The 118,068-nt window shown below is 51.9% G+C and overlaps 6 protein-coding genes and 1 long non-coding RNA gene across 29 annotated transcripts; 5 read left to right on the top strand and 2 right to left on the bottom strand.

The window, feature by feature from the left end:
* Positions 1-7,813: 7,813 nt before the first annotated feature.
* LOC148217863 (class I histocompatibility antigen, F10 alpha chain-like) lies at positions 7,814-14,588 on the top strand. Of its 2 annotated transcripts, none has more exons than XM_088158275.1 (8): positions 7,814-7,939; positions 10,154-10,417; positions 10,791-11,063; positions 13,168-13,440; positions 13,533-13,640; positions 13,739-13,774; positions 13,894-13,926; positions 14,320-14,588. In XM_088158275.1, exons 1-8 carry the CDS (start codon positions 7,867-7,869, stop codon positions 14,331-14,333), a joined length of 1,074 nt encoding a protein of 357 aa, XP_088014401.1. In that variant the 5' UTR covers positions 7,814-7,866; the 3' UTR covers positions 14,334-14,588. The 2 variants fall into 2 exon arrangements, with proteins under 2 accessions (XP_088014401.1, XP_088014400.1); XM_088158274.1 differs by having other exon boundaries at positions 7,817-7,939; positions 14,317-14,588.
* Positions 14,589-41,804: 27,216 nt separating this feature from the next.
* LOC148217862 (flotillin-1-like) lies at positions 41,805-63,252 on the top strand. Of its 15 annotated transcripts, none has more exons than XM_088158412.1 (13): positions 41,805-42,034; positions 43,186-43,261; positions 46,299-46,442; positions 48,287-48,406; positions 49,164-49,259; positions 50,423-50,575; positions 53,700-53,881; positions 54,966-55,011; positions 56,573-56,710; positions 61,315-61,470; positions 62,324-62,653; positions 62,746-62,810; positions 62,958-63,252. In XM_088158412.1, exons 1-11 carry the CDS (start codon positions 41,820-41,822, stop codon positions 62,435-62,437), a joined length of 1,440 nt encoding a protein of 479 aa, XP_088014538.1. In that variant the 5' UTR covers positions 41,805-41,819; the 3' UTR covers positions 62,438-62,653; positions 62,746-62,810; positions 62,958-63,252. The 15 variants fall into 15 exon arrangements, with proteins under 15 accessions (XP_088014538.1, XP_088014537.1, XP_088014535.1 ...); XM_088158411.1 differs by having other exon boundaries at positions 62,915-63,252; XM_088158409.1 differs by having other exon boundaries at positions 62,746-62,873; positions 62,915-63,252.
* A 1,319-nt stretch (positions 63,253-64,571) lies between these two features.
* LOC148217861 (uncharacterized) lies at positions 64,572-66,470 on the bottom strand. 8 transcript variants are annotated; one of them, XM_088158425.1, is made up of 3 exons: positions 66,264-66,469; positions 66,159-66,230; positions 64,572-66,119 (listed from the first exon to the last, which is right to left on the bottom strand). In XM_088158425.1, exons 1-3 carry the CDS (start codon positions 66,267-66,269, stop codon positions 65,805-65,807), a joined length of 393 nt encoding a protein of 130 aa, XP_088014551.1. In that variant the 5' UTR covers positions 66,270-66,469; the 3' UTR covers positions 64,572-65,804. The 8 variants fall into 8 exon arrangements, with proteins under 8 accessions (XP_088014551.1, XP_088014548.1, XP_088014547.1 ...); XM_088158422.1 differs by having other exon boundaries at positions 64,572-66,158; positions 66,192-66,230; positions 66,264-66,466; XM_088158421.1 differs by having other exon boundaries at positions 66,159-66,470.
* LOC106864289 (tubulin beta chain) lies at positions 64,572-79,954 on the bottom strand. The gene is made up of 4 exons (XM_088158417.1): positions 79,753-79,954; positions 73,376-73,484; positions 70,264-70,374; positions 64,572-67,549 (listed from the first exon to the last, which is right to left on the bottom strand). Exons 1-4 carry the CDS (start codon positions 79,807-79,809, stop codon positions 66,492-66,494), a joined length of 1,335 nt encoding a protein of 444 aa, XP_088014543.1. The 5' UTR covers positions 79,810-79,954; the 3' UTR covers positions 64,572-66,491.
* A 1,770-nt stretch (positions 79,955-81,724) lies between these two features.
* LOC148217860 (uncharacterized) lies at positions 81,725-85,992 on the top strand. Its single transcript, XM_088158318.1, has 2 exons — positions 81,725-85,068; positions 85,872-85,992. Exons 1-2 carry the CDS (start codon positions 82,814-82,816, stop codon positions 85,990-85,992), a joined length of 2,376 nt encoding a protein of 791 aa, XP_088014444.1. The 5' UTR covers positions 81,725-82,813.
* A 9,460-nt stretch (positions 85,993-95,452) lies between these two features.
* LOC106864699 (uncharacterized) lies at positions 95,453-99,299 on the top strand (the record flags this gene model as incomplete). Its single annotated transcript, XM_088158317.1, has 6 exons — positions 95,453-95,655; positions 96,136-96,751; positions 97,300-97,389; positions 98,004-98,105; positions 98,410-98,483; positions 99,194-99,299. Coding segments are annotated over exons 1-6 (1,032 nt in total), but the record flags the coding sequence as incomplete, so codon positions are not given.
* Positions 99,300-100,493: 1,194 nt separating this feature from the next.
* LOC148217859 (uncharacterized) lies at positions 100,494-103,738 on the top strand. Its single transcript, XR_015800665.1, has 3 exons — positions 100,494-100,544; positions 101,067-101,212; positions 101,969-103,738. It is a non-coding gene; the product is annotated as an uncharacterized LOC148217859 (long non-coding RNA).
* The last annotated feature ends 14,330 nt before the right edge of the window (positions 103,739-118,068 follow it).

Here is a 118,068-nt window from a genome sequence, read left to right as displayed (position 1 = left end):
GCATTTGCTAAGTTGTGGTGACCCCAGAAAAAAGTAACAAAGAGTTATGGGATTGCCTGTGTGAATACCTCATGCATATTCCTAACCCTCATTTCCCAGTTAATTATCACCTCTCCCAGTTCCAGAATGTTCTCCCTTCTTTGTATCTCCATTGGCCCTCAGCTGATGCAATGTTCCACCCAACCTACCCCATTGGATCCTACCTGCCCTTACTCCACCTCTGCCTCACTTTCTCCTATCCCCATTGGACCCAAAGCTCAACTCCACCCCCTCTCTTTCCCCATATTTACACCTTGGAGCTCCCTGTATCTTTGTCTTCAACCCCAGGCTCCTAAAGTTACCTTGTCCCCTCGGTTGTTGAATTTGGATTTTTGGGCCTCATCCCACGTTTCCTTTCATTATTATTGAAGTGTTTTATGTTTCTGAGTCGTGGTTGTCGTTCCGCTCTTCTTTAATTTTTGCCATTTCTGCCCTGATATCTGCAAAGCCTAAAAAGGATTGTTGGGGACCACCCTCGACCCCTGATATGAGATGACCATGACAGAACTATGGCCATGAGGTGACCATGACACAACCATCACCTTGAGATGACCATTACAGTGAGATGACAATGGACATGAGATGATGGGGATCCGGAGATGACCATGAGGTGACCACAATATGACCACGGCTATGAAATAATTGTGGCCACAGGATGACCACGACCATGAGATGATGGTGATAAGGAGATGACCATGACCACGAGATGACCATGACCATGAGGTAACCATGAGATGCCCATTAGGGTGAGCTGACCATGAGCATGACATGATGGATATCAGGAAATATCGACCATGACTGTGCTGATGACATGACTGTGACTGTGAGATGACCAAGAGATGACCATGAGATGACCATATCCATGACCATGAGAGGACTGTGACCATGAGATGACGATGACACAACCATGGCCATGAGGTGATCAAGAAATGTCCGTGACTGTGACCATGACATGCTGACAACTGTGAGATGACCATGGGCATGAGGTATTGTGACCAAGAGATGACCACGGCATGCCCATGACCATAACATGATCCTGGCCATGAGGTGACCATGAGCATGAGATGATGGTGCTTAGGAGATGACCATAAGATGACCATGAGTGACCATGAGTGAACATGAGCTGGCCTTGAAGATGACCATGAGATGACCATGACCCGGCCATGGTCTGGATCTCCTCAGATCCTGTCACTCACCTCCTGCTTATTATGAATGAGAAACAACAGTCTCGATATTCAGCAAAATTTAGATTACTTTATTTGATAGAGAAACAGCAAACAGCGCTGGGAACCTTAGAGGTCACCGTCCACTCCACACTCCCTCCAACCTTGGTTTGCAGCCTCTACTTATACTGTGCTTTCTCGTTGTAATCAATAATTTTTGGTTTTTTGCTGTCATAATTTTGCCAAGTAAGCAGTGGTGGTCGAAGAAGCATCTGCATCCAAACTCACAAAGCCTCCGGGCGATAGTCAGTCTCACAGATAACCATCTGGTCTTTGTAGACAACCACCAGGGAAATCTGCAAGTCTGGTCCTTGAGAGAGGCAGCAGTGATCAAACAAAGGCAGGAAGGACTATCCAAAAGTGTGATTTTGCAAGCTGGCTGTAGATATAACTTATTTGGAAAACATAACATATGTAACATAACATAACATAACATAACATAACATAACATAACATGGTGATTTAAAACAGAATGATTTAATCATATATATTTCTTTATCTAGTATCCATGCTTCACTTCAGACCTTAGTATTCTGGCTCATACAAATCGCAATACTTTTGTGAGTAACACAAATCTTTTATTAATTATCACAATTTCCCCACTTCTTTTCTTTTATCCCATTGATTCATGTTTTGGCTACAAATTTTGACAGGACTTCTTGTACCAGATTTAATTCATTCACTGCCATTAGTTTTGTTGTCGTCTCAGGGTCTATTGGTATTGTAGCAACTTGCATTCCTTGAACCACCGACTGGATTAGTCGAATGAAGCATGGAACAAGACAAGGGATGAACAGTTCTCCTAATAATGCACATGTTAACATAAAACCTAATTCCTTCCGCCAATCTCCCCCCAACAGGTTATTCCACCAATTATCATTAAACGCAGAGTTCCAGGTTTGTACAGGTACATGGGCTATTTGTTTTATTTCTTCTGCAATTTTAGTAATTACTTCTCCATTATCATCAATTTCTATGCAGCATTCAGAATTATTGAACTTCCCACACACTCCCCCTTCTTCAGCTAACAGATAGTCCAGGGCTCGTCGATTTTGATATACTGCTGCTCTAGTTTGGGTAAGTTGTTTAGCCATCAATTCCATTGCTCGGGCTGTTTGCTTGGAAGTAATTTCTACTAGGCCTTGTAGCCTGATAATTCTATTTATCATATCAATTGGAGTGAGATAGCCCCAGCTTCCATCTTGAGCCCCATAGTACTCAATAATTTGTTCTGGGGGCCATTCATCATCCTTCCAGATTTGTGTTCCCCCTATGGATGGGCTCTTTTTGTTTGCAGGCAAAGTTTCATACAAGGGAACTCCTAACACTTGATTGTCTTTCACTTCTGGTAATGTAAAAAACGCAGGCTGGATAATCCCTCAGGTACATGTCCCTCTCCATCTGTTTGGTAGGGTATTAGAAGCTCTTTTCCTGCAGATCCAAAATATTCCATCTGGGACTTTCCAGCTTAGCTGAACTGATTCAGGTCGTTGCCAATAGATTCTTACACTATTCTTATTATACCAGCAGAGTCCTGTGAAATTGTTCTTTATACAATTACCCTTACTTAGCTTTCCTCGATATTTTTTTAGAGTTTTGGGCCACCAAGACTGATTGCTTGCATTTGTAGTCAGGAGAGTCTTACAGGGGGTGTGCCCCACATCTTGGGTAAAGTTACTTCCCTGACGTGTTATAGATGCTTCTCCTGTTACCTCATGACTCAGAACCCACCCTTCAGGTCTATTGATTCCCCTCAATATTTCTGTTTGATTCCACTGTAATAACTGATCTGGGCCTAATCCCTCCCCCCTCCATGGCCATTGCTCAGTCATCTGCATTCCTCCACAGTGATCCAACAGTGACTTCAGTTCAGTAGTAATTTCTCCCATTAATTCCACAAATAAATTCTTTCCCAAGGGGGGTAAGTTCCGTTCACTGAGTTGTTGTTTTATTTTCTCATACAAGTTAAAGGTACCCCACGGCTTGTCTGACGTTTCTTCCACCCACTTCCCCCCTCACCTGGGCTAACAGCTCCTGGAAGCCTGCGTCGGTGAGTGGCCCCTCCCCGGCACCACTCTGGGAGCCGCAGAAGGGGCGTAGCAACAGCTACGCCTGGGCGAGTCGTCAGGGAGGGATAAAGAGGTGCAGGAGAGACCTTTTACGGTTCTGGGGGAAGGGATTTATTGAAGGAAAAGGTAACAGGTCCGGAGGTTGGGGGGAAACCTCAAAAGGCAGTTTGAGGGGGTTCTACACAGGCTTAAGTACAGGGGAGGAGCAAGGGGAAGGCACAAAACTCTGGCCAATAACGGTTAACGGGGGGAGGTACAGAAGGTGGGGAAAGGGGTACATTGAGCCAATAAGGCAAACCGAGGGTGGGGATACATACAAGATAACCAATCATGGATACAAGAGGGAATGCTTGACACAGAAACTTCTAGAACAAAGGGAGGGGCTACAAAGGATGGACATCCTGTGGGGCAGGGTTTAGGGTGAGGGACAGGGAAGGTTCCAGATAAAGAGGAGGGGTAGGCCCAAGGCATGAAAGGGAAAAACCATTATGTACTTAACTTAAGGGAAAGAAACTGGGACGAACCATCAACACAGAAGGAAAATTAACATTAAACAACACAACATTTGTCCTTGTTCCTTTCAACGCTTTAGTTGTATGTTTTATCAATTCCTCCTTGTAGTGATCTCGCACTCCTCCTTCATCTGAATATCCCCACATACCTTCTTTTGGGAAGCAGAGCTGTGTCTCTCCTACTGGGCAACTTTGGTATGCCGATGGAGCCCACCCTCCTTTTCCCAAATTGGTGGCCACCCAATAACTTTTTCCCATAATAGTACACGTTTCCAACTTCTGCTGATTCTAGCAGGAATCGATGTGTGTGTGGAAGGCAAGGGTGGATACCGTGCATCCCCGTACCCAATTGTCTGGTGACACTTGGAACAAGCATCAGCATTATTTCCTTTTATCATCATTAGCAATGGGATGACTCCCATGACCATTTTCATCCCTCTGCCTCCCTCAAGGCCTACGGGGTTGCTGCCAGTAGCCGAGGTTTGTTTGATCTTCTCGGCAGCAGGGAATATGTCCTGGGCTCTCCCACTTTGTCTTTCTCTTTTGGTAGTGTTTCTTAATTTTGTCCCAAATTTAGCTTTAACATTCCAGTACGAGGTACAGCAGTAACAGCTCGGTATACACAACCCTTCTGACACTCTATTGCCAATACCTCTGCTCTGGCTCTCTTTTCTCCTCTTGTTCCACTCTCAAATAACTCCCACCAGTTATGATCATCAATTTCGATTTTTCCTCGTGCTGATAGGGTATTTAGCACCTTAACAGTTTCCTTCTGTTCCTTTCTTCTACATTGGACACATAATGTGAATGGGAGATACCCACCATAGGGATGAGACCACCACAGCTCAGGACAATATGGACAACTCTTTTTGATGAACAGGTTACAATCACACCTGGCTTCAGGACAGGTGACTTTCAGTCCTGACTGGGAGACCTTCGAGACAAATTGATCCGGTGCCAACATCGAGAGCTCTGGATTCGCCCTTTGAGGTCTCCAGGCTCGGATGTCACTGCCCAACCTGCAGTAGGAGGGGTTACAGGACCCTGGACTCTACTCACACGTGTCCATCCCTTTCCAGCTGTCCTCACAGCTGTTTCAGTTGTTAACAGAACCAAATACAGTCCTTCCCATTTTGGATCTAGATTTTCTTCTTTAATTAACACAGGTTGTCGTGGCCTAATCTTATCTATGGCAAATCTTAGAGGGACGGTTTGAGCTTAAATTCCCTTCTCCCTTAATTCTTACAAATTTTTATTGATCATTATTACGTAATTCTGGAGGGAAGGGTCCTGAACTAAAGCTGGATCAAGTTGTTCTCCTTTAGGGTCAGGCATACCATACAGCATTTCATATGGTGAAATCCCTGTTTTCCAATTTGGCATTGTTCGTATATTAGACAGGGCTGGTGGGAGGCACTTTGTCCATGGCATTTTAGTCTCAATCATTAATTTTGACAGCTGTTGTTTTAATGTTTGATTCATCCTTTCAACCCTGCCAGAACTCTGAGGGTGCCAAGGTATGTGATACTCCCAGCTGATGCCCAGTGCCGGGGTCAGTGACTGCAGCACCTTTGATGTAAAGTGCGTCCCCTGCTCTGAGTCTATGGCTCGAACCAGGCCATACCTTGGGATTATGTGTTCCAACAATATTTTGGCTGCCACTTGTGATGTGGCTCTAGCTGCAGGGTGTGCCTCGACCCAGTGGGTTAATTTGTTGCCATTACTAGTAAATAGTTCCATCTTCCTATTTTTGGGAATTCTGTAAAATCTATTTGTATTCTTTCAAAGGGTCTGTAAGCAAATTTCCATTCTCCTGATGGACCTTGTAGCATAACTTTTAATTAATTTTGTGAACAAGTTAACCAAGTCTGGATGCTCTGCTTTGCAATATCAAAAATGCCAATGCATCCAAAAAAATGTAAAAATTGTTCTGCTAGCACTCTCGTTCGCCAAAGAGTTCGTTGATGTAATTGTTCAGTAATTTGTCTGGCCTGGGTTTTGAGTAAACTTTCCCTGCCATCTGCTGAAACCTATTAATTCTCATACAGTTCTGCCCTTAATTTCTTTATCGCTTATTTTTACTGAAGAGTAATTGTCCACACAATCACATTCTAAATTTTCTCCTGGTTCCCCATACAGGAATTGTCCAGGACTTTGAGCAGTTGCTGCTTTTAGCTCTAAGTCTGGGGAAGTGATTAGAATAGCTTCATATTTTAATATTCGGGCATCAGTTAACCATTTCTCGGCTTTTTGATTCAGAATTCCCCTCACATTATGGGGGTGTGGACCACTAGGGTCGCCCCAAAGGTGACTTTTCAGGCTTCTTCCATTAAAAGTGCTGTGGCCACTGGGGCCTGCAGACATGTGGGCCAAGCCCGACTGACAGGGTCGAGCAGTTTAGAATAAAATCCCACTGGCTTTCGACTGCCTGCCCATTCCTGGCTGAGCACCCCATGTGCTGTTTGATCAGAGGTATTTACAAATAATTGAAATGGTCTCTCCAAATCTGGGAGACTGAGTACAGGGGCTTGAATTAAAGCATGTCTGACCTTTTCTAAACTTTTGTCATCCTCCTCTGCCCATTTCAGGCGATTACTGGTAAGTTTTTTATATAGAAATTTCACTTTCTCACTAAATCCCTCTATTCATTGATGACAGTATCCCAGCAGTCCCAACATTTTCCTCACTTCTTTTTTAGTCTTTGGAGGTCCCAGGCTTAGTTATCCAAACACTCTGTTAGGATCCAATTTCTTTTTCCCTTTACTTAACCAATGACCTAAATATTCTACTTCTGCTTCTGTGAATTGCAATTTAGCTTTGCATACCTTCAAACCCTGCTGTGCCAAAAAGTTTAAAAGTCATATAGTCCCATTTCTAGTAGATTTCTGGTCTTTTTTGTGCTATTAATAGATCATCTACATATTGTAACCATTTCACCCCTTCTGGTAGCTCAAAAGATTGCATTAATTCTTCTAGGGCTGCCCAAAGGCATTGGGGGATTCTGTAAAGCCCTGAGGCAATAGTGTCCAACGCAGTTGTCGTTTCCTGCCTTTATCAGGATATTCCCATTCAAAGGCAAAGCAATCTCTGCTACTTTCCTCTAACGGGCATGCCCAGAAGGCATCTTTTAGATCTATTACACTATACCAAGTGTAGTCAGGGGACAGCTGGCTTAAGAGGGTGTAAGGGTTTGCTACTACTGGAAATTTGATGACAGTTCGCTGATTTATAGCCCTCAAATCCTGTACCAATCTGTAATTCCCGTCTGTCTTTTTGACAGGCAGAATAAGAGTATTATGTGGGGACATACATGGTTCTGAAATCTCTTGTTGCAAAAGGTTTTCTGTAACAGGCTGAAGGCCCGGGTTCCCTTCTAATGATATTGGATATTGACAAACTCGGATTGGCAAATCGAGGTCAGTGATTTTCACTTTGATAGGTTTCATTTTCAATTTCCCTATTTCCCCAGGGGTGTACCACACCTCAGCACATATTTGTTCCTCATCTTTTTGGTTAAGGCATAAATTTTAAGTTGCCCTTGGGATACTTCAATTTTCAAATCCAATGCTATTATTAAATCCTTCCCCAATAAATTATTTTTTGTCTCTGACAGTAACAGCAGATCATTTAATCGAATATTGCTTTGGTTCTCAATTTATACATTTTTAATAACAAGGATCCGAAACGGCTTACCCGGCGCTTTCTTAAGGGGGTCCCAGGTGGCTCTCAGAGGGCTCCGGGGGATCGCAGCGGGGATCCAGAGGGATCCAGAGGAATTCTGTGGAATTCCGACGTCCCCTCCCCCCCCGCGCTCTCTCTCGGGCTCTTTCGCTTCCGCGTCCCAACCTGAGAGACCGGGATCTACCTGGCGCCGGGTGACGTCACTCAGATATCGGGCTGCCATTGGCGAACAGGAAATATCGGCGCCAATGGCGAGGCAGGAGGCGGCTCTGGGGGCGGGGCCAGAGCTGGAGCGGGGCCGGACTGGGTCAGGTCCGGGCGGGCTCGAAGCGGAGCGGCGCGATGGCTCCAGCGCTGGGGCTGCTCTTGGGGCTCCTGGGGCTGCTCTTGGCGGGGCCGGGGGACGCGACGAAAGGTGAGTGGGACCCTTGAAATCACGACCCCCTTGAACGTCCGTTTCCGGGCACCAGGAAACCCCCTAAACCTTCATTCCCGGGTAGGGGAACGCCTGGAATCCGCATTTTGGGTCCTGTGACCCCCCCTTAATCCCCTTCCCTAGCACCAAGACCCCCCTGTACCCCCATTTCTGGGCATGGGGACTCTTTTGAGTACCAATTTCCGGGCACCGGGACACTCCTGAACCCCCTCATCTGGCCCCGGGACCCCCTTAAACCCTCATTCCTGGGGATCAGGATTCCTTTGAACCCCGAATCGCAGACCGGCAAACGCCCTGAACTTCCATTTCCGGGCACCGGGAACCCCCTTAACCTTCATCCTCGGGTACGGGACCCCCCCCCCCCCCCCCCCCCCGCCTATTTTGGGTCCTATGACCCCCCCATCCCCTTCCCCGGTTTCAGGACCCCCCTGTACCCCCATTCCTGGGCACGGGGACCCCCATGAGCACCAATTTCCGGGCACCGGGATCCCCCTGTACCCCCTTATCTGGCACCGGCACCCCCATGAACCCCCATTCCTGGGGATCTGGATCCCTTTGAACCCCGAATCGTGGATCGGGAACCCCCCTGAACTTCCATTTCCAGGCACTCTGATCCCCCTAAACTTCATTCCCGGGTACGGGAAACACTCCATCGCCCCATTTTGGGACCTGTGACCCTCCCCCCAAGCCCTTTCCCGGTATGAGGACCCCCCTGTACCCCCTTAACTGGCACCAGCACTTCCCTGAACCATTCCTGGGGATCAGGATCCCTTTGAACCCCGAATTGCAGACCAGGAACCCCCCTGAACCCCCTTCCTGGGCACCAGAACCCCCTAAACTTTCATTCCCAGGCAGGAAAACTCCCCTGAATCCCCTGTTTGGGTCCTGTGATTCCCATACACTTCCCCAGCACCGGGACCCCCCTGGAACCCCTTATCTGGCCCCGGGACCCCCCTGAATCCTCATTCCTGGGGATCAGGATCCTTTAAACCCCGAATCGCAGCATGGGAGCCCTTCTGACCCCCATTCCTGGGCACTGGGACATCCCTGAATCTCCATTTCCGGGCCTGGGACCCCAATGCACCTCCTTTTCCGGCATCCCGCTTTTCCCAGGCCCCATTCCCGCCCTTTTCCTTGACCTTTGGACCTCCTAGAATTCCCAACGTTAGTGTCCCCCCCCGTTTTCCACTCCCGCCGCTTCCCGAAATGGCGTCCCAGAGGGTCCCCGGCGTCCCAGGGGTCTCAGCAGGGTCGCAGCGGGGATCCAATGGGATCCAGATGAACTCCCTGGAATTCCCCCTTTCCCTCGTCCCCTCCCCCACCGCTCTCCCTCGGTCTCTTTCCTGTCTCCCAGGCTGAGCCTTCAGGATCCACTCGCCTCTCCCATCCCCAGACCCCCCTTTCCCGTGACCCAGGGACCCCCTGGCCCCCCATTCCTGCCTTTCCAAGCTCCCAGGGCCCCCTTTCCCTCAACACCGGGGACCTCTGGACCCTCTTTCCTGGGCACAGGGACCCCCTGGATCCCCCATCCCGCCTCTCCCAGACCTTTCCTTGAACCTTGGACCCTTCCCGGCTCTCCCCGTTCTCCTTCCTGCCCCCCCAATCTCTGCATCCCCCCAGTTCTTCACCTCCTTCTCCTCCTGCAGGGGGTCCCAGGGCTCCAGGAAGGTCCCTGGGGGGTCGTGGAGGGTCCCAGGGAGGATTCTGGACTCTGGGATGCACCTGAATTCCTGTCCTGGGCACTGGTGCACCCTGCACTCCCTTATCCAGTACCAATCCCCACTACACTCCCTTTCCCATCTATCCCACCCACTCCAGCCTCAGACTCCCCTTTCCCTTGACCCTGAGACCTCCTGGACCCCCATTCCTGCTTCTCTCAGTCCCAGCCCTGATTTCTGTCTGCATTAAGGACCTCTGAGGCCCCCATTCGAGCCATGCCAGGTGTGCCCACCTTGTGACCCCCTTTCCTTATCACAGGAGCCTCCTGGACCCCCTTTCCTGGGCACAGGGATCCCCTGGAAGCCCCATCCCACCTCTCCCAGTCTTTGTATCCCCCTTTTTTCGACACTGGGAGTCCCCTGAGCCCCAATTCCTGGACACTGGGTCCCCATGCACCCCATTCCCGGCTCTCCCAGTTCCCCTTTCATTCATCCATGACCCCCTCAATCCCCCCAAATCTCTGTGTCCCCCCAGTTCTCCACTCTCTGCGTTACCTGTCTGTGGCGGTGTCAGAGCCCAGCCCGGGGGTCCCCCAGAACATGGAAATTGGGTACCTGGATGGGATCCCCTTCACACGCTATGACAGCGAGCGGGGCCGGATGGAGCCGCTGACACAGTGGATAAAGGATGGAGTCGGGCAGGGATATTGGGATAGAGAGACTCAGAGGTGTGAGCAGAACCAGCACGTGTATGCCATGGGCCTGGATATACTGCGGGACCGGTACAACCAGAGCAGGGGTGAGTGGGGGCATCTGTGGGGCTGGGATGGGATCTGTGGGGCTGGGATAGATCTATGGGTTGGGTTGTGGATCCGTGGGGCTGGGGTGTGGATCCATAGGGCCTGAATGTGGATTCACAGGGCGCCAAGGGGCTGAGATGGGGATCCATTAGGTTGGTATGGGATATCTTGTGATCCATGGGTGTGAGTGGGGATCCACGGGGTTGGGATGGGATCTGTGGGGTTGGGATCCATGGGTTGGGATGTGGATCCATGGGGTTAGGATGAAGCTCTCTGGGTCTTCATCAGACTCTGGGGCTCCATAGGGTTGGAATGGGGCTCTGTGGGGCTGGGACACAATTCCATGGGGCTCTGTGGGTACAATCCCCCCAGGTCTCCACACATGGTTGTTAGTTTACGGCTGTGACCTCCTGTCTGACGGGAGCCTCCGTGGATCCTACCAGTATGGCTACGATGGGCGGGATTTCATCTCCTTTGACCTGGGATCCGGGAGATTCGTGGCGGCCGACAGCGCTGCTGAGATCACCAGGAGGCGCTTGGAACATGAGAACGTGGCTGAGAGGAAGATAAATTACCTGGGGCAGGTCTGCCCGGAATGGCTCCAGAAATACGTCAGATACGGACAGAAGGAGCTGGACCGCAAAGGTGGGAGCAGAATTCCTGTGGGAATGTGGGATATGGAAGATTTGGGACCATGGGAATTCCAGGGAAAGATCTCACGCCCATCCCATTCCAGTGGGAATTCCATGGACAGGTCTCACCCCCATCCCATTCCAGTGGGAATTCCATGGACAGGTCTCACCCCCATCCCATTCCAGTGGGAATTCCACAGACAGGACTCACCCCCATCCCATTCCAGTGGGAATTCCATGGAGAGGTCTCACCCCCATTGCATTCAAGTGGGAATTCCAGGGAAAGATCTCACCCCCAACCCATTGCAGTGGGAATTCCATGGACAGGTCTCACCCCCATCCTATTCCAGTAGGAATTCCATGGTTGAATGTCACCCCTGTCCCATTCTCATGGAATTCCAGGGGCAGATTTTACCACCATCCCATTCCAACCCGAATTCCAGGGACAGATCTCACCCCCATCCCATTCCAGTGGGAATTCCATGGACAGATCTCACCCCTGTCCCATTCCCAAGGAATTCCATGGGTAGATTTTAACCCCATGCCATTCCAATCTGAATTCCATGGTCAGTTCTCACCCACATCAATTTCCAGTGGGAATTCCATGGGCAGATGTCTCCTCCATCTCGTTTTACTGGGAATTCCATTTCCAGATCTCACCCCCATGCTATTGCAGTAGGAATTCCATGGACAGGTCTCACCCCCATCCCATTCAAGTGGGAAATCCATGGGCAGATCTCACCCCTGTCCCATTCCCAAGGAATTCCATGGGCAGATTTAAACCCGTCCCATTCCAGTGGGAATTCGATGGGCAGTTCTCACCCATCCCATTCCAGTGGGAATTCCAGGGTGTCCTGGTTTTGGGCAAATTTGGGGGAAAACCTCCAGAAGGAGCCCCCAGACAGCAAACCCCACGACTCCTCCCCCCCACCACCGGGTTCTGGAAGAATTTCCTCGGAGAAGAGTGGGAGAAAAAACCTGTTTATTTAACAAGCAAGACACTCCCCAGCACAGGGAAAAAGACAACACCAGCTGACAAAAAAACTCTTTCACCGTTCTGAAGGGATGACAAGTTCAGTCTCTCTGGCGAGTGGTCACTCAGTTATCAGTCTCTGGCGCTGGGGAATGACTGCTGCAGGTGACAAAGTGTAGACTCCCGGTGTTTCTTGGGGTTTCCCAGGTCCCCGTCCGGAACAGGTTCAGATGGTATCCAGGAGAGGGAGGGGACGGGGTGGAAGAGAAAACAGTCCAGGGAAAAAGTTGGACTGCCTAGCTGAACTAACTAATAAGCAAAAAGCAAGGGCAAAGCGATGGAAAGAAAAAGAGGCAGAAGCGAGCAAGCAAGCAAGCAAGCCGAGCTAAAACCTCTCCTAAACATAGACCATGGGGGAGGTGAGCCGGCTGATAACAGGACAAAACAAAGCTTCACTCTCAGAGTCAGTCCTGGAAGCACAGGACATAATACCAAACATAAACAGGACACACGATTGGAGATACGAACACCATAACATCACCCTAGGACACAGGGACAGATCTCACCCACATCCCATTCCACTGGGAACTCCATGGGTGAATCTCACCCCTGTCCCATTTTCATGGATTTCCAGGGGCAGATTTTACCACCATCCCCTTCCAGTGGGAATTTGTGGGGCAGATCTCACCCCGTCCCATTCCCATGAAATTCCATGGGCAGATTTCAACCCCATCCCGTTCCAATCTGAATTCCATGGGCAGATCGCACCCCATCCATTTCCAGTGGGAATTCCAGGGGTAGATCTCTCCCCCGTCCCATTTTACTGGGAATTCCATGTCCGGATCTTACCCTTATCCCAGTCCTGTGGGAATTCCATGGGTAGAGGTTACCCCATCCCATTCCCATAGAATTCCATTGGCAGATCTCTCTCTCATCCTAATGTAGTGGGAATTCGATGGCAGATCTCTCCTCCATCTGATTCCAGTGGAAATTCCATGGGGAGATGTCATCCCCATCCCATTCCAGTGGGAATTCAAGGGACAGGTCTCACCCCCATCCCATTCCAGTGGGAATTCCAGGGTCAGATCTCACCCATGGACTCAATCGAATTCCATGGATGTCTCTCACCGTTATCCCATTCCAGAGCCCCCTGATGTCCATGTGTCTGGAAAAGAGGAACACGGGACGCTGATCTTGTCCTGCCACGCGTACGGATTCTACCCCAGCTCCATCGCAGTCAACTGGATGAAGGGGGATGAAATCTGGGATCAGGAGACGGAGTGGGGCGGGATCGTTCCCAACAGCGACGGCACCTTCCACACCTGGGCCAGGATCGAGGCGCGGCCGGAGGAGCGGGAGCAGTACCGGTGCCGGGTGGAGCATCCCGGAATGTCAGAGCCCGGGATCTACGCTTGGGGTGAGGCTGGGAATGTGGAATGTGGGAATTGGGAATTTGGAATTCCCAAATGGGGATTCCCCTCCCTCTCCTCACCGTCCTGCATTTCCCAGACCCGACTTCTGGCGGGAATCTCGTTGTGGTGGTGGCCGTGTCCATCATCGCTGCCATCATCATCCTCATTGTCCTCATTGGATTCATTGTCTGGAAGCGCCAATCCGGTAACACACGGGATGGGGCCTGGGAAGGGGCACGGATCCACCCGGCACTGTTCTGGGAATCCTGTGCCACCAACACTGATCCCACTGTTTTTCCACAGGGAGGAGGGACAGGACTGGATACAACATAGCAGCCGGTGAGTACCAGTGGTGGATCCAGCTCTGGATCCCCTCTTTGTGGATCCTAGGATGGACCCTGGGGTTAATCCCAGTGTGTGATCCATGCTGGAATCTCATGGATCTTCTCTTTCTGCAGGGCAAGATGTGGGAACCAACGGCTTGAATGCAGGTACAGAGCGGGATCAGGGTGAGATTCCAAAAGGGGATTGTGGCAGGATGGACAGATTGGGATCATGGAGGAATTCCGGATCAGAGCAGGATCAGATGGAATTGTGGAGTGGGATAGGGGCTGGATTTTGGAATGGGATCATGTGGGAATGATGGAGCGGGATTGATGTGGGATGGATGGATGGATGGATGGATGGATGGATGGATGGATGGATGGATGGGGCAGGATCAGGGAGGGATTCCCTTGTGTGATGGGTGTGGGATGGGGCAGGTCTGGGAAGGGATCAGGTGAGATTCCGGAGCAGTTTGTGCTCTCCATGGGCTCCAGCCAGGTCCATCCTGTGGGATGCAGACAGGGACAGGGTGGCACCGTGACACTTTCTCATCCCAGCAGGAATCACTGCCTGAGCGATCCGTGGAGCTGGATCCAGCCCCTTCCCTCTTCCCAGGAAACCAAGAGCTGCCAGCAGAACTCATCCTGCTCCTCCCACACACCCACAGCTTTTGCTAATGGATCCATTTCTGATTTTCCAGTGTTTTGAAGCCAGGAACCACAAATTTTCCCAACGCTTTAGTTCTGCTGTTAAATTATCCTGCTTTGGGGCAGTAAATCCTCCTTGGGGCAATAAATCCTGCTTTGAGCAATAAATCCGAGTTCCCTCCTCCAGTGTCTGGCAATTCCTCTCTGGGAGCCAGGAACATGGATGGGGACACTGGGGATAGGGATGGGGACAGCAGGGACAGAGATGGGAACAGCAGGAATGAGAATGGGGACACCAGGAAGAGCATTTGGACACCAGGAATGGGAATGGGGACACCAGAAGCACAGTGGGTACACCAGGAACACCTTGGGGACAGCACGAGCAGGACCATGACAGCAGGATTGGAATTGGGACTTGCCAGCCACATCCAGCTCCATCCCCCAGGATTCATTTCCTGCTCTGTGTCCCATGTCCAAGGTGTGCTCAGGAGAGTTTGGCCACGTTGGGCTCCTGGAGGGGCAGTGGGATGGGGGGAAGGGTCAGGCCAGGCCTCATTGTCCCCAAAGGTCCTTGAGTGTCCCAAAATCACGGCTCGGGATCTTGGAGAAGTTCCCTGGCCATGACACGGGCATGAGATGGCCGTGAGATGAGAGTGACCATGACACAACCACGGCCCTGACCATGAGATGATTTGGACCAAGAGATGACCATGGGTTGGCCATGGCACAACCATGGCCTTGAGGTGACCCTGATGTGGTCGTGGCCATGAGATGACCATGAGGTGACAGTGACATGATCATGAGGTGACCATTACAGTGAGATGACCACAAGCATAAGATGATGGTGATCAGGAAAGGGCCATGACCATGAGATGGCCGTGACCATGAGATGACCATAAGATGATGGTGACAATGAGATGACCACAAGATGACCTTGACACCACCATGGCCATGAAATACTGAAGGCTGTGAGATGACCATGACAGGATCTTGACCTAGAAGTGGCCATGAGATGACCCCAACACACCATGGCTGTGTGCTGATCAAGACCATGAGATGATCATGACACAACCATGGCTGTGAGATGATTGTGACCATGAGGAGACTGTGAGATGACCATTAGGTGACCATGAGCATGAGATAATGGTGATGACCATAACTGTAGGAAATAAGGAACGCCTTACAGAATAAGGACCTTTTCTATCTTTGTTAAATCCTGTGCACTTCCGTTCACTTTTATCCACCAAAAGGCACTCTGGGAAGGGCTCAGCTGCGGGTCAGATGGCCAGAGAGTAGGGTGGTGGGCACCTCGTGTGTGAGGCAGTGATGGGCCGGGAAGATGCGTGGACACCACAGGATCAGAGAGCTGATTCTGTGAAGGGACTCGTCAACAGCGACACCGCAGTGACAGGCAGCCAATGCGGGCTTGCTTCAGACAAGTTTGGGTTAAGTTTCAGGTAAGTCTGAATGACACAGCCAGAGCAGCATAAATGATGGACCACCTAACTGGGAAAGGACAATTTAGCCAACCTGAGGAGCAAGCAGCAGCAGTCATCAGGCAAGTACGTGGTGAAGTTAAAGATTTTTGTTTAAAGCATTGGTCCATGTACCAGATGGCAGCAATCCTAACTCGGAGTATACTAATATTAGGCAAGAGCCAGGAGAGACATACATGGAATTTATAGAGGGGTTAAAACAAGCATTGGAAAAACAAATCCCTGATGCTAGGACCAGCAACAAGCTGTTAGAGACATTGGCAGTAGCTCATGGTAACTCTGAGTGTCCAAAGGTCTTGCACGCCCTGCCACAAGAAACACCACCAATGATCCTCCAGATGATCGAGGCGTGCAATCGTCTCGGGATGAATGTGGCAGCAGGACAGGCCCAGGCCATGGGGCAGGGAGTTGCAAAAGCCCTGGTGGCTGTGCAGTTTCCTTTTAAAACACCACAATCACAATAACAACCCACTTGCTTTCGATGTGTTCCACAGGGACATTTCTGAAAAGACTGTCCACACAGAAAAGGGAGATACCCAGTTCCTGGTCAAAACCAACCCCAGGCTAAACAGTTTTCTTCTAAAGGCAATTTCCCCAGGCTGCCATCAAAAAATCTTGCACCAGAGCGTGAGCTGGCCTCGTGCTGTGACTGAAATCCACAAGATGATGCTGATGACCATCAGTGTTAGTAAAAGAGCCTGAAACAAATCAAATTTTAGGACCATTTCAGTTAATAACTGGGGGAATGGATGGGGTTGTGTCTCCACAGATAGAGGACCTCGGTGGATACCAGCCAAAACCATCAAACCTTACCTACAGCCATTAAAGGACGACCCACCGGAATGTTCCAGTACTCCCAACTCCTAACAGCGAGCCTTTAGCGAACATAACACACCAGGAGACTTTATGTTTATCTCTTGCCACCCCAAATCACCCCTCTTCAACATGGCTGGTAGGTCTGGCCATAGATGAGTGGCCAATAAATAAAAAGGCTATTCATAATATACAAAGGAACAGTCCCATTGGTAAACTGAAATACAATCCTGTAGATTTTTGGGATTCGTGGCCTCTCAATCTTCCACATGCACCATTAGAGGCTCAAGAATTGGAAGTGTTTCAGTTCAAATGGATTACTGCAATAGCTTTCGTTATAGAAAAAGAGTTCAATTGGTAACATCTAATGGTGCTAAGCCCCAAATTGTAAAACCAGATGAACCAGCCCTGTGGGATGTTTCTCCCCACCATCCAAGGTATAAAAATGAGAGCCTATGGTGCAATTATACCTCACGACATCCATCTAAATCGACGCCCCTTTGCAATTACCAGCAGGCACGTTTCTTATTTGTGGGGACAGAGCATGGCCTGCCATTCCATCTCGTATTAAAGGCAGCCCATGTAGCTTTGGTAGGCTTGCTTTACTAACTCCCAATGTCACAATGCTAATTGGCAATGACAAAAATAGGAAAAAAAAGTGTTTGCACATCTCTTCCAATCCAACTGTAACAGTAAATTAGATTTTTGGAGTAGAGGACAGAGGATTGTTGCCTCTGCTCTTGTACTGTGGGTAGGTGCTGCACAAGCAGTAACACAATTAGGAAAATTTGGATGTTGGTTATCTAAACAAACCAACGCTACTTCTATCTCTAAATGATCTTTTAACAGATGTTGACAGCCTAAGACACACAACATTACAAAACAGAGCTGCCATAGATTTCTTGCTGTTGGCACACGGATGCCAAGACCTCGAAGGCATGTGCTGCATGAACCTTTCAGACCATAGTGAGTCTATACACAAAAGTATTCAAGTCCTCAAAGATGGGAGTCAAAGATTCACGAACCGTGGCCATGAGGTGATCAAGAAATGTCCGTGACTGTGACCATGACATGACGATGACTTTGAGATGAACATGGGCATAAAGTATGGTGACCAAGAGATGACCATGGCATGCCCATGACCATGACCATAACATGATGCTGACCATGAGGTGACCATGAGCACGAGCTGATTTTGACCAAGACATGACCACAATGCAACCATGGCCATGTGGTGATCTGGGCCATGAGATGAGCATGACTGTGACCATAATACAACCACAGCCATGGAATGATCAAGGTCAAGATATGATTCTGACCATGAGTTGATCAAGGGACAACCATGACCATGACACGGCCACAGCTCTGAGATGACCATGATGTGATTGTGTCCATGAGATGACCATGAGGTAACAATGAGATGACCATGAGCATGAGATGATTGTGACCAAGAGATGTCCATGAGATGACCACAACACACCATGGCCATGTGGTGATCAAGACCATGAGATGATCATTATGATGAGATGACCACAACCACTGAAGAACCATGACTGTGACACAACCACAACTGTAAGATGACCATGATGTGATTGTGGCGATAAGATGACCATGGCATGACCATGACCATGTGTCTTGGTTTCAAAGACAGGTATTTGTTAAGGGAAGACGAGAACCCCTTTTTCTGAGCTGTAGAGTGCTACCCCCTCCCTTCTAATTATTATAGTTTCAAATCAGAGGCTTTCAGGCAGAAGATACGGGGATAGGAATAACAGTTCTTTACTGATATATCTAACAAGGCAAAGAGCAGAAACAACAACAGCTATAAAAACTGACAACAAAACAGAGCAGTATAGCTCAGTTCCAGTCCCTTTATGGCCACAGGCTCCCTCTCCCTGCGCTCAGTTGCCGGTGCTGAGGGTAGGGCAGGTCCCGCGCAGTTGAGGAGGGCTGGAGTGACGGTGGCAGCGGCCCAGGGGTGAGAGGGATGGAGGAGCGACTCCCCCCTCACGGTGTTGGTGGTGGTGCTCAGCAGAGTGCCCAGAGTTAGTAGGATGAAGTGGGAAAGCAGCAGAGCGATGTCCGACAGCAGGGAACGTGGCTCCCGGCGCTGGGATGGCGGGGAGGATGCTTGGTAGGAGACCCAGCCGTCTTCCTTCCACGAGCGAGCGAGAGAAGGAGAGAATGAGAGCGAGCCCAGGCCCCTGTCCCACCTTTCCTTTTCCAGTCTCCTGCTATCTCCCACTCCCCCGTGAGAGAAAACTACTGCTACTAAGGTGTAGCCACGAATACTCAGCATAACAATGGGAAAAATTCCACAGAAAGAAAAGGGAGCAATTCAACCCCCAACACCATGCAATGATGTCCTGGGGTACAATGCAAAAATGTGTATTCTATCACCATCTCTTAAAATGTGGGAGGGGTGGTGATCCTTATCTCTGTGGGAGATATCCTCTGCTGATGTGCCATCTGATAAGATCAGGGGATGATCATCGTTATCTATTCACAACCCATCCTTCCTCCAGAAGATATATTCCGTTAATGGGCCATTAAGTCCTATTGTGTGACTGATAAGATTACATCATCCCATTGGGAGATGCCCCAACCAGGGGCAGGAGCCAAGCCTTTCCTACCTAGATAAAAAACTGGGGTTTGGGACCCGAGGACAGACCTTTCTACTGGATCCCAGAGGAAAGTTGGACCTTTTCCACATCATCGCTGGATCTTCGGAGGAAAACTGCACCTTCTACAGGAGCACTGCTTCAACAGAACCACATCTGTCATCCAGGAGGACTGCAGCCACCATTTATAGGGACTGCTACCAACACCCTGACTGACAGGGTGTCACGTTGTATTTCTGACTGTGTTGGTGGTTGTTTCTTATGTATTATTGCATGTATTTTATTTTTTCTCTTTTCTCTTATTAAATTGTGTTACTGACCTGGAGTCTCGCACTGGTTTTACTTTCAAACCAACACAATGGTCATCTCCTCATCACCATCATCTTATGGCTGTGGTCATGCCATGGACACAATTATTTCACAGCCATGATCATATTGTGGTCACCTCACCGTAATCTCCTGATCCCCATCATCTCATGCCCATTGTCATCTCCCTGTACCGGTCACCTCATGGTCATCTGATGGCCACAATCACAATATGGTCATCGTACTGTCGTGCTTGTGTCACAGTCATGGTCATTTATTTCCTGATATCCATCATCTCATCTTCATGGTTAACTCTCAGTAATGGGCATCTCTTGGTCACCTCATGGTCATGGTCATCTCATGGTCGTGGTCATCCTGTGGCCACAATTATTTCATAGCCGTGGTCATATTGTGGTCACCTCATGGTCATCTCCTGATCCCCATCATCTCATGTCCATTGTCATCTCACTGTAATGGTCATCTCAAGGTGATGGTTGTGTCAGGGTCACCTCATGGCCATAATTCTGTCATGGTCATCTCATATCAGGGGTCGAGGGTGGTCCCCAACAATCCTTTTTAGGCTTTGCAGATATCAGGGCAGAAATGGCAAAAATTAAAGAAGAGCGGAACGACAACCACGACTCAGAAACATAAAACAATTTAATAATAATGAAAGGAAATGTGGGATGAGGCCCAAAAATCCAAATACAACAACCGAGAGGACAAGGTCACTTTAGGAGCCTGGGGTTGAAGACAAAGATACAGGGAGGTCCAAGGTGTAAATATGGGGTAAGGGAGGGGGTGGAGTTGAGCTTAGGGTCCAATGGGGATAGGGGAAAGTGGGGCAGAGGTGGAGTAAGGGAAGGCAGGATCCAATGGAGTAGGTTGGGTGGAACATTGCATCAGCTGAGGCCAATGGGGATACAAGGAAGGGAGAACAGTCTGGAACTGGGAGAGGTGATAATTAACTGGGAAATGAAGGTTAGGAATATGCATGAGGTATTCACACTGGCAATCCCATAACTCTTTGTAACTTTTTTCTGGGGTCACCACAGCTTAAACAAATGCCTCCCCAGGTTTAGGGTTGGGATATCATTCTTCTTTGGTGATGGTTGTCTGTCCTGGGATACTGGTCAGGCTGACCCCCACATCTCCCCCTTTCTGTTTAACAGTAAAAATAGAACTGAAAGATTTTTGTAAAACTCTGTAGAAACATTCTAACAGACAAGGAAAAACTAACACTACAAAATGACAATTATGAAGATAAGTAACCCCGTTTTCATTATGGACAACACGCACTCCTTGATTCCCCAACTTTTAAAGACACCATCCAACCTGTCTTTGTCATCATTAATTTGTAACTCTTTGACTCTCTCTCTGAGGACTTGAATACTTAGCACCATTACATCTTACCAATTGAATTCTTTATCCATAACAAAAGGCATTGCAGTAATCCATTTGAACTGAAACACTTCCTATTCTTGACCCTCTAATGGTGCATGTGGAAGATTGAGAGGCCACGAGCCCAAAAATCTACAGGATTGTATTTCAGTTTACCAATGGGACTGTTCCTTTGCATATTACAGATGGCCTTTTTATTTACTGGCCACTCATCTATTGCCAGACCTACCAGCCATGTTGAAAAGGGGTTATTTGGGGTGGCAAGAGATAAACATAAAGTCTCCTGGGGTGTTATGTTCGCTAAAGGCTCGCTGTTAGGAGTTGGGAGTACTGGAACTTTCTGGTGGGCAGTCCTTTATTGGCTGTAGGTAAGGTTTGATGGTTTTGGCTGGTATCCACCGAGGTCCTCTATCTGTGGAGACACAACTGCATCCCTCCCTCAAGTTGTTAATTGAATGGTCCTAAAATTTGATTTGTTTCAGGCTCTTTTACTAACACTGATGGTCATCAGCATCATCCGCTTGTGGATTTCTGTCACGGCGCGAGGCCGGCTCGCGCTCTGATGGAAGTTTTTTTGGTGGCTGCCTGGGGAAATTGCCTTTAGAAGAAAACTGTTTAGCCTGGGGTTGGTTTTGACCAGGAACTGGGTGTCTCCCTTTTCTCTGTGGACAGTCTTTTCAGAAATGTCCCTGTGGAACACATCGAAAGCAAGTGGGTTGTTATTGTGATTGTGGTGTTTTAAAAGGAAACTGCACAGCCACCAGGGCTTTTGCAACTCCTTGCCCCATGGCCTGGGCCTGTCCTGCTGCCACATTCATCCCGAGACGATTGCACGCCTCGATCATCTGGAGGATCATTGGTGGTGGTTCTCGTGGCAGGGCGTGCAACACCTTTGGACACTCGGAGTTACCATGAGCTACTGCCAATGTCTCTAACAGCTTGTTCCTGGTCCTAGCATCGGGAATTTGTTTTTCCAATGCTTGTGTGAACTGGTCTACAAATTCCAATAGGCTCTTGCCTAATATTAGTATACTCTGAGTTAGGATTGCTGTCATCTGATACATGGACCAATGCTTTGAGCCAAAATTTTTAACTTCACTGAGTACTTGCCTGGGGACTGCTGCTGCTTCCTCCTCAGGTTGGCTAAATTGTCTTTTCCCAGTTAGGTGGTCCATCATTTATGCTGCTCTGGCTGTGTCATTCAGACTTAACTGAAACTTAACCCAAACTTGACTGAAGCAAGCCCGCATTGGCTGCCTGTCACTGCGGTGTCACTGTTGACGAGTCCCTTCACAGAATCAGCTCTCTGATCCTGTGGTGTCCACACATCTCCCCAGCCCATCACTGCCTCACACACGAGGTGACCACCACCCCACTCTCTGGCCATCTGACCCGCAGCTGAGCCCTTCCCAGAGTGCCTTTTGGTGGATAAAATGAACGGAAGTGCACAGGATTTAACAAAGATAGAAAAGGTCCTTATTCTGTAAGGCGTTCCTTCTTTCCTACAGTTATGGTCATCACCATTATCTCATGCTCATGGTCACCTAATGGTCATCTCACAGTCACCTCATGGTCACAATCATCTCACAGCCATGGTTGTGTCATGATCATCTCATGGTCTTGATCAGCACACAGCCATGGTGTGTTGGGGTCATCTCATGGTCACCTCGAGGTCAAGATCGTGTCATGGTTGTTTCACAGCCTTCAGAATTTCATGGCCATGGTGGTGTCATGGTCATGTTGTGGTCATCTCATTGTCACCATCATCTTGTGGTCATCTCATGGTCATGGCCATCTTATGGTCGTGGTCCTTTCCTGATCACCATCATCTTATGCTTGTGGTCATCTCACTTTAATGGTGTGTTGGTTTGAATGTAAAACCAGTGCGAGACTCCAAGTCAGTAATACAATTTAATAGGAGAAAAGAGAAAAAATAAAATACATGCAATAATATAAAAGAAACAACCACCAACACAGTCAGAAATACAACGTGACACCCTGTCAGTCAGGGTGTTGGTAGCAGTCCCTATAAATGGTGGCTGCAGTCCTCCTGGATGACGGATGTGGTTCTGTTGAAGCAGTGCTCCTGTAGAAGGTGCAGTTTTCCTCCGAAGATCCAGCGATGATGTGGAAAAGGTCCGACTTTCCTCTGGGATCCGGTAGAAAGGTCTGTCCTCGGGTCCCAAACCCCAGTTTTTTATCTAGGTAGGAAAGGCTTGGCTCCTGCCCCTGGTTGGGGCATCTCCCAATGGGGTGATGTAATCTTATCAGTCACACAATAGGACTTAATGGCCCATTAACGGAATATATCTTCTGCAGGAAGGATGGGTTGTGAATAGATAACGATGATCATCCCCTGATCTTATCAGATGGCACATCAGCAGAGGATATCTCCCACAGAGATAAGGATCACCACCCCTCCCACATTTTAAGAGATGGTGATCGGATACACATTTTTGCATTGTACCCCAGGACATAATCCACCCCTTATTCTATTACCATCTACATCACACCCAAACCAGTACCCTCTTACAGATATATAATACAAAATGAAACCTTACATATAGTTCTCACTAACAATTAGGTCTCCTTGCGGTACACAACGGGTTTCCCCATCTTTCTGCATTACCCACCAAGTGCAACCAGGTCCCCACGGATTGGTTTGCCTTTGCCTGTGGTGGGATTAATCCAAACAGTCTTTCCTAAAATACCTTTCATGTGTACCACTGGGACCTTGTCCCCATCCACTGTGTGCAGGGGTTCAGAGTGGGCAGGACGGGCTCGATTGATGGACCCTCGGGTGTTAACCATCCAGGTGGCTTTGGCCAAGTTCATTTCCCAATTTCTGAAGGTTCCACCACCAAGTGCTTTCAAAGTAGTCTTAAGGAGTCCATTACACCGTTCAACTTTCCCGGCAGCTGGCGCATGGTAAGGAATATGATATATCCATTCAATACCATGCTCTTTGGCCCACGTGTTGATAAGGCCGTTCTTGAAATGGGTTCCGTTATCTGATTCAATTCTCTCAGGGGTACCATGCCTCCAAAGGACTTGTTTTTCTAGGCCCAGGATGGTGTTCCGGGCAGTGGCATGAGGCACAGGGTAGGTCTCTAACCATCCTGTAGTTGCTTCCACCATGGTCAGTATGTAGCGTTTGCCCTGGCGGGTTTGGGGAAGGGTGATGTAGTCAATTTGCCAGGCTTCCCCATACCTGTACTTCGACCATCGTCCACCATACCACAGAGGCTTTACCCGCTTGGCCTGTTTGATTGTGGCACAGGTCTTGCAGTCGTGGATGACCTGTGAGATGCTGTCCATGGTAAGGTCCACCCCTCGGTCACGGGCCCATCGGTATGTTGCATCTCTCCCCTGATGACCAGAGGCATCATGGGCCCAACGAGCTAGGAATGATTCTCCCTTGTGCTGCCAGTCTAGATCCACCTGTGATACTTTCACTTTGGCAGCTCGGTCCACCTGCTCGTTGTTGTGATGTTCTTCATTAGCCCGGCTTTTGGGTACGTGTGCATCCACGTGTCGAACCTTTATGGTCAGTTTCTCTATTCGGGCAGCAATGTCCTGCCAAATCTCAGCTGCCCATATGGGTTTCCCTCTGCGTTGCCAGCTGGCCTTTTTCCAGCGATCCAGCCATCCCCACAGAGCATTAGCTACCATCCATGAGTCAGTGTAGAGATAGAGCCTTGGCCACTTCTCTCGTTCAGCAATATCCAAAGCCAACTGGACGGCTTTTAGCTCTGCGACCTGACTCGATCCACCTTGTCCCTCGGTAGCTTGTGCAACTTGTCGTGTGGGGCTCCATACTGCAGCTTTCCATTTCCGGTTAGTGCCTACAATTCGGCAGGAACCATCAGTGAAGAGGGCATATCGTCTTTCAGGCACCGGTAGCTCATTATATGGTGGGGCTTCCTCAGCACGTGCCACTTGCTCCTCTTCTTCTTCAGAAGACAATCCAAAAGTCTCACCTTCAGGCCAGTTTGTAATTATTTCCAGAATCCCAGGACGATTTGGATTCCCAATATGGGCGCGCTGAGTGATGAGGGCAATCCACTTGCTCCATGTGGTGTCAGTGGCGTGATGTGTGGAAGGCACCTTTCCCTTGAACATCCAGCCCAGCACTGGTAGTCGGGGTGCCAGGAGGAGTTGTGTTTCTGTGCCAATCACCTCTGAGGCAGCTTGAACTCCTTCACAGGCGGCCAAGATCTCCTTCTCTGTGGGAGGGTAGTTGGCTTCAGATCCTTTGTAGCTTCTGCTCCAGAATCCCAGTGGTCGACCCCGAGTCTCACCAGGCACCTTCTACCACAGGCTCCAAGACAAACCATGATTCCCGGCTGCAGAGTAGAGCACGTTCTTCACATCTGGTCCCGTCCTGACTGGGCCAAGGGCTACTGCATGAGGAATCTCCTGCTTGATCTGGGCAAAGGCTTGCTGCTGCTCAGGGCCCCAGTGGAAATCGTTCTTCTTGCGGGTAACCAGGTAGAGAGGGCTCACAATCTGACTGTACTCAGGAATGTGCATTCTCCAAAAGCCTATGGCACCTAGGAAGGCTTGTGTTTCCTTCTTGTTGGTAGGTGGAGACACAGCAGTGATCTTATTAATTACCTCTGTTGGGATCTGACGACGTCCATCTTGCCACTTGACTCCTAGAAACTGAATTTCCTGAGCTGGTCCCTTAACTTTACTTTGCTTAATGGCAAAACCAGCTTTCAGCAGAATTTGGATAATCTTCTCTCCTTTCTCGAAGACTTCCCCTGCTGTGCTGCCCCATACAATGATGTCATCGATATACTGTAGATGTTCGGGGGCCTCACCCTTCTCCAGTGCAGCCTGGATCAGCCCATGACAGATGGTGGGACTGTGCTTCCACCCCTGGGGCAGACGATTCCAGGTGTACTGCACGCCCCTCCAGGTGAAGGCAAACTGAGGCCTGCATTCTGCTGCCAGAGGAATGGAGAAAAATGCATTGGCGATATCGATAGTGGCATACCACTTTGCTGCCTTGGACTCCAGCTCGTACTGCAGTTCCAGCATGTCCGGCACAGCAGCGCTCAGCGGTGGAGTCACCTCATTCAATGCACGATAGTCTACGGTCAATCTCCATTCTCCTTCCGATTTACGCACAGGCCAGATGGGGCTGTTGAAGGGTGAGTGGGTTTTGCTGACCACCCCTTGGCTCTCCAGTTTACGGATCATTTCATGGATGGGAATCACTGAGTCTCTGTCAGTACGGTATTGCCAGCGGTGTACTGTTGTTCTGGCGATTGGTACCTGTTGCTCTTCAACTCTCAGTAGTCCCACAGCAGAGGGGTCATCTGCAAGACCAGGCAAGGTGCTCAGTTTTCTAATGCCGTCTGTCTCTACAGCAGCTATCCCGAAAGCCCAGCGATATCCTTTTGGGTCTTTGAAGTATCCATTTCTAAGATAGTCTATGCCAAGGATGCATGGGGCCTCTGGGCCAGTCACGATGGGGTGTTTCTGCCACCTGTTCCCAGTTAAACTCACTTCGGCCTCCACTACAGTCAGCTGCTGGGATCCTCCTGTTACCCCAGAAATAGAGATGGATTCTTCTCCTACATACTTTGATGGCATCAGAGTACACTGGGCGCCGGTGTCAACCAAAGCCTTATGTTTTTGTGGGTCGGATGTGCCAGGCCATCGGATCCACACAGTCCAATAGATCTGATTATCCCTCTCCTCTACCTGGCTAGAGGCAGGGCTCCTCTATTCCTGATCCAGGTACATGTTGCTCTCTCCCTGTAAATAGGTTCTTGAGGTTCCTTCAAGAGGATCAGTCATATCATCATTCTGATACGGTCTGGAGTTCTGTACACGAGAGACTGGAGTAGCATTGACTCTAGATGAGCTTCTTGGGGTAGGTGTCCCTCTTTTCAGCTCACGTACCCGGGCTGCTAAGGAGGAGGTGGGTTTTCCATCCCACTTCCTCGTGTCTTCTCCATGCTCCTGAAGGAAAAACCAGAGGTTACCTCGTGGAGTGTGTCCTCTCTCCCTGCCTGAGGAACGCCAGCTCCTAATGGCAGAAACTCTTGTTGGTTCAGGAGAGATCTGGTAGTTGTTTTCCTTAAGTTCTTTTTTTAGTTTCTGATGGCCCTCTTCAATCAGGCTTCGGACTTGCTCCACCAGCCGTGTTTCCACGGATGAGACATGGGTACGAAATGGGGCTGTGACAGTGTCCTCATAAATTCTTAGTTTATTGGCCAAGACGCCTACCATGTCCTCACCTTCCCTCCACTGCAGCGTTGCCAGGTAACGGGAATACATCTCTGGTCCAAGTCGTGCAAATCTCAACCACATCTGTGACGTGCACCGGACACAGTCTGGGCTCTTAGGAAATCTCTCATCTTCTGAGAAAATGATCTCCAGCACGGCCAATTCCCTCAGGCATCGGATACCTTGTTCTATTGTGCTCCATTTTCCTTGGTGCACCTGAAGATCTTCTTTACAAAGGTATCTGTCCTTCACACTTGTCAGCAGTCGCCGCCAGAGGCTGAGAGTTTCTTGGGTTCTCCCAATCCCCTGGTCAATGACCACATCCCGGGACAGAGATCCCAGTTGCCTGGCCTCACATCCATCCAGAATGGTGTCATTGGCTGCAGCGTCCCAGATGCGGAGCAGCCAGGTCAAGATGGACTCATTTGTCTGGCGGGTGAATTCCCTCCGCAGGTCACGCAGCTCACCCAGGGATAGAGAGCGAGTGATGATTTCTGGCTCTGTCACTTCTGCTGGGTGCGAAGGTCCTGCCACGTCCTCGTCAGTCACTATGCGAACTGATTTGCTCTTTGATTTCTTCTTCTGAACGGGCGCAACTGCTACTGGTCTAGGCTGTTCTGGCTCAGTGATGGTTTGTGTGGAGATGCTGATGGTGCTTCTGTCTTTTTTCTCCTTTGTGGCAGTCTGCATAGACACGGACACTGTTGCTTTTTGTTTGGTTCTTCTCCTCTTTGTGACATTCTGTGCAGTCGTGGACGAAGTTGATTTGTTTCTTTTTTCCTCTTCCTCAAGAATACGCATCAATACGCCATGTAGTGTTCTGTTTCTAAGCATGTTGTAGGCTGTAAAGGCTGTGCAGAGAAGACAAAGCAGAACTAACAACAATATTATGCTGTCCTTAGCATCCAGCGGGAACTCAACATTTCCAAAAACTACTGTATCAGGCCGGAAAGAATGGGAAAAAATCATCCTTTACCCCTCCCCCCAAGGGCTGGGTGTGATTGTTAAAACCCCGGATGTAGCAACCTAGACTAGGACAAGCAAACAAAGTCGAGTATATATTCCGGATTATGTTCATTGCCTCAGAGGTTATCATGCAGTAGACATAATAGGCCAGTAAAGCAATTTTTATACCATATCCTGGTCTACACAGGAGCATTACAGCTGGCAGATAGTTCCCCATGTGTGGAAAAATATAGAGAGCAAGATATAAAACCCATGTAAGCATGTTGAGAATCATGGTGAAAACAAAATTGTAATACTGACTTTCCTCAGTACCCTTCGAGCCCCACGTTGGGCGCCAATTAATGTGTTGGTTTGAAAGTAAAACCAGTGCGAGACTCCAAGTCAGTAATACAATTTAATAGGAGAAAAGAGAAAAAATAAAATACATGCAATAATATAAAAGAAACAACCACCAACACAGTCAGAAATACAACCTGACACCCTGTCAGTCAGGGTGTTGGTAGCAGTCCGTATAAATGGTGGCTGCAGTCCTCCTGGATGACAGATGTGGTTCTGTTGAAGCAGTGCTCCTGTAGAAGGTGCAGTTTTTCTCCGAAGATCCAGCAATGATGTGGAAAAAGGTCCGACTTTCCTCTGGGATCCAGTAGAAAGGTCTGCCCTCGGGTCCCAAACCCCAGTTTTTTATCTAGGTAGGAAAGGCTTGGCTCCTGCCCCTGGTTGGGGCATCTCCCAATGGGATGATGTAATCTTATCAGTCACACAATAGGACTTAATGGCCCATTAACGGAATATATCTTCTGGAGGAAGGATGGGTTGTGAATAGATAACGATGATCATCCCCCCATCTTATCAGATGGCACATCAGCAGAGGATATCTCCCACAGAGATAAGGATCACCACCCCTCCCACATTTTAAGAGATGGTGATAGAATACACATTTTTGCATTGTACCCCAGGACATAATCCACCCCTTATTCTATTACCATCTACATCACACCCAAACCAATACCCTCTTACAGATATATAATACAAAATGAAACGTTACATACAGTTCTCACTAACAATTAGGTCTCCTTGCGGTACACAACGGGTTTCCCCATCTTTCTGCATTGCCCACCAAGTGCAACCAGGTCCTTGAGCAAAAACAATCCCACGGATTGGTTTGCCTTTGCCTGTGGTGGGATTAATCCAAACAGTCTTTCCTAAAATTCCTTTCATGTGTACCACAGGGACCTTGTCCCCATCCACTGTGTGCAGGGGTTCAGAGTGGGCAGGACCGGCTCGATTGATGGACCCTCGGGTGTTAACCATCCAGGTGGCTTTGGCCAAGTTCATTTCCCAATTTCTGAAGGTTCCACCACCAAGTGCTTTCAAAGTAGTCTTAAGGAGTCCATTACACCGTTCAACTTTCCCGGCAGCTGGCACGTGGTAAGGGATATGATATATCCATTCAATGCCCTGTTCTCTGGCCCACGTGTTGATAAGGCCGTTCTTGAAATGGGTTCCGTTGTCTGATTCAATTCTCTCAGGGGTACCATGCCTCCAAAGGACTTGTTTTTCTAGGCCCAGGATGGTGTTCCGGGCAGTGGCATGAGGCACAGGGTAGGTCTCTAACCATCCTGTGGTTGCTTCCACCATGGTCAGTACGTAGCGTTTGCCCTGGCGGGTTTGGGGAAGGGTGATGTAGTCAATTTGCCAGGCTTCCCCATACCTGTACTTTGACCATCGTCCACCGTACCACAGAGGCTTCACCCGCTTGGCCTGTTTGATTGCGGCACAGGTCTCGCAGTCGTGGATGACCTGTGAGATACTGTCCATGGTAAGGTCCACCCCTCGGTCACGGGCCCATCGGTATGTTGCATCTCTCCCCTGATGACCAGAGGCATCATGGGCCCAACGAGCTAGGAATGATTCTCCCTTGTGCTGCCAGTCTAGATCCACCTGTGATACTTTCACTTTGGCAGCTCGGTCCACCTGCTCGTTGTTGTGATGTTCTTCATTAGCCCGGCTTTTGGGTACATGTGCATCCACGTGTCGAACCTTTATGGTCAGTTTCTCTATTCAGGCAGCAATGTCCTGCCAAATCTCAGCTGCCCATATGGGTTTCCCTCTGCGTTGCCAGTTGGCCTTTTTCCAGCGATCCAGCCAACCCCACAGAGCATTAGCTACCATCCATGAGTCAGTGTAGAGATAGAGCCTTGGCCACTTCTCTCGTTCAGCAATATCCAAAGCCAACTGGACGGCTTTTAGCTCTGCGACCTGACTCGATCCACCTTGTCCCTCGGTAGCTTGTGCAACTTGTCGTGTGGGGCTCCATACTGCAGCTTTCCATTTCCGGTTAGTGCCTACAATTCGGCAGGAACCATCAGTGAAGAGGGCATATCGTCTTTCAGGCACCGGTAGCTCATTATATGGTGGGGCTTCCTCAGCACGTGCCACTTGCTCCTCTTCTTCTTCAGAAGACAATCCAAAAGTCTCACCTTCAGGCCAGTTTGTAATTATTTCCAGAATCCCAGGGCGATTTGGATTCCCAATACGGGCGCGCTGAGTGATGAGGGCAATCCACTTGCTCCATGTGGTGTCAGTGGCGTGATGTGTGGAAGGCACCTTTCCCTTGAACATCCAGCCCAGCACTGGTAGTCGGGGTGCCAGGAGGAGTTGTGTTTCTGTGCCAATCACCTCTGAGGCAGCTTGAACTCCTTCATAGGCGGCCAAGATCTCCTTCTCTGTGGGAGTGTAGTTGGCTTCAGATCCTTTGTAGCTTCTGCTCCAGAATCCCAGTGGTCTACCCCGAGTCTCACCAGGCACCTTCTGCCACAGGCTCCAAGACAAACCATGGTTCCCGGCTGCAGAGTAGAGCACGTTCTTCACATCTGGTCCCGTCCTGACTGGGCCAAGGCCTACTGCATCTCTTGCTTGATCTGGGCGAAGGCTTGCTGCTGCTCAGGGCCCCAGTGGAAATCGTTCTTCTTGCGGGTAACCAGGTAGAGAGGGCTCACAATCTGACTGTACTCAGGAATGTGCATTCTCCAAAAGCCTATGGCACCTAGGAAGGCTTGTGTTTCCTTCTTGTTGGTAGGTGGAGACATAGCAGTGATCTTATTAATTACCTCTGTTGGGATCTGACGACGTCCATCTTGCCACTTGACTCCTAGAAACTGAATTTCCTGAGCCGGTCCCTTAACTTTACTTCGCTTAATGGCAAAACCAGCTTTCAGCAGAATCTGGATAATCTTCTCTCCTTTCTCGAAGACTTCCCCTGCTGTGCTGCCCCATACAATGATGTCATCAATGTACTCCAGATGTTCGGGGGCCTCACCCTTCTCCAGTGCAGCCTGGATCAGCCCATGACAGATGGTGGGACTGTGCTTCCACCCCTGGGGCAGACGATTCCAGGTGTACTGCACGCCCCTCCAGGTGAAGGCAAACTGAGGCCTGCATTCTGCTGCCAGAGGAATGGAGAAAAATGCATTGGCAATATCGATAGTGGCGTACCACTTTGCTGCCTTGGACTCCAGCTCGTACTGCAGTTCCAGCATGTCCGGCACAGCAGCGCTCAGCGGTGGAGTCACCTCATTCAATGCACGATAGTCCACTGTCAATCTCCATTCTCCTTCAGATTTACGCACAGGCCAGATGGGGCTGTTGAAGGGTGAGTGGGTTTTGCTGACCACCCCTTGGCTCTCCAGTTTACGGATCATTTCATGGATGGGAATCACTGAGTCTCTGTCAGTACGGTATTGCCGGCGGTGTACTGTTGTTCTGGTGATTGGTACCTGTTGCCCTTCAACTCTCAGTAGTTCCACAGCAGAGGGGTCATCTGCAAGACCAGGCAAGGTGCTCAGTTTTCTAATGCCGTCTGTCTCTACAGCAGCTATCCCGAAAGCCCAGCGATATCCTTTTGGGTCTTTGAAGTATCCATTTCTAAGATAGTCTATGCCAAGGATGCATGGGGCCTCTGGGCCAGTCACGATGGGGTGTTTCTGCCACCTGTTCCCAGTTAAACTCACTTCGGCCTCCACTACAGTCAGCTGCTGGGATCCTCCTGTTACCCCAGAAATAGAGATGGATTCTTCTCCTACATACTTTGATGGCATCAGAGTACACTGGGCGCCGGTGTCAACCAAAGCCTTATGTTTTTGTGGGTCGGATATGCCAGGCCATTGGATCCACACAGTCCAATAGATCCGATTATCCCTCTCCTCTACCTGGCTAGAGGCAGGGCTCCTCTATTCCTGATCCAGGTACACGTTGCTCTCTCCCTGTAAATAGGTTCTTGAGGTTCCTTCAAGAGGATCAGTCATATCATCATTCTGATGCGGTCTGGAGTTCTGTACACGAGAGACTGGAGCAGCATTGACTCTAGATGAGCTTCTTGGGGTAGGTGTCCCTCTTTTCAGCTCACGTACCCGGGCTGCTAAGGAGGAGGTGGGTTTTCCATCCCACTTCCTCGTGTCTTCTCCATGCTCCTGAAGGAAAAACCAGAGGTTACCTCGTGGAGTGTGTCCTCTCTCCCTGCCTGAGGAACGCCGGCTCCTAATGGCAGAAACTCTTGTTGGTTCAGGAGAGATCTGGTAGTTGTTTTCCTTAAGTTCTTTTTTTAGTTTCTGATGGCCCTCTTCAATCAGGCTTCGGACTTGCTCCACCAGCCGTGTTTCCACGGATGAGACATGGGTACGAAATGGGGCTGTGACAGTGTCCTCATAAATTCTTAGTTTATTGGCCAAGACGCCTACCATGTCCTCACCTTCCCTCCACTGCAGCGTTGCCAGGTAACGGGAATACATCTCTGGTCCAAGTCGTGCAAATCTCAACCACATCTGTGACGTGCACCGGACACAGTCTGGGCTCTTAGGAAATCTCTCATCTTCTGAGAAAATGATCTCCAGCACGGCCAATTCCCTCAGGCATCGGATACCTTGTTCTATTGTGCTCCATTTTCCTTGGTGCACCTGAAGATCTTCTTTACAAAGGTATCTGTCCTTCACACTTGTCAGCAGTCGCCGCCAGAGGCTGAGAGTTTCTTGGGTTCTCCCAATCCCCTGGTCAATGACCACATCCCGGGACAGAGATCCCAGTTGCCTGGCCTCACATCCATCCAGAATGGTGTCATTGGCTGCAGCGTCCCAGATGCGGAGCAGCCAGGTCAAGATGGACTCATTTGTCTGGCGGGTGAATTCCCTCCGCAGGTCACGCAGCTCACCCAGGGATAGAGAGCGAGTGATGATTTCTGGCTCTGTCACTTCTGCTGGGTGCGAAGGTCCTGCCACGTCCTCGTCAGTCACTATGCGAACTGATTTGCTCTTTGATTTCTTCTTCTGAACGGGCGCAACTGCTACTGGTCTAGGCTGTTCTGGCTCAGTGATGGTTTGTGCGGAGATGCTGATGGTGCTTCTGTCTTTTTTCTCCTTTGTGGCAGTCTGCATAGACACGGGCACTGTTGCTTTTTGTTTGGTTCTTCTCCTCTTTGTGACATTCTGTGCAGTCGTGGACGAAGTTGATTTGTTTCTTTTTTCCTCTTCCTCAAGAATACGCATCAATACGCCATGTAGTGTTCTGTTTCTAAGCATGTTGTAGGCTGTAAAGGCTGTGCAGAGGAGACAAAGCAGAACTAACAACAATATTATGCTGTCCTTAGCATCCAGCGGGAACTCAACATTTCCAAAAACTACTGTATCAGGCCAGAAAGAATGGGAAAAAATCATCCTTTACCCCTCCCCCCAAGGGCTGGGTGTGATTGTTAAAACCCCGGATGTAGCAACCTAGACTAGGACAAGCAAACAAAGTCGAGTATATATTCCGGATTATGTTCATTGCCTCAGAGGTTATCATGCAGTAGACATAATAGGCCAGTAAAGCAATTATTATACCATATCCTGGTCTACACAGGAGCATTACAGCTGGCAGATAGTTCCCCATGTGTGGAAAAATATAGAGAGCAAGATATAAAACCCATGTAAGCATGTTGAGAATCATGGTGAAAACAAAATTGTAATACTGACTTTCCTCAGTACCCTTCGTGCCCCACGTTGGGAGCCAATTAATGTGTTGGTTTGAAAGTAAAACCAGTGAGAGACTCCAAGTCAGTAATACAATTTAATAGGAGAAAAGAGAAAAAATAAAATACATGCAATAATATAAAAGAAACAACCACCAACACAGTCAGAAATACAACCTGACACCCTGTCAGTCAGGGTGTTGGTAGCAGTCCCTATAAATGGTGGCTGCAGTCCTCCTGGATGACAGATGTGGTTCTGTTGAAGCAGTGCTCCTGTAGAAGGTGCAGTTTTCCTCCGAAGATCCAGCGATGATGTGGAAAAAGTTCCGACTTTCCTCTGGGATCCAGTAGAAAGGTCTGCCCTCGGGTCCCAAACCCCAGTTTTTTATCTAGGTAGGAAAGGCTTGGCTCCTGCCCCTGGTTGGGGCATCTCCCAATGGGATGATGTAATCTTATCAGTCACACAATAGGACTTAATGGCCCATTAACGGAATATATCTTCTGGAGGAAGGATGGGTTGTGAATAGATAACGATGATCATCCCCCCATCTTATCAGATGGCACATCAGCAGAGGATATCTCCCACAGAGATAAGGATCACCACCCCTCCCACATTTTAACAGATGGTGATAGAATACACATTTTTGCATTGTACCCCAGGACATAATCCACCCCTTATTCTATTACCATCTACATCACACCCAAACCAATACCCTCTTACAGATATATAATACAAAATGAAACCTTACATACAGTTCTCACTAAAAATTAGGTCTCTTTGCGGTACACAACGGGTTTCCCCATCTTTCTGCATTGCCCACCAAGTGCAACCAGGTCCTTGAGCAAAAACAATCCCACGGATCCGTTTGCCTTTGCCTGTGGTGGGATTAATCCAAACAGTCTTTCCTAAAATACCTTTCATGTGTACCACAGGGACCTTGTCCCCATCCACTGTGTGCAGGGGTTCAGAGTGGGCAGGACCGGCTCGATTGATGGACCCTCGTGTGTTAACCATCCAGGTGGCTTTGGCCAAGTTCATTTCCCAATTTCTGAAGGTTCCACCACCAAGTGCTTTCAAAGTAGTCTTAAGGAGTCCATTACACCGTTCAACTTTCCCGGCAGCTGGCACGTGGTAAGGGATATGATATATCCATTCAATGCCATGTTCTTTGGCCCACGTGTTGATAAGGCCGTTCTTGAAATGGGTTCCGTTGTCTGATTCAATTCTCTCAGGGGTACCATGCCTCCAAAGGACTTGTTTTTCTAGGCCCAGGATGGTGTTCCGGGCAGTGGCATGAGGCACAGGGTAGGTCTCTAACCATCCTGTGGTTGCTTCCACCATGGTCAGTACGTAGCGTTTGCCCTGGCGGGTTTGGGGAAGGGTGATGTAGTCAATTTGCCAGGCTTCCCCATACCTGTACTTTGACCATCGTCCACCATACCACAGAGGCTTCACCCGCTTGGCCTGTTTGATTGCGGCACAGGTCTCGCAGTCGTGGATGACCTGTGAGATACTGTCCATGGTAAGGTTCACCCCTCGGTCACGGGCCCATCGGTACGTTGCATCTCTCCCGTGATGACCAGAGGCATCATGGGCCCAACGAGCTAGGAATGATTCTCCCTTGTGCTGCCAGTCTAGATCCACCTGTGATACTTTCACTTTGGCAGCTCGGTCCACCTGCTCGTTGTGATGTTCTTCATTAGCCCGGCTTTTGGGTACATGTGCATCCACGTGTCGAACCTTTATGGTCAGTTTCTCTATTCGGGCAGCAATGTCCTGCCAAATCTCAGCTGCCCATATGGGTTTCCCTCTGCGTTGCCAGCTGGCCTTTTTCCAGCGATCCAGCCATCCCCACAGAGCATTAGCTACCATCCATGAGTCAGTGTAGAGATAGAGCCTTGGCCACTTCTCTCGTTCAGCAATATCCAAAGCCAACTGGATAGCTTTTAGCTCTGCGACCTGACTCGATCCACCTTGTCCCTCGGTAGCTTGTGCAACTTGTCGTGTGGGGCTCCATACTGCAGCTTTCCATTTCCGGTTAGTGCCTACAATTCGGCAGGAACCATCAGTGAAGAGGGCATATCGTCTTTCAGTCTCTGGTAGCTCATTATATGGTGGGGCTTCCTCAGCACGTGCCACTTGCTCCTCTTCTTCTTCAGAAGACAATCCAAAAGTCTCACCTTCAGGCCAGTTTGTAATTATTTCCAGAATCCCAGGACGATTTGGATTCCCAATACGGGCGCGCTGAGTGATGAGGGCAATCCACTTGCTCCATGTGGTGTCAGTGGCGTGATGTGTGGAAGGCACCTTTCCCTTGAACATCCAGCCCAGCACTGGTAGTCGGGGTGCCAGGAGGAGTTGTGTTTCTGTGCCAATCACCTCTGAGGCAGCTTGAACTCCTTCACAGGCGGCCAAGATCTCCTTCTCTGTGGGAGGGTAGTTGGCTTCAGATCCTTTGTAGCTTCTGCTCCAGAATCCCAGTGGTCGACCCCGAGTCTCACCAGGCACCTTCTACCACAGGCTCCAAGACAAACCATGATTCCCGGCTGCAGAGTAGAGCACGTTCTTCACATCTGGTCCCGTCCTGACTGGGCCAAGGGCTACTGCATGAGGAATCTCCTGCTTGATCTGGGCAAAGGCTTGCTGCTGCTCAGGGCCCCAGTGGAAATCGTTCTTCTTGCGGGTAACCAGGTAGAGAGGGCTCACAATCTGGCTGTACTCAGGAATGTGCATTCTCCAAAAGCCTATGGCACCTAGCAAGGCTTGTGTTTCCTTCTTGTTGGTAGGTGGAGACATTGCAGTGATCTTATTAATTACCTCTGTTGGGATCTGACGACGTCCATCTTGCCACTTGACTCCTAGAAACTGAATTTCCTGAGCCGGTCCCTTAACTTTACTTCGCTTAATGGCAAAACCAGCTTTCAGCAGAATCTGGATAATCTTCTCTCCTTTCTCGAAGACTTCCCCTGCTGTGCTGCCCCATACAATGATGTCATCGATATACTGTAGATGTTCGGGGGCCTCACCCTTCTCCAGTGCAGCCTGGATCAGCCCATGACAGATGGTGGGACTGTGCTTCCACCCCTGGGGCAGACGATTCCAGGTGTACTGCACGCCCCTCCAGGTGAAGGCAAACTGAGGCCTGCATTCTGCTGCCAGAGGAATGGAGAAAAATGCATTGGTGATATCGATAGTGGCGTACCACTTTGCTGCCTTGGACTCCAGCCCGTACTGCAGTTCCAGCATGTCTGGCACGGCAGCGCTCAGCGGTGGAGTCACCTCATTCAATGCACGATAGTCCACTGTCAATCTCCATTCTCCTTCAGATTTACGCACAGGCCAGATGGGGCTGTTGAAGGGTGAGTGGGTTTTGCTGACCACCCCTTGGCTCTCCAGTTTACGGATCATTTCATGGATGGGAATCACTGAGTCTCTGTCAGTACGGTATTGCCGGCGGTGTACTGTTGTTCTGGCGATTGGTACCTGTTGCTCTTCAACTCTCAGTAGTCCCACAGCAGAGGGGTCATCTGCAAGACCAGGCAAGGTGCTCAGTTTTCTAAGGCCGTCTGTCTCTACAGCAGCTATCCCGAAAGCCCAGCGATATCCTTTTGGGTCTTTGAAGTATCCATTTCTAAGATAGTCTATGCCAAGGATGCATGGGGCCTCTGGGCCAGTCACGATGGGGTGTTTCTGCCACCTGTTCCCAGTTAAACTCACTTCGGCCTCCACTACAGTCAGCTGCTGGGATCCTCCTGTTACCCCAGAAATAGAGATGGATTCTTCTCCTACATACTTTGATGGCATCAGAGTACACTGGGCACCGGTGTCAACCAAAGCCTTATGTTTTTGTGGGTCGGATGTGCCAGGCCATCGGATCCACACAGTCCAATAGATCCGATTATCCCTCTCCTCTACCTGGCTAGAGGCAGGGCTCCTCTATTCCTGATCCAGGTACATGTTGCTCTCTCCCTGTAAATAGGTTCTTGAGATTCCTTCAAGAGGATCAGTCATATCATCATTCTGATACGGTCTGGAGTTCTGTACACGAGAGACTGGAGCAGCATTGACTCTAGATGAGCTTCTTGGGGTAGGTGTCCCTCTTTTCAGCTCACGTACCCGGGCTGCTAAGGAGGAGGTGGGTTTTCCATCCCACTTCCTCGTGTCTTCTCCATGCTCCTGAAGGAAAAACCAGAGGTTACCTCGTGGAGTGTGTCCTCTCTCCCTGCCTGAGGAACGCCGGCTCCTAATGGCAGAAACTCTTGTTGGTTCAGGAGAGATCTGGTAGTTGTTTTCCTTAAGTTCTTTTTTTAGTTTCTGATGGCCCTCTTCAATCAGGCTTCGGACTTGCTCCACCAGCCGTGTTTCCACGGATGAGACATGGGTACGAAATGGGGCTGTGACAGTGTCCTCATAAATTCTTAGTTTATTGGCCAAGACGCCTACCATGTCCTCACCTTCCCTCCACTGCAGCGTTGCCAGGTAACGGGAATACATCTCTGGTCCAAGTCGTGCAAATCTCAACCACATCTGTGACGTGCACCGGACACAGTCTGGGCTCTTAGGAAATCTCTCATCTTCTGAGAAAATGATCTCCAGCACGGCCAATTCCCTCAGGCATCGGATACCTTGTTCTATTGTGCTCCATTTTCCTTGGTGCACCTGAAGATCTTCTTTACAAAGGTATCTGTCCTTCACACTTGTCAGCAGTCGCCGCCAGAGGCTGAGAGTTTCTTGGGTTCTCCCAATCCCCTGGTCAATGACCACATCCCGGGACAGAGATCCCAGTTGCCTGGCCTCACATCCATCCAGAATGGTGTCATTGGCTGCAGCGTCCCAGATGCGGAGCAGCCAGGTCAAGATGGACTCATTTGTCTGGCGGGTGAATTCCCTCCGCAGGTCACGCAGCTCACCCAGGGATAGAGAGCGAGTGATGATTTCTGGCTCTGTCACTTCTGCTGGGTGCGAAGGTCCTGCCACGTCCTCGTCAGTCACTATGCGAACTGATTTGCTCTTTGATTTCTTCTTCTGAACGGGCGCAACTGCTACTGGTCTAGGCTGTTCTGGCTCAGTGATGGTTTGTGCGGAGATGCTGATGGTGCTTCTGTCTTTTTTCTCCTCTGTGGCAGTCTGCATAGACACGGACACTGTTGCTTTTTGTTTGGTTCTTCTCCTCTTTGTGACATTCTGTGCAGTCGTGGACGAAGTTGATTTGTTTCTTTTTTCCTCTTCCTCAAGAATACGCATCAATACGCCATGTAGTGTTCTGTTTCTAAGCATGTTGTAGGCTGTAAAGGCTGTGCAGAGGAGACAAAGCAGAACTAACAACAATATTATGCTGTCCTTAGCATCCAGCGGGAACTCAACATTTCCAAAAACTACTGTATCAGGCCGGAAAGATTGGAAGAAATCATCCTTTACCCCTCCCCTCAAGGGCTGGGTGTGATTGTTAAAACCCCGGATGTAGCAACCTAGACTAGGACAAGCAAACAAAGTCGAGTATATATTCCGGATTATGTTCATTGCCTCAGAGGTTATCATGCAGTAGACATAATAGGCCAGTAAAGCAATTATTATACCATATCCTGGTCTACACAGGAGCATTACAGCTGGCAGATAGTTCCCCATGTGTGGAAAAATATAGAGAGCAAGATATAAAACCCATGTAAGCATGTTGAGAATCATGGTGAAAACAAAATTGTAATACTGACTTTCCTCAGTACCCTTCGTGCCCCACGTTGGGCGCCAATTAATGTGTTGGTTTGAAAGTAAAACCAGTGCGAGACTCCAAGTCAGTAATACAATTTAATAGGAGAAAAGAGAAAAAAATAAAATACATGCAATAATATAAAAGAAACAACCACCAACACAGTCAGAAATACAACCTGACACCCTGTCAGTCAGGGTGTTGGTAGCAGTCCCTATAAATGGTGGCTGCAGTCCTCCTGGATGACGGATGTGGTTCTGTTGAAGCAGTGCTCCTGTAGAAGGTGCAGTTTTCCTCCGAAGATCCAGCGATGATGTGGAAAAAGGTCCGACTTTCCTCTGGGATCCAGTAGAAAGGTCTGCCCTCGGGTCCCAAACCCCAGTTTTTTATCTAGGTAGGAAAGGCTTGGCTCCTGCCCCTGGTTGGGGCATCTCCCAATGGGGTGATGTAATCTTATCAGTCACACAATAGGACTTAATGGCCCATTAACGGAATATATCTTCTGGAGGAAGGATGGGTTGTGAATAGATAACGATGATCATCCCCCCATCTTATCAGATGGCACATCAGCAGAGGATATCTCCCACAGAGATAAGGATCACCACCCCTCCCACATTTTAAGAGATGGTGATAGAATACACATTTTTGCATTGTACCCCAGGACACCATGACCAAGAGATGATGATGACAAGGAGATGATTATGACCATGAGGTGACCATGAGGTGACCATGAGATGACCATTAGGTGAGTTGACCATGGGCATGAGATGATGGAGATGAGGAAATTACCATGGCTGTGATAATGACAGGACTTTGACTGTAAGATGGGCATGAGGTATTAGAGACCAAGAGATGACCAAGAGACGGCCATGACCATGAGAGGACTGTGACCATGAGAGGACAATGACAAAGCCATGTGGTGCCCAGGATCATGTGGTGACCATGAGATGACCATGGCACAGCCGTGGCCATGAGGTGATCAAGAAATGTCCATGACTGTGACCATGACATGATGACAACTGTGAGATGAAAATGGGCAAGAAGTATGGTAGCCAAGAAATGACCACGGCATGACCATGAGCATAGCATGATGCTGACCATGAGATGACCATGAGCATGAGGTGATTGTGACCCAGACATGACCACAAGGCAACCATGGCCATGTGGGCCATGAGATGACCGTGACTGGGACCATCATACAACCACAGCCATGGAATGATCAAGGTCATGACATGATTCTGACCATGAGCTCATCAAGGGACAACCATGACCATGACACGACCACAGCTGTGAGATGACCATGATGTGATTGTGTCCATGAGACGATCACGAGGTAACAATGAGATGCCCATGACATGTCCATGAGATGATTGTGACCATGTGATGACCTTGAGATGACCACAACCATGGCCGTGTGTTGATCAAGGCCATGAGATGATCATTACGATGAGATGACCATGGAATAACCATGACTGTGGCACAGCCACTACTGTGACATGACCATGATGTGATTGTGTCCATGAGATGGCCATGAAGTGACCATGAAATGATCATGAGATGACCGTGACCATGCAATGACCATGACACAGTCCAGACCTTGAGATGACCATGAGCTGATCATGAGGTGACCTTGAGATGACCACGACACGGCCATGGCCGGGATCTCCCCAGACCCCGTCACTCCCCTCGCCTCCCGCTTCATCCGTTACTGAAATTTTTCATTTCCCAAAGATAATTTAGCACAGCCAATAGAAATCCCGTAGATCACTGACGTCTCTCGTTGCCAGGCAGAATAGACCTCTCCTTCCCGCCCGTGGAGCGGCAGCCAATGGGAAGTGACGTTTGCAGTGGCGTCACCGCGCTAATGCGGAAGTGGCGAGCGCGGGGGGTGCCGGGATCGGGGCGGCGGTCGCTGTTGGCGATTGATCCCGATCGGCTCCGATCGATCCCGATTGATCCCGATCGGCTCCGATCGATCCCGATTGATCCCGATCGGCTCCGATCGATCCCGATCGGTCCCCGGGTCTCCCCCCGCCATGTTCTTCACCTGCGGCCCCAACGAGGCCATGGTGGTGTCGGGTGAGTTCGGGGGGTCCCAAAAAATCCCCGGAACCCCCAAAAACTCCCGGGAACCCCCAAAAATATCCCCCAGAATTCCCGAGAATCCCCTCCCCAGATCCCCCCAAATTCCCAGGAATCTCCAAAATCCCCCCAAAAACACCTGGGACCCCCCTGTTCCCCTCCGGAGTTTTGGGGTCCCCCCCAGGATTTTCGGGTCTTTTTGGGGGGCTCAGGAGGGGATTTTGGGGGAATTTTTGGGGGTTCTGATGGGAGATTTTGGAGAGATTTTTGGGGGTTCTGACAGGGGATCTTGGGGTGCTAAGGAGGGGATTTTGGGGCGTTCCCATGGGAGAATTTGGGGGGAATTTGGGGAGAATTTTGGGGTGTTCAGGAGGGGATTTTGGGGGAATTTTGAGAGAATTTTGGGGTGTTCAGGAGGGGATTTTTGGGAGTTCAGGAAAGGATCGTGGGGGGATTTTGGGGAGTTCAGGAGGGGGGTTTTCGGTGATTTTGGGAGCTATTTTTTGGGGAGATCAGGAGGGAATTTTGGGGGGTCAGAAGGGGATTTTGGAGGGATTTTGTGAATTCAGGAGAGGATTTTTTGGGGTTTTTTTTTGTGGTTCTGATGGGGGATTTTGGAAGGATTTTTGGGGGGATTCAGAAAGGGATTTTGGGGTTCTGAGGGGTTCAGGAGGGAGTTTGGGGGGATTTTTGAGGCATCAGGAGGGGATTTGGGGGGATTTTTAGGGAATTCTGGATTGGATTTTGGGTGGGATTTTTGGCTGATCAGGAGGGAATTTTGGGTGATTCTGATGGGAGATTTTGGGGGGATTTTGGGGGTTCAGTGAAGGGATTTTGGGGGGATTTTTGGGGGTTCAGGAGGGGATTTTTGGGTGATTTTGGGAGGGATTTTTGGTGGTTCGGGAAAGGATTTGGGAGGGATTTTGGGGGATTCTGATGGGAGATTTTGGGGGCGATTTTGGGGTGTTCAGGAGGAGATTTTGGGGCTTCTGATGAGCGATTTTGGGGGGTGTTTGGGGGTTCAGGAGGGAATTTTTGGGGGTTCTGATGGGACATTTTGGAGGGGATTTTGGGGGGTTCAGGAGGGGATTTTTGGGGGGATTTTGGGGAGGATTTTGGGGTCCCCCCCAGCTCTCTGTGCCCCCCAGGTTTCTGCCGCAGCCCCCCGGTGATGGTGGCCGGGGGCCGGGTGTTTGTGATCCCCTGCCTGCAGCAGATCCAGAGGTGAGGAGGGAACCTGGGGGGGGGATTTTTGGGGTTCTGAGGGGTCCCCCCAGATTTGGGGTGACCCCCCCCGCCTCCCCCGGTGCCCCCAGGATCTCCCTGAACACGCTGACGCTGCCGGTGCGCAGTGAGAAGGTTTATACCCGGCACGGGGTGCCCATCTCGGTCACTGGCATCGCACAGGTACCCCAAAATCACCCCAAAAATCCCATCCTGAACACCCTAAAAATACCCCAAAAATCACCCCAAAAATCACCCCAAAAATCACCCCAGAATCCCCCCAAAATCCTCCTCAAAATCCTCCTCAAAATCCCCCTCTGAACCCCCCAAAATCTCCCCCAAAATACCCCCTTGAAGCCCTAAAAATACTCCAAAAATCACCCCAAAATCCTCCTCAAAATCCCCCTCTGAACCCCCCAAAATCTCCCCCAAAATCCCCTCTTGAACCCCTAAAATTACCCCAAAAATCACCCCAAAATCCCCTCTAAATCCTCCTCAAAATCCCCTCTGAACCCCCAAAAATCTCCCCCAAAATACCCTCTTGAACCCCTAAAATTACCCCAAAAATCACCCCAAAATCCTCCTCAAAATCCCCTCTGAACCCCCCAAAATCTCCCCCAAAATACCCTCCTGAACACCCTAAAAATACTCCAAAATTCACCCCAAGATGCCCTATCAGAACCCCCCAAACTCCCACAAAATCCTCCTCAAAATCCCCTCTGAACCCCCAAAAATCTTCCCCAAAACATCCTCCTGAACACCCTAAAAATACCCCAAAAATCACCCCAAGATCCCCTATCAGAACCCCTCAAAATCCCCCCAGAATCACCCAAAATTCACCCCAAAATCCTCCTCAAAATTCCCTCTGAACCCCCCAAAAATCTCCCCCAAAATCCCCTCTTGAACCCCTAAAAATACCCCAAAAATCACCCCAAGATCCCCTATCAGAACCCCCCAAAATCCCCCCAGAATCACCCAAAATTCACCCCAAAATCCCCTCTTGAACCCCTAAAAATACCCCAAAATTCACCCCAAAATCCCTTAAAATCATCTTCTGAACCCTCCAAAATCCCCCCCAAAATATCCCATCGGAACCCCCCCAAAATCCTCCCCATATTCCTCTCCTGAACTCACCAAAAATCCCCTCCTGAACCCCCCAAAATCCCCCCAAAATCACCCATCAGAACCCCCCCAAAAATCCTTCCCAAATTCCCCTCCTGAACCCCCCAAATTCCCCCCAAAAAATCTCCCATCAGAACCCCCAAAAATTCCCCCAACCCTTCCGGGACCCCCAAACCCCCTGGGACCCCCAAAACCCCACTCAGAACCCCCAAAATCCACTCAGAACCCCCAAAATCTCTCAAGAAATCCCCCAAAATTCCCCTGGGACCCCCAAATATCCCCCATGGGTTCCCCCAAAACTTCCTCGGGACCCCAAAACCCCGCTCAGAACCCCCAAAATTCTCCCGGACCCCCCCAAATTTTTCCCCAATATCTCACACAGGGTACCCCAAAAATCCACTCAGAACCTCCAAAATCTCGTTGGAACCTCCCAAAAATGCTTCGGGACCCCCAAATTCCCCCCTGACACCCCCAAAATTCCCCCAAACCCCCCCCCCCAGGGCTCCCCTGCCCCATCCAACCGTGGTGGCGTTGCCCTTTTAAGGGAGGTCGTGGTGGGGCCCATCTGAGGCCGTTCTTAAAGCGGCAATGGCAGCGGGAGGCACAAACAACGCAGAGGGGCAGGGGGGAGCCCTTTTAAGGGGGTTTGGATTGGTGGGGCCCACCGGGATCATTTAAAAGGGTAACAACCTTCTTTAAAAGGGTTGGGGAATCCCTTAAAAGGAGCTCGAAATTTTGGGGATCCCCAAATCCCCTAAATGTGATGGGGGTGGGGGGTGAATCACCCTAAAAATGGGCTTGGAGTGGTGGAGACCCCAAAAAAATCTTTAAGGTGGGCAAAACATTGAAAAACCCTTTAAAAAAAACCCTTAAAACCCCATTAAAAATCCTTTAAAAATCCTTCAAAACCGTTTAAAAACCCTTCCAAAAACCTTTTTAAAAAACCTTGAAAACTTCTTACAAAAAAATCTTTAAAACCCTTTAAGAACCTAAAAACCCCCTTTAAAACCCTTTAAAAAAAACCTTTAAAACACCTAAAAACCCTTTTTAAAAAACTTTAAAACCTTTTAAAAGCTTTTTAAAAAAACCTTAAGATCCCATTAAAAACCTATAAAAAACATCTAAAACCCTTTAAAAACTCTTTAAAAACTCTTCAAAAACTTTTAAAAAACCCTTTTAAAAAAGTTTAAAAAATACCCCTTTAGACACCCTTAAAAACCTTTAAAAATCCTTTTAAAACCCTTTAAAATGTCCTTAAAACCCCATAAGGAACCCTTAAAAAAAACCCTTCAAAACTCTCCAAACCCCCTTTTTAAAGAAACCCTTTGAACCCCATTAAAAACCCTTTAAAAACCCTAAAACCTCTTAAAAATCCCTTAAAAACCCCAAAAGGGGTTTGTGGTGTGGGGGTGTCCCTAAATCCCTCTTAAAGGGGCCCAACCCCAATCCTTAAAGGGGCTGGGGGTGGTGGGGACCCCCAAATCCCCTTAGAAGGAATTTTTGGTGTGGGGGTCCCTTTAAGAGGGGTGGGATCATCGAAAAAAATGGGTGGGGACCCCCCCCCGAAAATCCCCCGAAATTGTCTTAAAAGGGCTCTGCCCTGGTGGTCCCCACCTTAGCAAGCAACTTGATTCTTAAAAGGGCAATGCCACGGTTGCCCCCTTAAAGGGGCCACGCCCATTTTTGGGGGGGGTTCCTGGGGGTGGTGGGAACCCCCCCAAACCCCCTCCAAGAGGATGTGACACCTTAAAAGGGCACTGCCCTGGTGGTCCCCCCCCCCTTTACTGAGCAACCAACCTCTTAAAACGGCAACGCCACGGCTACCCCCTTAAAGGGGCCGCAGCCATTTTGGGGGGTGTCAGGTGTGGTTGGGGGGGGGGTTCCCAGGTGATCACAGCCCCTCCCCCCCCCGCAGGTGAAGATCCAGGGGCAGAACAAGGAGATGCTGGCGGCCGCCTGCCAGATGTTCCTGGGCAAGTCGGAGAGCGAGATCGGCCAGATCGCCCTGGAGACGCTGGAGGGCCACCAGCGCGCCATCATGGCTCACATGACCGTGGAGGTGGGGCTGGGGGGGGGGGGAGCCACGCCCACTTCGGGCAAGCCACGCCCCTCCCTGGATAGCCACACCCACTCTGGATCCAACAATTTCTACTCCACTTGGAATGGGACGTGGTCCCTTTAAGAAATCCCAGCTCTGCTTGGAAGCCACGCCCCTCCTGCGATAGCCACACCCACTCTAGATCCAACCAACCACCCCGCATATGGAACAGGATGTGGCTCCTTTAAGAAATCCCAGCTCTACCTGCAAGCCACGCCCCCAAGGTGGCCACGCCCACCGGGAACGACACCCCCCCCCCCTTAGGATGGGGTGTGGCCCTTTAAGAAACTGCTCCCCGTTTCACCCCTTTAATAGCCACACCCTAGAGACCACGCCCAGTGGTAAAGCCACACCCCCTAAGGTGATGGATGCCATTTTGTAAAGGCCACGCCCACCCCAATAAAGCCACTCCCCCTGACTTTATCCTGACCCCGCCCCTCATCTCAGGCCATGCACACCTGGCCACACCCTTTTTTAAAGCCACACCCCCTTTAAATCAAACCACGCCCCCTACGCTGAGTGACCCCACCCCTTTTTAAGGCCCCACCCACTCCCCAAGCCACGCCCACTGGAGCAAAGCCACGCCCCCTTAGCGACACGCCTTGGGTTTGGCCACACCCCAAACAAAGCCACGCCCACCTGTCCCCACCCACTTTCCCAAAGCCACACCCATTTGGTTCAAGCCACACCCAACTTACGCCTGGTCTGGTTAAGCCACGTCTCCAGAACCAAGCCACACCCAGGATCAAAGCCACGCCCACCGATAAAACCACACCCACCTGGCACCACCCGCTCCCCAAAGCCACGCCCACTGAATCAGGCCATGACCACTTGGCTCAAGCCACACCTTAAGCCTGACCCAACTCTGCTTAAGCCACACCCCCAGAACCAAGCTGTGGCCCCAGGATCAAGCCCTGACTCAACCCCTTTGTTCAAGCCACGCCCCCAAAGGCGCAGCCACCTGTGTTCACCTGGTCCCCAAAGCCACGCCCACTTCTCTCAAGCCACACCCACCCTAAGCCTGATTTACTTAAGCCCCACCCCCAGGATCTAAGCCCCACCCCCAGGATCAAAGCCGCCCCACTAAGCCCCACTCAATTTAACCTTCATCTCTCAGGCCTCAGCTGAGCCTCACCCTATTTGAGCCTTACCTCTCTAAGCCCTGCCCTGTTGAGCCCTACTCTACTAAGCCCCACCCAGTTAAAACCTCACCCCTCAGGCCCAGCCCCACTAAGCCCTGCCCTATTAAACCCCACCCCTCAGGCCCTGCCCAGCTAAGCTCTGCCATATTTGAGCCTGACCCTTCTAAGCCCCACTCTGTTTGAGTCTGACCTCTCTAAGCCTCGCTCAATTTAAACCGCGCACCTTCGGCCCCACCCAGCTAAACCCTTCCCCACTAAGCCCCGCCCAATTCAAACCCCACTCCTCAGGCCCCGCCCAGCTAAGCCCTGCCCTATTTGAGGGTGACTCTTCTAATCCTGGCCCTTCGAGCCTCACCCCACCAAGCCCCGCCCAACTTAAGCCCCACCCCTCAGGCCCTGCCCAGCTAAGCCCCGCCCTATTTCAGCCTGACCCCTCTAAACCCCACCCCTTTGAGCTGCACCCCGCTAAGCCCCGCTCAATTTAAACCTCACCCCTCAGGCCCTGCCCAGCTAAACCCTGCCCATTAAGCCCCGCCCCTGCCTCACCAGATCCCACCTTATTTGAGCCTTACCCCGCTAAGCCCCGCCCCTTTGAGCCCTGCCCAATCCACCCCCCACCCCCCTAAGCCCCGCCCAGCTAAGCCCCGCCCCGGCCCCGCCCAGGAGATCTACAAGGACCGGCAGAAGTTCTCGGATCAGGTTTTCCGCGTGGCCTCGTCCGACCTGGTGAACATGGGGATATCAGTGGTGAGCTACACCCTGAAGGACGTGCATGACGAGCAGGTGAGCACACCTGGGGACACCTGGGCACAGCTGGGGACACCTGGGGACATCTGGGGGCACACCTGGGGACACCTGGGCACAGCTGGGAACACCTGGGGACACACCTGGGGACACCTGGGGGCAGCTGGGCACACCTGTGGGCACCTGGTGAACATGGGGATTATCAGTGGTGAGCTACATGCTCAAGGACGTGCATGATGAAAAGGTGAGCACACCTGGGGACAGCTGGGCACAGCTCGGGACACACCTGGGGACAGCTGGGGACACCTGGAAACACCTGGGGACACCTGGGGGGACACCTGGGGACACACCTGGACACACCTGGAAACACCTGGGGACAGCTGGACACACCTGGGGACACCTGGAAATACCTGGGCACAGCTGGGGACACACCTGGGGACACTTGGGCACAGCTGGGGACATCTGGGGACACACCTGGGCACAGCTGGGAACACACCTGGGCACACCTGGGGACACACCTGAGGACACACCTGAGGGCACCTGGGCACACCTGGTGAACATGGGGATATCAGTGGTGAGCTACACGCTCAAGGACGTGCACGACGAACAGGTGAGCACACCTGGGGACACACCTGGAAACACCTTGGCACAGTTGGGGGCACCTGGGACACACCTGGGGAGACACCTGGGGAAACCTAGGCACGCCCCTGGGCACAGCTGGGTACATCTGGGACACACCTGGGCACACCTGGCACACCCAGGTGACAGCCAGGTGACAGCCAGCTGTGCTGTCCAGGATTACCTGCGCTCCCTCGGGAAGGGCCGCACGGCTCAGGTGCAGCGCGACGCCCGCGTCGGGGAGGCCGAGGCCAAACGGGACGCGGGGATCAAGGTGAGTCTGGACCAGTATAAACCAGTATAGCCCAGTATAACCCAGTTCATCCCAGTATAACCCAGTTCATCCCAGTATAACCCAGTATAGCCCAGTTCATCCCAGTATAACCCTGTACAATCCAGTATAACCCAATTCATCCCAGTATAACCCAGTATACCCCAATATAACCCAGTTCATCCCAGTATAACCCAATTCATCCCAGTATAACCCAGTATAGCCCAGTATAACCCAGTTCATCCCAGTATAAACCAGTATAACCCAGTTCATCCCAGTATAACCCTGTACAATCCAGTATAATCCAATTCATCCCAGTATAAACCAGTATAACCCAGTATAACCCAATTCATCCCAGTATAACTCAGTATACCCCAATATAACCCAGTTCATCCCAGTATAACCCAGTTCATCCCAGTATAACCCTGTACAGTCCAGTATAACCCAGTTCATCCCAGTATAAACCAGTATAACCCAGTTCATCCCAGTATAACCCTGTACAATCCAGTATAATCCAATTTATCCCAGTATAAACCAGTATAAGCCAGTATAACCCAGTTCATCCCAGTATAACCCTGTACAACCCAGTATAAAGCAGTTGAACCCAGTATAACCCAATTCATCCCAGTCCATCCCAGTTCATCCCAGTATAACCCAGTTCCGTCCTTGTCCATCCCAGTCTATCCCAGTTCCCATTATCCATTTTCAGTCCCTCACAGTTCATCTCAGTAACCCCAGTCTCTCCCAGTCCATCCCAATTTGATCCCAGTCCCTCCCAGTCCATCCCAGTTCCCATTATCCCATTCCCAGTCCCTCCCAGTCCCTCCCAGTCATCCCAGTCCTTCCCAGTCCATCCCAGTCCATCCCAGTTCCCTCCCAGTCCCTCCCAGTCCCTCCCAGTTCCATCCCAGTCCCTCCCAGTCCATCCCTGTCCATCCCAGTTTCCTCCCAGTCCCTCCCAGTTCCATCCCAGTCCCTCCCAGTCCATCCCTGTCCATCCCAGTCCATCCCAGTTCCCTCCCAGTCCATCCCAATTCCATCCCAGTCTCTCCCAGCTCCATCCCAGTCCATCCTAGTCCCTCCCAGTCCCTCCCAGTCCAGCCCAGTTCCCTCCCAGTCCATCCCAGTCCATCCCAGTCCCTCCCAGTAACCCCAGTTCCCCGCAGGAGGCCCGTGCCCGGCAGGAGCAGCTCTCGGCCCAGCTCCTCTCCGAGGTGGCCACGGCTCAAGCCCAGCGCGATTTCCAGGTGGCCCAGGCCGAGTGCGACGGGGCCGTGAGCGCCCGCAAGGCCACGGCTGAGCTGGCCTTTCAGTTACAGGTGAGACAACACACCTGGACAGGTGAGGGAACACACCTGGGACAGGTGAGACACACCTGGGACAGGGAAATACACACCTGGGACAGGTGAGACACACCTAGGACACGTTAGACACACCTGGGACAGGTGAGGGAACACACCTGGGACACGTTAGACACACCTGGGACAGGTGAGAGAACACACCTGGGACAGGTAAATGCACCTGGGACAGGGAAATACACACCTGGGACAGGGGAGACACCTGGGACAGGTGAGACACACCTGGGACAGGTAAATACACACCTGGGACACACCTGGGACAGGGAAATACACACCTGGAACAGGTGAGGGAACACACCTGGGACAGGTTAGACACACCTGGGACAGGGAAATACACACCTGGGACACGTTAGACACACGTGGGACAGGTGAGAGAACACACCTGGGACACGTTAGACACACCTGGGACAGGTGAGAGAACACACCTGGGACAGGTAAATGCACCTGGGACAGGGAAATACACACCTGGGACAGGTAAATGCACCTGGGACAGGGAAATACACACCTGGGACACACCTGGGACAGGGAAGTACACCTGGGACAGGTGAGACACACCTGGGACAGGTAAATACACCTGGGACAGGTAAATACACACCTGGGACAGGGGAGACACCTGGGACAGGGAAATACACACCTGGGACAGGTGAGACACACCTGGGACAGGGAAATACATCTGGGACAGGTGAGACACACCTGGGACAGGTAAATACACACCTGGGACACACCTGGGACAGGGAAATACACACCTGGAACAGGTGAGGGAACACACCTGGGACAGGTTAGACACACCTGGGACAGGGAAATACACACCTGGGACACGTTAGACACACGTGGGACAGGTGAGAGAACACACCTGGGACACGTTAGACACACCTGGGACAGGTGAGAGAACACACCTGGGACAGGTAAATGCACCTGGGACAGGGAAATACACACCTGGGACACACCTGGGACAGGGAAATACACCTGGGACAGGTGAGACACACCTGGAACAGGGAAATACATCTGGGACAGGTGAGACACACCTGGGACAGGTAAATACACACCTGGGACAGGGAAGACACCTGGGACACACCTGGGACGGGTGAGACACACCTGTGACAAGTAAATACACACCTGGGACAGATAAATACACCTGGGACAGGAGAGAGTACACATCTGGATAGGTAGAGACACATCTGGACAGGTGAGAGACACACCTGGGACACACCCGGGACAGGTAAATACAGCTGGGACAGGTGAGACACAGCTGGGACAGGTGAGACATACCTGGGACACACCTGGGACAGGTAAATACACACCTGGAATAGGTAACACACCTGGCACAAGTGAGAGAGACACCTGGGACAGGTGAGAGCTGGGACAGGTAAATACACCTGGGACAGGTGAGACACACCTGGGACAGGTAACACACCTGGGGGGGGACAGGAATGGGGGCTGAGAGCTCACCTGGCTCACCTGAGACACCCCCAGGACACCTGAGGCCCTCCCCTGATTTGTCGCCTGTGTCACCTGTGTCCCCACTGTCACCTGTGCCCTGATGGATTTGTCACCTGTCCCTGTGTCCTTGCTGTCCCCTCTCCCTTGTCCCTGCTGCCACCTGTCCCCGTGTCCCTCCCCTGATGGGTTTGTCACCTGTCTCCAGTGTCACCTGTCCCGTGTCACCTGATGGATTTGTCACCTGTCCTGTGTCCCTGCTTTCACCTGTCCCATGTCCTTGGTGTCACCTGTCCCATGTCCCTCCCCGGCTGGATTTGTCACCTGTCCCATGTTCCCTAATGGATCTATCACCTGTCCCCGTGTCCCTACTGTCACCTGTGTGTTCCCAGTGTCACCTGTCCTTGGTGTCACCTGTCCTGTGTCCCCAATGGATTTGTCACCTGTCCCCTGTCCTCAGTGTCACCTGTCCCGTGTCACTGGCATCACCTGTCCTGTCCCTGTGTCCCCACTGTCACCTGTCCGTGTCCCCTGATGGATTTGTCACATGTCCCTGCTCTCACCTGTCCCCGTGTCCTTCCCCCAATGGATTTGTCACCTGCCCTGTGTCCCCGGTGTCACTTGTCCCATGTCCCCTCCCCTGATGGATTTGTTACCTGTCCCATGTCCCCATTGTCACCTGTCCCCACAGGTGGCCCTTTCCTGCCAGGCCATTGCAGTGCAGCAGGGGGAGGTGGCTCTATCCCTGTCCCAATGTCACCTGTCCCAGTGTCACCTGTCCCCTGATAGATTTGTCACCTGTCCCTATGTCCCCAGTGTCACCTGTCCCAGTGTCACCTGTCCTGTCCCCACAGGCGGCCCATTCCTGGCAGGCCATCACGGCACAGCAGGGGGAGGTGGCTTTGTCACCTGTCACCCTTCCCAGTGTCACCTGTCCCACGTCCCCAGTGTCCCCAATGTCACCTGTCCCCACAGGCGGCCTGTTCCCACCAGGCCATCACGGCACAGCAGGGGGAGGTGGCTCTGTCTCATGTCCCCAGTGTCACCTGTCCCGTATCCACTGATGGATTTGTCACCTCTCCTGTGTCCCCAGTGTCACCTGTCCCAGTGTCCCCTGTCCTGTCCCCACAGGCGGCCCGTTCCCGCCAGGCCATCATGGCACAGCAGGGGGAGGTGGCTCTGTCTCATGTCCCCAGTGTCACCTGTCCCATGTCCACTGATGGATTTGTCACCTGTCCCATGTCCCCACAGGTGGCCTGTTCCCGCCAGGCCATCATGGCACAGCAGGGGGAGGTGGCTTTGTCACCTGTCACCTGTCCCAGTGTCACCTGTCACCCTTCCCAGTGTCACCTGTCCCACGTCCCCAGTGTCCCCTGTCCCCACAGGCGGCCCGTTCCCACCAGGCCATCGCGGTGCAGCAGGGGGAGGTGGCTCTGTCCCATGTCCCCAATGTCACCTGTCCCATATCCACTGATGGATTTGTCACCTGTCCCAGTGTCCCCAGTGTCACTTGTCACCTGTCCCAGTGTCCCCTGTCCCCACAGGTGGCCCGTTCCCGTCAGGCCATCGCGGCGCAGCAGGGGGAGGTGGCTCTGTCCCTGTCCCAGTGTCCCCAGTGTCCCCAGTGTCCCCTGTCCTGTCCCCACAGGCGGCCCGTTCCCGGCAGGCCATCGCGGCGCAGCAGGGGGAGGTGGCTCTGGTGGAGCGGGCGCAGCGGGCGCAGCTGCAGGAGCAGGAGGTCGGGCGGCGCCGCCAGGAGCTCGAGGCCACCGTGCGCAAACCGGCCGAGGCCGAGCGCTACCGGCTGGAGCGGCTGGCCGAGGCCCACAGGTGAGGCGCGGCCCCTTTAAGGGAGGCCACGCCCCTCCGGGGAGGAGCCACGCCCTCCTTTGGGCGGGTTTGGGAGGGTCCCACCGTTGCCCTTTGAAGAGAAATGTTGCCCTTTTAAGGAGAAGCGACACCCTCCCTGTGGGGCCCACCAGTCTGGGTAGAGTCATGGCCCTTTTAAGAAGCCGCACTCGACCATTTGTGGGTCCCACCAGTTTGAGACCATTGCTCCTTTAAGAGAAGCCCCGCCCCTTAAAGTGAGTCACAGACCTGGTGGGCTCCACCCTAAAAGTGAAGTCATTGTCCCTTTAAGAAGGAGCCACGCCCTCCCCCAGTTTGGGGGAGGTCCCACCCATTGCCCCTTGAAGGCAAGTGTTGCCCTTTTAAGGAGAAGCCACATTGCCACCATGGTGGAGACCACCACTCTGAGACCATTGCCCCTTTAAGGGCAGTGTTACACTGTTGAGGAGAAGCCACACCCTCGCCGTGGTGGGTCCCACCATTTTGGTAGGGCCATTGCCCTTTTAAGAGAGCTGTAATCCCTTCTAGGAGAAGCCCTGGTGGGTCCCACCCTTAAAAGTGAAGCCGTTGCCCCTTTAAGAAGGAGTCCCAGCCCCTCCCAATCAGCCATGGGGCTGTTTTGGGGGGGTCCCACCAGCTTAGGTGATGGCATTGCCCTTTTAAGGGTACAATGACCCTGTTTTGGGGGGGTCCCACCAGTTTTGGTGGAGCTCTTGCTCTTTTAACAGAAGTATTGCCCCTTTAAGAATAAACCACACCCCTACCATGGTGGGTCCCACCACTTAATGGAGCCATTTCCATTTGGAGCGAGCCATTGCCCTTTTAAGGAGATGCCACACCCAGCCATTGCCCCTTTAAGAGAAGTGGTGCCCCTTTAAGGAGAAGCCACGCCCTCACCCTGGTGGGTCCCACTGCTTCGGGTAAAGCCATATCCCTTTTAAGAGAAGCCACGCCCACACCAAATAAACCACCACCCCCCCCCCCCGTGGGCCCACTCGTATTGCACCATTGCCCTTTTAAGAGCAGCATTGCCCCTTTAAGATTAATGATTTGGCGCCCCCTACAGGACGGAGGTGCTGCTGCAGGCTGAGGCCGAGGCCGAGAGCCTCAAGGTGAGTCCGGGGGTCCCAGGTGAGGTTTGGGGGGTCCCGGGTGGGGTTTGGGGGGTCCTGGGGGGATTTTGGGGGGTCCCGGGTGGGGTTTGGGGGGTCCCAGGCGGGGTTTGGGGGATCCTGGGTGGATTTTGGGGCATCCCAGGTGAGGTTTGGGGGGTCCTGGGGGGTTTTTGGGGGGTCCCAGGTGAGGTTTGGGGGGTCCCAGGTGGGGTTCGGGGGGTCCCAGGTGGGGTTTGGGGGGTCCCGGGTGGGGTTTGGGGGTCCTGGGGGGATTTTTGGGGCCCCCCAATCCCATTTTTAGGTTCCCCAATCCCATTTCTGGGATCCCAAATCCCGTTTGTGTCTTGTCTCCATCATGAAAATTTTGGGTTCAAGACCCAGCTTTTGGTGTCCCCAATCCCATTTTTGGTGTCCCCAATCCCATTTCTGGCATTCCCAATCTCATTTTTGGGGTCTCTCATCCCATCTTTGATGTCCCCAACGCCATTTTCGGTGTCCCCAATCCCATTTTTTATGTCCCCAATCCCATTTTTGGGGTCTCTGGTCCCATTTTCGGTGTCTCCAGTGTCATTTTGGGGGTCCCTGGTGCCATTTTTGGTGTCCCCAATCTCATTTTCGGTGTCCCCAATGTCACTTTTGGGTTCCAGGTGACAGGTGCCACCCATGCCATGTTTGGTGTCCCCAATCCCATTTTCGGTGTCCCCAATCCCATTTTCAGTGTCCCCAATCCCATTTTTGGGGTCTCTGGTCCCATTTTTGGGGTCCCTGATGCCGTTTTTGGAGTCCCCAATCCCATTATTGGCGTCCCCAATCCAATTTTTATGTTCCCAGTCCCATTTTCGATGTCCCCAATCCCATTTCTGGTGTCCCCAATGCCATTTTCGGTGTCCCAAATCCCATTTTTGGAGTCTCTGCTCCCATTTTTGATGTCCCAAATCCAATTTTCGGTGTCCCCAATGTCACTTTTGGGTTCCAGATGACAGGTGCCACCCGTGCCATGTTTGGTGTCCCCAATCCCATTTTCAGTGTCCCCAATCCCATTTTCAGTGTCCCCAGTCCCATTTTTGGGGTCCCTGGTGCCATTTTTGGTGTCCCCAATCCCATTTCTGGTGTCCCCAATCCCATTTTTGGGGTCCCTGGTCCCATTTCTGGGGTCTCTGGTCCCATCTTTGATGTCCCCAACGCCATTTTCGGTGTCCCCAATCCCATTTTTGGTGTCCCCAATCCCATTTCTGGCATTCCTAATCCCATTTTTGGGGTCTCCGGTCCCATCTTTGATGTCCCCAACGCCATTTTCGGTGTCCCCAGTCCCATTTTTGGTGTCCCCAATCCCATTTTTGAGGTCCCTGGTGCCATTTTCGGTGTCCCCAATCCCATTTTTGGTGTCCCCAGTCCCATTTTCGGTGTCCCCAATCCCATGTTTGAGGTCCCTGGTGCCATTTTCGGTGTCCCCAGTCCCATTTTTGGTGTCCCCAATCCCATTTTCGGTGTCCCCAATCCCATTTTTGAGGTCCCCGGTGCCATTTTCGGTGTCCCCAATGTCACTGTTGGGTTCCAGGTGACAGGTGCCGCCCGTGCCGCCGCCGTTGCCGCCCGGGCTCGCGCCGAGGCCGCCGCGGTGGCCGCCAAGGCCGAGGCCTTCGGGCAGTTCCAGGACGCGGCCGTGGTGGATCTGGTGCTGCAGAGGCTGCCCCAGGTGGGACACTGGGGACATTTGGGGACATTTGGGGACATTGAGGGGACATTGGGGACAGTGGGGGTTGGGGACGTTTGGGGACATTGAGAAAAAATGGAGGGAAAAGGGAAAAAATGGGAAATTGGATTGGGGACATTTGGCGACATTTGGGACATTGGGAGGATTGGGGACATTTGGGGACATTTGGGATATTGGGGGAGTTGGGGACATTGGGGACATTTGGGACATTGGGGACATTTGGGGGCATTGGAAACATTGAGGGGATTGGGGACATTTGGGGATTTTGAGGACATTGGGGGACATTGAGGGGATTGGGGACATTGGGGACATTTGGCGACATTTGGGAAATTTGGGCGGATTGGGGACATTTGGGGACATTGAGGGGACATCTGGGGACATTGGGGACGTTGGGGACATTGAGAGATATTGGGGACCTTGGGGGATTGTGGACATTTGGGGACATTTGGGGACATTTGGGGACATTGAGGGGACATTTGGGGACAGTGGGGGTTGGGGACGTTGGGGACATTGAGAAAAATGGAGGGAAAAGGGAAAAAAATGGGAAATTGGATTGGGGACATTTGGGGACATCCGGGAGATTGGGGGGGTTGGGGACATTTGGGGACATTGAGGGGACATCTGGGGACAGTGGGAGTTGGGGTCGTTTGGGGACATTGAGAAAAAATGGAGGGAAAAGGGGAAAAATTGGGGAAAATGGGATTGGGGACATTTGGGGACAGTGGGGACATTGGGGACATTGAGAGATATTGGGGATCTTGGGGGATTGTGGACATTTGGGGACATTTGGGGACATTGAGGGGACATCTGGGGACATTGGGAGTTGGGGTCGTTTGGGGACATTGAGAAAAAAATGGAGGGAAAAGGGAAAAAAATGGGAAATTGGATTGGGGACATTTGGGGACATTTGGGACATTGGGAGGATTGGGGACATTTGGGGACATTTGGGATATTGGGGGAGTTGGGGACATTGGGGACATTTGGGACATTGGGGACATTTGGGGGCATTGGAAACATTGAGGGGATTGGGGACATTTGGGGATTTTGAGGACATTGGGGGACATTGAGGGGATTGGGGACATTGGGGACATTTGAGGACATTTGGGGACATCTGGGGACATCTGGGGACATTGAGGGGACAGTGGGAGTTGGGGTCGTTTGGGGACATTGAGAAAAAATGGAGGGAAAAGGGGAAAAATTGGGGAAAATGGGATTGGGGACATTTGGGGACAGTGGGGACATTGGGGACATTGAGAGATATTGGGGACCTTGGGGGATTGTGGACATTTGGGGACATTTGGGGACACTGAGGGGACATCTGGGGACAGTGGGGGTTGGGGACGTTTGGGGACATTGAGAAAAAAATGGAGGGAAAAGGGAAAAAAATGGGAAATGGGATTGGGGACATTTGGGGACATTGAGAAATATTGGGGACCTTGGGGGATTGTGGACATTTGGGGACATCAAGGGGATTTAGGGACATTGGGGGGATTGGGGACATTTGGGAGATTGAGGGGACATTGGGGACAGTGGGGGTTGGGGACATTTGGGGGATTGGGGATTTTGGGGACATTGAGAAAAAATGGAGGGAAAATGGAAAAAAAATGGGAAATGGGATTGGGGACATTTGGGGACATTTGGGACATTGGGAGATTGGGGGAGTTGGGGACATTGGGGACACTGGGGGACATTGGGGACATTTGGGTCATTTGGGGATTTTGGGGACATTGGGGACGTTTGGGGACATTGAGAAAAAAATGGAGGAAAAAGGGGAAAAATGGGAAATGGGATTGGGGACATTTGGGGACATTGAGAAATATTGGGGACCTTGGGGGATTGGGGACATTTGGGGACTTTGGGGACATTTGGGGATTTGGGGACATGGAGAAAAAATTTAGGAAAATTGGATTGGGGACATTTGGGGACACTTGGGGGGGGATTTGGGACATTGGGGGACATTGGTGGCATTTGGGGGGATTTGGGGACATTTGGGACATTGAGGGGAATTTGGGACATTGGGGACATCAGGGACAGTGGTGGCACTCTGGGGACACTCTGGGGACACTCTGGGGAATTTTGGGGGAATTTTGGGGTCCTTGGGTGGGATCTGAGGGGAGCCCCAAAGTCAGGGGAGGTTTTTGGGGTCACTGAGAGGCGACTTTGGGGGCATTTGGGATTTTGGGGCTGGGATTTGGGATTTTGGGGGCTGGGATTTGGGATTTTGGGGGCTGGGATTTGGGGCTGGGATTTGGGGCCGGGATTTGGGATTCCAGAGCTGATTTTGGGGATTTGGGGTGGATTTTGGGGCCATTTCAGGGTGGGTTTTGGGGCTGGTTTTGGAGCTCGGATTTGGGATTTCAGGGCTGATTTTGGGGCCAGTTTTGGAGTGGAATCTGGGATTTTGGGGCCGGGATTTGGGATTTTGGGGCCAATTTTGGGGCTGGGATTTGGGATTTTGGGGCTGGGATTTGGGATTTTGGGGCTGGGATTTGGGATTTCAGGGCTGATTTCGGGGTCGATTTTTGGCTGATTTTGGGCTGATTTTGGGGCTGGGATTTGGGATTTTGTGGCCAGTTTTGGGGCTGGGATTTGGGATTTAAGGACTGAATTTGAGGCCAATTTTAGGGCTGATTCGGGGCTGATTTTGGGATTTTGAGGTGAATTTGGGGGCCGATTTTATGATTTTTGGGGCCGATTTTGGGGCTGATTTTGGGATTTTGGGGCCGGGATTTGGGATTTTGAGGTGAACTTTGGGGATTTGGGGCTGATTTTGGGGCTGATTTTGGGATTTTGGGGCTGATTCTGGGGATGTGGGGTGGATTTTGGGGCCGATTTTTGGCTGATTTGGGGCCATTTCAGTGGATTTTGGGGCTGCTTTTGGGGCTGGGATTTGGGATTTCAGGGCTGGTTCTGGGGATTTGGGGCCAATTTTGGGGCAGATTTTTGTGATTGGGGGTGGAGTTTGGGGCCGATTTTTGGCTGATTTTGGGGCCAATTTTGGGGCTGGGATTTGGGATTTCAGAGCTGGTTTTTTTGGGGGGATGATTTTGGGATTTTGGGGCTGATTTTGGAGCCAATTTTGGGGCCGATTTTGATGCTGATTTTGGGGTCGATTTTGAGGCTGATTTTGGGTCTGATTTGGGATTTTGGGATGGATTTTGGGGCTGATTTTGGGAATTTGGGGCCGATTTTGTGATTTTGAGGTGAATTTTGGGGCCGATTTTGGGGCTGATTTTGGGGTTGGGATTTGGGATTTTGGAGCTGATTTTGGGATTTTGGGTCTGGGATTTGGGATTTTGGGGCTGATTTTGTGATTTTGAGGTGGATTTTGGGGATTTGGGGCCGATTTTGGGGCTGGGATTTGGGATTTTGAGGTGAATATGGGGGATTTGGGGCCAATTTTGGGGCTGATTTTGGGGATTTTGGAGCTGATTTTGGGGATTTGGGGCGGATTTTGGGGCTGATTTGGGGGATTTGGGTTGGCAGGTGGCCGAGGCCGTGGCCCAGCCCCTGCTGGGGACGCGCCGGGTGACGCTCGTGGGGTTTGGGAATTTGGGGCTGATTTTGGGATTTTGGGGCTGATTTTGTGATTTTGAGGTGGATTTTGGGAATTTGGGGCTGATTTTGGGATTTCAGGGCTGAGATTTGGGATTTTGGGACTGATTTTGGGGACTGATTTGGAGCTGATTTTGCGATTTTAGGGCTGATGTGGGGGCTGATTTTTTGGATTTTGGGGCTGATTTTGGGACCAGAATTTGAGATTTTGGGGCTGGAATTTGGGATTTTGGGGCCGATTTTGGGATTTTGAGGTTAATTTTGGGGCTGATTTTGGGGATTTGGGGCCGATTTTGGGGCTGGTTTTGTGATTTTGGGGCTAATTTTGTGATTTTGAGGTGGATTTTGGGGATTTGGGGCAGATTTTGGGGCTGATTTTGGGGATTTGGGGCGGATTTTGGGGCTGATTTGGGGGATTTGGGTTGGCAGGTGGCCGAGGCCGTGGCCCAGCCCCTGCTGGGGACGCGCCGGGTGACGCTCGTGGGGTTTGGGAATTTGGGGCTGATTTTGGGATTTCGGGGCTGAGATTTGGGATTTTGGGACTGATTTTGGGGCCGATTTTGGGGACTGATTTGGAGCTGATTTTGCGATTTTAGGGCTGATTTGGGGGCTGATTTTTTGGATTTTGGGGCTGATTTTGGGACCAGAATTTGAGATTTTGGGGCTGGAATTTGAGATTTTGGGGCTGGAATTTGGGATTTTGGGGCCGATTTTGGGATTTTGAGGTTAATTTTGGGGCTGATTTTGTGATTTTGGGGCTGATTTTGTGATTTTGAGGTGGATTTTGGGGATTTGGGGCGGATTTGGGGGCTGATTTGGGGGATTTGGGGCGGATTTTGGGGCTGATTTGGGGGATTTGGGGCCGATTTTGGGGCTGATTTTGGGGATTTGGGGCCGATTTTGGGGCTGATTTTGGGGGATTTGGGGCGGATTTTGGGGCTGATTTTGGGGGATTTGGGGCGGATTTTGGGGCTGATTTTGGGGGATTTGGGGCGGATTTTGGGGCTGATTTGGGGGATTTGGGTTGGCAGGTGGCCGAGGCCGTGGCCCAGCCCCTGCTGGGGACGCGCCGGGTGACGCTCGTGGGCGGCTCCGGGGACGTCGGAGTCGCCAAAATTCCCTCGGAAATTCTGGATTTGGTCACGAGGCTGCCGGGGACCGTGGGGGCCTTGGCCAGGGGCTCCCAGGTGAGATTTGGGGGAGATTTTGGGGGGTCCCAGGTGAAATTTGGGGGGATTTGGGGGCTCCCACGTGAGATTTGGGGGAGATTTTGGGGGGTCCCAGGTGAAATTTGGGGGGATTTGGGGGCTCCCACGTGAGATTTGGGGGGGATTTTGGGGGTCCCAGGTGAAATTGGGGGGGATTTGGGGGCTCCCACGTGAGATTTGGGGGGGATTTTGGGGCTCCCAGGGGGGATTTGGGGGATTTTGGGGGATCCCAGGTGAGATTCGGGGGGATTTGGGGGGGATTTTGGGGGGTTTGGGGTGTCCCAAGTGAGATTTGGGGGGGATTTGGGGGCCCCAGGTGAGATTTTGGGGGGTTTGGGGGGGTCCCAGGTGAGATTTGGGGATTTGGGGTTCCCAGGGGGGATTTGGGGGGGATGTTGGGGGTCACAGGTGAGATCTGGGGGGGATTTTGGGGGCTTTGGGCAGCTCCCAGGTGAGATCTGGGGGATTTTAGGGGGTCCCAGATGAAATTTGGGGGGGGGGTTTGGGGCGTTTGGGGGATCCCAGGTGAGATTTGGGGGGAATTTGGGGGGTTCCAGGGGGGATTTGGGGGATTTTGGGGATTCCCATGGGGAATTCAGGGGATTTTGGGGGGAATTTGGGGTCCCTGAGGAGATTTTGGAGGGTTCCCGGTGAGGTTTGGGGGATCCCAGGTGAATTTTGGGGTGAATTTGGGGGATTTTGGGGGGTCCTGGATGGGATTTGGGTGTCCCAGGTGAGGTTTTGGGGGATTTTGGGGGTCCCAGGTGAATTTTTGGGGCGAATTTTGGGGTCCTGGTGCCACCCCCCCCCCCCGTCCCCTTTGTCCCCTCAGGTGACCCCGAGTGAACCCGAGGGCGGCGCCGGAGCCACCAGGACGTCCCCAAATGTCCCCAAAGTGTCCCCAAATGTCCCCAAAGCGTCCCTGAGCGCCGCCGCCCCCCAGTGACACCAAAAACGTCCCCAAAGTGCCACCAACCCCCCAGTGACACCAAAGTGTCCCCAAGTGCCACCAAAGTGCCACCAGGCCTTGCATGTCCCCAAAGTGCCACCACTGCAGCGTCAGCGTGTCCCCAAAGTGTCCCCAAAGTGTCCCCAAAGTGCCACCCCCGGATGTCATCGTGTCCATGAAATGTCCCCAAAGTGTCCCCGAAATGTCCCCAAGGTGCCACCACCCCCTGGCAGTGTCCCAGAAGTGTCACCTGGTCCCCAAAGTGCCACCCCCGGATGTCATCATGTCTCCGAAATGTCCCCAAGGTGCCACCCCCGGATGTCATCGTGTCCATGAAATGTCCCCAAAGTGTCCCCGAAATGTCCCCAAAGTGCCACCCCCGCATGTCATCATGTCCGAAATGTCCCCAAAGTGTCCCCGAAATGTCCCCAAGGTGCCACCACCCCCTGGCAGTGGTGTCACCTTGTCCCCAAGGTGCCACCCCCGGATGTCATCGTGTCCCCGAAATGTCCCCAAGGTGCCATCATGTCCCCGAATTGTCCTCAGAGTGCCACCACTGCAGTGCCACCGTGTCAATAAAGTGTCCCCGAGGTGCCACCACTCTGCTGTCACCGTGTCCCCAAAGTGTCCCCGAGGTGCCACCGCCCTGCAGTGCCACCCCTGAATGTCACCATGTCCCCAGGGCGTCCCCGAGGTGCCACCACCGCCCCAAAAGTGTCCCCAAAGTGTCGCCACTGCAGTGTCACCATGTCCCCGTGGTGCCACCACCCCCGGTGTCACCCTGCCAATAAAATGTCCCCAAAGTGCCACCACCGCAGTGTCGCTGTGTCCTTGAAGTGCCACCACTCCTGCAGCGTCCCCAAGGTGCCACCCGTGGATGTCACCCTGTCCCGAAGTGTCCCCAAGGTGCCACCACCCCCAATGTCACTGTGTCCCCGAAGTGCCACCACCCCCGTGTCCCCAAAGTGCCACCCCCCGGTGTCCCCACCCCCTTCCAGTGCCACCCCCCGTGTCCCCAACAGGTGACATTCCCACGCTGTCACTGCCAGAGCCACCAAGGGGGGGTTGGGGACACCTTGGGGACATCGGGGACCCCCCCAGGTGACCCCCAGGTGACATTGGGGACCCTCAGGTGACCCTGGAGGTGACACAGGTGACGCCAACCCCTCCCAGGTGACACAGGGACCCCCCAGGTGACACTGGGGACCTTCAGGTGACATCAAAATCCCCTCAAGTGACCCAGGAGGTGGCACAGGTGACCCGGGTGTCCCCAAAGTGACACCCAGGTGACATTGGGGACCCTCAGGTGACCCCAAACCCCCCCAGGTGATCCCAGAGGTGACACAGGTGACATTCGCGACTGTCAGGTGATCCCAAAACCCACCTGAGTGACACTGGGAACCCTCAGGTGACACAGGTGACCCCAAAACCCAGCCAGGTGACCCAGGAGGTGACACAGGTGACACCAAGATCCCCCCCAGGTGGCCTCAAAGTGACCCCAGGACCCTGCAGGTGACACTGGGGACCCTCAGGTGACCCCACAGGTGACAAAAGGTGACCCAGGTGACACTGGGGACTCTCAGGTGACACCCAGACCCTCCCAGGTGGCCTCAAAGTGACCCCAGAGATGACACAGGTGACACCCAGACCTCCCCAGGTGGCCTTAAAGTGACCCCAGGACCCCGCAGGTGACATTGGGGACCCCCAGGTGACCCCAAAACCTGCACAGGTGACCCTGGAGGTGCCCCAGGTGACATTGGGGAACCCTCAGGTGACCCCAGAAGTGACACAGGTGACACAGGTGACCCCAGAGGTGACCCCAGGTGACATTGGGGAACCCTCAGGTGACCCCAGAAGTGACACAGGTGACACTGGAGACTCTCAGGTGACACAGGTGACACCCAGACCTCCTCAGGTGGCCTTAAAGTGACCCCAGGACCCCGCAGGTGACATTGGGGACCCTCAGGTGACCCCAGAGGTGACACAGGTGACCCCAGAACCCACCCAGGTGACCCAGGAGGTGACACCAGAACCTCTCAGGTGACCCCAAAGTGACCCCCGGGTGACATTGGGGACCCTCAGGTGACCCCACAGGTGACACAGGTGACAGAAGAGGTGACACAGGTGACACTTTTGGTGGCTTTTCCATCCCGAGTTTATTCCGGACCCGGGGGCGACTTTTCAATATGAAAAACGAAAGAAATGGGAAAAAAAAAAAAAAAAAACAACAACAACAAAAAAACCAAAACGAAACAAAAAAAATCCCAAAACGATCCAAAAACGGGAACAGGGATGGAAATTGGGGAGAAAAGGAGGGAAATTGGGAAAAATGGAGAAAATTTGGGAGAAATGGAGAAAAAATTGGGAAAAAATGGGACAAAAAATGAGGGAAAACGAACGAAAAATGGGGAAAAAAATGAACAAAAATGGGGGGAAATGAAGCAAAAATGGACAAAAATTGGGAAAAATTGACAAAAAATGGGGAAAATGACAAAAATGGGGAAAAAATGAACCAAAAATTGGGGAAAACGGATGAAAATTGGGGGAAAAAATGAATAAAAACTGAGGAATGCGACCCCAAAATAAGGGAAAATGAGCAAAAATTGGGGAAAAGGAACCAAAAATTGGAGAAAAAAGGAACCAAAAATTGGGAAAAATGAAGCAAAAGTTGGAAAAAAGGAATGAAATTGGGCTGAGAGTGGCCAAAAACGGGGAGAAAAGAGAAAAAAATTGGAAAAAAAGACCAAAAATGAGGGGAAAAAACCAAAAATTAAGAAAAAAAAAAAAAGGGGGGAAATTGTGGAAAAGGTGAAACCAAAAATGGGGGGGAAAAAAAGGAGAAAATGAAGCAAAAATGGGAGGAAACGACAAAAAAGGGGGAAAACACAAAAAAAAAAAGAAGAAAAATTGGGAAAAAAGGAGAAAAAAATGGAGGAGGGGGTGGGGGAGGGACCGGGAGGTGGCAGCGGGGGAGGGGAGGATGAGGAGGATGAAGGTCAGGAACTCTTGGAGGCTCTTCCATGATGAGGATGATGATGATGAAGGTCAGAAACTCTTCCATGATGAGGATGATGAAGGTCAGGGGCTCTCTGAAATTCTTCCACGCTGAGGATGATGAAGGTCAAAGACTCTCCAAGGACCAGGATGAAGGCCTGGAGCTCCTGGAGGCTCCGAGGAGGAGGAGGAGGGATGAGGATGAAGGCCAAGAACCTTGGGAGGATGATGATGGTGACGAAGCCTGGGGACTCTTCAGGATGATGAAGGCTGGGGAATCTTCAAGAATGGCTGGAAACTCTTCAATGATGATGAAGGCTGGGAACTCTTGACGATGATGATGATGATGATGATGAAGGTTGGAGACTCTTCAGGGATGAAAACGTCCAGAATTGGGAGCCCTGACCACGATCAAGACTGGAAACTCCTCGAGGATGATGAAGGCTGGAGACTCTTCAAGAGTGACGATGATGAAGGCTGAGAACTGCGAGGATGGCGCTGAAGGCCGGGGAACTCTTTGAAGACGATGAAGGCCAGGGACTCTTCCAGGTTGATGATGATGATGATGATGAAGGCTGGGGACTCTTCCAGGGTGACGATGATGAAGGTTGAGGACTTTGAGGACAGCGCTGAAGGCTGAGAACTCTTCAAAAACGATGATGATGAAGGCTGGGGACTCTTCCAGGTTCATGATGATGATGATGAAGGCTGGGAACTCGTCCAGGTTGATGATGATGAAGGCTGGGAACTCCTCCAGGTTCATGATGATGAAGATGAAGGCTGGGAACTCCTCCAGGTTGATGATGATGAAGGCTGGGAACTCCTCCAGGTTCATGATGATGAAGGCTGAGGACTTTGAGGACAGCACTCAAGGCTGGGGACTCTTCCAGGTTGACGATGATGATGATGATGATGATGAAGGTCAGGTGGGAACTCCGCTGCCGATGATGATGATGATGACGAAGGACGAGGACACCGAAGGCGCCGCCCGCCGGTTGACGCCTCTCTGGGACAGCACAGCAGGAAGGAAAAGGGAAAAGGGGAGAAGGAAAAACCCTCAGGCCTCTTCTTCGGCCTCCTCGCCGAAATCCTCCTCCTCCTCGGCCGTGGCGTCCTGGTACTGCTGGTACTCGGACACGAGGTCGTTCATGTTGCTCTCGGCCTCGGTGAACTCCATCTCGTCCATGCCCTCGCCCGTGTACCAGTGCAGGAAGGCCTTGCGGCGGAACATGGCCGTGAACTGCTCCGAGATCCTCTTGAAGAGCTCCTGGATGGCCGTGCTGTTGCCGATGAAGGTGACGGCCATCTTGAGGCCGCGCGGGGGGATGTCGCACACGGCCGTCTTGACGTTGTTGGGGATCCACTCCACGAAGTAGGAGCTGTTCTTGTTCTGCACGTTGAGCATCTGCTCGTCCACCTCCTTCATGGACATGCGGCCCCGGAAGACGGCGGCCACGGTGAGGTAGCGGCCGTGCCGCGGGTCGCAGGCCGCCATCATGTTCTTGGCGTCGAACACCTGCTGGGTGAGCTCGGGCACGGTGAGGGCTCGGTACTGCTGGCTGCCCCTCGACGTCAGCGGCGCGAAGCCCGGCATGAAGAAGTGCAGCCGCGGGAAGGGCACCATGTTGACGGCCAGCTTGCGCAGGTCGGCGTTGAGCTGCCCGGGGAAGCGCAGGCACGTGGTGACGCCGCTCATGGTGGCCGACACCAGGTGGTTGAGGTCGCCGTAGGTGGGCGTGGTGAGCTTGAGCGTGCGGAAGCAGATGTCGTAGAGCGCCTCGTTGTCGATGCAGTACGTCTCGTCCGTGTTCTCCACCAGCTGGTGCACCGACAGCGTGGCGTTGTAGGGCTCCACCACCGTGTCCGACACCTTGGGCGAGGGCACCACGCTGAACGTGTTCATGATGCGGTCGGGGTACTCCTCGCGGATCTTGGAGATGAGCAGCGTGCCCATGCCCGAGCCGGTGCCGCCGCCCAGGGAATGGGTGAGCTGGAAGCCCTGCAGGCAATCGCAGCTCTCGGCCTCTTTGCGGACGACGTCCAGCACCGAGTCCACCAGCTCGGCGCCCTCCGTGTAGTGACCCTTGGCCCAGTTGTTGCCGGCGCCGCTTTGGCCTGGAGGGAGAGAAAGGGGAGGGAAATAAAAATTAAAAAATGGGGTGGGAAGGGTTGGGAGGGGTCTCGGAATGGAATTTGGGAGCTTCGAATCACATCGGGGACCTTCAAATCGGTTTTGGGGACCTTGAAATGACATTTGGGAGCTGGAAACTGTTTTGGGGACCTTACAACGGCATTTGGGAGCTTCAAATCATCTTGGGGACCTTAAAATTGTTTTTGGGGACCTTACAATGGCATTTGGGAGCCTCAAATCATCTTGGGGACCTTCAAATTGGTTTTGGGGACCTTACAATGGCATTTAGGACCTTTGAACTGTCTTGGAGACCTGCAAATCATTTTGGGGGATGTTTAAATGGCATTTGGGAGCTTCAAATCACTTCGGGGACCTTCAAATCGGTTTTGGGGACCTTAAAATGACATTTGGGAGCTTCAAACCATCTTGGGGAGCTTCAAATCCCATTTGGGGACCTTACAATGGCATTTGGGGACCTTTAAATGACATTTGGGAGCTTGAAACTGTTTTGGGGACCTTACAATGGCATTTGGAAGCTTTAAATCATCTTGGGGAGCTTAAATGACATTTGGGAGCTTCAAATCATTTTGGGGACTTCCAAATCGTTTTTGGGGACCTTAAAATGGCATTTGGGAGATTCAAACCATCTTGGGGACCTTCAAATCACCTTTGGGGACCTTCAAATGAAATCTGGGAGCTTCAAATCATCTTGGGGACCTTCAAATCGTTTTTGGGGACCTTAAAATGGCATTTGGGAGCTTTGATCTGTCTTGGGGACCCTTAAATCACCTTTGGGGACCTTAAATGGCAGTTGGGTGATTCAAACTGTCTTGGGGGCCTTCAAATCATTTTTGGGGATGTTTAAATGACATTTGGGAGCTTCAAACCACTTCGGGGAGCTTCAAGTCATTTTTGGGGACCTTTAAATGACATTTGGGGACCTTTAAATGGCATTTGGGAGCTTTGAACTGTCTTGGGGACCTTCAAATCACTTTTGGGGACCTTCAAATGACCTTTGGGAGCTTCAAACCACTTTGGGGAGCCTCAAATCATTTTTGGGGACCTTAAATGGAATTTGGAAGCTTCAAATCATCTTGGGGACCTTCAAATCGTCTTTGGGGACCTTAAAATGACATTTGGGAACTTTGATCTATCTTGGGGACCCTTAAATCACCTCTGGGGACCTTAAATGACATTTGGGAGCTTCAAACCACTTTGGGGACCTTCAAATCACCTTTGGAGACCTTAAAACAGCAGTTGGGTGATTCAAACTGTCTTGGGGAGCTTCAAATCATTTTTTGGGATCTTTAAATGAAATTTGGGAGCTTCAAACCATCTTGGGGAGCTTAAAATCGTTTTTGGGGACCTTTAAATGGCATTCGGGAGCTTCAAACCACTTTGGGGACCTTCAAATCACCTTTGGGGACCTTACAATGACATTTGGGAGATTCAAACCATCTTGGGGAGCTTCAAATCATTTTGGGGGATCTTAAAACGGCATTTGGGAGCTTTGAACTGTCTTGGGGACCCTTAAATCACCTTTGGGGACATTTAAGAGCTTCAAACCATCTTTGGGACCTTCACCTCCCCTTTGGGGACCTGCTGTCCCCTGAGGCCACCATCTGTTTGTCCCAGGTGTGTCCCCAGGTGTGTCCCAATATCCCTCAGGAGCTCCCAGGTGTCCCCAGGCATCTCCAGGTGTGTCCCCAAATGTCCCCAGTGTGTCCCAGTTACCTCCCAGGTGTCCCAAGCTCTCTCCCAGGTGTGTCCCAGAAGTCCCCAGGTATCCCAGGTGTGTCCCAGGAATCCCCAGGTGTCCCCAGGTATCTCAGATGTCCCCAGGTGTGTCCCCGCTATCCTCAGGTGTCCCCAGGTGTGTCCCAGCTGTCCCCAGGTGTCCCCCCAGGTGTGTCCCCAGGTATCCCAGGTGTGTCCCCAGCTGTCCCCCAGCTGTCCCCAGGCATGTCCCCACGTGTCTCAGGTGTGTCCCCAGGTATCTCAGCTGTCCCCAGGTGTGTCCCAGCTGTCCCCAGGTGTGTCCCCAGGTGTGTCCCACCTGTCCCAGCTATCCCCAGGTGTGTCCCAGGTATCTCAGATATCCCCAGGTGTGTCCCACCTGTCCCCAGGTGTGTCCCCGCTATCCTCAGGTGTCCCCAGGTATGTCCCCAGGTATCCCAGGTGTGTCCCAGGTGTCTCCCAGCTGTCCCCAGGTGTCTCAGGTGTGTCCCCAAGTGTGTCCCAGGTGTGTCCCAGCTGTCCTCAGGTGTCCCAGGTCTGTCCCAGGTGTGCCCAGCTGTCCCCAGGTGTCTCAGGTGTGTCCCCAAGTGTGTCCCAGGTGTGTCCCAGCTGTCCTCAGGTGTCCCAGGTGTGTCCCAGCTGTCCCCAGCTGTCTCCAGGTGTCTCAGGTGTGTCCCCAGGTGTGTCCCAGCTGTCCCCAGGTGTCCCAGGTGTGTCCCCCCAGGTGTGTCCCAGGTGTGTCCCCCCAGGTGTGTCCCAGGTGTCCCCAGATGTGTCCCAGCTGTCCCCAGATGTGTCCCAGCTGTCCCCAGATGTGTCCCAGCTGTCCCCAGCTGTCCCAGGTGTGTCTCAGGTGTGTCCCAGCTGTCCCAGGTGTGTCTCAGGTGTGTCCCAGCTGTCCCCAGGTGTGTCCCAGCTGTCCCCAGGTGTGTCCCAGGTGTGTCCCAGGTGTGTCCCTCACCGAACACGAAGTTGTCAGGTCGGAAGATTTGCCCGAAGGGTCCCGAGCGCACGGAGTCCATGGTGCCGGGCTCCAGGTCCACCAGGATGGCCCTGGGCACGTATTTGCCTCCTAAAATTCACCAAAAACCCCAAAATTCAACCCAAAATTCACCCCAAAGCCACCAGGATGGCCCTGGGCACGTATTTGCCTCCTAAAATTCACCAAAAACCCCAAAATTTAACCCCAAATTCACCCCAATGCCACCGGGATTACCCTGGGTATGGACTTGCCTCCTAAAATTCACCAAAACCCCAAAATTTAACCCAAAATTCACCTGAGAATCACCAGGATTACCCTGGGTATGGACTTGCCTCCTAAAATTCACCAAAACCCCAAAATTTAAACCCAAAATTCACCTGAGAATCACCAGGATTAACCTGGGTATGGATTTACCCCCAAAAATTCACCAAAAACCCAGAAAGTTGCCCCAAAATTCACCCCAAAGCCACCAGGATGGCCCTGGGTATGGATTTACCCCCTAAAATTCACCAAAACGCCCAAAATTTAACCCAAAATTCACCCCAAAACCACCAGGATGGCCCTGGGCACAGATTTACCCCCTAAAATTCACCAAAAACCCCAAAATTCAACCCAAAATTCACCCCAATGCCACCAGGATTACCCTGGGTATGGACTTGCCTCCTAAAATTCACCAAAACCCCAAAATTCACCAAAACCCCAAAATTCAACCCAAAATTCAACTCAGAATCACCAGGTTTACCCTGGGTATGGATTTACCTCCTAAAATTCACCAAAAACCCCAAAATTCAACCCAAAATTCACCCCAAAGCCACCAGGATGGCCATGGGTATGGATTTACCCCCTAAAATTCACCAAAAATCCAAATATTTATCCCAAAATTCACCTGAGAATCACCAGGATTAACCTGGGCACGTATTTACCTCCTAAAATTCACCAAAAACCCCAAAATTTAACCCACAATTCACCTCAGAATCACCAGGATTAACCTGGGTATGGATTTACCCCAAAAAGTCACCAAAAACCCAGAAAGTTGCCCCAAAATTCACCTGAGATCCACCAGGATGGCCCTGGGTATGGATTGACCTCCTAAAATTCACCAAAACCCTAAAATTTAACCCAAAATTCACCTGAGAATCACCAGGATTACCCTGGGTATGGATTTACCTCCTAAAATTCACCAAAAACCCCAAAATTTAACCCAAAATTCACCCCAGAATCACCAGGATGGCCCTGAGTATGAATTTACCTCCTAAAATTCACCAAAAACTGAAAAATTTCCCCAAAAATAAGAAAAAAAACCAGCCCAAAACCACCCAGAGTCACTCCAAAATAATAAAAATTCACCCCAAAACCACCAGAATTTACCCCAAAACCACCAAGGGGACCCTGGGCATGGATTTATCCCTGGAATTGACCAAAACCACCAGAATTTACCCCAAAAATCTCCAGATTTTATCCCAGAAGCATCAGAATTTACCCCAAAAATGGGAAAAGTCACCCCAAAAATAAGAAAAATCAACCCCAAGAATGGGAAGAATCACCCCAAAAATGAGAAAAAATGACCCCAAAAATGAGAAAATTTGCCCCAAAATGAGCAAAATCACCCCAAAACCACCCAGAATTCCCCTAAAATTACCCCAAAACTCCTGGAATCACCCCAAAAATGACCCCAAACTACCCAGAATTATCCTAAAAACACCCAAATTATCCCAAAAATCCCCAAAATTCACCCCAGAACTGCCCCTAAAATGCTCAGGATTAACCCAAAAATAGGAAAAATCGCCCCAAAAAATTCCCAAAAAATCCCAAATTACCCCAAAACACCTGGAATGATACCAAAAATCAACCCAAAAAGAACCAAATTCACCCCAAACCCCAAATTTATTTCCAAAACCCCAAATCCGTCCCAAACCACCCCAAAATCCCCTGAAATTCACCCCAAAAATCCCCAAATTTATCCCCAAACCCCAAAATCCTCAAAATCGCCCCCAAATCCATCCCAAACCACCCCAAAATTCCCCCCAAATTCACCCCCAAAATCCCCAAATTTATCCCCAAAAACCCCAAATTTACCCCAAACCACCCTAAAACCCAAAAATTCATCCCAACCCCCCCAATTTATTTCAAACCACCCCCAAATTCACCCCAAAATTCCCAAATTTATCCTCAAAAAACCCAAATTTACCCCAAACCACCCTAAAAACCCAAAAATTCATCCCAAATTCCCCAATTTATTTCAAATTCACCCCAAAATTCCCAAATTTATCCCCAAAAAACCCAAAACTTCATCCCCAACCCCCCAATTATTCCAAATCACCCCAAAATCCCCAAATTCACCCCAAAATTCCCAAATTTACCCCCAAAATTTACCCTAAAATCCCCAAATTCACCCCAAAACTCCCCCAGAGCAGCCCAGGATGGGACACAGGGACAGGGAGGGGACAGGTGACAATGGGGGGGTGACAATGGACAGGTGACAATGGGGACAAGGTGACACCAATGGGGTGACACTGGGGACAAGTTAACACTGGACAGGTGACACTGGGGACAAGCTGACAACGGGAGGGACAAGGTGACACAGGGGGGTGACAAAGCAGGCAGTGACACCACGGGGGTGACAAAGTGACACCAGAAGTAACAAAGTGACAACAGAGGGAAATGACAAGAAAGGAAAGTGACACCGGGGAGGGGGGAGGTGACACTGGGGACAGAACGGTGACACCAATGGGATGACATTGGTGACAAAATGACAATGGAGAAGTGACACTGGGGACACGATGACAACGGACAGGTGACACCGATGGGGACAACACTGGAGAGAGCGACACGGGGCGGGGGGGGTGACACTGGGGACAAGGTGACACTGGTGGAGGTGACACCAGCAAAGAAACAACGGACAGGTGACACTGGTGGAGGTGACAAAGTGACACTAAAAGTGACAAAGCCACAACAGAGACGCGACCCCGGGAAGGCGACAAAAGCCACCAACAACAACGAGTGACACAACGAGAAACGGGAAGGGCAGAGGAGCCCCGGGGGGGGTGACAGCTGTCCCCAGGTGTCCCCAGGTGTGCCCAGGTGTCCCCACCTGTGGCCTCGTTGTAGTAGACGCTGATCCGGTCCAGCTGCAGGTCGCTGTCCCCATGGTAGGTGCCCGTGGGGTCGATGCCGTGCTCGTCGCTGATCACCTCCCAGAACTGCGGGGACAGCGGGGACAGCTCGGGGACAGCTCGGGGACACCTTGGGGACAGCTCGGGGATGGCAGGGACAGCTCGGGGACACCTTGGGGACAGCTCGGGGATGGCAGGGAGACAGCTGGGACAGCTCGGGGATGGCAGGGACAGCTCGGGGACAGCTCGGGGATGGCAGGGGGACACCTCGGGGACACCTTGGGGACAGCTCGGGGACACCTTGAGGACAGCTGGGACAGCTCGGGGATGGCAGGGACACCTTGGGGACAGCTCGGGGACACCTTGGGGACAGCTCGGGGACAGCTCGGGGATGGCAGGGGGACACCTCGGGGATGGCAGGGACAGCTCAGGGACAGCTCAAGGACACCTTGGGGACACCTCGGGGATGGCAGGGACAGCTCAGGGACAGCTCAGGGATGGCTGGGACACCTTGGGGACAGCTTGGGGATGGGAAGGACAGCTCGGGGACACCTTGGGGACGGCTCGGGGACACCTCGGGGACAGCAGGGACACCTTGGGGACACCTCGGGGATGGCAGGGACAGCTCAGGGACAGCTCAGGGATGGCTGGGACAGCTCGGGGATGGCTGGGACACCTTGGGGACAGCTTGGGGATGGGAAGGACAGCTCGGGGACACCTTGGGGATGGCAGGGACAGCTCGGGGACACCTTGGGGACGGCTCGGGGACACCTCGGGGACACCTCGGGGACACCTCGGGGATGGCAGGGACACCTTGGGGACAGCTCGGGGATGGCAGAGACACCTTGGGGACACCTTGAGGACACCTTGGGGACAGCTCGGGGATGGCAGGGACACCTTGGGGACAGCTCGGGCACAGCTCCGGGGCAAAAAACCGGGATTTGGGACAAAAAAACCCCGGGGTTTCAGGGGGAAAAATGAGGATTTTAAAGGAAAAAAATGAGGAATTTAGGAGAAAAAACGGGATTTTAATAGGAAAAAAATGAGGATTTTAAGGGAAAAAAAAGAGAATTTTAGGAGGAAAATTGGGATTTTGGGGGAAAAATTGGGATTTTAGGGGGGGAAATAACGATTTTATGGGGGAAAAATAAGGATTTTATGGGGGAAATTGGGATTTTAGGGGGGAAATGAGGATTTGAGGAGGAAAATTGGGGTTTTAGGGGAAAAATGGGGATTTTAGGAGGGAAAATTGGGATTTGAGGGGGGAAACTGGGATTTTGAGGGAAAAAATTGGGATTTTTAGGGGGGAAAAATGGGATTTTGGGGGGGGGGAAAATCAGAATTTTGAGGGGAAAAAAATTGGGACTTTTTAAGGAAAAAAATCAGTACTTGGAAAGAAAAAAACCTGGGATTTTACAGAGAAAAATGAGAATTTTCGGAGGAAAAATGGAAATTTTGGAATCGGAAATGGGGATTTGGGGGCGTGGTCTGGGGTTAAAGGGGCGGGGCTTAAAAGGGGGTGGGGTCAGCGAGGCCACACCCACCCCAAACCCCATTTTAGGGGGAAAAAAATTCAGAGTTTTGAAAGAAAAAAACCTGGGATTTTGTAAGAAAAAAATGAGGATTTTAAGTGAAAAAATGAGGATTTTTAGGAGGAAAAAACAGGATTCTAAGGAAAAAAAATGAGGATTTTAGGAGAAAAAAAGGATTCTAAGGGAAAAAAAAAAGAGGATTTTAGGAGGAAAAATGAGGATTTTAAAGGAAAAAAATGGGATTTTAGGACGAAAAATGAGAATTTTAAGGGAAAAAATGAGAATTTTAGGAGGAAAGACCAGGATTTTAAGGGACAAATGAGGATTTTAGGACAAAAAATGAGGATTTCAAAAGAAAAAAATGAGGATTTTAAAGGGAAAAAAGAGGATTTTAAAGGAAAAAATGAGGATTTTAGGAGAAAAAAACCAGTATTTTAAGGGAAAAAATTAAGTTTTTAGGAGAAAAAAAAATGAGGATTTTAAGGGAAAAAAATCCAGATTTTAGGAGGAAAAATGAGGATTTTTAAGGGGGAAAAAATGAGGATTTTAAGAAGAAAAAAAAGAGAATTTTAGGGTGGAAAATCGGGTTGGGGGCGTGGTCAAAGGTAAAGGGGGCGGGGCTTAAGGAGGGCGGGGCCACGCCCACTTTGCTCCACTTTAAACTCAATTTTTGGGGAAAAAAAAAGAGGATTTGGGGCAAAAAAATTTATGAATTTTAAGGTAGGAAATGGTGGTTCGAGAACTTTAAACAATTTAATTTTAAAGGAAAAAACAATTGGGATTTTGAAACAAAGAAATGAATTTGAAAGGAAGAAAAATCTGAATTTTAAAGGGAAAAAAATCAGAGTTTTAATGGAAAAATGTCAGAATTTTTAAGGAATTTGGGGGCGTGGTTTGGGTTAAAGGCCACGCCCACTTTGCTACATCTGGGACTCAATTTTTGGGTGAAAAATGAGGATTTGGGGCTAAAAAAATTAATAATTTTAGGATAAGAAATGAGGATTTTAAAGTATAAAATTGCAGTTGACAACCTTAAAAAAATTAGATTTTAAAGGAAAAAATTGGGATTTTGAAAGATAAAAAATTAGACTTGAAAATTAAAAAATCATAATTTCAAAAGAAAAATAATGGGATTTATAAACAAAAGGGATTTATAAATAAATAGGGGGCGTGGTTTGGGTCTGCTACATCTGGGACTCAATTTTGGGGAAAAAAAAGAGGATTTGGGGTTAAAAAAGTTCAGAATTTTAAGGTAGGAAATGAGAATTTTAAGGTAGAAAATGGGGATTTGAAAATTTTAAAAAAATATATTTTAAAAGAAAAAAATCGAGTTTTTAAAAGAAAAAAAAATTGGGATTTTAAAGGAAAAAAATGGGGATTTAAAAGGAAAAAAATCGGGATTTAAAAGGAAATTGGGGGTGTGGGGGTTACAGGGCCACGCCCACTTTGCTACACCCAGGATTCATTTTGGGGACAAAAAAAAAAAAGAAAATTTGGGAACATTTTAAAAATAATAGAATTTAAGTCTGGCCCCGCCCACCTCCCCCAAGCTGCGATTTTGGGGTAAAAAAAATTTTTGGAGAATTTTAAATAAATTTGAAGGCGAGGCCAAGTGAGGGGTGAGACCTCCCCCCACCATAACCCAGTTTTGGGTTAAAAAAAATGAGGATTTTTAGGGGTTAAAAATTAAATTTAGGGCGTGATCAGCTCCTAAAAGGATGGGGCTACAAGCCAAAAAAAAATTTTAAAAGTTTTTTTTGGGGTAAAAAAAGCGATTTTTGGGTTTTTTTTAATTTAAATTTAAAGGCGCGGGTTTGTGAGGGAAGGGACGAGGCCCCGCCCCCTTAAAATGGCGGGAACGCGAGAAAATGGCGGCAAAGCGGGAAAATTCAAATAAACTTCACCAAAATCGGATTTTTATACCCAAAATCGGTTTTTTCTGCACCTAAAAATTCAGATTTTTACACCTAAAATCGCCTCGGGGGGGGTTTAAATTTTTTATTTAAAAATGAGATGGAAAAAATTGGGGGTTTTGGGGTTAAAATGGAGCCGGGGGGGGGGGGGGGGGGAGGGGGAGCGCGGCCTGAGGGGAAAATGAGAGAGAAAAAAAAAAATTTTAGGGTTAAAAAAACGAAATGAGGCCAAAAAATGGAGATTTTGGGATTGTGGAATGAAAAACGGGGTTAAAATAAAAAATTTGGGTTGAAAAATGGTAATTTCGGGGATTAAAAATTAAGAAAAGAAGGTTGAAAAGGGTGATTTGAGAGAAAATGGCGGTTCGGGGATTCTGAGGGAGAAATTTATTTAAAAAATAAAAAATTTGGGCCTGAAGAGAAAAAAAAAATTTTAAAATATAAGTTTTGGAGTTTACAATGAAAAAGAATTTAAATTGTAGAAATACAGCAATAAATGGGTTTTTAAATATTGATTTGGTTAAAATCCAGCGATTCTGGGGATTGTGGGCAAAAATGGGTTAAAAATAAAGATTTTGGGGGTGATAGAATAAATGAGTTAAAAAAAGGCATTTTGGGATTGTAAGAAAAAAATTGTTACAAAAAAAAACCGGTTTGGGGTAAAAAAATGGGAAAATGAAGAAAAAAAAGCGTTTTAAATATTAAATTCGGGTAAAATATTCAGAATTTTTTTTGTAAATAATTTGAATTTCGGAGCCTTGGAATGCAGCGGGTTAAAAATGACAATTTTTGAGGAAAAATGTGGGATTGGGGAAGAAATTGAGCATTTAGTGACAAAAATATGGATTATAAAAGTGGAATATTTAAGGGTAAAAATTGCAAATTTGGGGTGAAAAATTGCGGGTTTGGGGCTAAAAAAAAAAGATTTTTAAAAGCAAATTTAATGTGTTAAATGCCAATATTTTTTTTGTGGAATTTCAAATATTTTTTTGAGCCACAAAATCCCAATTTTTTCCCTCGGGATAAAAAAAAAAAAAAAAATTTGGGGTAAAAAAATTCCAATTTGAGGCGTTTTGGAGAACAAAGATTCAATGCGGGGCAGGAAATGCGGTCTGGAAACACAAAGAAGCGAATTTTGGGTTGAAAAAAGCGATCTTTGACCAAAAATTAAAATTTAAAAAAATAAATAAAAGAAATGTGAGGATAAATGGGGAAGGTTTGGGGCAAAAACGCAAATTTAAGGAAAAAATGAATTTTTAAAGCAGCAAAAATAAGATTTTGCTCTGCAAAATTACTAATTATAAGGCCTAAAATAACAATTTTTTTGGCAAAAAAACACCAGTTTGTGCTAAAAAAAATATTGAAATAAAAAAAGTAAATTTTGAAGCAAAATCGGTGATTTTGAGATTAAAAAAAAAGAGATTTAAGAGCACAAAGCTGCGATTCTCCCCCCCGAAACCTCCATTTTGGGTTGGAAACCTCCATTTTAGGGCTGGGAAATCCCTCGGAGCTACAAAAAAAAAATTCAGATTTTAACCCAATATTATACTTAAAAAAAAAAAAAAAAAAATTAATCCATCATTTTTCCGCTTGGAAAATCCTTTTTTTCGGGTATAGAAATGTGAAATTTTGCAGAAAAAAAATGTTATTTTTGCAGACAAAGATGCTGAACTGCAGCGCCCAAGCTCCATTTTGGGGCTAAAAAAAAAAAATGGTTTTTGAGGGCAAAAAAAGCTGCATTTCAGCAAGAAAAAAAAAATAATTAATGAAAAATAATCGTTTAAATATGAAAAGGAAACATTTTAATCATTAAATTGTTTTTAAGGGGAAACAAAATCCATTTTTAGGGGTAAAAAGGGGCATTACAGGACACAAAGCAGATTAAAAATAAGAAAAATATTAATTTTGGGGATAAATATCGCAATTTTAAAAACCTAAAATCCACACTTTAAAAAGATACAATTATCATCGTAAAATCCCGCGGATTAAAAGATAAATAAAATTTATTTCTTAAGGATAAAAATCCCCTTTTGGAACAAAAAAAATCTGATTTTTGGAGAAAAAAACGGTCACGCATCTCTTACTTGGCTGCTATAAATCTTTATTATATTAAGCAATTTTTTATTTGTTTTAATCCTCCCTTTTTCGGGTCTGACCTCTCCGGGAGTCACGCCCTGTTTGGGGGTCACAATTCTTTATTTTGAGATATAAAATTCGCATTTTTGAGATAAAATGAAGCGGTTTTGCCGTGAAAACAGCACATTTTGGGGGCGAAAATACCCAATTTTGGGGTGAAAACATCCGATTAAGGTGCGAAAAAACAGTATTTCAAATAAAACGGTAAAAACCACGAATCAAATCAGATTTTAGATTTAATTAGGATTAAATTATTGGGAAAAAAAAATCATTTGGGGTTTAAATCCTTGAATTTCAAAGCTCTTCGCCGCCATTTTGGCGCCTTCCCCGCCCATCCTTTATTAGACCGCGTCGCTTTGGGACAAAAAGCGCCGTTGGCAACTAATATTTTAATATAATTATTTAAACTCAAGAAAATAAAATTATTTTTCTTGCAACACTTCCGAGAAGGCGATTTTGAGGCGAAGCCGCCGCGTTTCGGGGCCGCCGCCCTCAGCCGCCATTTTGCGGCCGCGTGGGGGGGAGGGCGCGTTCGGCCACCACAAATCCTCATTTAGCGCCAAAATCTTTGCATTTTAACCCCAAACCCGCAAAATTCAGCACCGCCTCCTTCCCTCAGAGCCTCTTTTTTGGCGGAAAAACGCCGATTTTGGGGTAAAATCGCCCTGATTTGGGTCACCCTTTGTCTCGACGCGCGGGGGGTGGGGGGGGTTTCTTAAAGGGGCAACGCCGGCGCGGCGGGGAGGGGAGGGAGGTGGGGCCCGGCTCGCTCACCTTGGCGCCGATCTGGTTGCCGCATTGGCCCGCCTGGATGTGAACGATCTCCCTCATGGCGGCGGCTGCTTGGGGGGAGGGCTCGGGCCCACCCGGATGGCGCGGAAGCGCTTGGAGAACGGGAGAGAAGAAAAGTAAAGAGGCGGCGCTGCCCCTTTAAAAGCGGAGCGAAGGCGCGAACGCGACGGTAGCGAAAATGGCGGCGGTCGCGGCCTCGCGCGCGCTCATATAGGACAAAGCCGCGGCGCCCATTGGTCGGCGCCGCCCGCTTGTTGCCATTTCATTGGTAAGATGTGCTGTCAATCAAAGTATCTGCTCTCCCATTGGTCTAATCGCTTTTTAAACCCCTCCCACCGGCGCTCTGGCGCTCTCGGAGGACCGCCCCGCCCCGTCTCGGTGGTCTGGCGATGATTGACACGCGCAACAGCCAATGGGAAGAGCGGATGGGCGTTGGCGCGCGGAAGGAGCAGCCAATGGGAGCGCGGGGGGCGGGGATTGGCTGTGATGGCGCGGGAGGGGTGAGCGGGGGGGGCCGCGGCCGCTTTTGGGGGACCCTGAGGGAATTTGGGGGGAATTTGGGGGGATTTGGGATCCGGGGGGGTCTGGGGTTTTCCGGAGGGATTTAGGGGTCACAGAAAGGATTGGAGCGGTCCTTAGTGGGGGTTGGGGCCTCATGGGGGGGAATTTTGGGGGATTCCTGAGGGAGATTCAGGCGAATCTCTGAGGGGGTTTGGAGGTTCCTGAGGAAAGTTTGGGGTCTCTGAGGGGAGATTGAGGGCTTGGATTGGGAATTTGGGGTTTCGGAGAGAAATTTGAGGCTTCCCCAGGAGATTTGGGGGTCCCTGAGGGAGGTTGGGTGTTTGTGAGGGAAGTTTGGGGTTCCTGAGGCAATGTGGGGTTGCTGAAGGGGGTTTGGTGGTTTCTGAGTGGAATTTGGGGTTTCTGAGGGAGGTTTGGGGTTTCCGTGAGGGAATTTGGGGTTCCTGAGGGAATTTGGGATTTCTGAGGGAGGTTTGGGGTTTCCGTGAGGGAATTTGGGGTTCCCAGAAGCAATTTGAGGTTCCTGAGGGAATTTGGGGTTCCTGAGGGGATTTTTGGGATTCCTGAGGGAATTTGGGGTTCCTGAGGGGGGGTTGAGGTTCCTGAGGGGAGTTGGGGGATCCATGAGGGAATTTGGGGTTCCTGAGGGAAATTTGGGGTCCTTGAGGGGGGTTTGGGGTTCCTGAGTGGAATTTGGGGTTCCATGAGGGAATTTGGGGTCCTTGAGGGGGAGTTGGGGGTTCCATGAGGGAATTTTGGGTTCCTGAGGGAATTTGGGGTTTCTGAGGGGGGGGTTGGGTTCCTTAGGGAATTTGGGGTTCCTGAGGGGAGTTTTGGGGTTCCTGACGGAAGTTTGGGGTCCTTGAGGAGGGACTGGGAGTTTCTGAGGGAATTTGGGATTTCCTGAGAGAAGTTTGGGGGTTCCTGAGGGAATTTGGGGTTCCTGAGGGAATTTGGGGTATCCATGAGGGGGGTTTGGGGTTCCTGAGAGAAGTTTGGGGGTTCCTGAGGAAATTTTGGGTTCCTGAGGGAATTTGGGGTCCCTGAGGGGGAATTTGGGGTTCCTGAACAGGGTTTGGGATTCCCTGAGTGGAATTTGGGGTCCCTGAGGGACGTTTGGGGGTTCCTGGGGTGGATTTAGGGTTCCCTGGGGGGATTTCAGATCTTTTTTGGGGGATCCTTGTGGGATTTGGGGATATTTGGGTGCAGCTTGAGGAGTTTTTGGGCTTCCCTGGAGGGTCCCTGGGTTGGTTTTTTGGGATATTTGGGGACATTTTGGGGGTTCCTGGGGGGGATTTTGGGGCTCTTTGGGTCATTTTGGGGGGTCCTGAACTCCCCCCCCCCCCCCCTTTCCAGCACCCTGGAGGATCCAGCTGTGCCCCAGATGTTGGAGCCCCCCCCAAACGCCTTCCCTGCCCCCGGGACGCCCAGATGTGGCCGGGGAGGGGCCAGATCCAGATGTTGGGGACCCGAAAACGCCAAGAGCGGCCCGGGACAGCTCGGAGGCGCCAGATGTGGCGGCAGAAACCCCAGATCCAGATGTGCTGTGGGCCAAAAACGGGGGTGGGGCGCTGCGGGTGGACAGCGACACAGATGTGGGGGAGGAGGGGGAGGAGGGGCCGGATCCAGATGTGGAGCCCCCGAAACGGCTCCGAATGACCCAAGACGTTCCCGAAACTCCAGATGTGGGGCCGGGAGCCCCAAATCAGATGTTTCCTGGCTTGAAAACGGGGCCGGGGCGCTGCTGGTGGAGAGTGACACAGATGTGGAGGAGGAGGCAGATCCAGATGTGGAGCCCCCCGACGACTGAGAACGACCCAAAACGTCCCAGAAGCTCCAGATGTGGCGGCGGAGACCCCAAATCCAGATGTTCGGGGCCCAAAAACGCGGCGTGGGGCGCTGCTGGCGGACAGCGACACAGATGTGGAGGAGGAGGGCGCAGATCCAGATGTGCAGCCCCCAAAAAGGAGCAGAAGGACCCGAAACGCGGCCGGAATTCCAGATGTGGGGGCGGAGACCCCAAATCCAGCTGTGGAGAGGCCCAAAATCGGGCAGGGGATGCTGGGGGTGGACAGCGACACAGATGTGGAGGAGGATCCAGATGTGGAACCCCCCAAAAGGCTGAAAATGACCCAGAATGTGCCCGAAACTCCAGATGTGGTGGCGAGGGCCCCAAATCCAGATGTTCCGGGCCCCGAAATCGGGAGTCAGGCGCTGCTGGTGGACAGCGACACAGATGTGGAGGAGGATCCAGATGTGGAGCCCCAGAACGACTCAGAATGACCCAAAACGTCCCAGAAACTCCAGATGTGGCGGCGAGGCCCCCAAATCCAGATGTTCCGGGCCCCAAACGCCCTCCCCAGATGCTGCTGCTGGACAGCGACACAGATGTTGAGGAGGACATGGATCCAGATGTGCAGCCCCCCAAAAGGCTCCGATTGACCCGAAATGCTCCTGGAACTCCAGATGTGGGGCTGGAGACCCCAAATCCAGCTGTGGAGAGGCCAAAATCGGGCAGGGGATGCTGGGGGTGGACAGCGACACAGATGTGGAGGAGGATCCAGATGTGGAACCCCCCAAAAGGCTGAAAATGACCCAGAATGTGCCCGAAACTCCAGATGTGGCAGCGAGGGCCCCAGATCCAGATGTTCCGGGCCCCGAAATTGGGACTCAGGCGCTGCTGGTGGACAGCGACACAGATGTGGAGGAGGATCCAGATGTGGAGCCCCCCCACCAGCTCAGAATGACCCAAAACATCCCAGAAACTCCAGATGTGGCGGCCAGGGCCCCAAATCCAGATGTTCCGGGCCCCGAAATCGGGAGTCAGGCGCTGCTGGTGGACAGCGACACAGATGTGGAGGAGGAGGGGCCGAGTCCAGATGTTGAGCCCCCCCAGAAGCTCCGAACGCCCCCAGAGGTGCCCGAAAGCCCAGATGTGGGGCTGGAGACGCCAGATCCAGATGTTGGGGTGGCCAAAACCGGGTGCCAGGCACCGGGGGGGGACGGCGGCACAGATGTGGAGGAGGAGGAGGAGCCGGGTCCAGATGTTCGGCCCGCAAAAAGACTGAAAATGACCCAAAATGCACCCGAAACTCCAGATGTGCCCGCAGAGAGCCCGAATCCAGCTGTGGGCGGCCCTGAATCCAGATGTGGAGCCCTGGTGGTGGAGAGCGACACAGATGTGGAGGAGGAGGAGGAGCCTGATCCAGATGTTCGGCCCTCAGAGAGGCGGGAAGCGACCCCAAACGTGCCCGGAACGCCAGATGTGGGGCCAGAGCCCCCAGGTCCAGATGTTGGGAGGCTCCCAGGGACCCAAAAGGTGGGTGAGGTTCCAGATGTGGGGGGGGAAGGCGAGTCGGATCCAGATGTGGGCACCCAGCTGTTCCCGCCCTCTCCAGATGTTGGGGGTGGAGGCCAACTCCAAGCCACCCAGAGCCCACCCAAAATTCCAGATGTGGGAGGTGGAACGCCAGACCCGGATGGGAAGGCGGAAGAGCCAGATCCAGATGTGGGCACCCAGATGTTCCTGCCCCCAAACCTAGATGTTGGGAACCCAAAACTGCTCAAAATGACCCCGACCCCGCCCAAAATTCCAGATGTGGAGGAGGAAGAAGAGTCAGATCCAGATGTGGCCACCCAGCTGTTCCTGCCCTCCCCAGATGTTGGGAGCCCAGAAAGCCCCAGAACGGCCCCCAAAGACCCCGAAACGCCAGATGTGGAGGGACCGGCCTCCCCAGATCCAGATGTGGCCACGCAGCTGTTCCTGCCCTCCCCAGATGTGGGGAGCCCAAAATTTCCTAAAGTTACCCAGAACCAACCCAAAATTCCAGATGTGGAAGAGGAGGAGGAGTCAGATCCAGATGTGGCCACCCAGCTGTTCCTGTGCCCAAATCCAGATGTGGAGAGCCCAAAACGACTCAAATTCGCCCCAAACCCGCCCGAAATTCCGGGTGTGGAAGAGGAAGAGGAGTCAGATCCAGATGTGGCCACCCAGCTGTTCCTGCCCTCTCCAGATGTGGGGAGTCGGAAACAACCCAAAATTACCCCGAGCCAGCCCAGGATTCCAGATGTGGAAGGCGAAATCCCAGACCCAGATGTGGAAGAGGAGCCAGTCCCAGATGTGGCCGCCCAGATGTTCCGGTCGCCTCCAGATGTTGGGAGCCCCAGACGACTCAAAATTCCCCCAACCCAACCTAAACTTCCAGATGTGGAGGAGGAAGATGAGTCGGATCCAGATGTGGCCACCCAGCTGTTCCCATCCCCGAATCCAGATGTGGGGAGCCCAGGAACCCCCAAAATGCCCCTGAAGGACCCCCAAGTTCCAGATGTGGAGGAGCCACCCTCCCTGGATCCAGATGCGGCCACGCAGCTGTTCCTACCCCCAAATCCAGATGTTCCAGGCCCCAGAATGACCCCCAATCACCCCAGAATTCCAGATGTGAGGGCGGCGCCCCCGGATCCAGATGTGGAGGGGGAGGACTTTGACGTGGCCACCCAGCTGTTCCTGCCCCCCGATCCAGATGTGGGGTCCCCCAAAGCACCCAAAACTCCCTTAAAGCCGCCCGAAATTCCAGATGTGGCAGCGGAGACCCCAGACCCAGCTGTGGCTGCCCAGCGAGCCCCACCCCCAAATCCAGATGTGGAGCGGCCGGGGAGCCCCAGAACGGCCCCGGGGGAGCCCCCAGCTCCAGATGTGGAGCAGCCGAGCCCAGATCCAGATGTTGGGGCTCCCCCGGCCCCGCCCAGGAGGGCGCGGAGGCTCCGCCCACCCCGCAGGTGAATTTGGGGGGTCCCGGGTGGATTTTGGGGGGTCCCTGAAAGATTTTGGGGTGAATTTGGGGATTTTGGGGTGAATTTGGGGGATTTTGGGGCTCCCTGGGAGGATTTTGGGGTAAATTTGAGGAATTTGGGAGATTTTGGGGGGTCCCAGGTGGATTTTGGGGTGAATTTGGGGAATTTTGGGGTTTCCCAGCTGAATTTTGGGGTTTCTCAGGTGAGTTCTGGGCGTTCCCAGGTGAATTTTTGGGGGGTTCCTGTTGTATTTTGGGGTGAATTTGGGGATTTTGGGGGGTTCTGGGTGATTTTTGGGGGTCCCAGGTGGGATTTTGGGGTGAATTTGGAGAATTTTGGGATTTTCCAGGTGGGATTTTGGGGGGTCCCAGGTGAATGTTGGGGTCCCTGGGAGGATTTTGGGGTATCCCAGGTGGAATTTTGGGATGAATTTGGGGATTTTGGGGTTTCCCAGCTGAATTCTGGGGGGAAATTTGGGAATTTTGGGGGAATTTTGGGTGTCCCAGATGAATTTTTGGGGGTTCCTGTTGCATTCTGGGGTGAATTTGGGGATTTTGGGGGGGGGGGGGGTTTAGGGGATCCCAGGTGAATTTTTGGATGAATTTGGGGGATTTTGGGGTTTCCCAGATGAATTTTGGGTTTTCCCAGATGAATTTGGGGTTTCCAGATAAATTTTGGGGTTTCCCAGGTGAATTTGGGGTTTCCCAGGTGAATTTTTGGGTGAATTTGGGGGATTTTGGGGTTTCCCAGGTGAATTTTGGGGTCCCCACCTCAGCCCCTCCCCCCAGGTTCGCCGCAGTCACCGATTGGCCGAGAGCAGAGGGGGCGGGGCCTGTGCTGCCCCCACCCCCACCCCTGCCTCCAAGCCCTGCCCCAGCCGAGCAGGAACCAATCAGAGGAGGGGATTGAAGAAGCCACGCCCTCCGTGCCCATAACGGGAAATGGGCGGGGCTTAGGGTCAGCCACGCCCCCACGGGAGGAAGAGCCAGCAGGGGGCGCCAAGAGCCGGCTCCGCCCCCAGAGAGCGACAAGCCCCGCCCACATCCGGGTAAGGACCAGTATGGACCAGTATAGACCAGTATGGACTGGTATGGTGCAGTATAGACCAGTATGGACCAGTATAGACCAATATGGACCAGTATAAACCAGTATGGACCAGTATAGACCAATATGGACCAGTATGGACCAGTATAGACCAATATGGACCAGTATGGACCAGTATAAACCAGTATGGACCAGTATAGACCAGTATGGACCAGTATGGACCAATATAGACTCGTATGGACCAGTATGGACCAGTATAAACCAGTATAGACCAGTTCCTCCCCCTCCCCCCCTCTGTGTCCCAGCTGCTGTTCCTGGGGGTGGTGGCACCTGGGGATGTCCCCCAAGTGTCCCCAGTGATGTCCCCATTGATGTCCCCAATGATGTCCCCATTGTCCCCATTGTCCCCAGGTGCTGTTCACAGGCCTGGTGGCACTCAGAGATGTCCCCAGTGATGTCCCCAATGTCTCCAGGTTGTGTTCACAGACTTGGTGGCACTCTGGGATGTCCCCAATGTCCCCAATGATGTCCCCATTGTCCCCAAGTTGTGTTCACAGGCCTGGTGGCACTCTGGGATGTCCCCAGTGATGTCCCCAATGTCCCCATTGATGTCCCCATTGTCCCCAGGTTCTCTTCACAGGCCTGGTGGCACTCAGAGATGTCCCCAATGACGTCCCCATTGATGTCCCCATTGATGTCCCCATTGTCCCCAGGTGCTGTTCACGGGCCTGGTGGCCTCCCCAGCCCTGCTGGTGGCCCTGGGCTCGCTGGGTGGCACCGAGGCCACCTCAGTGCACGACTGCAGCCACCTGGTGACCGATGGCATCCGCAGGACCCTGAAATTCCTCTGTGCCCTGGCCAGGGGTGTCCCCATTGTCACCCCCGAGTGGCTCATCCAGGTGACATCGGGGACATCGGGGGGGGGCTGGGGACTCTGGGGGCATTCAGGGGGGTTGGGGACATTGGGGACAGTGGGGGATTGGGGACAGTGAGGGGACATTGGGGGGGTTGGGGACAATCGGGAGGGTTGGGGACATTCAGGGGGGTTGGGGACATTGGGGACATTGGGAGGGCTGGGGACATTCAGGGGGTTGGGGACATTGGGGGTGTTGGGGACATTGGGAGGTTGGGGACATTCAGGGGGGTTGGGGACATTCAGGGGGGTTGGGGACATTGGGGATTTGGGGACATTGGGGACACTGAAGTCCCTCTGTGCCCTGGCCAGGGGTGTCCCCATTGTCACCCCCGAGTGGCTCATCCAGGTGACATCGGGGGATTGGGGACAATCGGGGGGGTTGGGGACATTCTGAGGGGTCAGTGACACTGAGGGGGCCTTGGGGACTTTGGGGATTTGGGGACATTGGGTGGCCTTGGGGACAATGGGGGATTTAGGGACGTTGGGAACACGGCGGTGGCCTTGGGGACAGGGGGAGGGGACACTGGGGACAGTGAGGGTGGCCTGGGGGACTCGGTGGCTTTAGGTGACAAAAGGGACACAGAGAGGGGGGACGAGGAGAGGGGACATTGGGGACAAAGGGGTGGCCTTGGGGACAATGAGGGGGGCGGTTTGGGGACACTGGGGTGGCGTTTGTGACCCCGGTGTCCCCAACTGTCCCCAGAGTTCCCACGGTGGCCGCCCGTTGTCCCCAGGTCCCTTCCTGCCCCGGGACCCGACCCTGGAGCGGCGCTTCCGGTTCCGGCTGCGGCCGGCGCTGGCCCGGGCACAGAGCCACCCCCTGCTGCAGGTGACAATGTCCCCAAATGTCCCCAAATGTCCCCAAATGTCACCTAAACCCGGCCCCGGGCACAGAGCCACCCCCTGCTGCAGGTGACAGTGTCCCCAAATGTCCCCAAATGTCCCCAAATGTCCCCAAATGTCCCCAAATGTCACCTAAACCCAGCCCCGGGCACAGAGCCACCCTCTGCTGCAGGTGACAATGTCCCCAATGTCCCCAATGTCCCCAATCCCCCACTGTCCCCTCACTGTCCCCAATGTCCCCTCAATGTCCCCAATGTCCCCAATCCCCCCAATATCCCCAATGTCCTCATTGTCCCCCAATGTCCCCAAATGTCCCCAAATGTCACCTAAACCCAGCCCCGGGCACGGAGCCACCCCCTGCTGCAGGTGACAATGTCCCCAAATGTCCCCAATGTCTCCAATGTCCCCAATCCCCCCAAATGTCCCCAATGTCCCCCAACGTCCCCAATCCCCCACTGTCCCCTCAGTGTCCCCAATGTCCCCTCAATGTCCCCAATGTCCCCAACCCCCACAATGTCCCCAATGTCCCTGATGTCCCCAACCCCCCCAATGTCCCCAATGTCCCTCCATGTCCCCAATCCCCCCAAATGTCCCCAAATGTCCCCAATGTCCCCTCTGTCCCCAGGGCTACCAGGTCCATGTCACCCCCAGCGTGCGGCCGTGTCCCCAGGACATGAGGGACATTGTCACCTGCTGTGGTGGCACCTTCCTGACAGAGCCACCACGGGAGCACAGGGTGAGGGGACACTGGGGACACTGAGGGGACACTGGGGACAGTGAGGGATTGGGGACATTGGGGACAGTGGGGACAGTGGGGACAGTGAGGGGACATTGGGGACATTGGGGACAGTGGGGACACTGAGGGATTGGGGACATTGGGGACGCCGGGGACTCTGAAGGGAGAGTGGGGGACATTGGGGACATTGGGGGGAGTGGAAACATTGGGGACATTGGGGACCTGAGGGGACATTGGGGACCTGAGGGGACACTGGGGACTTTGTGGGGACAGTGGGGACAACGGGGACAGTGAGGGGACACTGGGGACAGTGAGGGATTGGGGACATGGGGAACATTGGGGACATTGTGGGGACACTGGGGGACATTGGGGACAATGGGGACATTGAAGGATTGAGACATTGGGGACATTTGGGCAGATTGGGGACATTAATGGGGACACTGGGGACACTGAGGGGACATTGGGGACAATGGGGACAGTGAGGGATTGGGAACATTGGGGGACAGTGGGGACATTGGTGACATTGAGGACATTGGGGACACTGAGGGGACATTGGTGACATTGGGATTTTGGGGGTTTTTCCCGGGGTGTTTGGGGCTTTTTGGGATTTTTGGGGATTTTTTGGGGATTTTTTGGGATTTTTTTGAGGGTTTTGGGGTATTTGGGATATCTGAATTTTGGGATTTTTGGGATTTTTTGGGATTTTTTTTTTTTGAGGCTTTTGGGGTATTTGGGGTTTCCCACTGGGATTTCTTTTTAGGGTTTGTCCCGGAAATTTTGGGGATTTTTTTGTTTCTCTCTGGGGGTTTTTGGGGATTTTCTCGTGGGGTTTTGGGTTTTTTTTTTTGGTTTTTTGGGGTTTTTTTTTACCAGGAGTTTTTGCATTTTTTGGGTTTTTTTGGGGGTTGTTTCTGCCTGGATTTTGGGATTTTTTTGGGGGTTATTTTTGGGTTTTGGGGTTTTTGGGTTTTTTTTCCTGAGTTTTGGGTTTTTCTTGGGGTTTCTCTTTTGGTTTTTTGGATTTTTGGGGTTTTTGGGGATTTTTTGGGTTTCTCACCAGGATTTTTTGCACATTTCCTGGAGTTTTTGGGGTTTTTTATGGGGATATTTTTGCATTTCTCTCTGGGGTTTTTGGGATTTTTTTGGGATATTTTTGTGTTTCTCTCTGGGGCTTTGGGGATTTTTGGGGGGAGTTTTTGGGGTTTTTTTTTTGCATTTTTCTCTGGGTTTTTTGGGGGATTTTTGGGATATTTTGGGGTTTCTCCCTGGATTTTGGGGGTTTTTGGGTATTGGGGTTTTTTTCGCTTTTTTTCTCTCTCTGGGTTTTGGGGTTTTTTGGGGAATTTCGGGTTTTTTGTTTTTTTGTTTGTTTTTTTGTTTTGGGTTTTTGGGGTTTTTTGTTTTTTTTTTTTTTTTTCCTCACTGGGTTTTTGGGGATTTTTGGGATATTTTGGGGTTTTTCTCTGGGTTTTGGGTATTGGGGTTTTTTCTCTCTTTGTCTCTGAGTTTTGGGGTTTTTTGGTTTTTTTGGGGGGAATTTGCTTTTTTGTTTTTTGTTGTTTTTTTTTTAGTTTCTCACTGGGTTTTGGGGGGAGTTTTGGGGGTTTTTTTGCATTTTTCTCTGGGGTTTTGGGGATTTTTGGGATATTTTTGTGTTTCTCACTGGGGTTTTGGGATATTTTGGGTTTTTTGGGGGATATTTGGGATATTCTTGTGTTCCTCTCTGGGGTTGCTTTTGATTTTTGGGATATTTTTGCATTTCTCACTGGGGTTTTTTGTGGATTTCTGGGATATTTTGGGGTTTCTGGATTTTTGGGATATTTTTGCATTTCTCACTGGGTTCTTTGGGATTTTTTTGGGGATTTTTTTTGTGTTTCTCACTGGGTTTTGGGGTTTTTAAGGGGAGTTTTGGGGGTTTTTTTTGCATTTCTCACTGGATTTTTTTGGGATATTTTGGGGTTTCTCACTGGGTTTTTTTTTATTTTTAGGATATTTTTACATTTCTCACCTTTTTTTGTGCATTTTTAGGACATTTTTGCATTTCTCATTGGGTTTTTTGGGGGATTTTTGGGATATTTTTGTGTTTCTCTCTGGGTTTTTGGGGGGTTTTTGGGTATTGGGGTTTTTTTCTTTGTCTTTGTGTTTGGGGTTTTTTGGGGGTTTTTGGGGGGAATTTGGTTTTGGGGTTTTTTTTTTCGTTTTTTGGGTTTTTTTTTTAATTTCTCATTGGGTTTTGGGGGGAGTTTTGGGGTTTTTTTTGCATTTCTCTCTGGGTTTTGGGGGATTTTGGGGATATTTTTGTGTTTCTCATTGGGGTTTTGGGATATTTTGGGGTTTTTTGGGGATTTTTGGGATATTCTTGTGTTCCTCTCTGGGGTTGCTTTTGATTTTTGGGATATTTTTGCATTTCTCACTGGGGGTTTTTTGGGATTTTTGGGATATTTTTGTGTTTCTCACTGTGGTTTTTTGTGGATTTCTGGGATATTTGGGTTTTTTTCGGGATTTTTGGGATATTTTTGCATTTCTCATTGGGTTTTTTGGGGATTTTTGGGTTATTTTTGTGTTTCTCTCTGGGTTTTGGGGGTTTTTTTCTTTGTCTTTGTGTTTTTGGGTTTTTTGGGGTTTTTGGGGGGAATTTGGTTTGGGTTTTTTTTTTTCGTTTTTTGGGTTTTTTTTTAGTTTCTCACTGGGTTTTGGGGGGAGTTTTTGGGGTTTTTTTTGCATTTCTCTCTGGGTTTTGGGGGATTTTTGGGATATTTTTTTAGTTTCTCACTGGGTTTTGGGGGATTTTTGGGATATTTTTGCGTTTCTCACTGAGCTTTTTGGGATTTTGGGGATATTTTGGGTTTTTTTCGGGATTTTTGGGATATTTTTTGGGATTTTTTTTGTTTTTCTCACTGGGTTTTGAGGTTTTAGGGGGGAGTTTTGGGGTTTTATTTTTGTGTGTTTCTCTCTGCATTTTTGGGATATTTTTGTGTTTCTCTCTGGATTTTTGTGGATATTTGGGATATTCTTGTGTTCCTCTCTGGGGTTGATTTTGATTTTTGGTTTATTTTTGTGTTTCTCACTGGGTTTTGGTTTTTTTTTTATTTTTAAGATATTTTTACATTTCTCACTGGGTTTTTTTGGGATTTTTTGGACATTTTTAGATTTCTCACCGGGTTTTTTTTTTATATTTTTACATTTCTCACCGGGGTTTTTTTGGATATTTTAACATTTCTCACCGGGTTTTTTTTTTATATTTTTACATTTCTCACCGGGGTTTTTTTGGATATTTTTACATTTCTCACCAGTTTTTTTTTAATATTTTTACATTTCTCACCGGCTTTTTTTGGATATTTTAACATTTCTCACCGGGGTTTTTTTGGGGGATTTTTACCACATTTTTGCATTTCTCACCGGGTTTTTTAATTTTTTTTTTTTTTTTTTTTCATTTCTCACTTTTTTTTAATTTTATTTTTTTTTTTTCCCCAGCCCGGAGTTCTGATCCTTTCCTGTCCCCAGGATCGCCCCCTCTGGGCTCCGTTCGTGGCCGCGGGGCTCCCGCTGCTCTCGGCGGAGCTGCTGCTCTCGGGGGTGCTCAGACAGCGCCTCCAAATCTCCCCCTTCCTTCTCACCCCCCTAAATCCCCCAAATCCCACCCCAAAAATCCCAAATCCCGCCCCGAAACACCGAAATCCCGCGCAGGACAGCAAAAAAAAACGCTCGGAAAACTCGGAATTCCGAGCGAAAATCAAAATATTCCCCGCAAAAAGCTCCGAGTTCCGGCGGGAAAAAAACAAGTTCAGCGGAAAAAAAAAGCAAATTCTGCCCAAAAAAACCCAAATTCTGCCCAAAAAAACCCAAATTCCGCCGAAAAAAAACCAAAATTCCACCCCAAAACCCCCAAATTCCGCCCCAAATTCGGCCCAAAAACCCCCAAATTCGGCCCAAAAAACCCCAAAATCCACCCCAAAAACCCCAAATTCCACCCAAAATACCCCGAATTTCACCCCCAAAACCCCAAATTCCACCCAAAAAAACCCAAATCCCGCCCAGAAAACCCCAAATTCCTCCCAGAAATCCCAAAATTCCCAAAAGCAAAAAACCTCAAATCCCACCCCAAAAACCCCGAACCACCCCCGGGATGCCCCCAACCCCAATTTTGGGGTCCCGAATTCCCCCCTGGACCCCCCCCAGGAGCTCCCCAGGACTCGGAGCGGGCGGAGACCCCCCCCAAATTCAGGGACCCCCCAAAAATCCCCAAATCCGCCCCAAAAAACCCCAAATCCCCCCCAGAAAACCCCAAATCCCCCCCAAAAAACCCCAAATCCCCCCCAAAAAACCCAACCCCGTCCTTGCCCCAATTTTGGGGACTCCACCCCCCCCCCGAGCCCTCCCCGGACCCGGAGTGGGCGGAGACCCCCCCAAAATCCCCCCCAAAAAAACCCCAAATTCAGGGAACCCCCAAAAAACCCCAAATCCACCCCAAAAAACCTCAAATCCCCCTAAAAAAGCCCCAAAACGGCGCCGGCGTCGCTCCGAGGATTCCGACCCCGATTTTGGGGTTCAGGAGCCCCCCAGGACCCGGAGCCGTCGGGGACCCCCCCAAAATCCCCCCCAAAAAAACCCAAATTCAGGGAAAACCCAAAAATCCCAAAATCCGCCCCAAAAAACTTCAAATCCACCTCAAAAAAACCCCCAAACCTCCAACCCCAATTTTGGGGTCCCAAATTCCCCCCTGGACCCCCCCCAGGAGCCCCCCAGGACCCGGAGCGGGCGGAGACCCCCCCCAAATTCAGGGACCCCCCAAAATTCCCCAAATCCGCCCCAAAAAGCCCCGAAACGGCCCCAAAATGCCCCAAATTCCACCCAAAAGAGACCCCGGGGTTCCCCCACCCCAAATTTTGGGGTCCCCGAGCCCCCCCCGAGCCCTCCCCGCACCCGGAGCCGCCTGAGACCCCCCCGGGACCCCCCAAAATCCCGGGGGACCCCAATAAAGTGAATTCGGGGTTTTGGATTTCGGGGGATTTTGGGGATTTTTTTGGGGGGGAAAAAAAATCCCGAGTTTTGGGGGTGGGAGATCCGGGGAGGTGGGGACAATTTTGGGGACCCCAGGGGGCGTTGGGGACATCGGGACCCGCTTTGGGGACATTTTTGGGGCATCGGGGACCCCCTCGAGGACACCTGGGGACTTTAGGGACACTTTGGGGACATCGGGGACCCCCCTGGGGACACTTTAGGGACCACCCTTGGGAATGTGGGGACACTTTTGGGATATCAGAGACCCCCGGAGGACTTTGGGGACATCGAGGACCCCCCTGAGGAAACCGGTGACACTTTTGGGGACGCCCCTGGGGACATTTTGGGGACATTCGTGACTCCCCATGGGAATTTGCGGACACCAGGGAACTTTAAAGGGATCCCTTATGGAAACTTCCGCCTTTAGCACCGCCCCCTTCACCCTCAGCCAATCAGCGCTCCCGTGGCTGAGCAAAGCAGCCAATAGCGTTGCGGGAGGGGCGGGACTTCCGGTACCATGGGGACGCGCCGGCCAGGTCGCCATGGCAGCGGCTGTGGCGCTTCCGGGTTCTCATTCCCGCCCTCTCAGCCAATCAGCGCTCGTGGAGCGCGGTGAAGCAGCCAATGGCGATGCAGGAGGGGCGGGAGCGGCGTTGCCATGGGGACGGGCCCGGGCGGTTGCCATGGCAACGGGAGCGGCCGGGCCAGAGGCGGGAAAAGGTAAAAATGGAACGGAATAAAAAACGGGAATTGGTGTGGGACGGGAGACTGGGAGGGAACTGGGAGGGAAGATTTCCCCTTCCAGGACCCCATTTCTACCCTCAGGACCCCATTTCCCCTTGCAGGACCCCAGTTACCCTCTCAGGACTCCATTTCTCCTCTCATGACCCCATTTACCCCCTCAAGAACCCATTTCTCCTTCCAGGACCCCATTTTTCCTTCAGGACCCCATTTCCTCTCTCAGGACCCCATTTCCCCTTCTAGGACCCCATTTCTCCTTCCAGGATCCAATTAACTCCTCAGGATCCCATTTCCCCTTCCAGGTAGAACCCATTTCCACTTCCAGGATCCCATTTCCCCTCTCAGGATCCCATTTCCCTTTCCAGGGCCCCAGTTACCCCCTCAAGACCCCATTTCTCCTTCCAGGACCTTATTTTTCCTTCAGGACTCCATTTCCCCTCTCAAGACCCCATTTCTCCTTCCAGGACCCAATTAACCCCCTCAGGATCCCATTTCCCCTTCCAGGTAGAACCCATTTCTCCTTCCAGGACCCCATTTACCCCCTCACGACCCCATTTACCCTTCCAGGACCCCATTTTCCACCTCAGGACCCCCATTTACCCTTCCAGGACCCTTTAGCCCCGCCTCCAAGCTCTGATTGGCCCATTCACCTCCCTGTAGCCCCGCCCACCTCTCCCCTACACGGCCTCCCATTGGTCAGCGGGGGCGGAGGGACCCGGTTGCCGCCGCCTCTGATTGGCTGAGGGCAGAGCGCGGGAAAGCGGCGGCGGGGGCGCCTTCCCGGCGTGCACCGCGGGGAGGGTGAACTGGGAGGAACTGGGGGGAACTGGAAGGTACTGGGAGAGACTGGGATGGAAATAGGAGAGACTGGGATGAACTGGGATTGACTGGGAGAGACTGGGATGAACGGGGAGAGAGGGAGGGACTGGGATGAACTGGGAGAGACTGGGATGGAACTGGGAGAGACTGGGATGAACTGGGAGAGACTGGGATGGAACTGGGAGGGACTGGGATGAACTGGGAGCGATTGGGACGAACTGGGAGGGACTGGGAGGTTACTGGGACTGAGGACAGCCTATACTGGTCCTTACTGGGAACTGTCCCTTCCACAGGTCGCCGATGGCCAAGCCCTGCCTGGACCCTTCCAGTGTTCCCAGTAACTCCCAGTGCTCCCAGTTCCCCCCTCCCAGTAACTCCCTGCGCTCCCAGTTCCATCCTCCCAGTGCTCCCAGTTGCCTCCTCCCAGTATGGGGGGGCTCATCCCCCCGTCCCACTTCGTGCTGCGCTCCAGGTGAGGCTCCCAGTAACTCCCAGTAACCTCCCAGCAACTCCCAGTGCTCCCAGTAACTCCAGATAATTCCCAGTACTCCCAGTATCCTCCATTCCCCAATCCCAGTACTCCCAGTATCCCCTATTCCCCTTTCCCAGTAACTCCCAGTGCTCCCCAGTAACCTCCCAGTGCCCTCCCAGTAGCCCCAGTCCACTCCCAGTATCCCCTATTCCCCCTCCCAGTGCTCCCAGTATCCCCCATTCCCCCTCCCAGTGCTCCCAGTAACCCTGGTCTGGTCTCCCAGTACCCTCCCAGTGTTTCCAGTATCCCCCATTCCCCAATCCCAATGCTCCCAGTATCCCACACTCCCCATTCCCAGTGCTTCCAGTAACCCCATTCCCAGTGTTCCCAGTATCCCCCATTCCCCAATCCCAGTGCTCCCAGTAACCCCAGTCCCCCTCCCAGTATCCCCCATTCCCAGTAACCCCATTTCCCGCACAGATCCCTGGGGGCGGAGCTTGGGGACGGAAAGGGGCGTGGCCATGACGTGGAGCTGAAATCTCTGAGGGGGCGGAGTCAAAGCCTGGAGGCGGCGCTTGTAATGGAAAGGGGGCGGAGCCAAAGCCTGGAGGCGGAGCTCAATGCCCTGAGGGGGCGGAGCCAGCGATTGGAGGCAGAGCTTGAAAAGGAAAGGGGGCGGAGCCAAAACCTGGAGGCGGAGCTTGAAAGGGAAAGGGGGCGGAGCCAACGCCTGGAGGCAGAGCTTGAAAAGGAAAGGGGGCGGAGCCAAAGCCTGGAGGCGGAGCTTGAAAAGGAAAGGGGGCAGAGCCAAAGCCTGGAGGCGGAGCTTGAAAGGGAAAAGGGGCGGAGCCAAAGCCTGGAGGCGGAGCTTGAAAAGGAAAAGGGGCGGAGCCAAACAATGGTGGCAGACCTGGAGGCGGAAAAGGGGCGGAGCCAAACAATGGAGGCGGACCTGGATGCGGAAAAGGGGCGGAGCCAAACAATGGAGGCGGAGCTGGAGGCGGAAAAGGGGCGGAGCCAAATCCTGGAGATGGAGCTGGAGGCGCTGAGGGGGCGGGGCCATGGAACTGAGGGGGCGGAGCCAAGCCCGGAGCAGGTGAGGCCTCCCAGTAACTCCCAGTAACTCCCAGTAACAGCTCCCAGTGCTCCCAGTCACAACTCCCAGTGCTCCCAGTGCTCCCAGTGCTCTCAGTCTCACCTGTCTCAGGTGTTCTGGGTTTGTCTTGGGGCCAGAGCCACCCCAGAAAGGACCAGGGACACACCTGGGACACACCTGGGGGGAGGGGGTGGAGACACTTGAGGGACATTGGGGACAGCTGAACACACCTGGGGGACTAAAGCACACCTGGGGATACACCTGGGACACACCTGGGGACATTTGGGGGACCTGGGGACACACCTGGGACTCACCTTGGGGGGACATTGGGGACACACCTGGGTACATTTGGGGGACCTGGGGACACTGGGGACACACCTGGGGGTGCCCCAGGTGTGCTTGGGGCTGTCTCAGGTATATTCGAGGTGCTTCAGATGAGACTTGTGGGGTTCCCCAGGTGTATTTGGGGTCTCTCAGGTGTATTTGGGGTCTCTCAGGTGTATTCGGGGTCTCTCAGGTGTGTTCAGTCTCACCTGTGCTGTCCCCAGGTGCTCCTGGCCCGCTGGCGACAGAAGGTTTTCCAGCTGCTGCTGCAGGTGAGGCTGCACCAGAGCCAGGAGCTGCGGCTGCACGGACAGGTAAGGGCACACCTGGGACAGGTGAGGGGACACTGGGACAGGTGAGAGCCTGGAACACCTGGGACAGGTGAGGGGACATAGGGGACACCCCACACCTGCGATAGGTCACACAGGTAAGACCCCACACCTGGGACAGGTGAGACCCCACAGGTGATACCAACCCCACCCTGGGGGACCCTCCTGGGTCACCTGTGTCCTTTTGAGGGTCACCTGGACACACCTGGGCTCACCTGTGTCCCTCAGGGATGTCATCTGTGTTCCCCCTGTGTCACACCTGTGTCACACCTGTCTCACCTGTCCCAGGTGCGCTCTCTGGGTGCTGCAGTGATGTCTCACCTGTCTCTATCTCTCACCTGTGTCTCACCTGTTACACCTGTCTCACCTGTCCCAGGTGTGCTATGTCTCACCTTTGTCTCACCTTTGTCTCACCTTTGTCTCACCTTTGTCTCACCTGTCCCAGGTGTGCTATGTCTCACCTTTGTCTCACCTTTGTCTCACCTGTGTCTCACCTGTCCCAGGTGTGCTGTGTCTCACCTGTGTCTCACCTGTCCTAGGTGCGCTCTCTGGGTGCTGCAATGATGTCACACCTGTCTCACCTGTCTTACCTGTCCCAGGTGCGCTCTCTGGGTGCCGCAGTTGCCGCCGGGTCCCGCCAGGTGTCGCTGTTGGAGCTGCGGCTGCGCCGAGGGGAGCAGGAGCTGAGGGGGGAGAGACAGGTGAGACACACCTGGGACACACCTGGGACAGGGAAGGGGACAGGACACACCTGGGACAGGTGAGAGACACCTGGGACACACCTGGGACAGGGAAGGGGACAGGACACACCTTGGACAGGTGAGAGACAGGACAGGTGACATTGGGGACACACCAGGGACAGGGGAGAGACACACGTGGGACAGGTGAGGGGACATTTGGAGACACACCTGGGGACACCTTATGGACACCTGGGACACACCTGGGACACACCTGGGGACACACCTGGGGACACCTGTGGCCCTTCTGGGGCCGTTCTGTGTCCAGGCCCTGTCCCAGGAGCGGCTCCGAGCGGAGGCGGCCGAGAAGGAACTGGGGAAACTGGGCCAGGCCCTGAGCCGGTACTGGGGGAACTGGGAGGGACTGGGATGGAACTGGGAGGGGACTGGGATGGACTGGGAGGGACTGGGATGGAACTGGGATAAACTGGGATCGACTGGGATAAACTGAGAGGGACTGGGATAAACTGGGATGGACTGAGATGGGACTGGGAAGGACTGGGATCAAACTGGGAAGAGACTGGGATGGGACTGGGATCAAACTGGGATGGACTGGGATCAAACTGGGATGGACTGGGATCAAACTGGGATGGACTGGGAGGGACTGGGATGGACTGGGAGGGACTGGGATGGGACTGGGAGGGACAGGGATCAAACTGGGATGGACTGGGATCAAACTGGGAGGGGACTGGGATGAACTGGGAGGGAACTGGGATCAGACTGGGATGAACTGGGAGGGGACTGGGATGGACTGGGAGGCACTGGGATGGACTGGGATGAACTGGGATGGACTGGGAGGCTCTGGGATGGACTGGGAGGCTCTGGGATGGACTGGGATGAACTGGGATGGACTGGGAGGGACTGGGATGAACTGGGATGGACTGGGATGAACTGGGAGGGGACTGGGATGGACTGGGATGAACTGGGATGAACTGGGATGAACTGGGATGAACTGGGATGGACTGGGAGGCTCTGGGATGGACTGGGAGGCTCTGGGATGAACTGGGATGGACTGGGAGGCTCTGGGATGTCGCTGTCCCTGTCTGTCCCAGGCTCGTGCTGGCCCTGGCCGATGTCACCGCGGCTCTCGGGGCTCTGGGGACGCTGAGCGAGCGCCTGGGACGGGCCCGGAACCGACTGAGGGGTCAGCGACACCTGGGGACACACCTGGGGACACACCTGGGGACACACCTGGGGACATTGGGGACATCGGGGACACACCTGGGGACACACCTGGGGACATTGGAGACACACCTGGGGACACACCTGGGGACACACCTGGGGACACACCTGGGGACACACCTGGGGACATTGGGGACATCGGGGACACACCTGGGGACACACCTGGGGACATTGGAGACACACCTGGGGACACACCTGGGGACACACCTGGGGACACACCTGGGGACACTGGGGACACACCTGGGGACACACCTGGGGACACACCTGGGGACACACCTGGGGACATTGGGGACATCGGGGACACACCTGGGGACATCGGGGACACACCTGGGGACACACCTGGGGACACACCTGGGGACATCGGGGACACACCTGGGGACATCGGGGACACACCTGGGGACACACCTGGGGACACTGGGGACACACCTGGGGACACACCTGGGGACATCGGGGACACACCTGGGGACACACCTGGTGACACACCTGGGGACATCGGGGACACACCTGGTGACACACCTGGGGACACACCTGGGGACATTGGGGACACACCTAGGGACACACCTGGGGACACTGGGGACACACCTGGGGACACACCTAGGGACACACCTGGGGACACTGGGGACATCGGGACACACCTGGGGACATCGGGGACACACCTGGAGACACTGGGGACACATCTGGGGACACTGCAGGGTCAGTGACACCTGGGGACACACCTGGGGAGGTTGGGGACACACCTGGAGACACACCTGGGGACATTGGGGACACATCTGGGGACATTGGGGACACATCTGGGGACAGGGGGACACTGAGACCACTGCAGGGTCAGTGACACCTGGGGACATTGGGGACACTGGGGACACACCTGGGAACATTGAGGACACACCTGGGGACGCTGGGGACACTGAGGGGACATTGGGGACACTGCAAGGACACCTAGGGACACACCTGGGGGACATTGGGGGTGGTGGGGACACCTTGGGGACACCGGGGATGTTGGGGACACTGTGGGGACATTGGGGACACCTGGGGGACACCTTGAGAGGGGCTGGGGACACCTTGGGGACACTTTGGGCTGGTGGGGACACCTTGGGGTGGTTGGGGACGCTGCGGTGGCAGTGCCACTGTCCCTGTCCCAGTGTCCCCTCTGTCCCCAGCGCTGGTGACATCGGGACGGCTCCGGTGGCAGCGGGAGCCGGAGGGGACAGCGAGGGACGGCGGGTGAGTGACACCGGGGTGGCACTGGGGACATCAGGGGGGTGGCACTGGTGACATTGAGGTGGCACTGGGGACATCAGGGGGGTGGCACTGGTGACATTGGGGTGGCACTGGGGCACTGAGGTGGCACTGGGGACATTGGGGTGGCACTGGTGACATTGGGGTGGCACTGGGGGCACTGAGGTGGCACTGGGGACATCAGGGGCGTGGCACTGGGGACATTGGGGTGGCACTGGGGACACTGAGGTGGCACTGGGGGCACTGAGGTGGCACTGGAGACATTGGGGTGGCACTGGGGACATCAGGGGGGTGGCACTGGTGACACTGAGGTGGCACTGGGGACACTGAGGTGGCACTGGGGACATTGAGGTGGCACTGGGGACATTGGGGTGGCACTGGGGGCACTGAGGTGGCACTGGGGACATCGGGGGTGACACTGGTGACATTCAGGTGGCACTGGTGACATCAGGAGGTGACCCTGGTGACATTGGTGACACGGTGGCTTTGTCCCCTCCCTGTCCCCAGCACGGTGGCCCCGCAGGTGACATCAGAGCAGCCCCGGGGGTGGCACCCAGGGGACACCGGGGGTGGCTCTGTCCCCAAAGTGTCCCCCCCGTGTCACCCCCGGGCCACCAAGGGCGGGGACAGGACCCGGCCACGCCCGGACACAGGTGGGTGTGGCACCAAGTGTCCCCAGATGTCCCCAAGTGTGTCCCCAATGTCCCCAAATGTCACTAAATGTGTCCCCAAAGGTCCCTGAATGTCCCCAAATGTCCCTAAATGTGGCCCCAGTGTCTCCAAAGGTCCTTAAATGTCTTCAAATGTGTCCCCAATGTGTCCCCAAATGTTGCTAAATGTCCCTAAATGTGTCCCCAATGTGTCCCCAATGTTCCCAATGTGTCCCCAATGTCCCCAAATGTCCCCAAATGTGTCCCCAATGTGTCCCCAAATGTTGCTAGATGTCCCTAAATGTGTCCCCAGTGTCCTCAAACGTCCCCAAATGTGTCTCCAATGTCCCCAAATGTCCCAGAATGTCCCCAAAGGTCCCCAGTGTCCCCTCAGTGTCCCCAAATGTCCCCAGATGTGTCCCTGATGTCCCCAAGTGTGTCTCCACTGTGGCCTCATTTTCCCCAGTGTTCCCAAATGTCCCCAAAGTGTCTCTGAGTGTCCCCAAATGTCCCCAGAGGTCCTTTCAATGTCCCCTCAGTGTCCCCAGTGTCCCCTCACTGTCCCCAATGTCCCCTCAGTGTCCCCAGTGTCCCCTCAGTGTCCCCTCAGTGTCCCCAGTGTCCCCTCACTGTCCCCAGTGTCCCCAATGTCCCCTCAGTGTCCCCAATGTCCCCTCACTGTCCCCAATGTCCCCTCAGTGTCCCCAGTGTCCCCTCAGGGTCCCCAATGTCCCCTCAGTGTCCCCAGTGTCCCCTCAGGGTCCCTGGCCCCGTTGCTGACTCAGCTCCAGGCCCTCGGTGCCGCCATACTTGGGGACAGCGGTGACGTCATCGGGGGGGCAGCGGTGACGTCATCGGGGAGCAGTGACGTCGTTGAGGGACCAGTGACATCGTCAGAGAGCGGTGACATCATCAGGAAGAGATTACGTCATCAGGGAGCGGTGATGTTATTGGGGGGACACCGGTGACATCATCAGGGAACAGTGATGTCATTTAGGGACTGGTGACGTCACCAGGATGAGATTACGTCATCGGGGAGTGGTGACATCATCAGGAAGAGATTACATCATATGGGAGTGATGACATCATCAGTGACGCCACAGTGATAACTGTGACGTCACTGGGGTGATGATGACGTCACAGCAATGACAGCAACACCGTGATGACATTGATGACGTCACTGTGGCACTGGCGGTGTCACAACAACCATGATGATGTCACAGCAATGGCAGTGACATCATGGTGACATTGATGACATCGCAGCGACATTGACAGTGCCACAACTGTGCTGGTGACATCACAACGATGGCGGTGATGTCACAGAGATGGCGATGATGTCATAGTGACTCCAATGACATCATTGTGACAGTGACGTCACAGCAATGGCGATGACATCACAATGGTGACAATGATGTCTCCGTGATCATGATGATGATGATGTCCCAGATATGATGTCATGGTGACGCTGATGACATCACAGTGACATTGACGACGTCACAGCAGCGGCAATGATGTCACAATGACGACGATGACATCACAGCGATGACGTCACGCCTCTTTCTCAGCCCTGGCTTGGTGTCACTTTGTCCCCGCCCAGCCCCCGATGTCCCCAAAGCCACCACGAGCGGCCCTGAGGGTCCCCAAAGAGTCCCTGAGGGCCCCAGGAGGTGCCTTGGGGTCCCCAAAGTGGCCCAGAAATGTCCCCAAGGTGTCCCCAAGGCGTCCCCAGTGCCAACAGCAGTGCCCGGTATAACCTGGGGACAGACATGGGGACATCCCAGTCCCTCCCAGTTCATCCCAGTCCCTCCCAGTCTCCCGTCCCACACCAATTCCCGTTTTTTATTCCGTTCCATTTTTACCTTTTCCCGCCTCAGGCCCGGCCGCCCCCGTTGCCATGGCAACCGCCCGGGCCCGTCCCCATGGCAACCCCGCTCCCGCCCGTTCTGCATCGCCATTGGCTGCTTCACAGCTCTTCGCGAGCGCTGATTGGCTGAGAGTGGCAGAGGGCGGGAATGAGGACCCGGAAGCGCCCTCACTTGCCATGCCGACCTGGCCCTCGTGTTGCCATGGTAACGGAATTTCCGCTCTGCTATTGGCTGTTTACTCCTGCACGACAGCGCTGATTGGCTGGGGATAGAAGGGGCGGGGCCGAATCAATCCAGCATGAACTGGGCTGAACTGGGAACTGGGATGGACTGGGACCAGAATCTGAACTGGGATGAACTGGAACCAGAGCCTGAACTGGAACCAGAGACTGAACTGGGAACTGGGACCAGAATCCTGAACTGGGATGAACTGGGAGCGATCCCAAACCAGTAGAGGGGATAAACTGGGAACTGGGATGAACTGGGATCAGAGCCCTGAACTGGGAACTGGGGCAGACTGAGACAAGAGCCTGAACTGGGATGAACTGGGATGAACTGGGCTGCACTGGTGTCACGGCGAGCGCGACCACAACAAAACGTTTGGGCTCAGAGTTTTGAGGGTTAAATTTAATTTATTTAAAAATAAAGGCACGGGAAGGACAAAGTTCAGAAGAACAGAAAACAGAATGGACTGGGATGGAACTGGGATGGAACTGGGATGGAACTGGGATGGACTGGGCTGGGCTGGGCCCTTTGGCTGCTCCGTTCAGGGCTCGGCCTCGGCTTGCCAGGACTTGTGGCCACCAAAGCCAAGGCAGCGCAGGCACGGCAGGGATGGGCTGGGCTGGGCTCTGAGCCAGATCTACAGCTGGGCTGGGAACTGGAATGGATTGGAACTGGGAATGGGATGGGCTGGAACTGGGAACTGGGATGGACTGGGAGAAGAAGCTGAACTGGAACAAGAGCCTGAACTGGGAAGGACAGGGATGAACTGGGACCAGAGCCTTGAACTGGGATGGAATGAGATGGACTGGGATTAACTGGGGTGGACTGGGATGAACTGGGACCAGAGCCTTGAACTGGGATTCACTGGGATTAACTGGGATGGCCTGGGATTAACTGGGACCAGAGCCCTGAACTGAGATGAATTGGGGTGTAATTAACATTAATTAATGATAATTGACTTTAATTAATGAGTTAATGACAGAGCTGCGCACAGGATTAATCTCAAACAAACACACCCAATTAGCAATAATTAGGTTTTGGTGATTTTAATTGACATTAATTAGTTACTGGTGTTTGTAATTGACATTAATTAGTTAATTACAGGGCACACCTTGTGCTTGCCCTGGCAGGGCTTGTGGCCACCAAAGCAGTGCTGGGAACTGGGATGGACTGGGAGGGACTGGTACGGACTGGGAAGTGGAAGGAACTGGACTGGGCTTGGAATTGGGGAACTGGGCTGGACTGGGAGTGGGTTGGGAACTGGGATGCACTGGGAACTGGAATTGACTGGAACTGGGAACAGGAGATGGGATGGAACTGGGTTGGACTGGGAACTGGGTTGGACTGGGAACTGGGATCTGGCATGGACTGGGAATTCTGAACTGGGATGGACTGGGAACTGGGATTGACTTTGGACTGGGATGAACTGGAGACTGGGAACTGAGATGGACTGGAACTGGGAATGGGATGAAATGGGAATTCTGATGGACTGGGGACTGGGATGAACTGGAAATTGTGAAAGGAATGAACTGGTAACTGGGATGGACTGGAAACTGGGATGAACTGGAACTGGGGACTGGGAACTGGGATTGACTGGGAGTAGAACCTGAACTGGGATCAGAGCCCTGAACTGGGAACTGGGGCAGACTGAGACAAGAGCCTGAACTGGGATGAACTGGGATGAACTGGGCTGCACTGGTGTCACGGCGAGCGCGGCCACAACAAAACGTTTGGGCTCAGAGTTTTGAGGGTTAAATTTAATTTATTTAAAAATAAAGGCACGGGAAGGACAAAGTTCAGAAGAACGGAGAACAGAATGGACTGGGATGGAACTGGGATGGACTGGGATGGACTGGGCTGGGCTGGGCCCTTTGGCTGCTCCGTTCAGGGCTCGGCCTCGGCTTGCCAGGACTTGTGGCCACCAAAGCCAAGGCAGCGCAGGCACGGCAGGGATGGGCTGGGCTGGGCTCTGAGCCAGATCTACAGCTGGGCTGGGAACTGGGATGGACTGGGATGGACTGGGAGCTGGGAACTGGGATTGAGTGGGGACTGGGAAATGCCGAGGACCTGAACAGGGCTGGACTGGAAATGGGAACTGGGGATGGGATGAACTGGGAACTGTGAATGGAATAAACTGGGAATGGGATGGATTGGGAACTTGGAACCAGGATGGACTGGGTTAGACTGGGAGCTGGGAACTGGGATGGACTGGGACAAACTGGGAGGGACTGGGATGGACTGGGAACTGGGCTGGAGCGGGAGCTGGAATGAACTGGGACGGACTGGGAGCTGGGAATGGGATGAACTGGGAATGGGATGGAGTGGGAACTTGGAACCAGGATGGACTGGGTTAGACTGGGAGCTGGGAACTGGGATGGACTGGTCTGGACTGGGGGTAACTGGAATCTGGGATGGACTGGGAATTCTGGACTGGGAAGTGGGATTGGCTTTGGATTGGGATGAACTGGAAACTGGGAATGGGATGAACTGGGATGAAATGGAAACTGGGATGGACTGGGAATGGGATGAAATGGGAACTGGGATGAATTGGAAACTGGGAATGAGATGAAATGGGAACTGGGATGGACTGGAAACTGGGAATGGGATGGACTGGAAACTGGGAATGGGATGAACTGGGATGGACTGGAAACTGGCAATGGGATGGACTGGAAACTGGGAATGGGATAGACTGGGAAATGGGAACGGAATAAACTGGGAATGGGATGGAGTGGGAACTTGGAACCATGATGGACTGGATGAGACTGGGAGCTGGGAACTGGGATGGACTGGTCTGGACTGGGAGGGACTGGGAACTGGGATTGACTTTTGACTGGGATGAACTGGAGATTGGGAACTGAGATGGACTGGAACTGGGAATGGGATGAAATGGAAACTGGGATGGACTTGGAACTGGGATGAACTGGAAACTGGGAATTGGATGAACTGGAAACTGGGAATGGGATGAAATGGTAACTGTGATGGACTGGAAAATGGGAATGGGATGAACTGGGATGAACTGGAAACTGGGAATGGGATGAAATGGTAACTGGGATGAACTGGAAACTGGGATGAAATGGTAACTGGGATGGACTGGGAATGGGATGAACTGGTAACTGGGATGGACTGGAAACTGGGAATGGGATGGACTGGGAACGGTGAATGGAATAAACTGGGAATGGGATGGATTGGGAACTTGGAACCAGGATGGACTGGGTTAGACTGGCAGCTGGGAACTGGGATGGACAGGGAGGGACTGGAATCTGGGATGGACTGGGAATTCTGAACTGGGATGAACTGGAAACTGGGAATGGGATGAAATGGTAACTGGGATGAACTGGAAACTTGGAATGGGATGGACTGGAACTGGGGACTGGTAACTGGGATTGACTGGGAGAAGAACCTGAACTGGAATAAGAGCCTGAACTGGGAAGGACAGCGATGGACTGGGATGAACTGGGGACTGGGAAGGACAGGGATGAAGTGGGACCAGAGCCCTGAACTGGGATGGACTGGGAGGGACTGGGATGAACTGGACTGGGAACTGGGATGGACATGGATGGGCTGTGAGCTTGAAACTGGAATGGGCTGAGAGCTGGGAACTGGGACCAGAGCCCTGAACTGGGAACGGGCACCACAGCCTGGACTGGGATGAACTGGGATATAGTTAACATTAATTAATTGTAATGAACATTAATTAATGAGTTAATGACAGAGCTGTGCACAGGATTGATCTCAAACCAACACCCCCAGCACAGCCACACCATCGGTGTTTGTAACTGACATTAATTAGTTACTGGTGTTTGTAATTAATTCGTTAATTAGTTAATCATAGGGCACACCTTGTGCTTGCCCTGGCAGGGCTTGTGGCCACCAAACCAGTAGAGGGAACTGGGATTGGCTGGGCTGAACTGGGAGGGATTTCCAAGGAACTGGGATGGGCTCGGACGGACTGGGATGGACTGGGAACTTGGAACTGGGATTGAGTGGGGACTGGGCTGGAGTGGGAACTGGGAAATGCTGTGGACCTTAACTGGGCTGAACTGGAAATGGGAAGTGGGGATGGGATGAACTGTGAACTGTGAATGGAATAAACTGGGAATGGGATGGAGTGGGAACTTGGAACCAGGATGGACTGGGTTAGACTGGGAGCTGGGAGCTGGGATGGACTGGGACAAACTGGGATGGATTGGGATGGACAGCAATTCCTAAATTCCAGCTCCAACACAAATTCCTGTTTGCACTGAATTCCTGAGCCAGCCGAGGGATTTCCAAGGAACTGGGATGGACTGGGAGGGACTGGGATGGACTGGGAACTGGGCTGGAGCGGGAGCTGGGATGAACTGGGAAGGACTGGGAGCTGGGGATGAGATGAACTGGGAATGGGATGGAGTGGGAACTTGGAACCAGGATGGACTGGGTTAGACTGGGAGGTGGGAACTGGGATGGACTGGTCTGGACTGGGAGGGACTGGGAACTGGAATCTGGGATGGACTGGGAATTCTGAACAGGGATGGACTGGGAACTGGGATTGAGTTTGGAAACTGGGATGAACTGGAGATTGGGAACTGTGATGGACTGGAACTGGGAATGGGATGAAATGGAAACTGGGATGGACTGGGAACTGAGATGGACTGGAACTGGGAATGGGATGAAATGGAAACTGGGATGGACTGGCAACTGAGATGGACTGGAACTGGGAATGGGATGAAATGGAAACTGGGATGGACTGGCAACTGAGATGGACTGGAACTGGGAATGGGATGAAATGGAAACTGGGATGGACTGGGAATGTGATGGACTGGGAACTGGGAATGGGATGAAATGGAAACTGGGATGGACTGGGAACTGGGAATGGGATGAAATGGAAACTGGGATGGACTGGGAATGCGATGGACTGGGAACTGGGAATGGGATGAAATGGAAACTGGGATGGACTGGGAATGCGATGGACTGGGAACTGGGAATGGGATGAAATGGAAACTGGGATGGACTGGGAATGCGATGGACTGGGAACTGGGAATGGGATGAAATGGAAACTGGGATGGACTGGGAATGTGATGGACTGGGAACTGGGAATGGGATGAAATGGAAACTGGGATGGACTGGGAATGTGATGGACTGGGAACTGGGAATGGGATGAAATGGAAACTGGGATGGACTGGGAATGTGATGGACTGGGAACTGGGAATGGGATGAAATGGAAACTGGGATGGACTGGGAATGTGATGGACTGGGAACTGGGAATGGGATGAAATGGAAACTGGGATGGACTGGCAACTGAGATGGACTGGGAACTGGGAATGGGATGAAATGGAAACTGGGATGGACTGGCAACTGAGATGGACTGGGAACTGGGAATGGGATGAAATGGAAACTGGGATGGACTGGGAATGTGATGGACTGGGAACTGGGAATGGGATGAAATGGAAACTGGGATGGACTGGGAATGTGATGGACTGGGAACTGGGAATGGGATGAAATGGAAACTGGGATGGACTGGGAATGTGATGGACTGGGAACTGGGATGAACTAGAAACTGGGAATGGGACTAAATAGGAACTGGGATGGACTGGAAAATGGGAATGGGATGAACTGGGATGAACTGGACACTGGGAATGGGATGAAATGGTAACTGGGATGGACTGGAAAATGGGAATGGGATGAACTGGGATGAACTGGACACTGGGAATGGGATGAAATGGTAACTGGGATGGACTGGAAAATGGGAATGGGATGAACTGGGATCAACTGGAAACTGGGAATGGGATGGACTGGGAACTGGGATGAAATGGTAACTGGGATGGACTGGAAAATGGGAATGGGATGAACTGGGAACCGGGATGAAATGGGAACCGGGATGAACTGAAAAATGGGAATGGGATGAAATGGGAACTGGGATGGACTGGAAACTGTGAATGGTATGGACTGAGAACTGTGAATGGAATAAACTGGGAATGGGATGGAGTGGGAACTTGGAACCAGGATGGACTGGGTTAGACTGGGAGCTGGGAACTGGGATGGACTGGGATGAACTGGGATGGACTGGGATGAACTGGGATGGACACAAATTCCTAAATTCCAGCTCCAACACAAATTCCTGTTTGCACTGAATTCCTGAGCCAGCCGAGGGATTTCCGAGGAACTGGGAGCGACTGGGATGGACTGGGATGGAACTGGAACTGGGAACTTGGATGGACTGGGATGGACGGAGCTGGACTGGGAGGGACTGGGATCTGGGCGGGGAACTGGGCTGGAGCGGGAGCTGGAATGAACTGGGAAGGACTGGGAGCTGGGAATGGGTTGAACTGGGAATAGGATGGAGTGGGAACTTGGAACCAGGATGGACTGGGTTAGACTGGGAGGTGGGAACTGGGATGGACTGGTCTGGACTGGGAGGGACTGGGAACTGGAATCTGGGATGGACTGGGAATTCTGAACAGGGACGGACTGGGAACTGGGACTGACTTTGGACTAGGATGAACTGGAGATTGGGAACTGAGATGGACTGGAACTGGGAATGGGATGAAATGGAAACTGGGATGGACTGGGAACTGAGATGGACTGGAACTGGGAATGGGATGAAATGGAAACTGGGATGGACTGGCAACTGAGATGGACTGGAACTGGGAATGGGATGAAATGGAAACTGGGATGGACTGGGAACTGAGATGGACTGGAACTGGGAATGGGATGAAATGGAAACTGGGATGGACTGGGAACTGAGATGGACTGGAACTGGGAATGGGATGAAATGGAAACTGGGATGGACTGGGAACTGAGATGGACTGGAACTGGGAATGGGATGAAATGGAAACTGGGATGGACTGGGAACTGAGATGGACTGGAACTGGGAATGGGATGAAATGGAAACTGGGATGGACTGGGAACTGAGATGGACTGGAACTGGGAATGGGATGAAATGGAAACTGGGATGGACTGGGAACTGAGATGGACTGGAACTGGGAATGGGATGAAATGGAAACTGGGATGGACTGGGAACTGAGATGGACTGGAACTGGGAATGGGATGAAATGGGAACCGGGATGAAATGGGAACTGGGATGGACTTGAAACTGGGAATGGGATGAACTGGAAACTGGGAATGGGATGAACTGGAAACTGGGAATGGGATGGACTGGAAACTGGGGAGGACTGGTAAGTGGGATGAACTGGAAACTGGGAATGGGATGAAATGGAAACTGGGAATGGGACTAAATAGGAACTGGGATGGACTGGCAACTGAGATGGACTGGAACTGGGAATGGGATGAAATGGAAACTGGGATGGACTGGCAACTGAGATGGACTGGAACTAGGAATGGGATGAAATGGAAACTGGGATGGACTGGCAACTGAGATGGACTGGAACTGGGAATGGGATGAAATGGAAACTGGGATGGACTGGCAACTGAGATGGACTGGAACTGGGAATGGGATGAAATGGAAACTGAGATGGACTGGAACTGGGAATGGGATGAAATGGAAACTGGGATGGACTGGGAACTGAGATGGACTGGAACTGGGAATGGGATGAAATGGAAACTGGGATGGACTGGCAACTGAGATGGACTGGAACTGGGAATGGGATGAAATGGAAACTGGGATGGACTGGCAACTGAGATGGACTGGAACTGGGAATGGGATGAAATGGAAACTGGGATGGACTGGGAACTGAGATGGACTGGAACTGGGAATGGGATGAAATGGAAACTGGGATGGACTGGCAACTGAGATGGACTGGAACTGGGAATGGGATGAAATGGAAACTGGGATGGACTGGCAACTGAGATGGACTGGAACTGGGAATGGGATGAAATGGAAACTGGGATGGACTGGCAACTGAGATGGACTGGAACTGGGAATGGGATGAAATGGAAACTGGGATGGACTGGGAATGTGATGGACTGGAACTGGGAATGGGATGAAATGGAAACTGGGATGAAATGGGAACTGAGATGGACTGGAACTGGGAATGGGATGAAATGGAAACTGGGATGGACTGGGAATGTGATGGCCTGGGAACTGGGAATGGGATGAAATGGAAACTGGGATGGACTGGGAATGTGATGGACTGGGAACTGGGATGAACTAGAAACTGGGAATGGGACTAAATAGGAACTGGGATGGACTGGAAAATGGGAATGGGATGAACTGGGATGAACTGGACACTGGGAATGGGATGAAATGGTAACTGGGATGGACTGGAATATGGGAATGGGATGAACTGGGATCAACTGGAAACTGGGAATGGGATGGACTGGGAACTGGGATGAAATGGTAACTGGGATGGACTGGAAAATGGGAATGGGATGAACTGGGAACCGGGATGAAATGGGAACCGGGATGAACTGAAAAATGGGAATGGGATGAAATGGGAACTGGGATGGACTGGAAACTGTGAATGGTATGGACTGGGAACTGTGAATGGAATAAACTGGGAATGGGATGGAGTGGGAACTTGGAACCAGGATGGACTGGGTTAGACTGGGAGCTGGGAACTGGGATGGACTGGGACAAACTGGGATGGACTGGGACGAACTGGGATGGACTGGGATGAACTGGGATGGACTGGGATGAACTGGGATGGACACAAATTCCTAAATTCCAGCTCCAACACAAATTCCTGTTTGCACTGAATTCCTGAGCCAGCCGAGGGATTTCCGAGGAACTGGGAGCGACTGGGATGGACTGGGATGGACTGGGATGGAACTGGAACTGGGAACTTGGATGGACTGGGATGGACGGAGCTGGACTGGGAGGGACTGGGAACTGGGCTGGGAACTGGGCTGGAGCGGGAGCTGGAATGAACTGGGAAGGACTGGGAGCTGGGAATGGGTTGAACTGGGAATAGGATGGAGTGGGAACTTGGAACCAGGATGGACTGGGTTAGACTGGGAGGTGGGAACTGGGATGGACTGGTCTGGACTGGGAGGGACTGGGAACTGGAATCTGGGATGGACTGGGAATTCTGAACAGGGACGGACTGGGAACTGGGATTGACTTTGGACTAGGATGAACTGGAGATTGGGAACTGAGATGGACTGGAACTGGGAATGGGATGAAATGGAAACTGGGATGGACTGGGAACTGAGATGGACTGGAACTGGGAATGGGATGAAATGGAAACTGGGATGGACTGGGAACTGAGATGGACTGGAACTGGGAATGGGATGAAATGGAAACTGGGATGGACTGGGAACTGAGATGGACTGGAACTGGGAATGGGATGAAATGGAAACTGGGATGGACTGGGAACTGAGATGGACTGGAACTGGGAATGGGATGAAATGGAAACTGGGATGGACTGGCAACTGAGATGGACTGGAACTGGGAATGGGATGAAATGGAAACTGGGATGGACTGGGAACTGAGATGGACTGGAACTGGGAATGGGATGAAATGGAAACCGGGATGGACTGGGAACTGAGATGGACTGGAACTGGGAATGGGATGAAATGGGAACCAGGATGAAATGGGAACTGGGATGGACTTGAAACTGGGAATGGGATGAACTGGAAACTGGGAATGGGATGAACTGGAAACTGGGAATGGGATGGACTGGAAACTGGGGAGGACTGGTAAGTGGGATGAACTGGAAACTGGGAATGGGATGAAATGGAAACTGGGATGGACTGGGAATGTGATGGACTGGGAACTGGGATGAACTAGAAACTGGGAATGGGATGAAATGGTAACTGGGATGGACTGGAAAATGGGAATGGGATGAAATGGGATCAACTGGAAACTGGGAATGGGATGAAATGGAAACTGAGATGGACTGGGAACTGGCAATGGGATGAAATGGGAACTGGGATGAACTGGGATGAACTGGAAACTGGGAATGGTATGGACTGGGAACTGTGAATGGAATAAACTGGGAATGGGATGGATTGGGAACTTGGAACCAGGATGGACTGGGTTAGACTGGGAGCTGGGAACTGGGATGGACTGGGACAAACTGGGATGGACTGGGATGAACTGGGATGGACACAAATTCCTAAATTCCAGCTCCAACACAAATTCCTGTTTGCACTGAATTCCTGAGCCAGCCGAGGGATTTCCGAGGGACTGGGAGCGACTGGGATGGACTGGGAGGGACTGGGATGGAACTGGAACTGGGAACTTGGATGGACTGGGATGGACGGAGCTGGACTGGGAGGGACTGGGAACTGGGCTGGAGCGGGAGCTGGGATGAACTGGGAAGGACTGGGAGCTGGGAATGGGTTGAACTGGGAATAGGATGGAGTGGGAACTTGGTACCAGGATGGACTGGGTTAGACTGGGAGCTGGGAACTTGGATGGACTGGGAGGGACTGGAATCTGGGATGGACTGGGAATTCTGAACTGGGATGGACTGGGAAGTGGGATTGACTTTGGACTGGGATGAACTGGAAACTGGGAATGGGATGAAATGGTAACTGGGATGAACTGGAAACTGGGAATGGGATGGACTGGAACTGGGGACTGGTAACTGGGATTGACCGGGAGAAGAACCTGAACTGGAAGAAGAGCCTGAACTGGGAAGGACAGGGATGGACTGGGATGAACTGGGGACTGGGAAGGACAGGGATGAACTGTGAGGGACTGGGATGAACTGGAATGGGAACTGGGATGGACATGGATGGGCTGGGAGCTTGAAACTGGAATGGGCTGAGAGCTGGGAACTGGGACCAGAGCCCTGAACTGGGAACGGGCACCACAGCCTGGACTGGGATGAACTGGGATATAGTTAACATTAATTAATTGTAATGAACATTAATTAATGAGTTAATGACAGAGCTGTGCACAGGATTGATCTCAAACCAACACACCCAGCACAGCCACACCATCGGTGTTTGTAACTGACATTAATTAGTTACTGGTGTTTGTAATTAATTCGTTAATTAGTTAATCATAGGGCACACCTTGTGCTTGCCCTGGCAGGGCCTGGGGCCACCAAACCAGTAGAGGGAACTGGGATTGGCTGGGCTGAACTGGGAGGGATTTCCAAGGAACTGGGATGGGCTGGGAACTTGGAACTGGGATTGAGTGGGGACTGGGCTGGAGTGGGAACCTGGAAATGCCGTGGACCTGAACTGGGCTGGACTGGAAATGGGAACTGGGGATGGGATGAACTGGGAACTGTGAATGGAATAAACTGGGAATGGGATGGAGTGGGTTAGACTGGGAGCTGGGAACTGGGATGGATTGGGATGGACACAGATTCCTAAATTCCAGCTCCAACACAAATTCCTGTTTACACTGAATTCCTGAGCCAGCCGAGGAATTTCCAAGGAATTGGGATGGACTGGGAGGGACTGGGATGGACTGGGAACTGGGCTCGAGCGGGAGCTGGGATGAAATTGGAAGGACTGGGAGATGGGGATGAGATGTACTCAGAATGGGATGAACTGGGAATGGGATGGAGTGGGAACTTGGAACCAGGATGGACTGGGTTAGACTGGGAGCTGGGAACTGGGATGGACTGGTCTGGACTGGGAGGGACTGGGAACTGGAATCTGGGATGGACTGGGAATTCTGAACTGGGATTGACTTTAGACTGGGATGAACTGGAGATTGGGAATGAGATGGACTGGAAGTGGGAATGGGATGAAATGGGAACTGGGATGGGATGGGACTGGGATGGACTGGGAACAGGGATCTGGCATGGACTGGGAATTCTGAACTGGGATGGACTGGGAACTGGGGACTGGGAACTGGGATTGACTGGGAGTAGAACCTGAACTGGGATTAGAGCCCTGAATTGGGATGTGGGGCAGACTGAGACAAGAGCCTGAACTGGGATGAACTGGGATGAACTGGGCTGCACTGGTGTCACGGCGAGCGCGGCCACAACAAAACGTTTGGCTCAGAGTTTTGAGGGTTAAATTTAATTTATTTAAAAATAAAGGCACGGGAAGGACAAAGTTCAGAAGAACGGAGAACAGAATGGACTGGGATGGAACTGGGATGGACTGGGATGGAACTGGGATGGACTGGGCTGGGCTGGGCCCTTTGGCTGCTCCGTTCAGGGCTCGGCCTCGGCTTGCCAGGACTTGTGGCCACCAAAGCCAAGGCAGCGCAGGCACGGCAGGGATGGGCTGGGCTGGGCTCTGAGCCAGATCTACAGCTGGGCTGGGAACTGGGATGGACTGGGATGGACTGGGAGCTGGGAACTGGGATTGAGTGGGGACTGGGCTGGAGTGGGAACTGGGAAATGCCGTGGACCTGAACTGGGCTGGACTGGAAATGGGAAGTGGGGATGGGATGGACTGGGAACTGTGAATGGAATAAACTGGGAATGGGATGGAGTGGGAACTTGGAACCAGGATGGACTGGGTTAGACTGGGAGCTGGGATGGACTGGGACAAACTGGGATGGACTGGGATGGACACAAATTCCTAAATTCCAGCTCCAACACAAATTCCTGTTTGCACTGAATTCCTGAGCCAGCCGAGGGATTACCAAGGAACTGGGAGGGACTGGGATGAACTGGGAAGGACTGGGAGCTGGGAATGGGTTGAACTGGGAATAGGATGGAGTGGGAACTTGGAACCAGGATGGACTGGGTTAGACTGGGAGCTGGGAACTTGGATGGACTGGGAATTCTGAACTGGGAGGGACTGGGAACTGGGATTGACTTTGGACTGGGATGAACTGGAGATTGGGAACTGAGATGGACTGGAACTGGGAATGGGATGAAACGGAAACTGGGATGGATTGGGAACTGGGATGAACTAGAAACTGGTAATGGGACTATATAGGAACTGGGATGGTCTGGAAACTGGGAATGGGATGAACAGGGAACTGGGATGAAATGGTAACTGGGATGGACTGGGAATGGGATGAAATGGGAACCGGGATGAAATGGGAACTGGGATGGACTGGGAACTGTGAATGGAATAAACTGGGAATGGGATGGAGTGGGAACTTGGAACCAGGATGGACTGGATTAGACTGGGAGATGGGAACTGGGATGGAGTGGGACAAAATGGGATGGACTGGGATGAACTGGGATGGATTGGGATGGACACAAATTCCTAAATTCCAGCTCCAACACAAATTCCTGTTTGCACTGAATTCCTGAGCCAGCCGAGGGATTTCCAAGGAACTGGGATGGACTGGGATGGACTGGGAACTGGGCTGGAGCGGGAGCTGGGATGAACTGGGAAGGACTGGGAGCTGGGGATGGGTTGAACTGGGAATGGGTTGGAGTGGGAACTTGGAACCAGGATGGACTGAATTAGACTGGGAACTGGGATGGACTGGAAGAGACTGGAAACTGGGATGGACTGGGAACTGGGATTGACTTTTGACTGGGATGAAATGGAAACCGGGAATGGGATGGACTGGAACTGGGGACTGGTAACTGGGATTGACTGGGAGAAGAACCTGAACTGGAAGAAGAGCCTGAACTGGGAAGGACAGGGATGGACTGGGATGAACTGGGACCAGAGCCTTGAACGGGAATGGACTGTGAGGGACTGGGATGAACTGGAATGGGAACTGGGATGGACATGGATGGGCTGGGAGCTTGAAACTGGAATGGGCTGAGAGCTGGGAACTGGGACCAGAGCCCTGAACTGGGAACGGGCACCACAGCCTGGACTGGGATGAACTGGGATATCGTTAACATTAATTAATTGTAATGAACATTAATTAATGAGTTAATGACAGAGCTGTGCACAGGATTGATCTCAAACCAACACACCCAGCACAGCCACACCATCGGTGTTTGTAACTGACATTAATTAGTTACTGGTGTTTGTAATTAATTTGTTAATTAGTTAATCATAGGGCACACCTTGTGCTTGCCCTGGCAGGGCCTGGGGCCACCAAACCAGTAGAGGGAACTGGGATTGGCTGGGCTGAACTGGGAGGGATTTCCAAGGAACTGGGCTGGGCTGGGAACTTGGAACTGGGATTGAGTGGGGACTGGGCTGGAGTGGGAACTGGGAAATGCCGTGGACCTGAACTGGGCTGGACTGGGAAGTGGGGATGGGATGAACTGGGAACTGTGAATGGAATAAACTGGGAATGGGATGGAGTGGGAACTTGGAACCAGGATGGACTGGGTTGGAGTGGGACAAACTGCGATGGACTGGGAGAAACTGGGATGCATTGGGATGGACACAGATTGCTAAATTCCAGCTCCAACACAAATTCCTGTTTGCACTGAATTCCTGAGCCAGCCGAGGGTTTTCCATGGGACTGGGAGGGACTGGGATGGACTGGGAACTGGGCTCGAGTGGGAGCTGGGATGAACTGGGAAGGACTGGGAGCTGGGAATGGGATGGAGTGGGAATGGGATGGAGTGGGAACTTGGAATTAGGATGTATTGGGTGAGACTGGGAGCTGGGAACTGGGATGGACTGGTCTGGACTGGGATGGACTGGGAACTGGAATCTGGGATGAACTGGGAATTCTGAACTGGGATGGACTGGGAACTGGGATTGACTTTGGACTGGGATGAACTGGAGATTGGGAACTAAGATGGACTGGAACTGGGAATGGGATGAACTGGTAACTGGGATGGACTGGGAAGTGAGATGAACTAGAAACTGGGAATGGGATGAAATGGAAACTGGGATGGACTGGAAACTGGGAATGGGATGACCTGGGATGAACTGGAAACTGGGATGGACTGGGAATGGGATGAAGTGGGAACCGGGATGAAATGGGAACTGGGATGGACTTGAAACTGGGAATGGATGAACTGGAAACTGGGAATGGGATGGACTGGAAACTGGGAATGGGATGAAATGGGAACTGGGATGGACTGGGAACTGTGA

The sequence above is a fragment of the Sturnus vulgaris genome, unplaced genomic scaffold (assembly GCF_052056855.1).
Source record: "Sturnus vulgaris isolate bStuVul1 unplaced genomic scaffold, bStuVul1.hap1 Scaffold_198, whole genome shotgun sequence".
NCBI classification, from domain to species: Eukaryota; Metazoa; Chordata; class Aves; order Passeriformes; family Sturnidae; genus Sturnus; species Sturnus vulgaris.
This window is presented reverse-complemented; position numbering and strand designations above follow the sequence as displayed.

What these genes read in the sequence shown, in the direction of transcription:
- LOC148217863 (XM_088158274.1), top strand. Translation starts at nt 7,867, where the DNA reads ATGGCTCCAGCGCTGGGGCTGCTCTTGGGGCTCCTGGGGCTGCTCTTG. An exon ending in GAAGGAGCTGGACCGCAAAG is followed by an intron (nt 11,064 to 13,167) that starts GTGGGAGCAGAA and finishes ATCCCATTCCAG; the next exon opens with AGCCCCCTGATGTCCATGTG. An exon ending in TGTCTGGAAGCGCCAATCCG is followed by an intron (nt 13,641 to 13,738) that starts GTAACACACGGG and finishes GTTTTTCCACAG; the next exon opens with GGAGGAGGGACAGGACTGGA.
- LOC148217862 (XM_088158414.1), top strand. Translation starts at nt 41,820, where the DNA reads ATGCGGAAGTGGCGAGCGCGGGGGGTGCCGGGATCGGGGCGGCGGTCG. An exon ending in TGGCTCACATGACCGTGGAG is followed by an intron (nt 46,443 to 48,286) that starts GTGGGGCTGGGG and finishes GGCCCCGCCCAG; the next exon opens with GAGATCTACAAGGACCGGCA. An exon ending in TGCTGCAGAGGCTGCCCCAG is followed by an intron (nt 56,711 to 61,314) that starts GTGGGACACTGG and finishes TTGGGTTGGCAG; the next exon opens with GTGGCCGAGGCCGTGGCCCA.
- LOC148217861 (XM_088158419.1), bottom strand. Translation starts at nt 66,269, where the DNA reads ATGAACCTGGAGGAGTTCCCAGCCTTCATCATCATCAACCTGGAGGAG. An exon ending in TCATCTTCATCATCATGAAC is followed by an intron (nt 66,159 to 66,191) that starts CTGGAGGAGTTC and finishes ATCATCATCAAC; the next exon opens with CTGGACGAGTTCCCAGCCTT.
- LOC106864289 (XM_088158417.1), bottom strand. Translation starts at nt 79,809, where the DNA reads ATGAGGGAGATCGTTCACATCCAGGCGGGCCAATGCGGCAACCAGATC. An exon ending in GCAACCAGATCGGCGCCAAG is followed by an intron (nt 73,485 to 79,752) that starts GTGAGCGAGCCG and finishes CTGTCCCCGCAG; the next exon opens with TTCTGGGAGGTGATCAGCGA. An exon ending in ACCTGACAACTTCGTGTTCG is followed by an intron (nt 67,550 to 70,263) that starts GTGAGGGACACA and finishes CTCTCCCTCCAG; the next exon opens with GCCAAAGCGGCGCCGGCAAC.
- LOC148217860 (XM_088158318.1), top strand. Translation starts at nt 82,814, where the DNA reads ATGCTGGGGGTGGACAGCGACACAGATGTGGAGGAGGATCCAGATGTG. An exon ending in AGGCTCCGCCCACCCCGCAG is followed by an intron (nt 85,069 to 85,871) that starts GTGAATTTGGGG and finishes CCCTCCCCCCAG; the next exon opens with GTTCGCCGCAGTCACCGATT.